Below are 106179 nucleotides of genomic sequence, written 5' to 3' on the forward strand. Positions count from 1 at the left end.
AACGGAGCCTATTGAGAGAAGAGAGAAGGCCCAAGACAGAATTCAGCACACAGATGACGATCCTGCAGAAGTACTTGAAAAGAATCAGGTAGGAAGAAAACTATGACAGAGCAGTATCACAAAACCCCCCACAGGAGGGGGGGGTCATCAAGAGTAAGTACTGCAAAAAGGTCAAGAAGGATGAACACTCAGGATAGACCACTGAACTTAGTAACAAAGACCTTTAGGAAGTTGTGACCTTACGGAAAAAAAAAGTATTGGTGGCTGGGATTGGAAATTACCAAGGAGACATTTTGGAATATAACTCAAAATATCAGAATTTGGAATTCACAGTTCTAGGGCCCATCATCTAAATATGGACTATTCTCTCTCAGTCAATAACATCTTATAATTCACAGGACATAGGAACTCATCATACTAACATAGCTAGGTGATACAGGAGATAGAGCACTGGACCTGGAGTTAGGAATCTCTGAGTTCTAATCTGACCTCAGACACTTATTAACTATGTGACCCTCAGTACGTCACTTAACCTCTGATTGTCTCAATTTCTTCCACTGTAAAATGGGGTAATAGCAGCACCTACCTCTCAGGGTTTTGTGAGAAATCAAATGAAATAGTTATGTAAAGAACTTAGCACAGTGCCTGGCACATGGTAAGTGTTCATATAAATGTTAGCTATTAACATTTTTTAATGGTATGGACACTTATTTATAGAATACAGCAAAAATGAAAGGAAAAAAGAGTTATGTGCCCCTATATGGAGCCATCCACCTTTAATCATTTCCCAAAAATGTTGGGATCTTGCCTTACTTGTTTCCGCTGTTCTTTGGTGTAATGGAAGGGGTTCTTAACCATTGCCCTTCCCCTAATACACACAGACCTGCAGATTTTAGATAGGGAATAGGGGATAAGGGCATATGTCCAAGATCGTGTATCTAAGTCCTAGACTGTTGTGATTGTGGTTCATTTTCGAAGAGGACCATGGCATCAGGCGGATGACGACATGACTTGTAATCGACTTTGATTTGAGTGAGTGAAGGCTGTGCAAAGTTACCAGCCTTACTTTCTCCTCCACAGCCACCTGGGGCCAGTGGCAAGATATAAATCAGGACGATTAGAGATGGCCTAGGATGCAGTGGGAGACCTTGGCACTTTTAAGCTAAGGTCTTTTCAAGTCTCACTTTGAGGGAGGCCAACACCCATTCAGTGAATAGGCCTCTTTAAGAAGTGAGACAAGGGATGGCCCCTTTAATAAAAAAAAAATCAAACTGGAAGGAGAATACCCTCAGGGTTGCTGGCCAGAAGAGAAACAGTTACTATTTAAATTCTCTCTGAACCAGGAGGGCCCAAAAATAACTATCAAGCTTGGCCAGGGACCTATTGTCCAAGCAGTAAGATCCAGACTGGGTGTATCAAGCAAGGGAAAGTAGGGGAAGTCTGGGTTGAGAATAGATTAAATTTAGCATCAGACACTTACCAGCTGTCTGGTAAATCACTTAACTACTACCTGTCTCAGTTTACTCATCTGTAAAATGAAGAAAATATTAGCACCTACCACAAAGGGTTTGGGGAAGGATCAAATGAAATAATAATTGTAAAGTACTTAGCGCAGTACCTAGCACACAGTAAGTGCTATATAAATGTTAGTTGTTGTTTTTATTACTACTATTATTATTATCATTAGACAGTGCCAAGACTTTGGTGGCATGAACTTTGTTTACTGAGACTTTAGCAGCTGTGACTGCTGAGGATGTGGGGCCAATAGCACCTGCAGAAGCAACTGATGAGTTATATCAACAAGGATTGTTCCTCTGGACTATTGCTACAGAGGTCAGGTTGCAGGGCCAGGAGTCTAGCAGGTGCTACTGTTCCCAGGGTTCTCAGGCTTACCTGTTGTTGGTAACAGTCAGTTAGCAACTGGTGCTTGTGGGCATGGTGGGTGCCACCTTTAAAAGAGTTGCTCACCTGTATGATCAAGGTAGGGCTGGTTGTCTGAGGGGCACTGCTATTGCCAGGACTCTTAGACTCAAGGTTCTGGGCTATCTCCATTCACAGTTTTTTTTTAATTTAAATTTTATTTATTTTATTCTGAACTTAAATAAAACAAGCATTTCTATAACATAGAATGGAAAAAAAAGGTGATTGTTCATGAAACTGCAAATTTGTTAAGTACAACTTGCTATTTCATTTAAATATATAATAAAGTTGAGGTGAAGTATAGTTCAAGAAGCATGGTTCTAGGAGTCAAGGGATCCTGATCTCTAATGTCCCTAGCCTGTGGTGTGATGCGAAAGGAAGAGGTCTATCAGCCTTAAGGGAAGGAGAAAACCAACGAGGCAGAAATAATGGGTTAAGCAGATTGATGAAAGATTTCATTTAGAACATTGGTATGACAAAGTATACTTCTCTATGGTCTGTGGGGTGGACTCTGGGTAGCCTGTCTGCAGTGGAGTTAGCAGAGCTAGCAGCAAGAAGGGGAGGGAATAAACATTTATGAAGTACCTACTATGTGCCAGGCATTGTGCTTAGCACTTTACAAATATCTCATTTGAGATAAAAAAAAAGAACTTGGAGGTAGGTGCTATAATTATGCCCATTTTATGGACAAGGAAACTGAGACAAAGATTAAATGACTTGACCAGAGTTATACAAGCTAGTAAGTCTGAAGCTGGATCTGAATTCAGGTCTTCTTAAATCCAGGTTCAATGCTCTATCCACTACGCCACCTACCTGCACTGTAGGGGCCAAAGGATAGCTTCCACAGTCTGTTTTCTTTCAGGGTAATGTTCACCTTTTACTTACCCCCATGGTCTGCCTGCAGTAGAGCTGGGTGGGAAAGGGTGTATAATATAGTACTTCTAGACAATATTAAGAACTTCGGAGATGTATAAAAACATATATGTGTGTGTGTATATGTATATATGCATGTATATACACATGTACATACATACATACATATATGAGACATATAGATATATTTATATATCTCTCTAGATACAGATATATCTATTTTGAGACATATATATGTATATATATATATACATATACATATATATACATATTTAGGGGAAAAAATTATAAAAAAGCAAGGTATAGACGAAGAAGGTACAGAGAAATAGAGAAGGGCAGTCTGACTTACTTTGCCCATTTTTGGCCAGGGCAACACCATCCTCCCATTCATCTGCATTCACAGCCTCAGAGCCATCCTTAATTTTTTATTCTCTATGATCTCAAGCCAATTCTGCCTTCCCAACATCTCTTCCACTTGTTCCCTTCTCTCGTCTCACAGGGTCACCATCACCTCTTGCCTGGACTACTGCAGTAGCTTCTTAAATGATGTCCTCACCTCAAGTCTCTAGTCTCTCTTCCATATAGCCATCAAAGTGATCTTCCTAAAAAACATATTCTACCCATACCATTCCCCAGCTCAAAAAAGCACTAGGGTTCTTTCTCTTGTGCTTCTTGGAACAAGTATAAATCTTTTCAGTTTTGTTGGTTTTTGTCATTTCAGACTCTTTGTGACCCAATTTAGGGTTTTCTTGGCAAAGATACTGAAGTGCTTTGCCATTTCCTTCTCTGGCTCTTTTTTTTAAAACAGATGAGGAACTGAGGCAAACAGGATTAAGTAACTTGCCCAAGGTCACACAGCTAGTAAGTGTTTGAGACTGATTTGAACTCAAGAAGCTGAATCTTCCTGACTTCAGGTCTGGTGCTCTATCTACTGGGCCACCAAGCTGTGCTAAAGACTTTCAAACCTAGCTACAACTGACCTTTCCAGAATTATTATACATTGCTCCCGTTCACTCACTTGACAATCCATTTACTGCTCCTGTGCCTTTGAATAGGATGTCTCCCATGCCCTGGAATGCATTTGCTCCTCACCATCACCTCTTAGCATCCCTAGCTTCCTTCAAAACTCAAAAGACACTGTCTTTATGAAGTATTATTTTCTGACTCTCCCAGCTACTGTTTAGTACCCTCCCTACCTCCAAATGTATTTATTTTGTACATATTCTGAACACACACATGTACATAGATACATGTATTTGTACATCTGTACACACACATCACCTTGATAGAATGTAAACTCTTTAAAGGCAGGGACCATTTCACTTTTATCTTGGTATTCCCAGGGAATAGCACAGTTCCTGATACATAGCAGGCACTTAACAAATGTTTGTTAATTGATTGACTGACTGGTGGTATACTGGGGCTAATGAACCTATCTATGTATTCTACTAGGAAATTCTAAAATTGAACAGACAAATTACAAAATTTAAATTAGGATAGGACCTCAGTAGCTGTCTAATTCAACTCAAACCCAAAGGAAATTCCTACTATAAGATTTGTCATGAAGTACTGTTGGTTATCTGCAAAATAATTAAAATTTAAGTGCCAGAGAGTGTGGATAGATTGTTGAATTCATTATTTTTGTGTTTTCTGATATATGGAATATAGCATATTATATTTTAATTTCCTCTTTTCAAACTATTTTTAGCCTTGGCCACCTTTAGATTTTTTTGAATAAGCCAGTTAGATTTTAATTGCTCCCTTTCACATGAATTAGTGTCTAATAATTATTTATCTGATGGTAGTGATCACAGTAATTCTAGAACCACACAAGGCAGAGGTTGGGGGGTTGGCTGGATTAAAGGACACTTTATACAGAATCCACTAGGCTACTTCGGCTGTTTTTGGTTGACTTTATTGTTAAGTGATGAAAGACTTCGGTGCTTTAGAATGACAAAACAAAACCCTCATTGGTCCCTTGATCCACCCCCACCCGCCACCCCCTATAGCTGAAGGGGGTGAAAAGCTACATTGCTTTATCAGATTGGATTGGCCATTAAGTCAGGAAGAATGGCTTCTTAACTCAGTGGATCTAAAAGAAAGTAATTCTGTGCTCTGGCTCTCTCTCCGTCTTTGGAGAATGTCAAAACTCTTCTAGCCCCTCCCATAGGAGGGGTGGGAGAAGGACCATTTGCACTATCTTGAGGATAAGTAATTAAGGGATGATTTGATTGGCTCTGGCTATTAATATACTATCCTCTTGTATGGGACCTATAAAAAGGAGTAAAGACCCTGCAGTAGGAGAATGAGACACCCAGAGAGAGTACAGGGACTGTAACAGTTGATGAACCAAGTGGTAGCAGTAATATCCTAACCCTTCCCCTATGTGTATTAGGTTAGCTTTTCCTTAATGGTATTGAAACCATCCTGATTGAGATCTGATTGGCTCAGGGAACTAAAGACAGGCTATTGGACATCACTTCTTGGTTATCTAAGTAAAAAACAGCTAGAACTCCAGGTACGTTCTGATGCTTGGCTAGTAGACCACAATTGGCAACTCAAACAAGGTCACTTTGAAGCAAGAGGTACATCATCAGACTGTCTTTTTTTTTCAGTTCAATAAAGATTTATTAAGTATCTACTATGTGCCAGGCATTGTGTTAAGTGCTAGGAATACAAGAGAAAGAGATAGTCCCTGACTGCAAGGAACTTACAACCTAACAGAAAAGAGCGCACTAAAAGAAATCTAAAGGGGCAGCTAGGTGGCGCAGTGGATAGAGCACCAGCCCTGGAGTCAGGAGGACCTGAGTTCAAATGTGATCTCAGACACCTGACACTAGCTGTGTGACCCCGGGCAAGTCACTTAACCCCAAATGCCTCACCAAAAAAAAAATAACCAACAGAAAACCAAAAAAACCAAAGCCAACTAAAAAGCTGCAGAGCGGGGAGAGGGAAAATGCAAAGGGGAGGAGGTACCCAGCAAGGGGCATGTTGCTCCATGGAGTTGAGGCCAAGCAAAGCTGATGGAGAATGGAGTTACCAGGAAGGTTATATGGAAGACTGTGGGAGTTTAGTGTTCTTACCCTTCAGCCCTCCAATCAGAGGGGAGAAGCAAAAGAAGAAATTTTTTTTTCTATTCTTTGTTTTTTATTTGTTTATTTACCAGTGTAAACCTCTCTCAACTTAGAGCAAGCAAGCATTTTTCTAGTACCAGTTGTGTTCAGTACAAAAACAGGCATGTGATAGTCCTTGTTCTAAATGGTCTTGTACTCCTATCCAGGTGACACTAGGCATATATGAATAATATAAATGATAATTACAATTTAAATACAATGAATTTAAGCAAAGAGGACACAAGCAATGGAGAGTAGGGGGAAGAAAGATCAGGAGAGTTTTGAGATAAAAAGTAGTGATTGAATTGGGTATTGAAGGATATGGAGGATTCTCAGAAGTAAAGATGGGTGAATACATGGGTGTTCCAGACAATAGGGCACTGGATTAGAAGCCAGAGGACTAAGGTCTGAATACTAGTTCTGCCACTTACTCCCCATCAGGCTGTCTTTAGTGCATATCCTTGTTGAATATCCTTCTGCCTTGGCTAAGTAAATCTTTCGTTAACTGTTCAATGATCTAACAGTGTTTCATTTCATTGCATTATTGAATCTATTCTACTGGGTTACAACAGAACTAAAAGTGGGTTTGGGTCCTGGGTGGGACTCTGTAGATTGTCATAACCTTCTGTAGGATATGATAATAGAAGCCTTGGAGAGACAGGAGTGAAGGAAGGTTGCCTTTGCCTATTTTCTAACTCACAGAGCTGGAATGATGGCGGGGAAAGTCAGGTGGTATAACCTTTTAACCTCATGGAGACAATGGAACTGCCCAATTCAGCCTCCTGCAGAGTGGAAGATAGATTTCTGGGACAATAGAGTTCCTGGACCAAACCATGGAGAGGCAAAAGAGGAAACATTCTAGAGATGCCTTCAGGGGTCAAGTGGGAGCTCCTCTATTCCATCCTTTTGGAAGAGAACCAAAACTTCCTGAGACCCTGGCTTTTGGGAGAAGTGCTGAGAGTTTCTGGAACCCCAGCCTTCTAGAGGAGTGCTCAAAGTGCCCGATCCCAAAGTTAGAGGAGCAACAGCTGAGTCCCTTGAGGAAAACAAAATGTGAACTCTGCCCTACACTACTGGTAGGAGTTATTCAGATGATACTGGGTTGTTGGAAAGGAGATGTCTCTTTAGCAACTGCAGAATTGTTTTTCTTGGTGGGGGAGGGCGTAGGAGAGGAGGCTAAACCCTTAGTGTAGCACTGTACTGCTAGATCTCTGCATAGGTCTCTAGGGCAAAGGTAGGATTTACTAGAAAATCAGGGAGAGGTGAATTGACTGTTTATGTGCTACTGTGAGTCCTTTATGTTTCTTTACTTTTTATGAGGTTGTGTTAGTACCTGTACTAGCTCTGGGCAATTGCCTGCCAACCATCTCCTAGATATAAGTAATGCTAGTATGCAAAGTAGCGAACAGAGGCTCTCAGTGAACGTTAAACAGTTTACTGCACGTTTTAGAGTCTAGGGACTGGCTCCAGAGATCTGAGTTAAATTCAGGCTATGAAAAAAACTTTGGTACCTTTGTTCTTTGTACAAACTCAAGACTGCCTTCACAAGGGAGAGTTTTTTAGAGTCTAAGGTTGTGGGAAGCTCTATGAGAATAGACCCATAGTCATCTATGGGATGTGCCTCATTTACTCAGACTCTTTACCTACTTTCCTTTCTCCTTCCACCTGTCAAGCAATTACAATGTACAAAGATCCCAAATCATCTACCCAGGAGAAGGGGTAGCAGATGATACCTTACTTCCTCACAAGAAGCTTCCCTGGAACACATAGGGAAGCAAGATGGAACCTGTAAGAAATCTGGGAAGCAATTTCTGAAACATCTTCCCTCCCACCTCCCCTGCCCCCTGGGCCCATTCTCTATCCTCTTTTTTTTTTTAAATTGGGCAGTGGGGTTTAAGTGACTTGCCCAGGGTCACACAGCTATAAGTGTTGTGTGTCTGAGGCCAGATTTGAACTCAGGTTCTCCTGAATCCAGGGCCGGTGCTCTATCCACTGTGCCACCTAGCTGCCTCCCCACCCCCATCCTCCTTACTAAAGGGTAAGACTTGGAGATTTACAGCACACCTCCATCTCCATTCTTTCTGAGGCCTAAATTGGTAGTAAAGAAAATCCTTCAAGAAATCTAATTTGGATATGCAAGTTTTTTTGTAGTGGTACCCCTTTTCCTTCCCAGCATGGTTAACAACAATAATAGCTAGCATTTATATAACATTTAAAGGTTTGCAAAGTACTTTAGAAATATCTCATTTGATCCTCAAAACAACCCTGGGAGATAAGTGCTATTATGATCCCCATTTTACAGGTGAAGAAACTGAGGCAGGGAGAGGTTAAGTGACTTCCTCAGGGTCACACAGTAAATGTCTGAGGCTGATTTGAACTCAGGTCTTCCTGGATCCAGGCCCAGTGCTCTACCTACTGTGCCACAAACTGCCTGCTTTATCTCAGACTCACTCATTTGACGAGCCACTTTGCAACAAACATAGGCATTAAAATGCACAGGAAAACCTTCTCACCAATTCTTGTTGATTAATAATTTTAATTTTAAGCAAAAAAAATTCTTGGAACCTAGACTAATAGCACCAGTCCAGGACTGAAATAATGTTGAATGCTTGCACAAGAAGCAGGGCCCTTTTACCCACTTCTGAGTAAACGTGGATTTGTACCATGTTCTTTGATTCCCAGAGTAAACTCTGGTAGGATGGGGAGGGGGCAGGGAAAGGCCAAAGAGATATGAATTTTTGAGACCCCCTCCCAAGATTAAACTTGTTTTATATAAACCCAGAGTTAGGGAACATTGGGTCACAGGTTAGATAAGTATAGTAAGAGTTCAGAGTTCAGAGGAAAGAAAGATTAATGTGGCTTGGAGAAATGTGAGAAAGTAGGATTTTAAACTCTTCTGATCAAAATTCTTCAGGAATTCCCTGATGCATGTAGGATAAAATACACAATCATTCACCTAGCATGTGAGGTCCTCCACAATTTGGTTCTTCCTTATCTTTCTGGGATTTCTTCTCTTGTATTCATTGTTTGATCTGGTCTCTGAACTTGGCTGTCATAGACCAAAGTCATGATCATAGGCCATTCCCATGCCTGCAGTCCAATCCCTCCTTCTTCAAGGACCAGGTCAAGTGATGGTGGTGTTCAGTCATTTTTCAGTCATGTCTGACCCCATTTAGGGTATTCTTGGCAAAGATACTGGAGTGCGTTGCCATTTTCTTTTCCAGTTTATTTTACAGATGAAGAAACTGAGGCAAACAGTGTTAAGCAACTTGCTCTGAGTCACACAGCTAGTAAGTGTCAGAGGCCACATTTGAACTCAGGTGTTCCTGATTCCAGGCCTGGCACTCTATCCACTGTGCCACCAAGCTACTGGGTGCCACTTCCTAATCAAATTATCCCTTCATTCCTCCAATTGTTAGTGCTTTTCTCTGCCTCAAATTACTTCTCATTTATTTTATCTGCTTGCATGTATCTTGTAAGTTCATTGAGAATCAGGACTGCCTTATCTTTTCCTTTGATTCTAGGATATTTGATTCTTCACATACAAAGTGTCCTTTAATAGATGTTTGTTGAATTAAAAGGACAAATAGAAAAGTGGAATGAAAACGAAGCACACATATAGAAAAATAAGAATTCATAGAGGAAGAGTCCAAATTATAGGGGAAAAACTTGGCTCTCGCGCAGCCATATCATTTAGTGTTCTCAAATGACATTTTTTCCTTTTATCCCCTTCCTTTTAAAATTTTTTTCCCACTTAATGGCATTTTATTTTTTCAATGACATGTAAAGATACTTTTCAAAGTTCATTTTTAAAATAAGATTTTGAGTTCTAAATTTTTCTCCTTCCCTCCTTCCCATCCCCCCTCCCTAAGACAGCAAGCAATATGATATAGGTTATACATGTACAATCATCAAACAATATTTTTCAAACTAAAGAAAATATTTATTTGTTCATTAACTTTATTTTGCTATCAAAATAAAATTATTATTATATTTCATTTATTTTTTCAATCCCCAAACCTATATAATCTGATTTCTTTATAACAGTGACAATATCTCACATTATAAATCACTCTTTTTTTTTTAAGGCAATTGGGGTTAAGTGACTTGCCCAGGGTCACACAGCTAGTAAGTATCAAGTGTTTGATATGAGGCCACATTTGAACTCAGGTCCTCCTGGCTTCAGGGCCCATGCTCTACCCACTACGCCACCTAGCTGCCCTTTTATTTATTTAAGTATAAATCACTTGAAAAGAAGCATGGAATAATGGTACATGATAGTTAGCTAGCCTTGCAGGACCTGGGTTCAAGACCCACTTCTGCAAATATTGACTTTGTGATTCCGGGCATATCACTTAACCTTTCAGGGTGCTAGGCAACTCTTTAAGACTACAAGTTGCAGAGATGTCAACTTACTTTGGCAGAGGAAGTTTCCTCATTTGGGAGTTTCTTGTACCAGTCCAATGACATTTCCAGTCCCTATCTTCTCTAAGATTTGTAGAATGCTTTGCTCACAATGTGTACAAGTATTATTATCCCCATTTTACATATGAGTAAACTGAGGCTGAGTTGTTAAATGGATTATTCAAGATAACAAAGCTAGTATTAGAGCTTCAAACTGAATCTACGTCTTCTAAATCCAAGAAGACTTATTGCTTCATTACTTTTATTTATTATTTATTTATAATATAAATATGATATATTTTAAATTTTATTTATTGTATTACTTTTACTTTATTGATGAAAGTACCAACTTACCCACTTCAAACGTACAATGTAAAACCTTTAATATATACATAATTTCTTAGTCATTGTGGAATACTACTCTTCCAGATAGTTTCTTAATGTTTTACTTTTATGGCTTGTTATATTTCTTTATCTTCCTCCTATTTGTCACCTTAATGGCAAATGTATTGATAGTGTAACATCGACATTTAACAGCAAATGTATTGACAACTGTAACATTAATATTGTAACACTGTGACATTGATATACCAAGTTATTTAACCATTCCCTGACCACAGCACACATAGATTATTTCCAGTTTTTTACATCAGAAATAAAGGAGTTATGATTGATTTTGTAAATGTAGGTCTCTTTTTAAATACAGAATTTCTAAGCACTTGAGAATTAGAATAGGTCATATATCTAATTGGTTCTTGAAGACTTCCCTCCAAAGCATATTTAATAAGGAGTCATTCATCTTCAGTTTGAGAATCTCTAGCAAGGGGAAACTCACTATTTCCTTAAGACAGTCATTCTATGGATACCCCAACAATTGTAACCCGAGTCCCAAAATCCATTGGTATGGGACTTTCTCCTTATTGGTGGAGATCAATGCCCCTTAGCCTGTGTGAGGGCAGGCTGAATTGTTCAGACTTGCAGAAAGTCAAGAACAAAGATAATTTCCCTCCTTTTTTTTTTTTTATTAAACAATTTATTTTATTAACTTTTAGTTTTCAACATTCCCTTCCATAAAATTTTGGGTTTCAAATTTTCTTCCCCTCCCTCTTCTCCCCTCTCCCCAAGATGGTGTGCAATCTTATATAGGCTCTACTTATAAATTCATATTAAGCAAATTTTCACATTAGTCATGATGTAAAGAAGAATTAGAACCAATGAAAGGAACCATGAGAAAGAAGGATCAAAACAAAAAAGGAAAAGGAGAGCAAATAGTATGCTTCCAAAAGATAATCCCTTTTTCTTAACACAGCCCTTCAATTTTTGAAGATAGTCAACATGCCTTCCACCCCCACCCCATAACTTCTCTTCTCCAGGCTAAACATTTCAATTCCCTCATTGTCCTTTTTGCCTCACTCCCTCAACATTTATTATGCACCTACTGTGTTCAAGGCACTATGCTGGGTATTAGAGGCAGAAAGAAAAAAAATGTGGCATTCAGAACTGAGCAGGCATACATGTACTCCAAAACCTTACTGAGACATAACAGGAAACTACATTGATTGGTTTCCAATGACTGGGGTGGCTTCCAAGGTGACTGAGAGTCAAGAGGTACTGACTTGTTACAAAAGCCAAGTGAGCTATGAAACAGAGTCACTCACCTTTAAAAGCATTCTCTCCCTTGAACTATCTAGACTAACTTAGGGGTGACCAGGAGAAGGAAACTTTCTTTTGAAGTAAAGTTCTTGAAAAAAATGAACTTTCCAGCATTAGGGAATTCAAGAGTAATCTTGAGAGAGCGAGAGTTTCTGAGTTTGATGACATGGACATCAGTCTCCTAGTATATCTTCCTGTGGATAGATTTTAGGGCAAGGAGAAAATTGCTTTTATTTTCACTCACCTCTAACTAAAATTTAACATTTTCTTCAATTCTTTAAAAACATGATTCTGAGAAGGGGTCCATAGGCTTCACCATACTCACTGAGGAAGGAGCCTGTAATGCTCCTTTTCTGTATTCTTTCCATTAGATTATAAACCCCTTGAAGTCAGAGACTCTTTTTGTGTGTGTGTGTGTGTGTGTTTGGTATAGTGCTTAGTACAGTGCCTGGTACATAGTAGGCATGTAATAAATGTATATTGACTCACTGAACTAATAACTTTGTTCTCAGCAATTTCTACATTTGTTCAATGGATAATATACATTTATTTGGCCCCTACTGTTGAAACAAATATCCTTCACCCTCAGCTTTTGAATATCTTTTATATTTATCTCATTGATCCAATTGGAACTATAAAGTGTGAGGTATGAATTAAGTCATTTTTTTTTGCCATAGTGCTCTCCAATTTTTCTAAAATTTTGTTGTCTAACATCATTGAGTTTATCAAATATTAATCTTTTATATACATTTGGCTCTACTTCTATTTGGTTCTACTGATCTATTTTTTAGTATTTTTTAGCCAGTACTAAATAGTTTTGGTGATTTCAGCTTTATGGTATGTTCTGTAGACTGACAAAGCAAATCCTCTCTCAGTACTTTTTTCAAATACATTTCACTGTCATTTTATCCGGTCCTATAAAATAGTCTATTTGTATGTTGATCATGGTATTGCATTAAATCTATAAATTAATTTGGAAAACACTGATATCTTTCTTATATTGGTAGAGAAAGAAGGAAGCTAAGAGAGATTATAATCAAGTCATGGGTATGGTAAACACAGACTTGTTCAACAAATCCCACTATATGGAAAATGTTGTATTAGAGCTCAGTACGTCAGTTTAAAAGGTTTTCATCTCTTTAATCTTTCCCCCCTCCAATTCATCCTCAAGCTGCCAGATTGATCCTCCTTATACATACATACATGTGGTCATAGATCTCATTTCTCTGCTGAAAAATTTTTGGTGGTTCCATATTGCCTACCAAAATTTTCATCTCCTTTGCCTGGTAATTAAAGCTCTCCACAATCAGGAGTCACTCCACCTTTCTAGATTTATCTAATACTACCCCTCTCCCCTTCCACGTACTCTATGTTATAGCCAAACTTTGTGTTTGAATAGTAATACTGTGATTTTTTCATTCTTTTGGTATCTTACCCCTCTCTGAGATATCTTAGGAAATTATGAGTCAATATTTTTTAAGATTATGTTGTCTCCAGCACAGATTTCCTCTGTATGTAGAGTTAATCTTGCTAACTTTGTCTTCTTAAGTGCTATTTTTGCCTTCCTAATGCAGAACACTGGGGACTGAGGTATCAAATGTCATAGATCCATTGTTACTGACAGAAAAAAAAATAGATTGCTATAGAAAAAAAACATTGACAAACCTATTTTCCACATATCTGTCGTCCTCCAGATAATTTCATCTTTGAATGCCCTTGGGATAACAAGACTTAATAGTGTTATTCCCAGCTTTCTGCAAAATTGTTTTATTCTACAACTTTTCACCATTTTTTGGAGGTTTTTACTCATTATCTTCTGTCACTCACCTCCTGTGTATCTTACAAATGAGTTTGTGTTTTCAACTGGTGTTGACCCTCATGTGATTATTATTTATCACTACTTCATAATGATGCCCATTCCATTTTAGGGATACTCTGCTTATTTAAAAAGTTCTTCTTTATCATGAGCCCAAATTTTTTCTCTAACTTCTATCCATGGGTCCAAGTTCTGTCCTTCGGAGCAACACAGAATAAGTCTAATTTGTCTTCTGCACAATAATCCTTTTTTTTTTTAATTTGAAAATAGCTATAATGCCCCTTTCCATACCAAGTCATCCTTAGTTCAACCTTTCCTTGTCTTATCTGATTTCCTTTGAATTCCAACTAAAATCTCATCTTCTACAGAAACCTTTCCTAATTCCTCTCCATTTTAATGCTTTCCTCCTTTTAATTATTTCCTATTTATCCTGTATATAGTTTGTAAAAATTTCTTTGCTTGTCTTCACCATTAGATTAGATTGTGAGTTCAAGGGCAGGGACTGTCTTTAGCTTAGTGCCTGGCACATAGTAGGTGCTTAATAAATGTTTATTGACTGACCATTTGGGTCACTTCCCCTGGGAATGCTCCAGATCTAATGTCCTTAAAATGTAGTTCCCAAAAATGAACACAAAGCTTGAGAAGTAGTCTGACCAGTGCAGAGTTTAAATTGTGTTCTGAACATTGTATTTCCATTAAATATAACCTAGGCTTGCATTAGCTTTGGGGGCAGACAGTCAACCCTTTTGGCTGACAATGACTTGCAGATAGCTGGAGAGATAGGCTTCTCAGATCTTACATTAGAACAATTGATTTTTAAAAAAATATTTTTATTTCATTAAATATTTCCCAATTACATGTAAAAAAATTAATACTCATTTAAAAGGAATTTGAATTTCAAATTCTTCCCTTCCCTCCCCAACCCACTGAGGAGGCAAACAATACATCCATTATGCATGTGAAGTCATGCAAAATATTTTCATATTAGCCATGTTGCAACACACACACACACAACATATATATATATATATATATATATACATATATATGTATATATATATATATATATATATATAGCTTTTTTTTAAAAAAAGCATGCTTCAATTGTGCAGTTGATTTTTAAAATCTAATTGGAAGAATGCATCTTCATTCATTCTACAAACACTTATTAAGTTACCCACTATGTGTAACTCACTGTATTTGGTACAAGGCAAAGATGAGTAAGATACGGACGCAGAGTGCCTGCATGTACACTGAAGTTATGGGCAGTGCCCTTCACTGTGCTTTTCTGAAAGCAAGCTCTAAAAAGCTGGCAGTAGGCAGAGTCCTTCCCCTGCCCCACAAGTTTCCTGGAATAAGTTCTCATATGGAATTACCTGAAGAGAAGTAATGGTTGAAGTAGATGTGGATGAGATCCTAAGGAAAGTGAGGCATGAAGATACAGTCCTGATAGACGATGATGCTATTGTTTCTCCTTTGTTCTCGAAGAGGACCGTGACATTAGGGAGGTGATGCCATGACATGTAAGTGAATTGGATTTAAGTGAGGGAGGGCTGTGCAAAGTCACCAGCCTCACTTTCTCCTCCAAAGCCATCTGGGTCCAGTGGCCATTTATAGATCAGGATGACTGGAGATGGCCCTGAATGCTGTTGGGAGACCCTCACTTTTTTAAGCTAATTCACTTAAAATCCAATCCAAATGATAGATGATGACATCAAGGGTGTAGGAAGAGAAGCCAATAGAGAAGTCGAGAAAGGTAGGTCAAAAAGGTAGAACCAGAGAGGGCATAACCAGAGAGTCACATAAGACAAAGTATAAAACAGCCTTAAATGTTTCAGAATAGTCACGCAGAAAGAAGACTGAGAAAAGGCCATTGTTTAGCATTTAATTGGTAATTAGTGAGGGTAATTTCTATAAGGTGGTAGGAAACAAGGCCAAATTACATTAAGTTGAAGAGTGAGTAGGTAGTGAGATGTGGAGGCAGGGAAGGTAGACTACTCTTTCCAGAAGTCTGAGGGAGGACTATACTCCTTAGAGTGAATGAAAGCAAAATAGGAGTTAATCATGCTTGCCTTACTTTAATATTACACTATTGGGGATGATAACAAGGTGTTAAACTAACTGCAAAAATGCAGGCCATGCCAGATGATTCCTTTATGAGGTATAAATAAGCACCTGAGTGAATCAGAAGGGAGCAACTATACTGGTGAATTAGGAACCACACCCCGGGGTGACTCTTAAAAAGATACAGTCCAGTTAGTCTGAGGCTTTCCAGGCTTCCTGATAGCTGCTGTGGATAGAATGCTGGGCTTGGAGTCACAAAGATTTGAGTTCAAATCTCGCCTCACATATTTACTAGCTGTGTGACCCTTGGCTGTCTGCCTCAGTTTTTTCAAATGTAAAATGAGGATATTAATAGTACTTACCTCATAGGATTGTTGTTGAGGATTAAGTGAGATATTTGCAAAGGGCTTAGCCCGATGCCTTACACATGCTTAACAAATACTTGTTCCCTTCTCTTTTCCCTTCTTGATAGCAAGATTGCTTAGGCAGATCAGGCATAAGGAGTATCAGGACAGAAACCGTGTTACTGCTCCATAAGGAACACATATACCTAAGAATACTAACTCAACCAGCCCAGGGTGGACTGAGTGCTCATGTCATTTACTACCAAGACACCTCACTGGAAGATCAGGTTCACTCTTGTGTGATAAAATTTCCTCTGAGTCCCTGCAGCACACAGGCCACCTTACATTTCTCCAATGAACCCCTGAACCATTCAGGGCAGTCTAAATGGATGTCTGCATTCACCCTCTCTCTAGGACAAGCAGGTTAACCTGAACCATAACTCCATCCTCCCCAAAGACTACGACCCTAAGGTGGCAATCCTGTATCTCTTTTTTTCCATTAGGCTTCCTAATGGAAGCCCAAAACCTTTCCACAGGAAAGTCTGGCTACCTTTCTATATTTTAAATATTAAAAGAAGAGAGGAAAAGAGAGATCTAACATAGAGAAGGGTGTTGTCTCCTCTTGCTGGCGGCACCTAGTCATAAATGCTAGAGTTACAGATCCCTACATACAATTTCCCAGGACAGATAAGTAGTATTTATATTGGGAAACCCATCTACACAAGATGAATAGTAGGAATAAAGGAGGTGAATAGGAGTGGTTGAACAATCTTAACACTGCTACAACTGTTTGTGTGCTTTCTTTGTTTTTCTTCTAGTTATGAATAATATATTTTTATACACCTCAGCTCACTTGAAGGTTTTTAGCCTTCTAGTCACTAATCTTAAGCTGATGCTACTCTTTAGTAATTTTCTTTTGTTATGAATGTGTCCCTATCTTTCTAGCTAATTTCTGAGAAAGCAAAAGTGATAGGATCTCCTGAGGAAGAAAGGGTAGGATTAATTTCCACAACTTCAAAACTGTGAAAACTGTCTATTTTCTGGCATACTCTTTCTTGGACTTTAAAAGGAGGAAGCTCCTAGGTCAAATAGAGACTTATCTGAAACCACCTTCTGGCTTTACACATAGAATCCTTGTCTTTTAGTTCAAATGCAATTTATCTAACAGCTCCATGTTCAGTTTAACTTTTACATTGGTGGGAGATTTGAATTCAGGTCTTCCTGGTTCCAAGGCCAGCTCTCTATACAGTAATTGTTATTGTTTGTCCTTCGTTTTGAAGAGGACCATGGTATCAGGAAGGTGATGCCATGACTTGTAAGTGAATCAGATTTAAGTGAGGGATGGCTGTGCAAAGTCACATAGAATCCTTGTCTTTTTGTTCAAAGGCAATTTATCTAACGGCTCCATGTTCAGTTTAACTTTTACAATGGTGGGAGATTTGAACTCAGGTTTTCCCGGGTCCAAGGTCAGCTTTCTATACACTAATATCATAAAACTGAATCACATCTTTGTAAGTAAGAAAAGGTCTCACCCACTAACCAATACTTACTGTTGAGTGCTCCACCCTCCAACACTCCAGATAAGTAAGTCCAAGTATCAGGAACAAGAAGCAGGCCACAATTAAAAGAGACAGGGATAACCCATGGGCACTGACTGAAGCCCCCATCTCCTTTGCTTTTAGATTGCTGAAGAAGTTTCTGTACACTAATAAAATCACAGGTCCAGTTCTTATTCCCTCTAAGGTTTATGAAACGCTTTCCTCATAACCACCCTGGGATGTTGGTTGTGCAAGGATTACAATCCCCATCTTGCTGTGGTACAGTTGTGTCTGGCTCTTTGTGACCCCATTTGGGATTTTCTTGGCTAAGATCCTGAAGTGCTTTGCCATTTCCTTCTCCAGCTCATTCTGCAGACGAGGAAACTGAGGCAAACAGGGTCAAGTGACCTGGCCAGGGTCACATAGTAAGTGCCTGAGGCCAGATTTGAACTCAGGAATATGAGTCTTCCTGATTCCAAGCCCAGGCTAAGTGATTAAATGGATTATTCAAGTTTATTATCAGAGCTTAAACTTGAACCCAGGTCTTCTAACTCCAAAAACAGATATCTTTTTAATATTAATTAATAAAAATACTGACTTGCCCACTTTACATCTATTAATGTATGGCTTAAAAAAACACCTTAGTCATTGTAGATAGTACTCTTCCAGGTGGCTTCTTAATTTTCAATTATTGTGGCTTAATATATTTCTTTATATTCCTCCTATTTGTCATTTTAATGGCAAGTGTATTCTATGTCGATACCACAACTTGTTTGGCCATTTCCCTACCATGGTATGTAAAGATTACTTCTAATTTTTTACCATTACAAATTATAATTATCTGTGTAAATACAGGGTATTTGTTTTTAAAACAGAAAAAAAAGGAAAAAAAATCTCTGAGCATCTGGAGAGTTAGAAGGGACTCAGAGGTCAACTGACCTTCAAAAATTTTTCCTATACAAACACAATTGGTCATCCATCCTCTGCTTGAGGACCTCCAGGGAGGGAGTACTACCCACTTCCTAAGACAATCATTTTACTTTTGGACAGCTCTAATAGTTATGAAATTTTCCCATAAATTGAGACTGTTTTAAAAAATGAGGTAGATGCTAAAGAAATTTTTTTGAGAAGAATAAGGACCAAATAAATCCAGGAGTTTGGAAACATCCCACTAGTTGTCATTTGCTTTTGTAAGGCAATAATAATGACAGTAATAATGATAGTTAACATTTATATACTGCTTACTATTTGCCAGGCCTTGTGCTAAGTGCTTTACAACCGGGGCTCAAATAGAGCATGCATTTTGTTGCCTCCCACAACCTTCTTATTCACATATGCTAGACAGACCCTGGTGCCTTTTTCTGCATTGCATTCATCTTCATCTCCCTGTTGGATGTCCACTGGTCAGGAATTCTGGAATGAGGCATGGGCTGTATAAGATGGCTACTTGGGTCTTTTCCAGCTCTGAAATTCTGTGGTTCCATTAGAAGTTATAAAATTTGCACAGTCACCTAAACCATGACATAGCATTAAAATACATCTATTTTTGTTCCAGACATGGAGTAGATACCATGTGGGTAAGGCAAGTTTGTAACCATTTCCCCCTCAATATGCAAAACCGATACATTTCTGGTACCAAAGCCTCAGAATTAAATCCTCAGGGACAGGATGAAATGGCATTTAATTTAAGGGTTTTCCCTGAGAAAATATTCTTTGGCAGAAGCCCAGTGCTAAGTATTCTCTTGTAGTATTCAAGGGATTGAAAAAGCAAGTATCTGTGGTTTTCAGGGCAAACTTGCAGACTGTTCACACTGTGGAACAATGGTTTTTCATCTTCAGAAGGTGCCTTGAATGCCAGGCCTTGGGGTGGGGTGAAACGCTATGACCTCAGTTTCAAGGCTCTTCTACTAGAATTTCTTCACTCATAACGTCCAACCCCGTACACCTGCTCCTAGAGGCGTAAATAACCGAAAACGGTTTTGCAATCTCCGCTGGATCATCCACAATGATCTCAAAGTCGTCAAAAGCCTTGAAAAGATTCTCAAAACTAGACCCATTTCATTCGCTAGCTTTTCAAAAATAAATAAGGCTGGGCATCATAGAACTAAAGTGATATTTCCAAAAAAAACCGGGGGGTTGGGAGAGAGAGGAAATAGTGGGTTCCTTACACTAGGTTAGGGTCCTGGCAGCCTTGACCCTAGAAAAGCAGGCTGGCTCTGGATCACTCCAGCTGCCCAGAATTCCATCAGTCCTCCTTTTCTTCTCCTTCCTCCTCCCTCCCCTTCTTCTCTTTCCTCCTCCTCCCTCCCCTTTCTCTTTCTTCCTTATTCTCTATCCTCTTTCCTTTTTTTCCTCCTCTCTTCTCCTTCTCCCTCCTTTTCTTCCCCTTCTTTTTTCTCCCTCGTCTTTCCCCTTCTTCCTTCTTCTGCAAAAGGCCCCAGCTGGAGAAGTAACGTTTTCTTGGATTTAAAAAAGAAAAAAGCTAAGGTCATCAATTAAGGGAATGGGGAGACCTGGGCAGCCCGGGCCACGGGGAGACAAAGGGAGCCGAGGGGTGGGCGGACCCTCTCCATCCTCCCCCTGAGTTTCCGTCGCCCAAGCCCGCCAAGGACCCAGCGGTCAAGGTGTTCCCCTAAGGCGCAGCCGGGGGGGGCGGCGCAGGAGCCCACGCACGCCGGGCACACGCACCCCGAGCCAGCCCAGGCGGGCGGGGAAGCCCCCTCCCCGGAGATGCGCGCGCCGAGCCTCCGCGCGCCCCATCCTCCCCCGCCTTCCCCCTCGGCCCTGCCGTCCCGCCGCCGCACCTTACGTGGACCCTTCCCGCTCAGGTGAGTCCTTCCCACGCCTCCCATTGGCCCAAGCGCCGCCGGCTCGGGAAGGCCAACGCCGACGGGTCTAGTTCAGGGTCTAGGGTGGGCGCGTCACTTCCGGTAGCGCGGAGCTTGTAAAACACCCAGGAGAGAAAATGGCGGCTGCAGCGGCGGCGGCGGCGGCTTCGGCGGCTCAGCAGCTCTCGGATGAGGAGCTTTTCTCTCAGCTCCGCCGTTACGGCCTGTCTCCCGGCCCAGTGACGGAGAGCACCCGGCCCGTCTACCTGAAGAAGCTGAAGAAGCTCCGCGAGGAGGAGCAGCAGCAGCAGCAGCCGCCGCCGGCGCCGCCGCAGGAGCAGCAGCAGCAGCACCGGACCGGGGGCCGCAGCGCCAAGACGCGGAACAGCAACAACAATAACACGGCGGCCGTGGGGGCGCCGCCGGGGGGTGGGGGCGGCCGCGGCCACCGCCGGCATGGGGGGCAGGCCGCTCTCGGGCGACCTCTCGTACGTGCGGACCTCGGGGGGCGCTCAGCCGCGGCTTGGCCTCGGCCCCCGATAACCCTCCCGGAGCCGCCGCCGCCGCCGGAGCCACGGCCGCCCCCGCCCTGGCCGCCTCCGCCGGCGGCAGCAAGGTGTTGCTGGGCTTCAGCTCGGACGAGTCGGACGCTGAGGCCAGCCCCAGGGACCAGGCCAGCGGCGGCAGGAAGGAGCGGGCGGCCCTGCAGTCCCGCGGCGGAGCCAAGCCCGTGCCCCTGGCCGACGGCGAGGCGGGCCCCGGGCAGCCCGCCGAGAGGAGGAAGCCGCACGCGTGGTGGGGGGCCCGGAGACCCGTGTCCGCCCCGGACCCCCTCGGGCCGTCGGGGAGAGAGGGCGCGCCGGAGGACGCGGAAGAGGGAAGGGATGGCGGCGGCGAGAGGGAGCCGGAGGGCGAAGAGCTGCGCTGGACCAGCCGGCCCGTGAACGGCAGCCGGCTCCTCCCCTTCAGCTGCCGGGAGAACTACTCGGACTCGGAGGAGGAGGAGGAGCAGGACAACGTGGCCGTCGCCCGGCCGCTCTTCAGGGACGACTCGCTGCTCCGGCCCCGGCCCAGGCGCAGCCACGGCAAATCCCCCGCGGGCGCCCGAGGGGAGGCCCCGCACCCCGCGGCGGCGGCCGTCAGCGGCTGCCCGGGGAACGACAGGGCCGCCGGCAGTCTAGACCGGAGGCGAGGTCCGGAGGAGGGAGGGGGATGCGACCCGCTGGGCTGCAGCCCCATCCCCAGATACCGCCTCAACTCCAAGAAACAGACCCCGCTCCTGTCCCCGCCCCTCCCCGACGGGGACCTGACCCTGGATCGCAAAACCAATAACCACATCGGCCGGGGGGGCTTCCACCTGGACACCCCCAGGGTCTACGCCAACAGCATCCCTCACAGCCCTCTGATCGCCTCCGCCTCCTCGTCTCCGCTCAGAATCAATCACTCCAATCACACGGGCTCCAATCATACCTACCTGAAAAACACCTACAAGCAGAAGCTTTCAGAACCGGAGGAGGAACTTCTGCAGCAGTTTAAACGGGAGGAGGTGTCCACCCCTGGGGGCTTCAGTGCCCACTATTTATCCATGTTTCTCTTGACTGCTGCCTGCTTGTTTTTTCTGATACTTGGACTCACCTACCTTGGCATGAGAGGTACAGGAGTGTCTGAGGATGGGGCACTTAACAGTAAGTATTGGTCTGTGGGTAAGACTCTCCTATTCCTTTCTGTTTTCCCCCTTATTTCAGGTTACTGCGAGGCAGTTTGGGGTAGTGGAGAGAGAATCAGTTTGGGTGACTTAACCGCTCTAGGAGTTCTCTTAAGTCAGAGCTATATCCATTTCAGAGGAAGGTGCTGATCTGCCTTGGTTGAGAGAATTTGTGAAATCACAGGTCCAGGCTCCAATTCCTAAACATACTGCAATTGTCATTTTACTTTAGGTGACCCTTTTGGATCAGAAACAAGGTTTGAATTGTAAACAAAACATCAAGTTGTTTATCAAATGTTATATGTATAGTACAGCCTTTTATCAGAATGTTACCTGTTTGGATTTGAAAATCTTTTATCCTGCGGATAATGCAGGAAGTCCAAAACACTTCAGAAAAAAAGCAGAAAATCACCTATATGTTATAAGTAGTATCTTCAGTGGTATGCTGGAAAGTATGGGATTTGAAGTCAAAAAATCAAATTTGGGTGGTGCTTTTTGCTTCCTGTGTGATTCTTGGGTAAATCAGGTAACCTCTCTGAACCTCAGTTTTCTTGTCTCTAAGATGAGGGGTTGAACTTTTAAGGACTTTTCCGGATCTAAGTATGCTTTCTGCCTTGAAATTTAATAAGCCTTTTGGTAGATAGAATTTTAAAAATAATTGGCAAGTGTTTACCTTGTGGAGCATCTTATTTAGCAGAAAACTTCCTCTCCGATTGAGACATGAGGGCTCTTTTAAACTGTATTAAACATGAGTTTTATAGTATTCACTAATATGAAAAATGATACTTTCATGGAGAATAGAAACAGCACACCCACACATGTGATTTTCTGGAGTTAAAAATGAACCCCTCCTCACCTGGGATGAGTGCTGTTGATAAATACAGTTACAGTCATTTGCTTTTCATAACGAGATTCTTGGCTCTTGGTTACACTAAACAGTTACTATAATATGATTTATGCTCATTCTAAGTAGCTCTGGAGCATCATTTCTGGCTCTTTAGCAGGGTGACTATTGAGGCTTTTTTGGAAATATGGTGAATTGTTCCCTCTGTACATTGCCCAGAAAAATTATATATAGCAATATAGCAAATCCTATATTGGGTTGTAGGATCATAAATTTAGAGCTGGAAGGAACTCTGGAAGAGTTACTGGTCTACTCCCTCATTTTACAAATTAAGAACTAAGGAAGGCCCAGAAAGTTTCAGGCTCTGATTTCCAATCCAGCATTCTTTGAGCAGCCCAGAAAGAGAATCAAAGTAATACTTGCCTTAGATACATTTAAATGTTGGTCCTAAAACGTCAACAGTAACTGACTACTGCTTAAACATTGTTTCTTAACTCTGTGCAAAACATGGTACTCAAGCACTAGGAAATGTAAAGTTAAAAAATAAATCCAGGCCTCAAATTCTACTGGGTTGATGTAACATATACATTGATAAGTAAATAAGTAAATACAAGATAATTTGAAAGGGAACAAGCATGGATGGGAGTGAGGGAGTCAGGGTAATCAGGAAAAAGTCTCATGTAGAAGGTGGCACTGAGTCGGAGGCAGAGGTGAGGAGAGGTTCCATTCCAGGTGAAGAAGGCCTGGAGATGAATGCTGAATTTGGGGAGGAGTTGGCCAATTTGCCTGGAGTGCTTAAATGGGAATAATGTGAAATGTCTGGAAATGGGGATGAGAGCAAATTGTACAGGGTCCAAGTGTGACATGCTGAGAATTTTTTTATTTTATCTTAGAAGCAAGAGGGGGATGGACTGAAAATTTTTGAGCAAAGGAATTACATGGATAAACCTGTATTTTAGGAATTTTAATTTGGCGTTTGTTTTGCAAATGAATAAGAGAAGGTAAAGACTGGAAGCAAGAAGACCAAGACCATTTAGGCTCTTGCAGTGGTCCAGACAAAAGGAGATGAGGAACTGAACTAGGGTGCTGATTGTATGAGTAAAGAGAAGGAGACTGATACAAGTAACATTGAAGTGTAGTCAAAAAGATTCAGCAGTTGTATTGATTGTATGTGGGAAGGGAATAAGAGGAGACTTCAGAGTTGTAAACCTGGGAGGCTTAGAAGGATTTTGTTGCACTGGAAGAAATAGGGTAGCTAGAAGGCAGAGTATATTTAGGGGAAAGATAATGAATTTCGTTTTGGACATGCTAAGTTTGAAATGCCTAGGGAACACATAGATGGAAATAGCCAGCAGGCATTTGGTGATATAGAATAGAAATTAGGGCTAGATGTGACCCTTAGATTTCTTCTCTTTAAGATTTCAATAATAACAATATACTAGCACCTACATAATGCTTTAAAGTTTTTTTGTTTTTATGTGAGGCAGTTGGGGTTGAGTGACTTGCCCAGAGTCACACAGCTAGTGAGTGTTATGTGTCTGAGGCCCGATCTGAACTCAGGTCCTCCTAACTCCAGGGCACCACCTAGCTGCCCAATGCTTTTAAATTTGCAAAGCACTTTACACATTATCCCATTTGATCCTAAACAGCCCTTGGAAGTAGCTATTATTATGCCCATTTTGTAGATGAGGAAACTGAGGCACTCATGGGATTGTGACTTTCCCAGGGTCACACAAACCATGTCTGAGACTGGATTTGAACTGGAATCTTCCTGACTGCAATTCTAGCACTCATCAGTTTGGTAGTCTTCTACGTAGAGATAATTGAACCTAGAGGAACTGACAAAATCACAGAGAGAGGGTGTAGAGAGAGACAAGAAGGACACCCACATTTTAGGGGGTGGGAAAAATGTGGTGATCCAGCAAAGGAGTGGACAAGCAAGAGAAGCAGAAAAGATCTGTGTTACAGAAGAAGGAAAGATAGGGTAGCCAGGAGGGGATGAGTGGTCATTAGTGTTAGAAGGTACAGAGAGGTCAAATAAAATCAGAACTAAGAAAAGGCTGAATTTAGCCATTGAGATCATTAGGAATCTTGAGGAGAACAGTTTCCATGGAGTTATCAGGTCAGAAGCTAGATAACAAGGAATTGTGAAGGAAATGGATGGTGAGAAAGTGGATCTAACCAGGATAGACTAGTTTTGGGAAAGGGAGAATTAAATGACCCTTATTTTGAAGAGGATGGCAAAGTCAAATGATTTCTTTATGTTTCAGGTTGATGAGTCCTGCACATTTACAAGTTGTAAAAACAGATAAGGAAAGATTGGAAGGCAGTAAGGAGAGTTTGAAGATGAGAAGAAATGATTAAAGGGGCTAGCTCCCAGTGGATACTGGAGAGATCGGAATAAAGGGCATAAGTAGAGGGATTGGCAGTGATGTGAAAGGCCACTTTTCCCAGATGCAGTGAAGGGTTTCGAGGTGTGAAGTGGGCAAGAAGAGAAAGCACCCAGTGGATGGTCTTGATTCCTAAGTAACAGAATTCTGCTGGTAGAGAGGAGTGGAGAAAGTAGCGTTGGCTCTTGAGAAAAAGCTTAGAATAGCTGATGACGAGTGTGGAAGTCAGTAAAGAAGTACTTATTGAATAAAGACTATGTAACATTGTGGGCCCAATTGAGGTTAGAGAACATAAATGTGTAGTGAACCCAGGGATGTGCTGGTAAATGTTTAACAACGGACTGTCTAGAAAACTGTACACACAGCATGCTCTAGTTTAATCCTTACTATTAACATTTTCTCCAACACTTTCTAAAGTCTAGACAAAACCAGTAAATGAAGCCCTGACTTGAAGCCTTTGCCTATTTTTGAGATAGAAATGCTCACATTGAAAATTTAACAATCAGCAATTTGGTACAAAACATCTCCAGCACACCACTGAGTGGACCTAGTGAGCACAGTTGTTTGTAGCATTTAGCAACATGGAATAGGAGCAGAGAAGTAGATCATAGGGCCAACTCAGGGTTGGGGTTTAGCAGTTGAACCTTTGCCCTAGGATCAAGAGGGAAGCTATGTACACATTTTCTTTGCTCAACAGTATTTGGTTACTAGAATGACAGATTTAGAAGAAACTTTAAAGGCACTTAATCCAATTCATAACTGACCAAGAATTCCATCACATCAAATTCAGCAGATCCAAAACTAAACTCATTAACTTCCTAGGAAAATTAGCTTCCACTTCTGACTTTCCTATTTCTACAACATTTTTTCATTAACCTCATTCTACAAATGTTGGAGTTGTCATTGACTATCCCTTCTTCATGTCCTGTTATCTAATCATTTTCCAAGTTCTGTCAATTCTTTCAAAATGTGTCCAGCATTTGGTAGTTCTTAACATTCCCACAGTTTACTTCTTTTTAATTCAGGCCCCCCATCACTTTGTTTACTTGTGAACAGCTCAAGAGCTTCTTAACTGCTCTCTTCCTCTCTCTAATTTCCTGACTATCTTTGCTTTAATATCACTATGGGATTAAACATATGTTTTTTCTAAAACATGTAATTCAGTGTGTCACTCCCCTGTTCAGAGTTCTCCGGGATCTCTTTGATTACTTGTTGGTTATGTTCAGAGCTTTCCATAACTTCAGCTGTTAGGAGTGCTAATAGGGGTGGCTGGGGACTACAAAGGTGGCAGATATTCTGTTGAGTCCAGATCAGGGAAAGCTCTGTAGAGGAGCAGACACCTGATTTCAGCCTTGAAGGAAGGGAGGGATTTCAGCAGGTGAAGATGAGCAAATCTTTTCCAGGCATGAGGGATGTTGTAAGAAAAGCCTTAGAGGTAGAAGGCAGGGCTAGATGAGGGGAGTAGTCCGATTTGTCTAGAGTAGAGAGCACATGTGAAACCATGTGAAATCCAGTTGAGAAGGTGGGTCAGAGCCAGGTGAATAACTTTCCCTGTTTTCTCTTATGAGATGAGTGATGGAAATATCGCAGCTGTGCAGATCGTTAGGTATATGCTTCTTAAAAACTTAGGAAGACATAAGCACATTTTTAGCAAATAGTGAATATGAAGCACTGTGGTGTCGTGTTGAGACTTTTACCCTAATCCTGGATCTACCATTTAATAATGATGTGACCTTGGAAAATCTGAACATAGGTTTATTGATCTGTAGAATAGGGAAAATGATGCCTACCCTTTCTACCTCAGCAGATTACAAAACTAAAAAAAATAAAAGCCAAATAGAACATAATAGCATATTAAATTTAATTGTTATATTCCTTTTTAAATTATCATAAACATTATAAAGAGAAATATAAATCTTAGGTGTGGTCTTTTTATGACTATTGTTCTGAGTACTTAGCATTTTTTTATTTTTTAAAGAACTTAATGATATTTCTCATCAAGTTAGGATTATGTTTTTTATGTTATATTATCTTTACCCATTGATAACCAGTGGTGAACAGGGGATCCACTAGCTCTTTCAGCATACAGATTGTTTAACAAACCACCAGGGTTTCCAGAGTGAATAATTTCATTGTTTTTTGGCGAAGGATTTGGAATACATTTGAAAGCATCTGATTGTAGGCTTCATTTAACCATAAGTTTCATTCATTGGTTTGATAGTATATGAAAGAAAATAAAGAGATTGTAGATTTAGAATTGGGAGGAACCTCAGAGGTCATCTGACCCAACATCCATTTTGTTTTTACATCGTTGTCATTTCCTGACCTCCTTTGTGACAAAGAAAAATAATCAAAAGCACCTAATAAACTTTGTATGACAAGGTTTTGTTATCTCTTCTCCTGGATTTGTGTTAGATTTTTTTCTCCCCCCTTATTACTCAGAGTTCGCCTTTGTCATCATTTTTTATATGCTTGATTCTGTTTATTTCCCTGTTCATCAGTTCATGTAAAATTTACCAGGTTTCTCAGAATTCCTTTTATTTATCATTTCTTACTATGCAATAATATTCCATTACATTTACAGACCGATTTCTTTCCAATTATTTGGGAGTGCTGCTATGACTATTTTGTTGTTTATTGGTTTGTCATTGACTTTCCTCTGGCTTGTTCATTTTTACAGATTAGAAAGTTGAGGCCTAGAGCAGGGAAATGACTTGCTCAGTCACAATGTAGGAAGTGGCAAAAGTGCAGGTTCTATAAAAGTGAGCTTTTATTATTTGTCTCCTTAGGTTTTGCCTAGTAAAGGCTAGATAATTCATACAAAGGCAAAGAAAAAATTGGTCCGAAAAATGTCTACCGACTCCATGCTTCTACAGAAGAGTTTCATATCAGTCTGTAATCACCACATTCAAAGAACCTTCAATATACATTTTCATTAGACTTATTAGATTTTTTCTTTTTCCACTCATTCAGTCATCACTGAGCACAAGGGCATTTTTTTCGTGGTGAGAATCAGTAAATAATAAACAAATATTTATTGCGTGCCTGACTACATCAGACACTGTTCAGGTGCTATGGGGATATGAAAGTGATGGTCCTTGCTCTTGAAGGGCAATGATAACACATACTTATATAATAAATACAAGCTGTATAAATACAAGGTCATTTGGGGGTTGGAAGCACTAGCAGGAGAGGCATATTTGTGCTCCATAAGCTGAGCCTTGAAGATAGGAAACTGAAAAGAGTAGGAAGAAGAGTGTAGTTTTGTATTTGATCCTAAAGGCAATAGGGAAGTAGTTGAGTTTGAGTTACACGGTCATACCTATGCTTAGGATATCCCTTTGGCAGCTGTTTAGAGAATCTTTTAGAGAGGGGAGAGACTTGAGAGAGGCAGACAAGTTGGGAAGCTACTGACAGTTTGGTCGAGAGCTGGTGAGGTCCTCAAGTAGGGTGGTTTCTTTGGGGTTAAAGAGAAGAGAACTAATGAAATAGAGGTAGAGTTGAGAAAGTTAGGCAGCTGATGGGCTCTGTGGAATGAGAGAGATTGAGGAGTTGAGATAGACTCTGAATTTTTGCATCCAGGGTGACAGGAATAATGGTAGTAACCTTGAGAAATAGAAGAGTTATGAGGAAAGTTGGGCTTGAGGGCAGGGGCTGTTTCAGTTTTGTCATTGTATCCCTGTTTGGCACGTAGCAGGCACAAAATAAATTCTTGTTGATTGATTAGTGAGTTCTGTTTTGGATATGTTGAATTTGAAATGCTGAAGGGGCATCCAGTCCAAAATGTCCTAAAAGCAGTTAGTGATTCAGGCATTGGGGGTCAGGAGAGAGGTTAGAGCTGCTTATGAAAATCTGGAAATCATCTCTTTGGAGATGAGAATTATAAAACCATGGGAATTAATGAAATTATCAAGAGAGTGTAGAAGAAGGCTTCTGGCTGATCGTTGAGATATCCTAAGGGTATACCATGGCATGGTGGGCAGTGGTGCAGGTAATCACTGGGTGGGATATGGATGAAAGTCAAGCAAAGGAAACAGAAAAATTAGAAGTAGGAGGAGGACCAAGAGGGAGCAGTATCACTAAAACCCAAAGAGAAGAGGAGATATGGTTACCATTGTCAGATGCTACAGGGAGGTGAGGACAGTTTAGGGTGCAGAAAAGACCATTGACAGCTTGAGAGAGCAATTTTAGTTGAGTGATGAGATTTGAATACAGATTGCAGAGGATTTAGAAGGCAGAAAGGAGAGGATGTGGAAGCAACTAGTTTAAATAGCTTTTTTTCCTTTAAGAGTTTGCTGTGAAATTTAGTAGAAACAGAATAGTATATTGAGGGGATGATAAGGTTAAGTAAGGGATTTGGTGTTTTGCTTTGTTTTGTTTTGTTTTTTTTAGGTTGGAGGAGACCTGGGCCTATTTGTAGACAGCTGAGAATGAGCAAGTAGATAAGGGGGGACTGAAGATTAGAGAAAGAAAAGGGGATCTTGAGAGCAATCTGCTGGAGAAGCAAAGGAATTCGATTGCAAAGGTTCAAGGGGGATTGGTTTTGTTGAGAAGAGCTGTCTCTTGATTAGAGAATTCAGTGTGCTGTCATGTGGTTTTAAGATGTAGAGAAGAGGAAGCTTTCTGAGAATGTCCTCTCCTGTAAGGTATGAAGGACAGTCTTTTGTTGGAGAGAAGACAGTAATATGGGAGACTTGGGAATATGAGAGGTTTGCAGAAGCTGCTGTGGGACTTAAGAGAATCAGTGTGGTATGAAAGGAATCCCTTGCTGAAAGAGAGGGCCCAGTTGAGATAACATAAATTTGTAGTGGACCCAGTCAGGATGGCTTCCTGACTTCCTCCAGCATCGTTAATAGTAATGGTAGAGGTAGTGGGAGTAACTAGTATTTGGGTTTGGCAAGAAACAAGTGGTAATAAGACAAGGGGCAAGGGATTTGAGAGAAGGAAACAGAGTTGAACTAATTATAGGTTTGGATTTCAGAAGGGAAGTAGGGAAGCCAGAGAGAGGATAATGGCCTAAGAGAGTACTAAGGGGTGGCAGAATTAATGGTCATGATGAAGACAAAGAATAGGTTTAGGAAGAGTGAAGCATAGGAAAATATTATACTTTGATAAAGGAATTTCAGAATTTTTGATCGTGGAAGTAGAAAACTGGTGGGTGATGGTGAGGTCAAGAGTTTCTTTGAATGTCCCTTTGTGTAGCTGAGGTAAAGTAAAGGAATTGGTCCTGGGAACTGATGAGATCATAGAACTGGGAAACTAGGGTATTTTAGGAATGTCAACTTGTATGTTGAGAGCTCCCAATATAAGGGTAGTGGTTGGGGTAGAGAGGAAGTTGGTGAATCAGGCATTAAACTTCCTAAGAAAGAAGGGATAATGACCCCGGGGCTGTTAGTTAACTGCCACTAGCCTCTGGATTAGGTAATATATCTAGTTAGAGTGAACCTTAGGGCAGGAGAGATTGCTGAGTGACAGTGGTAGAGGGTAGTCCAGAGAATGAGAAAGACGTCTACTGCCTCTCCATCCAGGTGGACCTGGAGAGTGTTAGGGAAGGTGCATCCAATGCTGGACTTGAATGATGGGGATGCATGAATCCCAGAAGATGGAAAGAGCTTCAGAGGAAGAGGTATAAGATATGTGATAGCACTCTGTTAGGGATTGAAAGAGTTGCAGAAGTTGCAGGAACAGTATGGTGTAATGGAAAAAGCAATGACTTGAGTCAAATTGGAAGGATCCCACTTTGACACTGTGTGTGAACCTCCCCCGGGTCTCATTTTCCTTATCTGTAAAATGAAGGGGTTAGATTGGGTGGCATGTAGCTCTTCCACTTCTGGATCTATGATCACAAAAAGCTACATTTAGCCCCTAGGGCTAAATACTAAGAAACTTAGTATTTAATAATGTAAGCACACATGAGTGATATATCGATATAGTTAAACAGGCTTTGTATAAATAAGAGCTTATTGAGCTGAGTTTCATATACAGTAAGTGTCCTAAGTTTAGAGAAGAAGGAGATCAACATGGATTTGAGCAGTCTTGAAGATCTCATGGAATTGTGAGCTGGATCTTGAAGAATGGAGTAAATTTGGATAGATTGAGGTGGGGAGGGGAATGGGCATTTTTAAAAAGCTGGTAGTATGGAATTAGCCTGGATTGTTAGGGGTAGACCAACTTCATGGAATTGAGCAGGGTGGAGAATAGAGAAAATACTAGGTAGGTAAGATGGGACCAGGTTATGTAGAGCTTTGAATTTCAGCTTGATGAGCTTACTCATGTATCCTATTAATACAATAAAGATGTCATTGAATATTTTTTTGAGCCAAGGATGGTTGATGGAGTTTGTATTTGGAAGATTAATCCTATGTAAAATAGTTGGATCCAATATTCCAGACATAAGATGACCAAGAACTAAGAGTTTATTTTCTTTTTCATTAAGAATAGAGAAGAAAGAAATATGAAATATAATTTAAAGGAAGACTTGGCAAGATTCAGTGACTATGTTTGACTCTAGAAGAGTCAAAGAAAACGATTATTTTGAATCTAAATATTGTTTAACTTTGGACACATTGAATTTGTTACATCCAAGGGGAAGATAGCCTTTAGGCAGATGGAGATACAACAGTAGAACCATGATGACAGATAAGGGCGAGAGCTAGTAGTTACAATTTTTGAGTATAAGAGTAGGAAATTTTAGTGTAATGTGTTTCTGTTTGACTTTGAAAACCCCAAATTTGTATAGTACAGTGGTTCACAGCAGGTGTGCTAGGATGTACCAATGTGCCTTGAATTTTGCAAGGTGTGCTTAAAACTCCTAAGACTTCTACAGTCTATCCTGTTCTCAGCTGGTTTGCTGCCTATTCTTCCTTAATTGGTATTGAAAAGGTCACAATAAGAGCTCCTTTTGAGGAGACACAAAGGTATATCCTCTGCTTCGAGTCCTATGGATTTCAAGAGGATGAGGAGTTGGGGAGAATTGAAGAAATTCCAAGGCCTAGGTAGTGGGTCTGGAGACCCAGCTGTTCGGGAACCCTTTGTTGCCAGTGTGCATACAAAGTATACAGTGCTATAAATAAAATATTTTGAGAACCACTGAAGGATATGAAATGTTAAATGTCCAAAGATCAGAGCCTGCCTTTTTTTCCATCATTACTTGGATACATTTATACTTAGAGTACCAAGTGAAATTCTAGTTAACTTGCCTCTAGAAAGGTGAAACAGCTAGAAAAGGTCCAGAGAAGGTAAACTAAATGAACAAGGGAATGAAAAGACTTATTTAGAATAATGGATTATTAAGAAGATTGATTACTTTTAGTTTTTAAAGATTGGTGGAAATGGGCATGCGTGACATTTATACTACTCATTCAGCAAACACTTGTGCAGCACACACAAGTACCTGATAATGCCCAGTTCACTGTTGTGGATGCTGGGGGAAGACAAATCCTGGCGTACTAGAACTCTGCTAGAATCCTAGTGTTCATTAAAACTTGTTTCTTCCTTACAAATGGAAGAAAGTATAATTTTTTTTCTACTTTCTTTTGTGAGGTATAGGTTATATGTGAAATAACCCCCTAGAGATTGTAAAAGGTTTAGGTGTCTAGTCTGTGCCGATACTGTACGGGGTGATACCGGTACAAAGACAAAAATGAAACAGTCCCTGTTGTCAGAGGACTTAAGATTCAGCATATCCTATGCAAGTACATGCTAATAGGGGTGGAGGAATGTTGCAAGCCAAACTTCAGTTTGGTTTGGTGCTTTTGGTTCAGAATTGGAATCAAATGAGATGTTTGTAGAGCATCTATCAGGTAATAAAAGGCGGTTTACTTAGAAACAGCATGGAAAAATTCCTCATCAAGGATACAGTCCTGATTCAGTTGAGTGCAGTGGTCCCTTGGTCTGTGTTGGCCATGCTGGTCCACAGGTCGAAGATCTTATTCTTTGTGTGCTTACTTTTTTGTACGTAGGCCACCAGGAGCCTGTGTTAGTGATTTGAGTCTTCTTTGTTTCCTCAACCAGTTAAGTTTGGGGGACCAGTTTCAGTACCTCTTAAGGTAGCCTTTTCTTCTAGCCTAGCCTTTTTAGAGTAGGGCACTATGAAAAAAAAATAACCAGGTAATAAATGTAGCAGGGCTATAGGAGATACTGCTCACGCTATAGAAGGCAGTAAGGAGTAGCTGAAAATTTTTGAAAAATCCTCTTGTGGCCCTTGGCCTGAGCTTTTCATAAAACCAGCTCTTCGTTTTATTTATTAGTTCAATAGTTTTCTTATTTTCAGTTTTACTAATCTCTCCTTTGATTTTCAGAATTTGTAATTTGGCATTTAATTGGGGATTTTTAATTTGTTCTTTTTCTAGCTTTTTTAGTTGCATACCCAGTTCATTAATCTCCTCTTTCTCTATTTTATTCATGTAAGTATTTAGAGATAATAAAATTACCCCTAGGAACTGCTTTGGCTGTGTCCCATAAATTTTGGTATGTTGTCTCATCATTCGCATTCTCTTGGATGAAATTATTGATTGTTTCTATGATTTGTGGTTTGACCCACTCATTTTTTAGGATTAGATTATTTAGTTTCCAATTAATTTTTAGTCTGTCTTTCCATTTGGCCTGAGCTTTTATGGAAACTTGGAATTCCAAGAGACAGAAGTGTACCTTCCAGACGTGGAGATGGGAGATGGAATGTCACAAATGAGGAATAGCAAGAATGCTAATTGGATTATAGAGGTAGTAACAAGGAATAATGTGTAAGGCTGTAAAGATAGGCTGTAGCCAGGTTCTGAAGGGCTTTAAATGCTGTATAAAGGAAATTGTGCTCAATTCTAGAGGCAATAGAGAACCATTGGAGTTTACAGAGCAGAAGAGTGACATGGTCAGGCCAATACTTTAGTAATATTTCTTTGTAGCCATTGGGAGGGTATATTAGAGAAAGGAAAAACTTGATGTGGGGAGAGCAGTTAATTAGCAAACCATTGTAAATAGGCCTGGTGACAGGTGATGAGGTTCTGTATTAGTTCAGTGATCTAGATAATGAAGTAGATAGAGAGGAAGAATTGAAAAGACTTGGCAACAAATTGGTTCTTTTGGTTGAGGGATATTAAGGAATTAAGATTATATATACCTGAGTGAGTGGAAGCATAAATTCATTGTTATACATAGGTTATTAATAGAAAATGAGGATACGGTAAAGCTTGAGATTGACTATGTGGGCATCAGTGGTGAAAACTAACTTGTTTTCAAAAACCATGCTTTGATGAAGTGTCAGTCCCCAAAGTACTTCATTCTGAACCAACGTGGCACCTTATATGTGCTTCATTATCAAGAAATGTACTTACTACTTCAGAGAGAAATAGCAATAAAGAAACATCACTTTTTAGGAGATGTGCATCTCACATTCTTAAATCAAGTGAACATGAATGGTTCATTGATTTGTAGTTTTAAGAAGTAGGAGGGTCTTTCAATATCAGCTTCTCTTTAGGAAGAGTTGTCTTGTTATCAGGCTTTTCTTTCTCATCAGAGTTTTAGATAGCTGACCTAGGGTGGCAACTGTGCTGCTTCTCTTCCCGCCCCTGGGCACATATGGGCTAGAGCAGTAGCTGCCAAGCCCTGATGTCTCCTTATCCTTCCCCTACCAAGGATTAAATATACACTTTTTACCTTTTTACATTTTTCTAGAGTCAGAAGTTGGGCTCCCTTGGGGGGGAGGGCTTTTTTTTTTCTCTCTGTTGCTTTAGAAAACTTGTTATACTCAACTTTTTTATGTTCATTTAATAGCAGATGGGCATTCTGCAAATTCAGTGAACCATTTGTTTTTCAAGCTTTGTAAAATTTTTATTGATGCCTTTTGGTTTTGCATCACATTCATTTCTAAATACCCCTCTCCCCACTCCAGTGAGCCTTCTCTTATAACACAGTAGTTTTTGTTTTTTGATGTCAGCAAAAAACCAACCAATGTACTGTGTCTGACAGCATATACAACATACCACTATTGTTTGTACTATTATACTTCTTTAGTGAAAGGAAAGAGAGGTGTATTTTCTGGGGCCAAGCTCAAGTCATTATAATTATACAAACTATTTTCAAACAAGATAATATCTGTAAAGCACTTAAAGTGTTTGGCACTTAGTAGGTATTGAATGAATGCTTGTTCCTTCTACCTCCTTCTCATTTTATTCTTTTCATTTACTTTTAAAAATTTCTATTTTCATTTTGTTTATACTTTTGTTGTGTACATTGTTTTACAGATCCTGATTACTTCATGCTTCATCAGTTAATGTAAATCTTCCCATGCTTCTGTGATTGATCATATTTGTTATTTTTTGTGGTGTAATAAATTCATGTACTGCATTTTGTCTGGCTGCTCCCTACCTGATGGGTGTCCACTTGTTTCAATTCTTTGCTACCATAGAAAGTATTTCTGTGAATATTTTGTTATTTGTGCAATTCACCTATATGTCTTTTACCTTTTTAGGGGATATATGTTCAACAGCAAGATCTTTGGGTCAGAGAGGATGGACATACTAGTCACTTTTTTATCCTAATTCCAAATTATTTTGCAGAATGGTTGGACTAATCATAGCTTCATCAAGAGTACATCAGTTTGCCTGTCTTCTTGCAGCTCGCAGCTCTTCTAACATTGATTGCTTTTTAGTGGCTTCTAAATTAGCCTCTCCTTCCTTTTTTAGTTTGTGTAGTCAACCTTTTTGCAACTTAAAATATTGTCATTCAGTTGTTTTCAAGCAAAGACTGATTAAAAAGTTTTTATGCTTTTATGTTGACACTCCATTATAATTTATGTAGTTTTTTGAATCCCTCTGGTCTTTAGTTCCTATGTGTAAAAGAAGGCATTAGGCTATCTAGTTTAAGTTCTTTTCTAGCTTTAAATGCTCATATCCCATGTGCAACCCATTAAAAAAACTAAATTGATTTTTTTAAATGTCTTCTATTTCTTCCCTTCATCCCTTGCCCTGGGAGCCATCTCTTATAGCAAAAAAAGAAAAAGGAAGAAAAACAGTTCAGCAACATTATTCAGCATATCAGTCTGATACAGGGGAAGGAGCGTAGGTTGTATAGGTTGCAAAGGAGCATTGAAGAAACTAGGTTTAGATTTTGTCACAGTAGCAGACTAGGGCCTTTTTGACCTTGGGAAAGTGATTACCTAGATCTCCAGTTTATCTGTAAAATGAAGAAGTTGGATTAAATAACCTTTTGAGGTCTTTTCCAGCTCTAGATCTATAAGTCCACAGCATGTGCAATGTTTTGTACCCATAACCTCCTACCTCTGTAAGGAGGGAGTAAGGTGCATTTTCTCACCTCTTCTTTGAGGACAGATTTGCTTTTAATTATACAGCATTTAGTTTTATTTTTTTTCCCTTTCTGTTTGCATTACTGTAATCTCCTGGCATGAAACACTTCGTCTAAGTTTTCCCTTCTCTGAATTCTTGTTGAATTCACATTTTTTTAATAGCACTGTGATATTCCATTACATTCATGTATCACAATGTTTTTAGCCATACCCCAGTTGATTTGTGCCATACTTCTTGCTAATTGAGAAAGATATCACTAGTATGATTCAACTTTATGTTAATTTATATAGCTTTAAAAGAAAGTATTTTTTTCTACTAGAATTTTTAGATGCGTAGTATTGTTCCTTCCACATGTAGGGAAATTGTCTTTAAGATATTCTAAATTCCTTTAGGGATGGAGTTAATTACAGTGATTCTTTTGGTCATATTTATAGAATTTAATGCCATATATATATTATTACAGTTTTTTTTTAAACAAAAATTCAGTTTTGCAGGGTGTTATGTAGGATTATAGTATATTTGGAAGGGACCTTATAGATCCAGTAGTTTTTCCTTTACACTCTGAAGCAGTGATTCTCCTCTAAATGTTCCTGATAAATGGTTGCTTCTTAGCCTTTGCTTGAATAGTTCCAGTGACAGGGAACTGTCTCCCAAAAGAGCCAATTCTGTTTCCTCAAAGTGTTAATTGTTGCAGAGTTCTTCCTTATATTAGGCTAAAATCTGCCTTCTGTAATTTACAGTTGTTCCTCAAAGCTGCATTTTTAACTTATGTCAGTAAACCAGAAATGAAACTTCAAAATACTTTTATTTGATTCTTAAGATTGTACAGCATGGTCTATTTGGTGCAAGATAGTCTCTCAGCCAGTAAACATTTATTAAGGGTCTAGTATGTGCCAGGCACTGTGCTAAGCATTGGAGATACAAAGAAAGATAATTCCTGCCCTCAAGGAACTCACAATCTAATGGGGGAGACAGCATGCAAACAATATACAAATAAGCCATGTAAGGTTAGTGGGAAATAATAAATGGAAAGCACTAGAATTGGGAGGGATTGGGAAAGGTTTCCTATATAGAAGGTGGGATTTTAGTTGGCAATTGAAGGAAATGGAAGGAAGGAGGTTGAGACGGAGAGTGTTATGTACTTGAGGAACAGCCATTTGACTTGTTTTTCAAGCAACCGGGAGATCAACATCACATAGTATATAGTGGAGTGTAGGGTATAAGAAGACTGGAAATGTGGGGAGTGGGGTAGGGTTGGGAAGGGAGGGGTTATAAAAGGCTTTGAAAGCTGGAGGATTTTGTATTTGGTGCTGGAATTGATAGGGAGTCACCAGGGTTTATTGAGTAAGGAACATGACACCGTCTGACCCACACTTTGACAACAGAAAAGAAGATGGACTGGAATCGGGAGAGATTTGTGGCAGGCAGACTAACAACCAGCGGTCTCTTGCAATAGTCTATGCTTGAGGTAATAAAGCCCTGCACCAAGGTGGTAGCAATGTCAGAAGAGAGAAGGAGGCATATTTGACAGATATTATGAAGATGAAATTGACAGACATTTTGTAACAGATTAGCAATGGGTCGAGGGAGAGATAAAGAGGAGTTGAGGATAACTTCCAGGTTTTGAGCCTGGGGGTCCTGGGAGGATGGTGTGAACTTGAACAGTAATAGGGAAGTTTGAAATTGGTAGGGTTTTGGGGAAAAGATAATGATTTCAGTTTTGTATGTACTGAGTTTAAGATGTCTACATGATGTCCATCTAATAGAGATGAAAGCCTGCATGTCAGTGAAATGAGCATATCAAAAAAGTTTAACATTACATGTACCATTCTACATGTGTAGTTTCTCCCCTTTGCAGAGTGGTATCTTCTCACATCTCTTCATTGGTTAGTCAGGAAGTCATTGTGTTTTTGTTTGTTTTTTAATTTATTTTTAACCTTCTTTCTTTTTAAATTTTGAGTTCAAGATTCTCTCTCTACCTCCCACCCCTCTCCCACACACGGAAAAGGCAAGCAACATATTATCAGTTATACGTGTGAAATCATGAAAAACATATTTCCATATTAGCCATAACACCCCCCCCCACCCCCCCAAGAAACTTGTACTCCAGTTTGCACTCATACTTCACCAGTTCTCTCTCTGGAGGTGGATAGCATTTTTTTCTGCCCAAGTCCTTTGGAATTGTCTTAGATCACGGTATCAATAAATAGCCAAGTCTTTCATAGTTGATTATCATTACTACAGTGCCTGGTTTTTTTTCCTGAAACTCCCCCCTTCATTATTTTTGTTTTTATTTTTACCTTTTTGGTGAGGCAATCAGGGTTAAATGACTTGCCCAAGGTCACACAGCTAGTAAGTGTCAAACATCTGAGGCCAAACTTGAACTCAGGTCTTCCTGACTCCAAGGCTGGAGCTTCATCCACTGTGCCACCTAGCTGCCCCTCCTTCATTATTTCTTATAGCACAATAGCACTCCATCATAATCAGATGTCCCAATTTATTTAGTGGTATTGCTGGGTCAAAGGGGATGCAAAGTTTTATTGCCCTTTGGACATAGTTCCAGATTATTCTCCAGAATGGTTGGACCAATTCACCACTCCATCAATGATTTATTAATGTAGCTATTTTTCCCTCATTTCCTCCAGCATTTGTGATTTCTGATGGGTGTAAGGTGGCCCCTTAGAGTTGTTTGATTTGCCTTTCTTTAGTCAATAGGGGAATGGCTAAATAAATTGGGACATCTGATTATGATGGAGTGCTATTGTGCTATAAGAAAAATGAAGGGGGGAGTTTCAGAAAAAAACAGGCAAGACCTGTATGAGAAGAACTAGGAGTTCACTGTGTACAGTAACAGCACTGTAGTAATGATAATCAACTATGAAAGACTTGGCTATTTATTGATACCGTGATCTAAGACAATTCCAAAGGACTTGTAGAAAAAATGCTATCCACCTCCAGAGAGAGAACTGATGCAGTCTGAATGCAAACTGGAGTACAGTTTTCTTGGGGGTGTGTGTGTGTGTGTGTGTGTGTGTGTGTGTGTGTGTGTGTGTGTGTGTGTGTTATGGCTAATATGGAAATCTGTTTTTCATGATTTCATATGTATAACTGATAATCAGTAGTGACTTAGAGCATTTTTTCATATGACAAAGCTGCATATAGCTTTGATTTTTTCTTTGAAAACTGCCTGTTCATATGAATTGGGGAATGGGTCTTATTTTTATAAATTTGACTCAGTTCCTTATATATTTGAGAAATGAGGCTTTTATTAGGGAACTTGCTGTAACATTTTTTTCGTATTACTTCATTGTCTATGCTACCTTTTAGCAAAATGTAGTTTCCTTGATTATCTCTTTCCTTTAGATCTGTTTTTGTTTTTGCTTTGAGATCATGATTGCTACCCATTCCACTTCAGTGGAAGCATAATAAACTTTTGCTCCAGCCCTTTATTTCATTTATCTTTTTGTCCCAATTTGTGTGCCTTTTACATAACATATTGTTGGATTCTGGTTTCCAATTCATTGTACTATCTACTTCCTTTCTATGCATTAGCTCTCATCCCATTCATTTTCACAGTTATGATAAGTAACTGTGCATTTCAGTCTACCTTATTTTCCTCTCTTTATCCTTCTCTCTCTTTTTATCATGTCCTTCCTCAAAAGTCTGTCTTGCTTCTGACAGCTGCTTCCCCCAACCTACCCTCCCCATTAATCATTCTCCATCCGCCCCATATCACTTATTCCCTTTCCCTTATATCTCCTGATTTGAGTAAGATAGGTTTCTGTCCCTATCAGAGTGTGTTTATATATTCTTCCCTCTTTGAACCAATTCAGATGAGAGTGAGATTCAAGTATTGCCCTCCCCCCAATTTTTCACTTCACCATAAAAGCTCTTCCTTGTATGCCTCCTTTATGTGAGAAAATTTTCCCCATTCTACTTTTCCCTTCCTCCTCCCAGTACATCCCTCTTCTCCCTTCATTGTTTTTTTTGGAGCTCATCCTAACATAATCAACTCATACCCATGCCCTCTGTATGTACTCCTTCTAACTGCCCCAATAATGAGAAAGTTCTTAGGAGTGGCAGATATCATTTTCTCATGTAGGAGTGTAAACAGTTTAACCTTATTGAATACCTTATGATTTCTCTTTCTTGTTTACTTTTTTATGCTTCACTTGAGTCTTGTATTTGGAAGTCACATCTTCTATTCAGCTCTGATGTTTTTATCAGTAATACTTGAAAGTCCTCTATTTTATTAAATTTCCATTTTTTTTCTCCTAAAGGATTATACTCAGTTTTGCTGGGTAGGTTATTCTTGAGTGTCATCTTAGTTCTTTTGTTTTCTGAAATATAATATTCCAAGCCCTCCAGTTTTTTAATGTGGAAGCTGCTAAATGTTGTATGATCCTGATTGTGGCTCCATGGTATTTGAATTGTTTCTTTCTAGCTGCTTGTAGTATTTTTTCTTTGACCTGGGAGCTCCGGAATTTGGCCTATAATATTCCTGGGAATTTCATATTGGGATTTCTTTTAGGAGGTGATCTGTGGATCTGCTGTTTTTTTGGTCAGGGCTTTCTGATAATCCAGTAATTCTTAAATTATCTCTTCTGGATCTATTTCCCAGGTCATTTGTTTTTCTAATGAGATTTTACATTTTCTGTCTTTTCATTCTTTTGACTTTGATTTATTGTTTCTTGACGACTTATAGAATAATTAGCTTCTACTTGCCTAGTTCCAGTTTTTAAGGAATTATTTTCTTCAGTGAGTTTTTATGCCCATTTCCCCATTTGGTCTGTTCTGTTTTTTAAGGTATTTTTTTCTTCAGTATTTTGTGTGTGTTTCTTTTTATCAAGCTGTTAATTCTCTCTTCATAATTTTCTTTCATCACTCTTGTTGCTTTTCCCAATTTTAACACTCTTATCACTTTAACTCTTCCTGGGCTCTATTCTTTATCTAGGAGGGGCCCTTGGTTCCCTGCAGCTGCGAGCACTAGAGTTCTTTTCTGCCTTGGAACTCTGACCCAGAACAGTGTATAGGTGGTAAAGTTGTCAGTCAGTGCCAGCTGCACCCAGTGCCAGCAGAGGGTCCCCTGTAATCTCTTTCTGACCACTTGTCTGACCCTTCCTTTACAGTCTCTGAGCTGAGAGCTCCTGAAGGTGCTGTTGCAGCTGTTGCAGCTGCTGCTTTTCAAGAAGCTGCCTCCAAAATCTACCTGTGGTGCTACTGCCATGCTTTGGGCCTGCGCCCACTCCAGTGTTATAGAGCTTTCCTGCAAACCTCCTAAAGTTGTCTTAGGCTGGAAAAATGACTCCCTTTGATCTGTTGTTGGCTCCGCCACTTCAAAATTTGATTTGAGGAGTTTTTTAAAGTTGTTTGGAGGGGAATGTTGGGAGAGTTCAACTGGGCCCTTCACCATCTTGGTTCTTCCTTCCCCAGCAAGTATTTTTTAAGGACTTATTATGTGACAGGCACTGTGCTAAGTTCTGGGACTACAAAGAAAGGCAAAAACAGCCTGTGCTCTCAAGGGATGTACATTCTAGTTGTATATTCTAGTGGGGAGACAACATATAAATAAATAGGCACATACAAGACATATTCAGAGTAGATGGAAGGTAATATGAGAGGGAAAGTCACAGTAAGGAGGATAATACCACTCCTCATCTTCAACCCCCATCCCCTCTGCCAGAGGGTAAGCTGAGCCTGGAAGAAAGCAAGGGAAGCCTACAGGTAGACATAAAGAGCAAAGTATTGCTGATGTAGGAGATATCCATGGAAGATGGCAAGTGAACTATCATGGTCAGTGTTCTTCAAGGAGTCTGTAAAATATAAGAAATCTGGAAAGATAGGAAGGGGCTAGATGATGAGCTTTAGAAGCTAAGCAGAAGTTTAGATGAGACCTTTTTCATGGACTCCTGGGGGTATTTGCTTAGTGGTGGGGTTTTCTGGGTCATAGGGTAGAGACCATTTAGACACTTACTATATTTCCAAATAACTTTCCAGAATAGTACCAGTTCACAGCTCTACCGACAAACAGGTCATCAGTATGTCTGTTTTTCTAACTTACAGGGCTGTCGTGAGAAAACAAGTTTTCAAATATTAAAGCACACAATATTTCTACCCTACGTTCTCCTTTTTTCATGTGTCCCTTTCTCCTTTATCCTGTTGAAAGTCTTGCTCTTACCAAACCCTAGCCTTGGATTACTCCCATCATCCACCGTCTTCATCATAGTTACCTGCTGTTAAAGGAGCCTGGAGAAATTCACAAAACTGTGCTACGTCCATTACAAGTTTGTTATGTAATCAAAACTGAGCCCTTAATGTGGAAAGGCAATTAATCCTTTTACACCTCCCTAATGGCTTCATTATCCCACATACCATAGCAGCATTTCCAAACCTTTTCACCCCTCCTCAAATCTCTCACAGGTCCCCTTCCTCCCATCCTCTCAACTGAGAACCTTGCCTCATATTTCACTGAAAAAAACTGAGGCTATTTGCTGAAAGCTCCTTCTTCCCTGTTGCTCGTCTTACATCACTCAGAAACATTCTGCCACTGTCTGGAATGCTTGGAAGTCCTCTTTTCATTAAAGGTCCATTTTCCCCTTATAGGATTATACCCATTTTTTGCTGGGTAAGCTATTCTTTTGGTTGTAAGCCTGTATCCTTTACCTTGTGGAAGATTGTAGTACTTGCTCTCTGCCCTATTATAATGATGGCTGGCAAATTCTGTGTGATCCTGACTAGATTGTAGGCATTTGAATTTGGTTATTTTTTAATTTTTTTTTTTTTGCTTTTTGGTGAGGCAGTCGGGGTTAAGTAACTTGCCCAGGGTCACATAGCTAGTAAGCCTCAAGTGTCTGAGGTCACATTTGAACTCAGGTCCTCCTGACTCCAAGGTCAAGCTCATCCTGCACCACCTGGTGCCCCTTTGAATTCTTTCTTTCTGTCTGCTTGCCAGTATTTTTCTTTGACCTAGAAGCTCTGAATTTTGGGTATGATGTTCCTGGGAGTTTTCATTTTGAGATTTCTTTCTGAAGGTGACTGGTAGATTCTCTCTCTCCTTTACCTTCTTGTTCTAAGCAGTTTCAAGGTTTTTTGAAATATGATGTCTAGGCTCTTTTTTAGTCGTGGGTAAAAGGAAGGGAGAAAATATGTATCTATAGGTGCCACTATGTGCCAGGCTCTCTGCTAAGCATTTAACAGATAAGATCTCATTTGATCCTCGTAGCAATCTTATGAGGTAGGTGCTGTTATCATCCCTGTTTTACAGTTGAGGTACATGAGGTGCAAAATGACTTGCTTAAGGTCACACAACTAGTAACTATCTGAAGCTGTATTTGGACTCAGGTCCTCCTGACTTAATGCACAGTATTCTATCCACTGTGCCACCTAATGGCCTTCATGCCTCATGGCATTAAAGTAATCTAACGATTATTAATTTTTTTCTCCTTGATCTGTTTTCCATGTCAGTTGTTTTTGTTATGAAATACAAACATTTTCTTCACATTTTTTCAGTCTTTTGACTTTATTTTAATTATTTCTTGTTTCAAGGAGTCATTTTGCTTGGGCAAGAATTTAGACCTCTTGTGCAAGCTGTTAATTCCCTTTCCGTTCTTTCTTATGTAACTCTCATTTCTTTTTTATTTTTTGCCTCTAGCATTCTCATTTCATTGATAAAGAATTAAAAAAAACAAACTCTTTTGAACTTTTGCTTCATCTCTTATAGGATGTTCTGCTCTTCTTTAAGACTTCAAGTTATGTTTTTCTTTAAGACTTCATTTACAAATGTTTTGGAGTCATTCTCCTCTTTTGGATTTGTTTTCAGCATCTGTCAGCGTCATGAACTTTATGTTTTTGTTGTTCATTCTTCCAGCCTACTTCCTGACTTTGGGCTTCTTGTTAGGGATGGGCTCTGTGCACTTTGATAGAGAAGATCAGGCTGATCCAACTACTTCTTTCTTGGGGTATTGAGTGTGAGTTATTTTGGGCTCTCAGGGACAGCTCAGGTTGGAGAGTCATGGCAAAGTCTAATTACTGCACCCCTGGTCTGAGCTCAGCAAATTTCTGGCCTAGGTTTGGGTCTGAGCAACAGTGGACTGATGCTAGATTCAGCCACTCACTATCAGTCAGCCAGCCGGAAAGCTTTGCTGGATCAGAGTGACAGAGCTTTAGGCTTCCCATAGGCCTAGAATTTCTTTCCTTTGTCTACTTCACTCTGAGCTACTCTGAGCCACACCACTGCTGCTTGCTTCTGAACTTGCTCCTTCTCAGTAAACTTTCTGGGGCCTTCTATCACTCCATCCCCCAGAATGCCACCCCTGACACAGGTCTCCTCAGTTTGACTTGGATTTGTGACTTGGAACTGTGGGGGGTGGGCAACAAAACTGTTTGTTGGTATCTCTTCCTGTGATGGTGCCCTAGTATGAGTCTGGGACCTCCTCTTGCCCTGGTTCAGTGCTTCTCCCTGTCCTTTGGGTTGGGCCAATCCTCTCCAGACCCCATGCTCAGGGTACACAGATGTCTCTGTCTCCTTGTAGTAACCTGAGCTGGAAAAATGATTCATTGTGAAATTTTCTTAGATTCTGCATCTAGATTCTGTCTGGTACATTTTCTAGGTCTGTTTGGAGGAGGGTTTTTTTGGGGGGGGCAGGGGGAAAGCTCACTACTGCTATTCAGCCATCTTGGGTCTACCTCCATCTTATATAATTTAAATGATTTGTTTTACTTTTTGTGATTGCTTTTATCTGGTTTGGCTAGGAATTCGTCTCCTAGCCATAGTCGTGAAAGACCCTTGATCTGGTTTTCTTCTCTCTTTTTAAAAAAATTTTATGCCCATTAATATTCAGATATTTATATAACCATTTTGAGTATTATGGACAATGATGTAAGATTGTTGGCTTCAAGCTAATTTCTGCCAAACTATTTTACAGTTTTTCCCACTACTTTTTGTCAGAGTTATCTAGGTAGTTTACGTTTTTGGATTTGTTGGATTTATTGAGTTATTTCTGATTCTTCCTGGACTAGTGTGTTTCAAAGTCTGTGTTTAAACTAGTACCAAATAGTGGTGGTGATTGCTATTTTATAATGAAGATCTGAAGTGAAATGCCTCCTTGAAGTCTACATTTTTTCCCCCTTGTTTCCTTAATATTTTCCCCTCAATTATTTTGAAAAAAAATTTGTCTGGCTTTGTGAAGGATTCCCTTAATAGTCTGCTATAGTACTAAATACATAAATTAATTAGTGTCAGCCTTTTTGCCTTTTTTTTTTGGCATGACCTAGCCACAAACACTGAGTGATTAAGTTGTTTATTTTTTTTTTAAGAAGCTTTTTGTGATCTCATCTATACAAATCCTTAGAGTGCCTTGGCAAGTTAACTACTGGATTTTTTTTATGCCTTTTGTAATACCCTTCAATATATTGCTTTGTTATTGAGATCTAAAATAGAGCTACCCAGGGCAGGTTTGTAAGCTATAGTTTATGCCACAGCTCAGCTGTTCTTACTTCAGTGGAGCAGAATCTTATTGGCTAGTCCTACTTACCATTAGTTTTTATTTTAAGCTACATAACTCCAGCAGAATAGCAAAGAACTTTGTGGTTTAAAATAGAGTTGTTATTTCTTGCTCCATCACTTACTTCCCTCTTATCAGCATCTCCCCCTTCTTTCTTTCTTTTTTTTTTTTAACCTCAAAATTTGTATTGTAGAAGGACTAGGTGGATTAGAGGAGTAGGAATAAGCAGTGAAATTGACTGACCTATACATTAAACATTTATAGTATATAAAGTATGTAACTCTGTGTGTGTGTGTGTGTGTATCTTAAGTGTATTGATGGTTGAGAAGAAAAGTGTTATTTTGAAAAAAAATCATTCTGTTCTGCAATAGATGAGCTAGTACTTTCGTAGGTTTTGGGGCAAAAAAAAAAGCTATCCATACATAGGTACTTCAGTGTCACAAAATGCAAATGTTTGATAGCAGTATCATTAGGTCTCATTTATCATGCTATAAACATTTTAAAAAAATTTTTTTTCTTTTTGTTTGAATAATGCTTTAGCCTTCAAGTGAATTTGAATAATTTCTGCCCATTGTCAGCCAGGTGTGTGTGGAAAGAGCAGTGGGTTCTGAGTCAAAAGATCTTTTAGAATTTTCCTTCCATCGCTTGTTTGCATGCCCTTAAACAAGTCACTCTGCCTTCATTCCTTTTTCTAAAATTGCTGATAATTGTACTAGTAAAGCTCTTTTTTAAGCCATAAAGCACTTGATCATTTAATTCCCCACTTCATCCTCTACGCCCATGAGTTTACATGTGTGTATACGTCTCGTTTTCATCTTTTCTGATGGAATTTGAATGAAGTAGTCCTGGGACAAGTCACTTAACCTGTTATTTTTTAAATATCTAATGTTCTTTGGATAAATAATTAAAATTGTGTGTGTGTGTGAGTGAGATTGGATAAGAGTATTGGAATGTAAGATTGATGAAAGCATCCTCAGTGTAACTTGAGTAGCAGACAGGATAAGAAGGATGCTATGTGCCTCATCCTATTCCCACATGTTTTTGATTTTTTCCACTAGATCTCTGTTTTGAAAGCTTTTCATTCCACATTTCTTGGAGATTATGAATAATTGGTATGACAACATATATTCAAAATGTTGTTCTCAAATTTTTGTGGTTCAGTGTTATGTCCAGGTGATGGTGGTCAACAGTTTTGTCAATGATTATTTTCCAGTTTCAGTACAGTTTGTTGAATTCTAAGGTATATTTTGAGGTTTGAGGTCTGTTTTTGTAGTACTACACAGGGATTTGCTCATTGCTAACTTATAAAAAATAAGCTTCTTATGCATAATTCTAAATACCATATCATGTTTTGCCTAGGTATTCAGCAGTTGCTAAATTTTTGCAACCAGCAGTGACTTATAACAAGGTCTGTTCTGAAAGAATAGCTTTAAATGAAATCTAGATTCCTGTCATAAGTCAGTTTTGAGTACCTATCAACGAAGCTGTATCTAGAAAACTACATAGAGACTAGATACGATAGTATAAATACAAGTAGGCATCCCAACAGCAGTAAGCTTAGCAGCAAGAATTTATGCTAATGTAAAGTAATTTATCTAACTCACTGACAGCTAAAAATACTTAAAGATTTTTAAAAACATTAGAAGTTTTACACTGGAGGCTTTATATCAACACAAAAGTGTGAGTTGTAACAACGTCTGTTCTGAAAGAACAGTTTTAAATGAAATCTGAATTCCTAACATAAATCGGTTTCAGGTATCTATCAGTGAAGCTGTATTCTTTTTTCGTAAAATAGGTTTAGTTATCAGCACATTGCCCATGTGATAAAAATTACCAACAACATGCTTGTGCTTTTACTAACAATTAAAAAAAAAACAAGAACAAAACCTTCCACATACCCCAAGCCCTTCACTTTAGAATATTTGGATTTGTGTGCCACTTAGAATGGTTTTTTTTTGAAGATAAGTATCTCAAGGACAGTACAGAATTAAGCAACAATTACAGATTAAGAGGGAAAAAAAACAACACAAATGTAAAAGTGGGGCAAAAGAACCAACTAGAGATGATTTAGCAGGTAAAAGAAAAGGCAGTACCAGATGACTGAAGATACTGAGGTGGAGGGTGAGAAGGAAGAACACCAAATTTGGAGAGAGCAAAGAGAGCAATTATCTGGTAGGCTGAAGTTAACCCACAATTTGGAGCAATTTGGGACTGTAATTCCAGGCTAAACGGCCATAAAGGATGTGGGTTTTTTTTCCCCCATCTTAGTTTCTTTAATTCTTAAAAACTTTTCATTCATAAAAATGTTATTATTCATTCTCAGGTAAAAAAAATGTATATATTTTATCTAGACCTGTGATTTCTGTTGTGTGATGAGCTTTCAGAGAAGAAATTCTCTTAGCTATGCAGCCCCACTGCTGTTCTGCAGTTTAAGTCTCTGAGAGAGGCCTTAGAGAAATTAAGTGACTAGACCCAGATCTGAGTCTCAGAGGCCAGCTCCTGATCCATCCACCATACAACACTGCCTCTGCCATATTTTTAAAGAAAAGGAAGACATACCAGTATGACTCTGAAAATAAGAGTCTACTTTGCAAAAATCACTTAGCATGTTCAACTAATTGGATGTTTTATCAAATGGGTACGTGTTTATGCAGCTGTTAGAAGTAGGAATTGTATCTTAAGATATCAGGTAAATACCTCACCTAATTTGTGCACAGGTGGCTAAAATTTCTAGGAATTTTGACGTCATGAAACTGGTGTTTTGTTTTTGTTTTTTCACCTTTCTTCTACCCAGAGGAAAAAGAAACCCACAGATTTTCCCCCTTTCCTAGAAACTGGGAATTTTGATATTTATACAGAAAAGGGGCAAAAAGAAGCGTATGCTTTAAGGAATGTTCTGAACCACAGCCATTATTATTAGAGGCCTCTCTGAACAGCTGCTGCCCTTAGGTACAGGTTGGAAGATACTCCATCCTTAAGTCTAGAGTGCAAAATGTGGGAACCTGGGTGCTGTGTACTTCCAAATCAAAGAAATAAAAGTACTGTGAACATCAAGAAAGAAAGACTGAATCAGAATTAGGTACACACAAGGCTATATAGTAGGCAGACATTATTCCAAAGGCAACAATGATTTATACTGCAAAAATGAGTATAATCCTACAGGGGAGAAAATTGACTTTCTAATAAAATAGGATACTTTTAAATATTGGTGCTGAAAAGCCCAGAGCTTGGTGGAAACTTTGAAATGCACACAGAAATTTAGAGAATTGACTGAGCAGTGATGAAATCCTTATATCCTGAGAGAAGAAACCTAATGTTCCTTCAGAATTCCACTGTCTTCAAGAGTCATAGAGGGAATTGACAGACACAGCCTGGTTGTAGTTTTGTTCTTTTTTTGGTTTTGAATGAGGAAAGAAAAGGGAAGGGGAAAGGAATATATTAGAAAAGAATTGAGTAAGGAGTAAAGCTTTATTGTTTTGCAAAATTGGGGTATGTAAGGAAAAGAGTCTATAAACATGGAAGGGAGGCCTGAACAGCCGTCTCATGCACTCTTATCTGAACCTTGCAAAGGAAGGTTGAATGCACACAAACACATACATTTTGGTATAGATATACATTAAACTCAGTGGGGAGAGCATAAGGAGCAGAGGCTAGGAGGGAAGAGTCACAGGCAAAACAAAGTTATACAGAGGGTGGATCCTAAAGGGAGAGTTAAAAAGAGGAAAGTATAAGAAGTGAAGCTTATTTGTCTGGCCTTGATGGTGAGAGATAGAGCAGAGGAGTTAGAACACACCAATATAATTGTAGATTATTAATATTGATCAAGTTCTTTCTTTCTCTGCTTTCTACTTTGCAAAGGTATGGGAAAAGATGAAAAAGTATAAGTATATGATGAGGTAAATTAAGTCCATTCATTGCAGCACTTGCAGTGAGGGCTTCTTGAAATTAAGGATTTAAAAAAAGGAGACATGATTAGTTTTTCTTCCGTATTTAAATTCTTGATGACACATATTTTTCCAAATGAGTAATTACGTACTAACCCAATATGCAAAGGAGATTCACTAAAGGATCTTATTTACAGCTCATTCAAAACAGGAGTAGCATACTAGTGGCCTTAAATGTGTGTATATATTGGGGTAGTGGTGTGGCAGCTCCTGTGATTGTGGTAATATGTAGAAGCTCCAAAATGACTTTTTCTTTTTGTATAGGAAAAGTCCAATATCTGGTCTATGTTTAGAGATTCTCCCTCCTTTTCAGAGTTGCCAAGATGAGGAAAAATGATAGCTGCTACCTTTGCTTCTAGATCTATACTTTGGGATCTTTGAGTGCAATAATTGATTGAGAGGAATGAAATTGTCAGTTTTCCTGATTCAAAGTTGGCTTAAAAGGGGTATGTGCAAGGGCTTACCTGTGATGCCAGGGTACATGAGACTGCCTAGGTTCACATAGATGCTTAGCTATAAAGTTGCTTTGGGCAAAGGGAGAGGCAGCCATCTTGGTTGGTTTTAGGGGTCAAAGCAAATTTTATCTACTTAAGCACAAATTAAGTATAGGATCCATGTGATAGGAGGAAGAAAGCTACAATTCCTACTTCTAGTAGCTGTAGAAACATATATATGACAAAATTCCTGGGAATTTTGAAGTCATAGAAATGTGGATTTTTTTTCTCCCCTCCTTTCCCCCGCCCAGAGAAAAATAGCATTTCCCCCCTTCTTAGAAACAGGGAATTTTGACAAAACATTGCTTTGACAAAAGAGAGAGAGAGAGAGAGAGAGAGAGAGAAGAGAGAGAGAGAGAGAGAAGAGAGAGAGAGAGAGTGTGTGGTTGTGTGTGTGTGTGTGTGTGTGTGTATGTTAAGGATGATCTAATGGTTTCATTTGGCCAGTGTGAACTCTACATACAGTAGAATCAAAATTAATGACATAAAAAGTTTTTTACATACTGTGGCGTGATTCCTTTATGTTTTGTTCAGATTTCCAAAATTTAATTTCTAAAACCTTTTGTTTTCATATTTGGAAACATCTTTATGCTTTTATGTTTTGTGAGCATTTCCTTTCAAATTTTCTCTACTACTAAAAAGTAAAAAAAAAAAATTAGGGACCTCCAAAAGCTCCTAATTTACTTCAGAAGGAACCGTTAATTATCTTTTTCTAAACAAGTTGGACCTTGTCAACCATAAGTAATTTTTTCTCCTGGTAGGTGTCAGAAGCTTCTATGGTTTAGACAAGTGATTTTTAATAGAGCCACTAAATTTATAATCCTGGTTGCTGTGTTGGAATGACTTTAGGTAGAAAGGGGATACTTCTTTTCTACCTTGTACTCTGTCCACCCTGTTAAACTACTTGTCTTAGAAGCAAGCAATTCTTAATTCCTATGGCAGTTCCAGTTTTAATTTAAAATATAACTTTAACATAGACAGGAACATGATGTATCACTGTTTCATGGGCTCATTCACTTGTTTGAGAACAGAATTAGTGAGATGAAGTTGTTCAAAATTTGACAATTTTCAAATAGTACACAAGACACAGTAGTCAATGACTATAGTAATCTATTGTTTGTTAAACCCAAAGACTCTAGCTTCTGTTATAAGAACTCACTGTTTGACAAAAACTGCTGGAAAACTGGAAAACAGTTTGGCAGAAACTTTCCAGGCATAGACCAAAATCTTACACCCTATACCAAAATAAAGTCAAAATCTGTACGTGATTTAGATATAAAGACTGATACTATAAGCAAATGGGGAGAGCAAGGAATAGTTTACCTGTCAAATTTATGGAAAACAGAAGAATTTATGACCAAACAAGAGACAGAGAACATTATAAGATGTAAAAGGGTAATTTTGATTACATTAAATTGAAAAGTTTTGCACAAACAAAGCCAATGCAGCCGGGATTAGGAGGGAAGTAGAAAACTAGGAAATAATTTTTATACCCAGTGTCTCTGATAAGGGCCTCGTTTCTGAAATATGTAGAGAACTAAGTCAAATTTATAAGAATGCAAGTTAATCCACAATTGATAAATGGTCAAAGGATATGAATAGGTAGTTTTCAGATGAAATTAAATCACTATTGATTAGAGAAATGCAACTCAAAACAACTCTGAGGTACCACATCACACCTATCAGATTGGCTAACATGACAAAACAGGAAAATGTGGGAGAAGATGTGGAAAAATTGGAACATTAGTACATTGAAAGGGCTATAAAAATGTGTATACCCTTTGACCCAGCAATAGCACTTGTAGGGCTGTATCACAAAGAGATTGTACAAATGGGAAAAGGACCTACATGTACAAAAATACTTGTAGCAGCTCTTTCTGTAGTGTCCAAGAATTGGAAATTGAAGGGATGCCCATCAATTGGGGAATGGCTGAACAAGTTGTTGTTTATGAGTGTAATGGAATACTATTGTGCTATAAGAAATGATGAGCAGGTGGACCTCAGAAGAACCTGGAAAGACTTGTATGAACTGATGCTGAGTGAAGTGAGCAGAACCAGGAGAACATTGTACACAGTAACAGCCACGTTATACGATGACTAACTTTGAAAGACTTAGGTCTTCTCAGCAATGCAAGGACCTAAGACATCTCCAAGTCTCATGGTGGAAAATGCTATCCAAGGGGCCTCTAGGTGGCACAGTGGATAGAGCACCTGGAGTCAGGAGGACCTGAGTTCAAAACCAGCCTCAGACCAGACACTTGACACTTACTAGCAGTGTGATCCTGGGCAAGTCACTTAACCTCAATTGCCTCACCAAAAAAAAAAAAAAAGAAAGAAAAAAAGAAAAAAGAAATGCTGTCCACATCCAGAGAAAGAACTATGGAGTTTGAATGCAGATTGAAGCATACTATGTGTGTTTTTTTTTTTTTGCTTCTGTTTTGTTTTGGTTTTTCTTTCTTGTGGTTCCTCCTATTGGCTTCTAATTCTTCTTTACAACATGACTAATATGAAAATGTTAAATAGGAATGTGTATGTAGAACCTATGTCAGATTGTAATGTCATCTTGGGGAGGGAGGTGGAAAGGAAGAGGAAGAAAATTTAAAACTCAAGCTTATGGAAGTGAATGTTGAAAATGAAAAATAAATTTACTTAAAATTTGAATATTTTCACATAAAATAAAATTGAAGGAAGACTGTAGAATGTTATATGGTTCCTGAGCCTGTAGCCATATTCATATTTCTTTGGTTTCTTCCTTGTAGTATTCTATTACTAAATATCCTGAGCTGTTTGAATTTTTGGTTACCATGTGGTACATGTTTTGTCACTCCTCAGAATTGCTGAGAAAATCTTAAGTGATGAGTAAGAAACCTTTTAATCATTAAATGTCAAAGTTCAAAATAAATTTGTTTTGACTTTTTATGTATCTTGTAGCTTTTGTAAGAAAGGATAGTCTGAATCTAAACTTAGATGTAAAACATTTAGGCTAGAAAAATTTCCTCAAAAACAAGTTTTTCTACAGGGTTTAAAAAAAAGCAGAAGTTAAGTTCTTTTGGAGTCATTTCATGACTCCAAATGTCCATCTTTGATAAAACAGTAGAAGCACCTTCTTCCTAACCACATACACACATAAATACTTCATGACATTAGACTGCTAGTCTATTATTACTAGTCTCAAAAGTCAGATGGAGAGATTGGGGAGCAGAGTTAGGAGGGAGAAAGTGATTTTAGCCACATACTTGCAGTGTTGTAAATCATTCATGGATAGCATGAAGGGAGACTTAGTATCAAAATATTTCATTGTCTTGGTTTGTTTGGTCTACAAGGGTCAATTAATTTGTGACTTTTTGGAACACAACTAAGATATAAAATTTCATTTTATTCAGTATTGGGTGTCTGCAAGGTATAATGCATTTTGCTAGGGGAAATAAAGTATTTCTCAGAATCACTGATTCCTCTCTCCCCCCCCCCCAAGGGAACAACCCTTGTCAGATATTTTTGTGACTACCTAGTTTTACCTCCAGGGTCATTGCTTCCCCGGGGGCTAGCCAGTCAAAGGACACAGTGTTTTCTGTTCCAGTTAGGAAGCATGAGTCAGGAATAGCAGAGTTTTCAAGGAACTTGGGAACATTTTCTCATGGATGGAAGCAGACCTAAGAAAATAGAATAGAAAAAATACAGGCATTTGGTGGGTTTGCTGCAAAGATTAAGTTAAACCATATACTAGCTATCTTAGAAGATTCAATTTATGAAATTTTAAAAGGTGAAAATAGAATTTGAATGATGTGAGAGAGGGGAAAAGGGGCATGGTTTGGAGAAGTTGAACTAAAAGTAACTAAAAGTTATTTTACTTGTACTAAATTGTACTAAAAATTGTACTTGAAAGTAAATATGGTGAGTTATGAAAGTTACCTCTTCAATAATTTGCTAACCTGTTTGTCTTTTTTGCATATTTTTAATGTTCAGTTTTTAAATTGTTGAAATATATTAATTTCTAATGCCTTGTAAAATATGTAATTGTTCCTAGATGTTAACTAATATTTGTTTTCTTTTTTCTTTTCTTCAATAGTAAAAAGCCCCTTTGATGAAACGTTTGAAAAGATACAAGTAAGTAAAGATCAATAGTAACAACTGTATGTTTTAGGATAACTTACAAAATTTGGGAATTGAAAGGACCCTCAGCAGCCAGTTAATCTAACTCATGTTGTTGTTCTAAGATTACTATCAGTCTGTGGACTATTCTGATACATTTATATGGAATGTTTTCATGAGAACCTCAGTTTCTTTTGGTTCACAAGTACCCTAAGTTCAATTAAATCACATCCAGTTGCTATCAAGAAGCAGAATAATTTTGATCCTAGGATAACTCACTTTCAAATAGAAGTGATAACTTAATTTCAGATAGTTAAAATTTTCATAGTACCATACTGTGCTCCTTATCTGATGTTGGCAAGGGAGATTTGCTATTTTATGTGTGTGTGTGTGTGTGTGTGTGTGTGTGTGTGTGTGTGTGTGTGTATTAGTGCACATGTGCATAATTTGAAGTTTGGTCTGAATCTGAGAAGACTAGAAATTGGCCAATATCTACTTTGATAATATTGCTCTGAACTTTCATTGTGTTAATAAACGTGTAAGAATTTACAGGTTTACCAGCATCTAAATTCCTATTGTATGGCTTTGTAGTGAGTTATTGTTTTTGACTGTATTTTTCTTTATTATCAGATAAATAAGACTGAGATGGACAATACAGTAAATAGCTTTTGCCAGTAATTAAATAAAACTTTTACCTTTCCCTATGGTGTGGGACTCAGTTTGTTGGAAGCGTGTTACCTCCCTCATTGTGGCACAAAAAATACCGATGCTGCTGTCCTGGACATAATGAGCACCTTGTTATCCTTCCTAGGTGTCTCTGGAAGGCCTTGGAATTGCCTTGGAGTTATAGAATCATAAGCCAACAAAATGAGGGTATATGCTTGAGGCAAGCTCATTATTGTCTGTTGTCAAGTTCACGATCACAGTCTGTACACTATTGTATTACTTTTTGTCTTAAACATTAAATAGTGTATATTTTATAGAATCTGTGTTGGGACCTCTGAGGTTGTCTAGTCCTACTCTTACCTAAATAGAAATCCTTTTTATAATGTCCTATCAGGTCATTTAGCCTACATTTGGGAGATCTTCCAGTGATGCAGCTTGGATCGTTAGATTGACTGTGAATCAAGCACAGTCTGCCTCTGCAGATTCCACTCATCACTACTAGTTTTTCCCTATGGAGGTAGCAGAACAGTCTACTTGAAGATGGTCATCATATCTTTTCTCTTAAGTTTTTTCTCCAAGCTAAAGATAAGCAGCACCTTCAGATGATCCTCGCATGGCACGGTTTTGAGTCCTATCCTCTGGGTAATGGGGATGCGAAGATAAAACAAAGAAGTTCCTATCCTCACGGAGCTTTCATCTGTGGGGTCAAGTGATAGGTACACATATAAATAAAATGCAATATATACACAAAATAAGTACAAAGTAATTTAATTGAGGGAGAGGACAGTAGCAGTTGAAACAGGTCAAGAAAGGTCTCCTGTGTAACTGTGGTGTGAAGTAAGCTAGAGATTGTAAGAGGCAGAGGCATGGGGGTGGGGTGGGAGAGCAGTCTGTGCAAAGCTCAAAAAAAGGGAGTTGGAGTATCATATGCAAAAATTGCAAGTTTGGCTAGGCCAGAAAGTGCATGAAGGAGAATATGTAATAAGCTCGTTTCCAAAGCCCCCTTTCCAAGGTATCATTTGGACCAAGTTCAATCTTAGAGGGCCTGAACCAAGAGGACTTGCTTCTGTCTGGCTCTTTGTCCCCACCTGGAGTCAATTCAGGAAAGTCTCCACAATAAATCTTAGGTTTCCTCAATTGTGAGTAATAGGTCTCCAGCTCCCTCACAGGCACTTAATATAAAGTAATGACTGTTAGGCATGAGACAGTGGTTATTTCACCTATAGAAAATACCTAAGATGCTAAGGACTCTTGGGAGTCTGTGAACAAACAGAAACATAAAGCATTGAAAAGAAGCTCATTAGTTCCCCCCAGAATGTCATTGAACTTGGGTTTATCAGGGCCACCAATTGTCATTCTGATGAGGCCCCTTTGTCTACACAGTGCTACATAGTCTCCCCAAGATTCATAATGCTATCCTGTGATTTTAGGTTTCCTCTGCTCCTACCTCCAGAAGTTAAATCTACTTTGGTACTATGGATTTTGCTGCCCAAGTGAGGTATTTTACAACCCTATGGAGTCCCAGCTTTACTTTTCAACTTCTTGGAGCCAACATTCTCCATCATATTAATATCCTTCTTAGAATATGGTAGCCTGCTTGAACGAAGCATCGTAGTTTAGATGCCTGATCAGTTCAGAGGACACAGTTTGATCACCGTCTCATCTCCTTTGTTCTAGACATTTTATTTTTCTCTTTTAATCCAGCCTAAGTTACTTTTTCCCCCCTGCTGTATTGTACTTTTGAGGCATATTAAATTGACAGATCCTTTTTCAAAGAAACTATCCAGCCATATCTCATTCCCTTCTGGTACTTGTGAAGTTGATCATTTAAACACATGTAGAACTTGACATTTCTCTATATTACATTTTCCCTTATTAAGTTCAGCTCATCATTGTAACTTGTAAGATCTTTTTGGATCCTTCCTTTCACCTAAAGTTATAGCTTTTCTCCCCAGCCTTGTGTTATTTTACAAGCTTAATGATCAAGCCAAATATGTTTTTATCCAAGTTATTTATAAAAAGTGTTAAGCAGGCCTGCACAACTTGCAGTGCTTATGGCATGTCAAAGGATTTCCTCTACATACAAAGGATGCTTTCCTCTACGTTTTTTTGCAGGTGCCTGCAATCCTTTGGCGTGCCATAAGTGGCCCAAGGGCTGCAAGTTGTGGAGGCCTGGTGTTAAGTAGCAGAAAACCAAGAATAAATCCCTGGGGTACTCCAGTAAATATCTCGTTCTAAGTTTACATAGATCCATTAATAACCCTTTGTACCTGGATATTCAACCATTTCAGAATCCACCTAATTGCTGTTATCTAATCCATATGTCTTATTTTGTTTGTAGGCATAGCATGAGATAATTTGTTAAATGCTTTACCAAAATCTAGATAGATTCTACAGCATTCACCCCATCTACTAGTCTAATAATTCCCTCAGAAAAGGAATTAGGTTGTCTTGCATGACCATGTCCTTCATGAAGATCATCTTTATGATGACTTTGTTTTTTAAATGCTCATATACCATCCCAGTCACCTCTACCATACACACATTTGGTCTGGACCTGTGATTTCATCATGAGGGGCTATTGGTATTGAAACTCAATTACCCTGCTGATCTGTAACTTGTAAAGTGAGTTGCCCAGGATCACGCAGCTTGTGTGTGTCAGAAGCAGGAATTAATTGTCTTCTAACACTTAACCTGACCCTCTGTATATCTTGCATATATAATGGCATACCTTACCGTCTGTCATGGCCCTTATATGCATTCTAAAATTTTTCTAGGAGTTGAAGACAAGCTCACCATTAGCATACTCTCCCTCCACCCCCTTTGCTTTTTGAAAATCTAGGTGACATTTGTCTTTTTCTAATCCTTTAGCACCTGTCCCATTCTTCATGATCTTTTAAACATCTGTGCATTCTTTCACCACTTTGGGATATAATTTGGCCTGGCCTTGTGATTGAATTCATTGAGGGCAACCAGCTGCTCTCTTAATGCATTTTCACTTAACTTGGGTTTCAACTTACTGTTTAACCATTTTTTGTTTTGGGCTTCACAATTTTTCATGCTTGTCTGAGTGTGGATGTCACCTATCCTATAAATAATTGAGCAAAGCTTTTATATGGCTTCTCTCTCCTCTTGTCTCTTCTCTTTACTCAAATATGCAAATGTATGCATAAGGAGGATGAGGATAAGTTGAGTCCAGAATCTGACCTGTAAAAAATTATGAATTTAGGAGAACAGTATAGAAATAATATAAAGAATTTAGGAATAAGCAGAGTATTGGATGACATAAAGAACTATGGAGAATGAGGCAATTGGATCTCTTTTACTAGCAGAATAATGACCTTACAGCCTAATGATGACTTTTCTTTGGAAAGTTCAATTACTTCTAGGAATGAGGAAAATAGGAGAGGATAGGTGAAGATAGAATTTTTATGGTAGAAAGCTGGCAGTTGGATGGCTGTTTGTTGGGTAAAACTGGAGATCAACTAGGTGATTAGTAAATAGGTTTGGAAGAGTCACTGTGGAAATTTGACAGGTAATGTGTTAGGTAAATAGATTGCCAAGCAAAGTTGAGAGCTTAGCTGAGGTTAATCTGAATTTGTAGTGGTCTTCAGCTGGTTGTGTCTTTCTAAAAGACTCATGATGAAGCCTGACATTTGCAGATCCAGGATTCATGTTTGCTTTGATTGTTACAAGGTAAGGCTTCTATTTGGGGGGAGGAAGAGTTGGTAGGGATATTATTGGTTTAAAAAAAAAAGAAGAGAAAAAACATGACAATGAAACATTTAAAAACTTCACAAAAGAGAGCAGAATGAAGCTCAGAATGGTCTAAAACCAGTAGTTTTATTACTGTCATGTTAAATTTAGTATATACTTTAAAAAAACCCTACAGAATAGAAATGCAGTTCCATATACAATCCTTTTTTTGGTTCTTTGTATATTGAAACATTCATGTTTGTTGCTATTTCAGTTCATAATAAAAAGAAAATTTCAAAAAGAAAAATAGCCTAGTCAGTATGAAACTCTGTTTATAGAGGTCTATACAGAAAGAAGGTGCAGGTACCAGGATTCTTAGGCCACTGGCTTTAATGCCAAGGACAATGCCTTGTTGGTAGTAAACATTTAATAAATAGTTTAACTGAACCAACCTTCACTCAACCTGTGAAAGGAAATAAGACTCTAGACCTGCCTGGAATCCTCTGAAAGCTAATAAGGGAGCTATTGATCATATGTTTTAAGTTTCTGGAGGCAGTGTGGTATACTAGATGATTACTGAATATGGAGTCAGAGGACCTCAATTCTAATTTGTCTCTGCTGCTTTCTACTTATGTGACCTTGGGCAAGTCACATTTACTTCTCTGAGCCTCTGTTTCCCTGTAAAATGTGGGCTGAACTTGATTTTATGATCGGTTAATATTCATCAGCCAAAAGTAAGAGTTTAAAAATTGGGACAGAGGGGCTTATTTTAGAAATTTTAAGAAGCTTATTCTTGACAGAGGTTGACTGAAATATGGCTGCATTGACAAATATTCTCATAGAATCAGAGGTGTATAAAACTTCAGTCACTTCTCACTTCCTTGCATGCCTAGTATTATAACAAGATTAAGAAGAGATAAATGTCAGAAGGCCTTTGAGTTCTTTCTCTTCATCTTCCTTCTTCTCCCTCATCATAGACTTGGAGCTAGAAGAGACCTGAGAGTAGGGATTCTTAGCCTTTTTGTGTACTGGGCTCCTTTGACTGCTTTAGAAAAGCCAGAAAACCCTTCAAGGCAGGGAGAATTTTTTAACCTGGGTTCAGTGAACTTGGCTTTTAAAAAATATTTTGACAGCTGTTCTAATATAATTTGTCATACTTTATATTTTATATTATGCATGTAAGAACATTCTGACAACAAAGGAAACTGCTTCCTCCATTTGACAGATGAGAAAATGAAGATCCAGCAGAGTTGAGTTCCCAGGGTCACCTAAAAAATAAGTGGCAGAGCTGGGACTCCAAGCCAAGTCCTTGGACTCCAAATCCAACAGACTTCCCACTGCATCACAGTCATTGCTGTTTCTTTGGTCGTTCATGTAGTAACTGCTCATGTGGGTGCTTTTCAGTCTTCATTTTCCTTGATGACTTCAGCATCCATGAGACTCAGGGTAGTATGGTGTCTAAAATGCTAAAACTGGAATCAGGAGCCCTGGGTTTAAATCTACCTCAGAACCTAACTGACTGCTTGAACTTGGACAGACAACTCAGCTTCTCAGCCTCAGTTTCTCTTCTCTCTAAAATGAGGATGATAATAGGACCTGCCTTTTATTGTGAGGATCAAGTGAGCTAATATGTCAGAAGTGTTTGCAAACCTTAAAAATGCAGTTAGATATTTTTTGTTAGCCATTATTATACATGTTGACAACCTTTGCAAAAGCTGGCTCCACAGTTCCTTGATGCATTCAACTCAAATATCTTTTGTCATCACTCCACTTTAACTACCCATAAGCCTGGCAGCATCATTATCCAAAATTGTTCTGTCTCCAAGAACTTGAACTCTTTCCTCTTCTTTCAACCTGCTATCATTTAGTTCTTGTAGCCCCTTAACTCTTACTGAACTTGCTTTTTTCCTTCCCCAAACCTTCTAGTGCTTTAATGCCTTTCTTATTGTCAAATTTTGAAGCAAATGTTGGATTGGACTTACTATATGTATAGGAGAGGGGATTCCACCACTGTAATATACTGCAGGTCACCATCTTGTGTGCTCTCTTGGTGGAATTCAGTGCAGCTGTCACTTCCCTATTCCTTCAAGTTGTGTCCCACTTAGTCCATCCCAAGATCACCTTAGTTTTTATGACTGCTGTGTCACATTGCTGACTTATTGAACTTGTCTGTTAAACCCCCCCAGATCTTTTTCAAAACAACTCCTGCCAGCCATTTCTCCATCATCTCTTGTGACATTGATTATTTTGTACCTAAATGCAAGACTCTATAAATATCACTGGCAGTGGCTCAGCAGTCACATTTGCCATTTGCCAAGTTTTTCAGGACCCATGTATGTGTAGTTCATCTTATCAAAGTGACCTGAATTCATCAAAGACATCTCAGTGCTCTTGCCTTACTTAGGTTGGGTTTTAGCTCTGTTGGTCATTTTTGTCCTCTAATTTGCAGTGCAAAGGTCATTCTTTGCAGAAAAAACAGAAGTAAATTAATAATGGAGCAGCTCAACCTTCTCTCCACGTGGGAGAGACTGTCTTTGTTGATGCTGAATGTACTAAAATCTGCTTTCCCAAAATTTGGGTGCATGTCAAGACTTGGCCCAGTATTCCTGTCTTACTCTAGGGTAGAATTGTCACTTCCCCTCTAAGGTTCTCCTCATTTCCACTGCAGACACCAATTCCCCTCAGTTAATGAGAACTGGATCCAGAAGAGAATTTCCCCTTGTTGATTCCTCTACCTTTTCTTTTTTTTTTAATTTAAATTTAAATTTTTTAAATTATATTAATTTATTTTGATTTATCAACAATCACTTCCATATGCTTTTGAGTTGAAAATTTTTCTACCCCTTCCTCCCCGCCACCCTCCCCAAGATGGCGCACAATCTGATATAGACTTTACATTTACATACCCATTAAACATATTTTCACATTAGTGAAGTTGTAAGTAAAAATTAAAACCAATAGGAGGAACCATCAGAAAGATGAAACAAAACTCAACAGAAGGTAAAAATAAGTGATAGCGATTCGACTTCCATAGTTCATTCTTTGGATGTGGACAGTATTTTCCATCCCGAGGCCTGTGGAGAGGCTGAGGAGGGTTCAGTTTAACAATATTAGTCATTGCATAATGCCTCTACCTTTTCAAGAGTGAAATTATCACTAAGAGAAGTCAATAAGTTAGTAGAAGTTCTTTTTTGCCAGAATGAGCTCTAGTAGATGTCAATAATTGAATCCCCCATTGTTACTGTATCATGCCTTGCCTCTGTGCCAGTCTTGTGGTCTGTTTCCCAAATTAGTTGGTGATACAAAGTATTTTCAAAATCTCGAAACAAAATTCACTATTTTTCCTTCCTTTGAGCATTACCCAAATATTCTCCATAATGCCCCTCTGGTTTCTGAATTTTTTTCATATAAATACACCTTTATTTTAAATTATTATTTTTTAATGAACAGATATATTTTCTTTCCCTGCCACCCCAGGGGAGAAGGGGGAGGAATCCTTGAAACACATGTCTACTCAAGCAAAACACAGTCCCTCGATTCACCATGTCCAAAAATACTATGTCTCATTTTGCACCCTGTGCCTGTCACTTCTTTGTCAGGAAGTGAATCATATGTTTCCATATTTACATTCTTATATCATATATATGCATATGTATATGCATGTATATATATATATATATATATATATAACGTATACCTTCTTAATATACAATGCTATTCTCTGCGCCTCCCCCCTCCTTTAAATCTAACATGTGCCTTTTGAATAAAGCATTTATTAAATATTTACATTCAAAACATTGGGAAAACAGGTTTTAAAAGTAAGAATATCTCCATTTTCAAGATGGGAAGGAGGAGGGATATATGGAAGATTTCAGCTGCAAGTCAAATGGAAAGGTCCTGTGGTCCTTGGGGTACCATAGGCAAAACAGATGACAGTACCTCTTTGTTAATGTAATTTTCACAGATAAAATCATATTAATTTCTGATGTTGAACAACTGGACAGTGCCTAACACTTTAGTCACAGAAACTTTCTTTTCTGGGTATTGAATAAAGTATACCCATACAGATCCATGGTCCAGTTATAGATTTTTGTCCCACAAAATCTTAGTGATTCATATGACATCAAATTTGCCATCTTATGTTGCCTAATTTTGGAGTATTTGTGTATAGAAATTGGGATGGATTTTGTCTTGTGATTTTCTAGTTGTCTCAAGTTCTTCCTTGTAGGTGCTCTGTATAGTATATAATTTAGGGTGTGCACGTAGGCAGTCTTATTTCTTTATCCTGTTTAGTTTGAAACCTTTTTAGTTACCACACTTTGATTACCAATTTTACCAAGCTTTGTTAGGTATACTCCATCTCTGGTCAGGAATGTGTCATCCTTGTATTACAAACTGTGATCCAGAAAGCCTGATCCCATTTTCTGACACTATCTTCTTAGGTAGCTGTTTACTTCTCATATTAATTTTTCTCTTTTACCTCCCTTTCCATCAGCGAACAACAATGAAATAAATCACCTCTCTGCCCATGTGATCTTCAGTTTCTTACCTAACACTTTTTAGGTTCCTTTTGGAAATGTCATTTGTATCCTTGTGAACACTAGAAGTAGGTAGTTAACATTCCTTTTGATAAGTCTTAGGAAGTTCCAGTTATATCTTAGATCACATGCCCCAGAAAGATTACAGATCCCTAGATCAGGGATGGGGAACCTGTGGCCTTGAGGTCCTCAAGTTCAGGCCTTTGACTGAATCCAAACTTCACTGAACAAATCCCATTCTGTAAAACTTGGACTCAATCCAAAGGCCGCACCCAAGGACTTAGAAGGCCACCTGTGGCCTAGAAGCTGCAGGTTCCCCACCCCTGCCCTAGATTGTTATCAGGTCAACACATAGCTGAACTAGATGTATAATTCTCCTTTTCCTCCTTTCTTCCTTTTTTTCTTCCTACTTTTCCTTCCATCCTCTTCTCTTTTTCCTCTGACCGTTACTGGATAATCTCTCATCTGACAGTTTCTGTAGCCCTACTCCATCATTCCCTGGTAAATAAGTAACTTCTTCTTCAAAGCATCCAGCATTATCCTCTTCAAGAATCTCTCACGTTTTTAAGCTCTATTATACATCTGTCTCTTTTCTTCTACATATTTGGTGCTTGTCACTATTCAGTGTCCCTTTTCTCCTTGATTCTTCTTTTGAGAATTGTTTGTTCATATCCTTTGGTCACTGATTTTTTGTGTTCCTGTTTTTTACACTCTAAAGACCAATTCCTCCTCATTAATGAGAATTATTTTCTAAAAGAGTTTCTCCTTATTAAATTCTCCATCTTTTGAAGGATTAAATTAATTAAGGTAAGTCAAGTGATTAGCTTTGCTGGTTTTGATGGAAAACACTTGATTTGCTCTCTGGATAATTGATGTCACCAATCACTATTATTGTTATGCCTCTTTGTCTACTTTATGATTTGTTTCCTGAACTTGTCTGTTAATTTCTTTCTGTCTATGTGATCTGTAATATGCATCTGTGACAATTGCTTCTGTTTGTCTCCTCATTTGAAGAGAAATCCTGGGGCTCATTTCCTTTTTTTTCCTTTAGTGAACTTCTGGGTGTTTCAACTACTATTTTTTATTTTTTCCTTTCTTGTGCTATTCTTTGTAGTAACTAGCTAGGTGAATATACATAAACAGTCTTCTTTCCCATCTTTCTTAGTTTAAAACCCTTTTGTTTATGTTTCTAATAAGATGCCAGACAGACGTAGTCTTACAAGTCTTTGATAAGTACGCTCCGTGTTAGAGTAGTCATCTGTCATTCTGATATTTTTAGCTGTGGTACAGAAATCACAATTGCGTTGTCAGACAACATGGTCTTAGCCAGCTGTTGACTTCTTATCAATTTTTATCTTCTGGATATCATGCTTTATAAATAAGCAGTGTTGGAAAAAATATATGTTCTTACAATTTTTAGTTTCCTACCCAAGATTTAATAATCTTTGGCAATTTTTAGGTTCTTTTGGTAAGTATTATTGATGTTCATATGAGTCACCATAAGTGGGTTGTCATCCCTTTTACTTGGAGATTCTCTAATGTTTTGGTCCTGGAAGACTATCATTGTTACTTATCCCAGCAGATAAGGCTGGCCTTGGTAGGGAGGGAGGAGTCAGCAGCCTTCTTCCTTAGACCCTTCTTGGATGCTGAAAGCTTCAATGGCTCTACTTAATCTTTCCTTGTAGGACAAGTTCTTATAGCTCTCTCTTCTTCAGAAAGTATATTAGAGTTTTTTTTTTAACTCCAGGTATCCTTTTTATTTATTTCCTTTTCAGCCTTATGACAAGTGTACTTCTCTTGTGTTTGAGATCTTTTCTCCACCCCCCACCCCCCCATTGCAGTCCCATTTATTTTTCTTTGAGAACACTTAAACTGGAGTATTTCTTAAACTTAAACTGGAAGTTTCTTTATCTAGTAATGAAGTGTTCTAGTCCCTTCATTTTATCTTCTGTGAAGTAGGCCATCCTATGCTTGGAACATTTCACTTAGCTTAAAAAAAGCAGAAATACAAACATTTCACACTTACACCTTCCATAGGGATTGAAATTCTCAAACTTCATTTTTTTAAACTCCACTGCCAGTGGGTGTTTACACTTTGGCTCCTAAGTGCCTGTTGGGACATTTTCAGTCTTTTATAACCTCTTAATAACTGGACAGCCAAACCATCCTTTATTGTCTCAGCAACTTCAGTCATGCCCTATTACCTCCCAGTTTTCATACAAACCACTTACTTGTTTCAGTTTTGTTCTAAATTTTTAAAATAATAATTTGCTTTTACTTACCTTTTCACCCTGCCTTATCAATTTCTGCCTTCTCTTTTTTTGTTTTCTTAGAGTCCCCTTCAGATCCTTACTCCTTAATATTCTCATGCCTCCTTTCTTCTTTCTCTTGCTGATATATGTTATATATCCTCATCCCTCATTTTATCTGTGGATTCTCTTCATTTCTTGCAGCGTATCATTTCCTCAGGCTGTGGTTGTCTTCTCTCCTGGAAGTCTCATATCTGTTCTGTAGCTCTAAAGATCAGTCTTTCTGTTACATTCTATCCTCTAATCTCCTGACTTTGTTGCATGGATACTTTTCTTCTTTGTTTTCCCTTTGAAACATTTCTTCCATTCTTTAAAGAAACATATCTTTCTTTTTTGGAAAGCTGAAGGTTACCTCTGGCCCTTTTACTTTTTCCTAGTAGGGAGACAGTCTATATTTTGTGTATTATTAACTTGGCAGTGGCAGCATATTGCATATTCCAATCCTCATTGTTTACCTGAAATCATACCAACTTTCAGAAACTGAGATCCTTAGGTTTCTGTTGCTCTTGCTGCTAATTGCCATGGCAATTATACCTGTCTAGGACTCCATCCGCTATACTATTCTGCCTCTTTTTTTTTTTTGGTGAGGTACTTGAGGTTAAGTGACTTGCCCAGGGTCACCCAGCCAGTAAGTGTCAAGTGTCTGAAGCTGGATTTGAACTCAGGTCCTCCTGACCCAAGGCCCGAGCACTATCTACTGCGCCACTTAGCTGGCCCCGCCCTTCTGCCTTTTGAGGTGAATGGAGGTGCTGCTGATAATTGACATTTGTAAAGCACTCTAATATATAGCCAAAAATTTTATATACATTACTTTATTTCAGCCTACTGACACATCTTTGAGGTAGACATGATGGGTTTTATTTTCTGCTTTTTATGGATGAGAGGAAACTGAGGCTCAGATGTCTAGTCATTTGTCTATAATCATGCAGCTATGAAATGTCCAAGGGGAGATTCAGACTCCATCATATTGACGGATAAGACCTAGTCCTTCATTCCTAGGTATTGTGTCAAGTTGTCTGACCTTATGTCTATGTATGTATCTGTGTAACAACGTACAGGACTGTTATTTGTGGGGCACAGGTTAGGCAAGTGATGGCATTTCATCTCCTTTGTTATATTTACATAGATAACATTTGGTTAAATTAAAGGTCAAGGACAGACTTTAAAAGGAAAGCACGTAGCTTGATGTCAACAAACTCAAGTCAGCAAGAACTTATTGAGCACCTCCTGCGTGAGAGGCATGTGCTAAGCACTGGGTTTACAAAGGAAGACAAAAGACAGCCCACAGGCCTCATGAGCTCATAGGCTTATGGTGGAGACAGTCTGTTAATAGCCATTTTCAGACAGTTTACAGGGTAAATTGACATGATCTCAGAAGGTACTAGCATTAAGTTGGGTCAGGAAAGCCTTCTTGCAGAAGGTGGGATTTTAGTTGAGACTTGAAAGAAGAGAAGTCAGATGGCAAAGGTGAGGAGGGAGAGAATTACAAGCCTGGAAGATAGCCAGTGAAAGAGCATGGAATGGAATATTGTGTGTGAGGCACAAGAAGGAGGCTAGTGTCACTGGATCCTAGAGTACATGGAGGGGAGTAAGGATAGGCCGGGGTCGGGTTATGAAGGGCTCAAGAAGCCAAACAAGTGATTTTATATTTGATCCTGTAGGTAATAGGGAACCACTTGAGTTTATTTTATTGGGAGGGCAGTGGGTGACATGGTCAGACCTCCTCTTTAGGAAAATTGCTTTGATAGCTGAGTGGAAGATAGACTGGAGTGGGGGAAAGACTTGAAACTGAGGGACAAATCAGCAGGCTATTGAAAGTCCAGACTTGATATATCCTAGAAAGCTAGAATCAACAGGACTTGGTAACAGATTGGATTTGGGGGATAGAGGGGGGTCGGCGAGGAGTCAAGGATAACACCTAGGTTGTGAACGCAGGTGACTGGGAGGATGATGGTATCCTCAACGGTAATAGGGAAATTGTGAAGAGGAGAGGGCTTAGAGGGAAAGAAAGAGTTTAGTCTTGAACTTGTTGAATTTAAGTTGTATTCTGGATTTCCAGTTTGGAATGTCTAGTAGGCAGTTGGAGACACAAGACTGAAGGTCAGCAAAGAGGCTAAGAGTATGTATAAAGGGAGGATAGTAGCATCTTGCCATATTGATCTGGGAGGTCATTTAGCATCACTGGACCTCAGTTTCCTCACCTATAAAATTATAATGGTGGACTAGATAACCTCTGAATTCCCCTCAAATTCTAGATCTTGATCTTATCCCATAAGATACAGGCTAATCATATAAGCCTCAGCTGTCTTTTTTTTTAAACCCTAGTTGGAAAACTATTATTCTCCTCTACCAGCTAGCTTTCTGAGTCATTGTCTAGCCACTTTCAGCTGGGTCCTCAAAAGCAGTGGAGTTCAAATTTGGAGCTGTATGCACTTAAACATTTGTATATATTTATATATGTACCCAGATATACATATACATGTATATGAATGTTTAACTCTATGTCTTGTAGAGCCTTTACATACTTCAATAGTCTTTCCTTTATTTTCTGCCTAATGGTTATTTGAATCATTTTTTAATGAAATTTGATATTTCTCTAATAGACTTTCTTAATTCTAGGCAAATGAAAAAAATCTCATGATGAATTCATTATACAAACTTCACGATCGATTGGCACAAGTAGCAGGTAATTGCTTCAAAATTCACATTGGCATTAAAAGCTTTTAAAATTAATGTCATGTTGTATTACCAGAAACACTTTCGAGTTTTGTATTTAATTTTGTTGCATTTACCATTATTTTGGATTGTTTTGTTTCTATTTGTGGAATGGTTTCATATTTTCCAACAGACTCAGTGTACTGTCTGATATTTAATCTAGCTAAGTATGAAAAGGATTCTTTGGCTATGACAACCTGTGAAACAAGAAAAAAGTTTGAAATGTTTCTCACTTCCATTCTGCTTCTGTAAAGTGAGCACAGGGTGCCAAGAATCACTGTTTTTAGAACATCTGTAAATTTTAATTAACTTTATACTCATTGCAAGATTTCCACCTAGTAATCAGCATATTTACATATCAGAAGACTGAGCCATGTCAGCATTGATATGCAACAAGTAAAGATAAAAGGAGGTTAACCAGAAGATGAAAGGAAATTACAATGTAACGAGATTTAATACCTCAGGTTCTTCTTAAGGGAAGCAAAAGACTTGGTGGAGTTGCTATCTTCATGTCTGTCCCCAAAGACAGCAAGAAATATAACTTTAAAGAAAACTTGGTTGTTTTGACATGTAATTCTCACAACCAGCATAAACAGAGCAACTTGCTATGAAAACTGCAATAACACCCTTTGTTACAGAGGATGAAGAAATAGAGAAAATATACATAGAACTTGACAAGATCTTCCAAAGTCATTGTAGACTAGGTGACCTCCTTGTGAAGATTGGTGCTGCGGAGGATACCAAAAAAGTGTGATAGAAAATAGAGACCAGGTTTCATGAAAGACAGGAGCCACAGGCTAATAGTTTCCTCAAGAAGAATCAAGCAACAACACCAAAGAAATGAAATCGACTATACCATAAATACATTGTAAACAGCTAATGGGACTCATATCCAAAATCAGTTTTTGGACTGACCAGAGCAAAGGTTTAAAAAAATTGATATAAAATAAGAAAGGATAAAAAAATGAGAATGAGATAGTACAGACGATTTTAATAGCTTTGACCTCAAGTTTTGCTTCGACCTCAAGTTTTCTGCCAGTTACCTACACCAAAAAGATACTGCTATTGACCCTGAACTTGATGATCACCATTTTCTGCAAAAGTTTGCAAAAGGGTTGAAGTTGATTTCGGAATAATGGAGGACAAGAGGCCTAGAAGTCACTTTAGCTGTAAACATTTGATCTTCTTGCCATTGAAAAGAAATGGCAGCCAAAAGTAACTGAGCACAAACTCAGTTGTAAAATGCTACAGAAGAAGATGAGAGATTGTGAGTAGTATTATCTTGTGCAACAGTTAAAAGCAGAAGTGAAAAGTCAGCCTCCAGCCTGATATTGAGGAATAATGGAGCCAGAACTTTCTGAGAGCATTCGTGAACTGGAGTGGAAGGACAACAATAAATAGGCATTCGCAATGAGACATTGTGGTTATTTCTGCTGCAATCTGTTGTTCTTGAATCTGATTTGCTGTACAAGGAAATTGAAATGACTCTTGAAGCAGGGCAGAATGATTATACCACACTCAGTGCTAGAGGCGATGAATATTAAAAAGCATTTTATAAGATAATAACAAAAGAATGGAAAAAGATCGTAAATAGTATTCTTCCAAAAAGACTATGGAGAAACAGCAAATCATGATCTTTGCCTCCTTTCTTATCTTTGATAATACTTTGAACATGTACTGAGGATACTCTGGATAATATTTTGGGAAGGAACTGACAGGCTCTCCCAGTATTGTAGTCCACATTTTACAGTCTCATAATTGGCTGAAAGGTACATAGAATGCCAGCTCCTGGTGTATTTATTGTTTAATTGCTGAAGAGCATTTGGTTTAAGCAAATTCCAGTCTGAAATGCTTTCCTCTCAGAGTTTTTCTTACATGTAGTAAGATCATAAGATTCTTTGATAAATACAACCACAAAGATAGCTCAGTTTAATGATTCTCTGATTATTAACATCAAGTAGTGAGGAAATGTATAATTGAAAAAGGAAGGACACACACCTAGAAGAAGGGGTGAGGGACCGGAGTAATGATAAGCAATTCAAGTACCGTACCAGCAACAATGAAATAAAGACCTGAAAGACCCTGGATTGACAGATTCTTTGTGGAGATTCTAAGGGAGAACTGGGGTGGGAATTGCTTAAGATATGAAAGCATAAATTGCAACTTGCACCAATAAGAGGCAGTCTCTACATTAGTGAGGTCACGAATCCAGTAAATTTTTGAGGTACTCGTGTTTGTAGTTTTATTAAAGCCTTTGAGAGACATTGTAAGGATAATAGCTAGAGAGCTGTCTTTGGAGTCAGGAAGACCCACATTCAAGTCCAGCATCTAATAACACTGTGTGAACCCTGGACAAGTCATTTAACCACCCAGTGCCCCCTAGCAGCTCTCATAAGTCTAGACATTGCACAGCAGGTGCCCATCTGCCTTGGTAGAGGGAGTTTTTTCAATGGGAGTTCCCTGTACCAGTGAAATCAAAGGTCTCATTCTTCTCCTTCCTTTCAAAAAAGAGGCCATTAAAATATCTTCTTGTAAAATGAATTTCCCAGCAATAATTTAATGCAAAATTTTTTTTCAAAAGATTAAATAGAGGGTCACTTATATGTTCAGTGAATACATGGAAGTTGTAAATTCTTATTTAGCTGTTTGTACTTCACTCTCCTTTTTACAATCTATCCTTTTCACAGGTGTGAGTGTCTCAAGCATCCCCAACTCAATAGATTCCAATGCCTCTGTTACCTGTAGGATTTCATACAAACTGTTTCACAGGTTAGTTTTTCACAACCTGGTCTTTTCCTGTCTTTCCAGTCTTCATACACATCCCTTCTTTGCACACACTTTTGGGTGCAGCCTTGCTAGCCTGCCTGCTGCTGTTCCATCTCCTGGCTCTGTGCTTCACAACACTCTCTTATTTCTCCTTCCTAGAATCCTTAGCTTCTTTCATAAGACACCACTCAAGTGCTATCTTCTTCAGGATGTTTGTTGATGCATTAAAGTAAAAATGTGCAGGATTCAAATAAAATATGAGTTTTATTGCATTTTGCTCAGGTTCTGTTTAGTTTTGGAAGTCCCATAGATTTTTCTAGGCTTACACAATCACCACTGATTTCTCTCTAGTTCATGTCTACCATAGCAGTTCATCCTAGCAAATCTTGCTTTTATCTCTATTGCTTATTTTTATTTCCTATCCATGATCACTGTTTATATATCACATATCCCTTAGTGAAAGGGGAAGCTTGAAGTTTTTCTTCTATGCTCAGGCATGAGGTGTTTTTTTTTACTTTCCTAGTGACTCAAACTTTAGAACCATTGACAATGGTAGCCCCTCTTATCTCATCCTATACTAGGGATTCTTAACCTGGGATCCATGAACTTGGTTTCTTTTGTAATCTGACTCTTTGAACCAGAAGGGGGCTATAATAGGTTGCCAAAAGAATCCATGACACACAAAAGGTTAAGAATATACCTGTCCTATACTGTCCTATAAAGTAGAGATCTGGCTTTCAGATGAATCTTGTTCCTTCCTGACTCAGTTATAGAGAAGGCTATTAAACAAAAACATAATTGATTCTCTCTAATGCAAAAATTTGATTAAAGACAACTTTCATTAGCTTGGTTTTTATCCTTCATTGAGAAGGAAGGTGCTGTTCATCCTATCTAGGAATTGAAGAAGGGAGATTAGGAAGGGTAGAGGAAACACTTAACAGGATCTTCCTTATTAGTACCTCACTATTAGTAGAAAGTTTTTTCAAACCCCAATAGAAATAATTTCTTGTATTACATGGGACATTATTCTAAATTTCACTGATAACTTAATTGGGCTATTCTTGAAAGAATTGAGATCCATCTTGACAGAATGGTAAGACGAGAAACATACTGAATCAAAGAAGATGAAATGTAATTTGGTCATGTGCGAGCCTCTGGTGATGAACCATATATAATCTTAGACTAGCTTGTCTAAACTTGGAGAAGTTTTTCACCATATTGCTTGTAAATTTTTTGTTCATAGCAGCTCTTAAAAACCGTGTACTAAATTTTATAGAGGTTGCAATCTGCAGTTCTACCTTGATTAAATTACAGAACTTTGAAGTAGAGAAGTGTATGTGAAGCTCTTTGTACAAATGCACTTACTCTACTTGCCCAATAAGGGAGCTGAGAACACATGACTTTTTAGCTGGTCATGTGAAAAAAGACCTGGGTCTCTAGCCCTCCCTCTCCCCATGGTAAGCCATGGGAGTTTTAGGGCAAATCCTAAAGATATCACCCCTAGGTGACTGTGAGCTTATTATGTCAGCTGTATTATATAACTGCCCTAAAATGCATTATGAAGATAGTGTCTAGGTCAGGGGAGGATAGTAGTCCCATTTGTAATCTTTCCTGGTCAGACCATGATATGACACTGAGAAACAAGTATGCCTCAAATAGGTTGCTTAGTATGACAAGGGTACTTGAGATTATGTTAGTGAGATTGGTTGAAGGGCTTTCTTAACATGGGAAAGCAAAGACTTAAAGAAATGAGATTACTGACTTCATATATATATAAAGGGAGGTCACTTGGCAGAGGGATTACTATGGCAGAGGGACTACTAATTCTGGCTCCAAAGGAGGAGAACCAATGGTTGGAATTTATATAGAGGCAAGAAATTACATAATTTATGATGGATATTTTAATCCCTCATTAGACCTTTCTTTTGCCTCTTTTCCCTTTTCAATCTAAGATTCATGAGTAAGGGGCCTGGTTTGACAAAATGAGCTAGAAGAAAGAGCTACTGTTTTAGATAAAAATTTATGCAGCTTTGACTTCTTTTGTTAGTATGCCCTTACTCCATTCACCTATTCTTTTCTTCCTGGCTGAACTACCTGAAACAAAGTCTGCTAGTTAGACTTTTATTGACTGACACTGTCCCTGGTATGGTGATAGGATTTTGTCTTCTACTTTTGCCCTTTCTTGAACCTGTGCCTTTCTCTTCTTCTTCCCCCACTTATCTGAGTCTCTCTCCTCCCCATGGCTTCTTTTCCCAAACTATAATCTTCCTTCTTCTGAAGTTTGCCACCTAGGGGGTCCATTATAATCCTATCATTTGCCAAGTCCATCTGTGAATTGGATATTGATGTAGATGAGTAATGACTAGAAGCCAGCATGAATTCATTAACAAATAATACCTGACTTAATTTTTCAGTAGGATTGTTAGATTGGTAGGTCAGGGATGTTTTGTGGACATAGTTTATCTTGATTTCAGGAAGCCATCTGAAAATCTTTTACAGTGTAGATGACAACTTGGAAAGAGTAGGTAAGTGAATTGTATCTGACCAACTAATTTCCAAAGAGCAATTAGTTAATGCATTGATATCAGTGCGGAGGGTGGTCTTCCACAGATGTTTCTGGGACTTGACCTCCAATATTTTTTTATCAGTTATTGAATGTTTTACTTATTTTAAGATGACACAAAGCTGGAAGAGATCATTTAAGAGAGTAAAGGTCCACAAAGCTTCCATTCCAGTTGGATCCATGATCACAGTGATGTCAGTATTCTCTTCCTTAGAGAAGACCTTAGCTCATCCACACCTTTTTATACTATGCTGTTCTTGTTCATGTCTTTCCATATATCCATCTTTAGCCATAGGGCTTTCTTAATGTGCTTGGAGTCCTTGGATTATTTTCATATTTTGTAAAGATTAGATTACTACTCTGGTTGTCCATCTGGTATCACACCATTGTGACTATATAACAGGATTGACTTTGTTTCTAGTCACAGTATCTTTTACTATATTTTAGACTACTTATTCCCCTATAAGTCATTGTCGATAATATTCTCTAGCCTACTTATACCCGCCATTCATCTTTGAATCATGTGCAGTTTTGAATCTTCTGAGACTGTTATATGATACACAGCCATATAGCATCAACAGGAAAGGAGATTAACCCCCAATAAATAGTCAAAGGTTATAAAGTTTTCAAAAAAAGAAATATAAGCTTATGAACCATGTGAAAAAAAATCTCCAAATTGCTAATAATCAGAGGAATAAAAATCAGAATAAGTTTTCACTGCATATCCAGCAAATTGGCCAAAATATGACATGTAAATATCCAGCGTTGGAGAAGCTATGGGGCAGTAGGCACAGTAATACAGCATTGATGGAATTGTGAAAACATCCAGTGATTTGAGAAAACAGATTAAATCTATGCTATGAAGGTGACTAAATGGTTCATTCTCTTTGATGTAGCAATTCCACTAAGAAACATATATCCCCCAAAGAGGCCAAAGATCCTAAATATATCAGAATATTCAACAGCAGCACTTTTTTCATTTTAGAAAAAACTGAAAGCAAAATGTGTTCTGTCGTTTGGGAAATGATTAAATACGTTATGGTTTCTTTTGTTGTTGGTGCTGTTGTTCACTTGTTTCTGACTCTTTGGGACTCAGTTTGGGGTTTTCTTGGCAAAGATATTGGAGTGATTTGCCATTTTCTTTAGCAGTTTAAAAAATACAGATGAGGAAACTGAGGCAAACAGTGTTAAGTGACTCACGTAGGGTCACACAGCTAGTAAGTGTCTAAGGCTGGATTTGAACTCAGGTGTTCCTGAGCCACCTAGCTGCCCCAAAACACACTATGGTATGTTAGTATAACAGAATATTATTGCTTCATGAAAAAAGGAACTCAGAGAAACTTACAAAGCCTTGTTTGCACAGAGCAAAATAAGCCAAGCCACAAGAACAGGGTACACATTGACCACAACCACAACAACAACAACAACACTGACACATTAGAATTCAACTCAGTGCATTTACCAGAGTTCTGATCAGATGAAATGTCTTCCTCTGGGTAGTGAGATAGTTTATCTCATTACTATGCCAGTTTCTTTTTTTTGTTTGTTTAACTTAATAACTTTATAGCTAAAGATGGTTCTAGAAGGAGGCTTAGTTGGAGACAGACAAGACAGTTTTGAAACTAACATGGTAGATTTATTTTCTTTAATGCATGTCATATATGCTAGGCATTCATGGTTTGATATACAGTCCTGTTCTCTGTACGTATACTCATTTTTGAGTTTGTCAAATACAGAATAACAAAAAAAAATTAAATTTTAAAATTGAGGCTTCTTTTTTGAGGGAAAAGGAATTATTAGAAAGTGTCGTCAGGAAGGTTTATAAAAAACAAGCTTCAGTAAAACTTACATTAAAAGTTAGGTTTTTGTGGCTGGCATGGACATCTCGGGCTTGTTCAACAGCACTTCTCCGTTTCCCAGCCATGATCCAGCCCACACTGATTGTGGACCCTGCATGTTTTCCATGTGTGGTGTCTGAAGTACTTCAACCTGCATCTCATAGTTTGGAGAGTGTGTATCTTTCAGTAATCTGGCTATTTTAAAACTACTTAAATTGTTGACTGTCATTTGAGTCCTCCTAAATCTCACTGAGGAGGCCCTGTAGAATTCTTAATGTATTTGGCATTGCTCATCTGCAAATGAAAGCAAGGAAACTTCAATATGTCTAGGAATTCCCTCTGCTTTTTGGACACTGCAAGGGCCTCTTCTGTGACATTTTCTGTGTTGGTTAATACTGCTACCCAAGGGGCTGTTAAACAGTGTTTTCCTTCATGGTTGCATTTATCATATCCTCTTGTATGGTTTTTGACATGCATTGGATGATGCTTGGGTGAAAGTGACTTGCCCAGGATCACAAAGTGAGTAAGTGTCAAGTTTCTGAGGCCAGATTTGAACACTCAGGTCGTCCTGACTCCAGGGCTGGTGCTGTATCTGCTGTACCACTTAGCTGCCCCTGAAAGAGAACTTTTTTTTGGTGAGGCAATTGGGGTTAAGTGACTTGCCCAGGCTTACACAGCTAGTGTCAGGTGTCTGAGGTTGGATTTGAATTCAGGTCCTTCTGACTCCAGGGCCGGTGCTCTATCCTCTGCACCACCTAGCTGCCCGTAAAAGAGAACTTCTAAGGCTATATTTTGTTATGAGTTTAAGTTAAATGCTTTTGGGAGACAGCTGACAAACTTGGTATGTTCTCTGTACCTGTCATTGTTGTTCCTGAAGATGTGTTTGTTGTTTTTTTTTTAAGGCGATTGGGGTTAAGTGACTTGCCCAGGGTCACACAGCTAGTAAGTGTCAAGTGTTGGGTCTGAGGTCAAATTTGGACTCAGGTCCTCCTGACTTCAGGGCTGGTACTCCATCCACTGCGTCACCTAGCTGCACCCAGATGTGATTTTCAGTAGAAAAAAGTTTACCTCTCACTTTCTCATGTTTTCAAGGATACTCTTGATATATACACAGACTATTTGCATAGATATTTTATTTCCTTAACAGTATCACCCATGCCCTTCTCCTCTTGCCAGAGGTGGAGATGGGGGCAGGAGCAGGGGAATCTTCCACTCTTTGAGATCTAAATGCCATTCATTAATTCATTCATTTAACAAGCTACCATATGCCTACTACATTTTGTTTTCACTTCTAATAGAGTATACTACTATATGATAGTTGTTAGAAAAGCATTTAAAGAATTGCAAATATGAATCATTATTATGGGTTACTATTATTAAGTACGGAATGGGATTTAACATTCTTCTTTTAAGCATGTAAAGAAATCATTTATTAAAAATGAAGAATGAAGACAAGCAATATCTAATTGACTCTAGAACATGTTCCTGTGGAAAATTATGGTTTTCCTCAATATTTTTAATTAATTAATTTAATTTTAAGTATTTTTCATAGAAAGTATAAGTAAAGTCTTCCATACTATTGATGTTTATAAGATCATTAAACCTTACATCCAAATTTTGTATGTAAATGCTTTTGAATTGTCTGTTTTTAATGAAATATTGATTCAAATAAAATATTAATGTTTCCAGGAGATCATGAGTGTGGCAGTTCTATACAGAGGAGGCTTTCTGTCCAGGAGGCAGCTGCATATTTAAAAGTAAGCAGTAAAATTTTAATTTTCATAGTCATGCTGTTTGTCTAGCAGTTATGTTGTGAACTGAATTACTCTGTGTTGCTAAAAATTTAAATGATATGTAATGATATGTGCTCACATTCAGGCAGTGGTGTAAGTAGTTTAGGAACTGCGTGTTCAAATGAGATTCTGACAAATTTAACCAGTGCTAATTAAAGCAAGATGGAGAGTATTGGGGAACTTGTCCTCTGAAGCCTTTCATAGCTGTAAAATCTTAACAGGGGTTGCAGATTAGGTTATCTAACACTGCTGCCTAACCCTTTTTTTTTTAAAAACCTGTGGAGAGTTCTTGCATGATGCTAAGGGAAAATGTTTCAGCCTATACCTTATGATCTGATTATAAGAGACCATGAGCTTAACATTAAAAAAAAATAATAACTTTATGCAGACAAGTTCGTCTACTATTTTTCACTATTGGCTTCTGAATATTTCTAATTAAAACTATAATTTAAAAAATATTTTTACTCATGAGCTTAGGAAATTGTGATTTCTATCTTTAGGAAAATTCAGAGCTTCTCTCTCACCTCCCCTTTTGATTTATTCTGCTTAGCTAAAATATTATACAACAACTGTAACTTCATATTTTTAAAAATCTTATTCATAATTTTTTTATTATTACTGGGTTTTTTTGCAAGGCAATTGGGGTTAAGTCACTTGCCCAGGGTCACACAGCTAGTAAGTGTCAAGTATTTGGTCTGAGGATGGATTTGAACTTAGGTCCTCCTGACTCCAGAGTTGGTGCTCTATCCACTGTGCCACCTAGTTGCCCCTATAATTTTTTTTATTGTTACCATTAAGAATTTGAACAATTTGGTTACTAGAAAGTTAGGTCAACCCATCTCACACTCTCTTGCTACTAGATCATAACATCAGAATCATCACATTTCCTTCCTTTTTTATATTTACTGCTTTAAGAATTTCCAACATTATATTCTGAATACCTTCAATATTGGCACTTTTAAGACTATGGAACTGAATGGCATCCTGATGAATCATTAAAGCTTCTTACACATATTTGGAAAATAAAATTAACCCCAGTTTTTAAACTATTTTCATGGCTTTCATTCATTAATTTAACCAAAGCTTCTATGTGCCAGGCACTTTGAAGCTGTAGAGAAAATAAAAACACAAATGTCCCTGCTTGTCAGACTATGCATGCAAAAATATGAAATGTTCACTTATATTTTGCCCATAATAACTTTAGATTTAGAGAAATTTATTTTGGTTCAGTAGATATGTAATTTTTATAAAAGATGGACATCCTGGAGTCATTGAATTATTTCCTGAAGAATAAATGCATTCAGGTGTTCATAGGATCCCACTTATTCATGAATATTTTGTCTGGATTTGGAGACCTAAGTTCAAGTCCCAGCTGTGCTGTTTACTGCCCTGTTGACCTTGGGCAAGTCATTGAACATTTTTAACCCTCAATTTCTTTATCTATAAAGTGAGGAGATAGAGACTAAAAGATTTTCTCCGGTCCCTTTCGGCTCTCAATCTTACAATTCTAGAGAATATTGAATGTTTTTTGAAACCTGTAAATAGTCGAAACGGTAGATACCCTAATATTTACAATCCTGTTAGAGTATATTTAAACCATTGCCATTTGGAACATTATTTTAAGCCCTCTGAGGTATTTGTGGCCCTGGTACTCTGCTTTTGTTCGTTGGAAGGACTGCCTTTCCACATACACATATGAGGTTAGAGCTTAAAAAAGAAAAAGTTGAGAATCCTTGCATGTACAGGATTTCAAACTTTCCCCGCCATGTTTGATGGCTTAGTTGTCGGATTTTAAATGTCATGTTTTTAATATAAGTGCAATGCAAGTCTTATTATAGTTGGCATAAGGGAGAAAGAAAGCCATATATAAACTCTAGGGCTAGAAGGAATTTTAGAGAACTTCTGTTCTAGCTTCCTCAAATTACAGATGAGGAAACTGAGATCCAGAGTGGTTAATGATTTGCCTGAGGTTTGCACAGGTAGTGAGTAGCAGAGATGGAATAGGATCCTAAATCCTGTGACTCTAAGTCCAGACTTCTTTTATAGACATTGCTGTCCCATGAGAGAGGCTGGTTTTTTTAAAAAATAACATTTGCACTGCATGTATTGTGTAGAGTCCCCTTAATATCCCATAATAAAAAGAATTTGTTCTGTGAAGTTTGAATTTAGTCACAGGGCTGCATTTGAGGACGTAGAGGGTCACATGTAGCCTTGAGGCTGTAAGTTCCCCACCCCTGGTGTAGACTGGTGACGTGCTTTGAGCAGCAGCCTAATCATACCCATGAACCAAATCACTTATACCTGGGGTGTGTGTGTATGTGTGTGTGTGTGTGTGTGTGTGTGTGTGTGTGTGTGTGTGTGTGTGCATGCGCATTGCGTACTCTACAGTTTTACCCTTTCTTCTCTCTGTATCTTTCTCTCTTGCTTTGGAAGGCATTCACATTTTTTTAGCTTGTTTATACTTTTTTTTTTATAAAATATCTTTAGTTTTTGTATATCCCCACAAATAGAAAGTAGATTCATTTTTGTGTGTGAAGGGTTGTGGTCCCTCTAGTGGACCATTTTAGTGTTACATATTATTTTATTCAAAATACAAGCTTTCCTAATGTAAAAACAAGTGTTCCAAACATTCATTTTGTAATTTGATCACTCTGGAATCTGCATTTTTCCATCGAAAATGAGTTGTGAATAAGTACCTAGGCTAGCCTTGAAATGTTTTCAAACCCGTAACATAACTTAAGTAGAATATATTTGTTGTGAAACATAGAAGAAAATTAAACTGTGGTTTAATTTTCCATCTTCCTACTGAGGCCACCACAGCCTCAAAAACACTACATACACATGCATGCACGCACGCAAATGATTTACCCTCCTTTAACAAATCTTCCCCAATGTAATGACATTGGGAATATGACCCCTTGAAACTAAGTATGAAAAGAAAATGGAACATGATTGTATTAATCTCCTGAAATAACCCACTTGTGACTGTTCTCATCAGCTTTTTGTAGATGTCTAGGAGTACCTATACCACAGATTCAAGTAACTAGAATCTTTTATGTGCTATACTTATTTTTTCTTTAAAAAATACCTTTGGTATATATTATATATTATCATATTTATTATGTATTATAATATTTATTTATAGAGAGGGGAATTCCTTAAATTGAACCCTCTTCTGTGAAAAAGAAGAAAAAAAAACATATGATGCAGTGACCACATCTCTCATTGTATATAGCTTAACTCCCTGAAATGAGAAGGGGCTTGGGGTATATTTCAGTACTTATTCTCAAGGACCTTCATTCATTTTTTGTTACTCAGAGTTCGACTTCTTCTAATAATGTTAAAATTTTTATCTTGCTTAATTTTTTCAGTTTCAGTGTTTTGAATAACTTTTTCATTCACCAAGATGGCAGCCTCCCTATGACTGGTTTTGGATAATCAGTGCAGCCAAAACATTCATAAATCTGAAGTGTGGTGATGTGTGGTGATTGAGGCTCCTTGAATTTTAGCTAGACTTGTTTTTAGACAGCAAACATATAGTGTCACTGTGCCCAAATTTGAAGCTTTTCCTCATTGGTAGAACCTGCCACAGCTCACAAACCTGACAGCGTTTTTGGGAAGCACAGTGCATTATTGGAGAAGGACCAGATGTTTAAAAGGTAGCCTCTTGGTTATATTATATAGGGGAAAGAGACCTGAACTTAGAGGCAAACTTAATTCCTAGCTGTAGCACACACTAGTTATATGAATGACCATGGGCAAGTCACTTAAGTCTTCTGGGAGTGTCCTCATCTGCATCAACTTGGACATGCAGGATCCTTTTTGTGTCATAATGGCACAGGGGCAGCTAGTTGGTACAGTGGATAGAATGCTAGGCCTGGAGTCAGAAAGACTTTTCTAAGTTCAAATCTGGCATCAGACACTTATCAGTGGTTTGACCCTCAAGGACACACTGAGAGTCCAGCTAAAGGTGCAAATAACAAATTATGTCAGCTCTGGGGATGAAGTCAAAGGACTTTATCCTTAACCCATTCAGGACCTCCTGCATACCCTGGGTCCCGTGTTTCTGGAAAATATGGCAACTCAGGAAGATATATTAGGTTGGCTTTGGGGAACAGTAGCTGTATGACCTTGGGGAAGTCACTTAACTGTTTGCCTCAGTTCTCATCTGTAAAATGAGCTGGAAAAGGAAATGGCAAACCACTCCAGTATCTCTGCCAGGAAAATTCCAAGAGTCAGACACGACTTGAAACAACTGAATAACAACAAATTTAATCTTATTCCAAGTCTTTGAAAATTAGTGTTTTATGTATAATGTATTTTGAAAGGCAGAGCCAGGGGATGAAGTGTAGTGTTTGAGAAACAGAAAAAAAAACCCATTTGGCTAGATCAGAGTGTGGGAGGGAGAGAAATGTGTGGTGAAGCCAGAAAGATAGGTTGGGGCCAGGTTGTAAAGTACTTTAAAAGCTAAACAAAGGAGTTTGTGTTTGAATCTGGAGGCTATAGGAAGGCACTGATGTGATATGGTCAGATCTGCTTTATGAAAATCACCTTGGCACCAGTGTGGAGGCTACACAGAAAGGGAGAGACTTAAGGCTGGGAGACCAATTAGAAGGGTGTGGCAGTAATCTAGGTAAGAAATGATGGAAGCCTGAACTAAGGTGGTAGCTCTGTGAGTAGGGAGAATGGGTTGGATGCCAAAGAAAGAGCAAGATTTAGCACATATGGGTTTAATACATATATGGGTTGAGGGAGAGTACGGAGTCTGAGTTAATGCTTAGGTTACAAACCTGGGAGACCGAAGGATGGTCGTGTCTGGACGAAATAAGGAGGTTTGGAATAAGGGGGGTTTTGAGGAAAGATGAGTTCAGTTTTGGATAGGTTGTGTTTCAGATGTCTTTGGAACATGCTGGATTGAAGCTCAGGAGGGATTGGGACAAGATATGTAGATCAGTGAGTCATCCACATATAGTTGCTAATTAGACCAATGGGAAGGATGAGGTTACCGAGAGGATGTAGAGAGAGAAGAGGGCCTAGACAGGGTTCTTGGTACATACATCTACAGGGCGTGATAGGGATGATGAGCCAGTAAAGGAGATGGAGAAGGAGTGGTTAAACATGGAAGAGGAGAACGAGGAAAGAATAATGTCACGAGAAAGCCTTGAGGAAGGGGTATTTAGTGGGCATGGTGCTCAACATACCATGTAACACATAGGTCAAGAAGGATGAGGACTGAGAAGACTATCACACACAACAGTAAGAGCTTCTTGGTTCCTTTGGAGAGAGCAGTTTTAGCTGATTGACGAGGTCAAAAGCTAGACTACAAAGGGCTGAGTGAAAGGAGAGGAAGTGAAGGTGGCAACCATTTTGGAATAAAATGTTTATTATAATTGTATTTATTGAGCCTTTGTGAGGTTCCATTAACTACTGCCAGCCTGTGGATTAGCCATTCTGTGAAATGCCAGCAATTAGGTTCCCTCCCTCTTCTCTTCACCCTTAATTGTGCCTTTCATCCTCTTTTTCTTTTCTTTTCATAAAATAAAACATTTTAGTTGGTCCAGATAAATACAGTGGAGTTGCTTCTACCTAACCAAAGCAAGGTTTGTGAAACAGATATAGCACTATGAAACCAAAATTAGGGTTTATAATAAAACCATAAGATTTTAAGGCAATTCAATTTTTCCTAACATTCTAAAAATAGAATGTATTTTTCTTCATCTTATTTTGTCAGTCCATTTTATTTTTACATTGCTGTCATTTCAAGCTATATCCCTCTCTCTCACCTGCCTGGTGAGCTATCCCCTATAATAGAAAAAAAAAAGTTAGAAACAAAACCAAACACCACATTAATCATGTCCAAGGCAGTACATACAGTATTCTGCACTGAGAGGGTCTTGTGGTGCTCCCTCCGCCACATACACACCCTCCTCTTTCCAGAGAAGGAAGGAAGCTTCATTTTCTTAAGTTTTCTCTGGAGCTAAATTTGATCATTATAATTACACAGCATTCAAAGAATGCTTTTTTCCTGCATGACAGTTTTTGTTACTGTAACAAGTCTCTGTACTTGTACCATCCATCTATGGCTTTTTATCCTGTTTATCCAGATGCACTGGACACCCTAATTCTGAATACTTTAGTATTTCAGGGATACCAGGTATGGCACCTGCTGTCCACTCGTCACCCCTAGATTCAGTCTGCATATTGTATGTGCCTACTTCCTTGAGGCAGAGGGCCACTAGGAAAGACTGTCTTTTACCTTGCCAGGTGAGGGCATTACATCTTGTTTTACTTGTTTTTAGTCTTCATAAGGGAGGATTCCCTCCTCTGTGACAGTGATGTAACAACAAAATGTATCAATAACATGAATTTTTTTTTAAATGCAAAAACCAATGCAAGCCATTACTTATCTATTATTTAGTTGCCAACTCTTGCTTTTTATCCTACACTCAGCTGCCAAAGTGATTTTTCTTATGCACAAATAATAATGATGATAACTGTCACTAGCAATTATGTAGCATTTTAATGTTTGCAAAGTTCTTTGTGCATTATCTCATCATAGCCTCACAACAACTCTGGGAAGAGTTATCACCCCCATTTTACAGGTAAGGAAAATGAGTCAGACAGGTTAAGTGACTTGCCCAGGGTCAGGGATTTGAACTCAAGTCTTCCTGACTCCAGGCCTGGCACTACTACTACTACTACTACTACTACTACTACTGTGCCATCTAGCAGCCTCTGACCGATGCTATCATTCACTTTCTCAAACTCTGAGTTCCCTGTAGGAAACCTCTAGGATAAAATACAAACTCTGCTTAGCTTTTAAAGCCCTTTACAACCTTGTCCCAGCCTGTCTTTTCTAGCTTATTGGACACTACTTCCATGCTCTGTGATCTTCTCTCTATTCCTCATTTACTCTACTCCATTTCCTGTCTATACCTTGCACTGACCTTCCCCCATGCCTGTAAGGCATTCTCTCTTAAACCTTGTCTTGTAGTCACTCTCTTCCTTTAAGGTGCAGCTTGTACGTGAAGCCCTTCCTGATCCTGTGGCTGCTAGTGGAATTTCTCTGTCAGTTAAGTGAACATTGTGAGGCTCCACAGTATTTCTGAAAATGAGGAGATACCGGCTGTTGATAGGGTCATAGAAAATAAGAAAAATATTTTCCTTCCTCCCTAATTATTCCTTCCTCTTACTTCTTTACAACAAACCCTTATCTTTTTGTTTTCTCATCATATAGCTGACCACCTCTACATAAAAGATAGTTTTAAAAATAAAATTTAAGGATGCATTGATGGATTTATTATCACTCTTAATGAATTTTCTGCTATATTTATTAAATAGTTGAGTCACTTCATTTGATATAACATATAAGTAAACTCAGTATACAAAATTTTGAATTTATAGAAGATTCTATAATTATGTGATCAAATACTTTCAGAGTTATTTATCTCCATGTAAAAGACCAAATGATGGTTAATTTTGAGTTTACTTTGAAAAATGTAGTTTGTTATGTAATGTTTGCAAAAAAACAGAAAAATCAGTATTAAAGCAAATTTAGATAACAACCCTATTTTGAAAAAAACATCACATTGATGAACATTTAATATTGAAGTCATCATATTTTTGTTACTACCTCCTAGTAACGTGTTCTGTTGGTCTGGTTTTAAAAAATGCAAAAATAACCCTGTACAAAATTTTTGTTGTCCCTTTGCTTTTTTGCTAAGAAAAAGCCAATATTCCTTTTACTTTCTGATTGTCTAGCATCTTTTTTTTCTGTAACTATTGAGAGAAGCTAAGCATAAGTTCCATTTTATTTTTAGTTACAATAGGTTGAAAATACTACTGGCAATATTGATTTAACAATAATTTGGTTTATTCACAGACTTTAGTGTAATTCACCTTTAAAAAAAAATTAAGTCAGGCTTGGTGGAGGTACCTGCAAAAATGGTGTTGCACATAATTAGCTGTGTATTAGGTGGGGAAGGTGAAGTAATTCTGGTCTTCCCCCCATTTGCAAAAGCCTTTATATCATGGTAGAAAGGAAAGTATTGTTTTAGATTGAAATGTAAACACCTACAAATAGTTCGAAGCAACAAACAAAACATTTTAACTTATGGAGAGCAGGGGAAATTGTGGAGTGACGTGCATCAAGTAAATGATGTTCTTATTTCTGTTGGTCACAGATGTTTATTAAGTGCTTATGATGTGCCAGTCACTGTTCTGGGAATACAAATGCAAAAAGAAAGATGGTGTCTGCTCCCAAGGAGCCCATGATGGGGAAGACAACATGCAAAAGGAAGCTGAAAAGGACATGGGGAGGGAGAAGGTACCTGGTGCAGGGCTGTGATGGAGCAGTCCAGAGAAGTTCGGCCTAGTGGGAGATGAAGAGATGGTGGCCAGGGTACCCTCCTTCAGTGGAGGTTCTGGAAGGAGCCCTCCATCCTCTGCTCTGAGGTCAGGGTCCCGGGGCAGAAGGGATGTCCAAGGTTTGAGTTCCAAGGCTTTAATAATCTTTAGGGATGAAGAGGGTCGTGATGGAGAAGTCTAGATTTCTACCACAGAAATCTGTGTTCCAAATGTAGGCTGATGCATCTCCTTCCTGGAAGAAAAGATGAAATGGATTCACTTCTCCACACACCAGGTTGTAAAGGAGAATGAAGTGTTCCTAGACGGATTCTAAGGGGGAGCAAGGGGAAGGAAGATCTAAAATAGAGGAGTGGAGACATGAATGTTGTTAGGAAGATGAGGAATGGAAATGTGTGTAACACAGAGGAGAAAGGGAAGGAAAAGGCCAGCTAAACAGAGTTTAAAAACAAATTTGGCAGTCTTCCTGAAGAGAATAATGCTAGATGTTTTGAGGAAGAAGTTACTTATCTACCAAAGAATGAAGTTGTAGAGCTACAGATGCTGTCAGGTGAGAGCTCATCCAGGAAGGGTCAGAGGAAGAAGAGAAGAAATGTGGTGGTGGTGGTGGTGGTGGTAGTTGTAGGGGAAGTGACTCTTGGCTGAAGCAGCTATTTGTGGACCTGATAGTAATCTAGAGATCTGTTATCTTCTTGGAAGGATACATCTAAGACATAACAGAGAACCTTCTAAGATTATCAAGAGTGACATTAGCTACCTACTTCTCCTGATTCACCTGGGTATACATGACACTTCCAGTAGGAACCTAAAATATATTGCCAACCATTATGAAGTCTTGGGCAAGGTACTGAAGACCACTAATGGCACCAGTTGTGTTTACTTCACTGTTAACTAGTAAAGGAATGGAGTGCAGAAGAGAGAATTAATTTGGGAAGTGATAGCCAAGAAGGTGGTGTCAGAGAATAGTATTAGGCTTGGCTTACAACTTTGGGATGAAAGATTTTTAACGTAAAGTTACTGTAGACATTATAAAATATTTAGTAGTCTACCTACCAAAACAGACCCAGGAACTATATGAACACAATTACAAAACACCTTTCACACAAATGAACTGGAAAAACATCAGTTGCTCATGGATAGGCTGAGCTAATATAACAAAAATGGACAATTCTACCTAAGCTAATTTATTTATCCAGTGCCATACCAATCAAACTACTAAAGATTATTTTACAGAGCTAGAAAAATAATAACAGGATTCATTTGGAATAACAAAGGTCCAGAATATCAAGAGAACTAGTGAAAAGAAATGCAGGGGAAGGTGGCCTAGCCGTTCCAGATCTTAAATTGTATAATAAAGCAGCAATCATCAAAACTGCTTGGTACTGGCTAAGAAATAGAGTGGTGGATCAGTGAAATAGGTTAGGTATACAAGACACAGTAGTCAATGACTATAGTAATCTACTATTTGATAAACCCAAAGACCCTAGATTCTGGGATAAGAACTCATTATTTGACAAAAACTGCTGGGAAAACTGGAAAGGAGTATGGCAAAAACTAGGCATAGACCAAGAGCTCACATCATATACCAAAATAAAGTCAAAATGAGTTCATGATTTAGCTATAAAGGCTGATACTATAAGCAAACTGAGAGAGCAAGGAATAGTTTACCTGTTAGATTTATAGAGAACAGAAGAATTTATGACCAAACAAGAGATAGAGAACGTTATGAAATGCAAAATGGATAATTTTGATTAAGTTAAATTGAAAAGTTTTTGCACAAACAAGCCAATGCAACCAAGATTAGGAGGGAAGTAGAAAACTGGGAAAGAATTTTTACAACCAGTGTCTCTGATAAGAGCCTCATTTCTAAAATATATAGAGAATTAAGTCAAATTTATGAGAGTACAAGTCATTCCCCAATTGAGAAGTGGTCAAAGGATATGAACAGGCAGTTCTCAGATGAAGAAATTAAAGCCATCTATAGTCATATGAAAAAATGCTCTAAATCACTTGATTAGAGAAATGCAAATCAAAACAACTCTGAGATACCACATCACACCTGTCAGGTTGGCTAATATGACAAAACAGGAAAATGATAAATGTTGGAGAAGATGTGGGAAAATTGGAACACTAATGTATTGTTGGTGGAGTTGTGAAATGATCCAACCATTTTGGAGAGCAGTTTGGAAGTATACCCAAAGGGCTATAAAAATGTGTATACCTTTTGACCCAGCAATAACACTTGTAAGGCTGTATCCCAAAGAGATCATACAAATGGGATAAGGACCTACATGTACAAAAATACTTATAGCAGCTCTTTCTGTAGTGGCCAAGAATTAGAAATTGAGGGGGTACCCATCAATTGGGAAATGGCTAAACAAGTTGTGGTATATGAATGTAATGGAATACTATTGTGCTATAAGAAATGATGAGCAGGTGGACCTCAGAAAAACCTGGAAAGACTTGTGTGAACTGATGCTGAGTGAAGTGAGCAGAACCAGGAGAACGTCATACACAGTAATAGCCACATTGTGTGATGACTAATATTGATAGACTTAACCCTTCTCAGCAATGCATTTCCAAAAGTCCTGTGATATAACATGCTATCCACATCTAGAGAAAGAACTATGGAGTTTGAATGCAGATTGAAGCATACTATTTGCTATTTTTTTTTCTTCTGTTTTGTTTCCTCTTTTTGGTGTTCCCTTTTATTGGTTCTAATTCTTCCTTATAACATCACTAATGTGAAAATATGTTTAATAGGAATGTATATGTAGAGCCTATATCAGATTGCGAGCTGTCTTGGGAAGGGATGGGGGGAAGGAGGGGAGGAGAAAAATTTAAAACTCAAGCTTATGGAAGCGATTGTTGATAAATCAAAATAAATTAATAGAAAAAAGAAAAGAAAGATTCTTGACCAAAGTATGCCTAACATCAGTAAGAATATTTTGCAAGTCTTTTCTAAAGGGCTTTGAACATGATGAGACATGGAGAAAACTGTCTAAGTTACATAGAGAGTAGCCACAAGGAAGGATGAATAGTAGGTGAGACAAAATCCAAGAAGAGTCAGTAGTAAAGCCCATGGCATCAACTGTGTATATGCACAAATGCCCAGAGTTCATTCAGTAAATAAAGAACTGCAGATCCTAATGCAATATGTAGGCATAGTTGACCTCAGAGTTCTCACCAAAACTTGGTGAGGTGACACATTTGACAGACCCTGGATGGATATGCCTTTATTCAAAAGAAACAGGGTGATGGTAAAAGTCAGAGGTGTAGTGTTGTATATTAAGAAGGTACACTCATGTGAAGAAATCCGGGAAACAGGTTGGAATCATGAAGAATAGCATTTGGGTGATGCTCAATGGAGAGAGAAACAGATGTGATTTTGTCATTGCCATATCCTTGCAGATACTCCCCTCTCCCTCCAACAGAAAGCAAGAATGGAGGAAGAGTTTGGGAAGGAGATCACAAACCTGGCACAGAGACTTGATATAATACTGATGAGGGACTTCAGTTATTCAGTTATTCGGTTATTCATATGCTGGAGTGCTGCCAAAAGCAGAGCAGCTAATTAATAACCATTTGCCTGAGTGTTGATTTCATTCTTCAAATAGTGGATGAACCCACAAGGGGAGATTCTGTTTTGGATCTTAATTCTCATTAGCAGAAAGGAACTGGTTTCTGGGGTGAAAATGGTAGGAACTCTGGAGGGGAGTGACCACTGTTTTCTAGATTTTGTGATAAAGGAGAGGAAGTCCAACCATAGTCTGATACATGATTTAGATACTGGAAAAGCAGATTTGAAATGGGTTCAGAGTAAACATGGGTAAGTTCCCATGGAATAAAATACTTCAGAGGAAGTTAGCCCAGGAGAGATAAAGGGAAACAATTCCAATGAAGAACAAAAATTATATATGTTTAAAGAGACCAATTTGGATGCATAGAGAGGTCACCAACCAACTTAGATTTATAAAAGACACATGCAGAAGATGGAATCAAGGAGGCATGAATAGAAATGAATATAAAAACATGTTTTTTGTTGTTATTTAGTCATTTCAGTTATGTCCAATTTGTGACTCTGTTTAGGGTTTTCTTGACAGAGATAGTGGAGTGATTTGCCATTTCCTTGTCAGATGAGGAAACCTAGGCAAATGGAATTTAAGTCCTGAGCCACATGGCTAGTAAGTGTCTGAGGCCAAATTTGAACTCAGATCTTATTGACTTCAGGCATGGTGCTCTATCCACTGTGCTACCTAGCTGCCCTTAAAGGCCTGTTGTAGTCTTGCAAACTTGGTCTCAGGATGGACTGAGGCTGGAGAGAAAGGCCAGGGACAACAAACTCTCTTCTCTCTCTCTCTCTCTCTCTCTCTCTCTCTCTCTCTCTCTCTCTCTCTCTCTCTCTCTCTCTCTCTCTCTCTCTCTCTCTCTCTATTTGATGGCTGTGTTGAAAGAAAAGGGACCAAAGTAGGGGTGTGGGACCTTTGCACAGATGGGCATATAATAATAGACAGCATAGAGAATGCATAACTGCTTAGTTCTCATGGCACTTCTGATTCTCTGCAAAGGAGAGGGACCAGAAATGACAGAACAAAAAATGTTGGCATAATACTTAAGGTAAATAAGGAGAGAGTAGAGAACTCCTATCACCTGATCCAGATGAATTACCTCTGAGTTCTGAAAGATCTGGCAGATGTTTTTGCTGAGCCATTGTCAGTAACATGTGAAAGATCACTAGGAATAGGAGAGGTGCTATAAGATTGGAAAAAGCCAAATGTTCTGATTTGGGCAGGGTGAGGTGGGGGATGGGCTGGCAAACTAGAAGTCAGCAAGCTTGGCCTTGATTCCTAGAAAAGTTTTATCAGCATCATTGATGTATCTAGAAGCAGCGTATCTGGGCTTCATCAAGAACAGGTTATTCCAGACTTAACCTTATTTCCTTTTTTACCTAGGAGGTAAGGGTAATGTAACTATTTTTGAGCTCGATTTTCCAAAGCTTTTGTTAAATATCTCATTCTAACCTTGTGCAGCAGGTGGAAAGATATGGATTAGACAGGAATACAGATGGATTGAAAAACTATTTAGATTACTAGACTCCAAGTGATTTATTTGTTCAATGTTAGTATACGGTATCTATCAGATATCTATCTGTGGTTGGCCCTGTGCTGTTCCACGTTGTTATCATTGATTTAGATTAGGACATCAAGGGCATGCTCATCCTATCTGCAGATGACACAAAGCTGTCAGGAATAGCTAGCATACTGGTAACAGGATCCAAGTGGATTTTGATTGAGCATCAGTTTGGATCTAATAAGATGTAATTCATTAATGACAAATGGGAAGACCTGTACTCAGTAACAAATCATCAACTTAACAAGTATAAAGTGGAAGATGGAAGGCTAGCAGTTACTCTTTAAAAAGATATGGGCCTTTTAGTGGACTGACTATAGGCTCAGTAGGAATAAATGGTGTGATGTTGCAGCCAGAAATGCTAATGAGATTTTGAGCTTCTTTAGGAGAGGCATAGTTTTCAGGATTTGGAGAGGGAAAGTGTTCTCTTTGTACTCTGATCAGACCTCGTTTGCATTATTGTCTTTAATTCTGACCACCATAGTTTAAGAAGACTTTGATCAGCTAGAGGGTATCCAGAGGAAGACCACTAAGATAGTGAAGGGCCTCGTTATATAAAGATCAATTGAAGTAACTGAGCACATTTAGCCTAGAGAAGACTCCAGAGGCAGGTGAGAGGGGGAGAGGTATGATACCTGTCTTCAGGTACTTACAGGCCACTATGTTGGATAGGAAATTGCAAAAGAACCAATTTCAGACCAGGGGAAACTTACTACCAATCAGAGCCGTCCAAAAAATGAAAAAGCTACCTCTAGAGGTGATAGACTCCCCTTCCTTAGAGGTCTTCAGAGTCTCTTGACTTTTTTTGGTACATTGTAGTGGTGATTTTCCCTTTGTGTATAAGTTGGAATAGATGATCACTGAGGTGCCTTGCAACTCTCAAATCCAGCAATTTCACTTACTTGTTTTAGTCTTAATGCAGCATTAAAATTTTTGTTATGATAAGTTTTTCTTTTTTACTAAGGAATCTGTTTGTTCTTTTATATGTTTTTTTCTGGGTAGGATTTAGGTCCTGAATATGAAGATGTATTTAATACGTCTTTGCAGTGGATTTTAGAAAATGGAAAGGATGTCGGCATAAGGTAAGTAATTTTCTTTTAATTTTGTTTCCTTTAACACTCGTAAGAGAATGGCTTAGGTTTTAAACTGCCCCTTCGTCATTTTTAAACAGGTGTATTGGTAACAGCTCAAGTGAAGACGTGACAGACATAGCTGATGTGCAGTTCTTGCAGTCCACCAGGCCGCAGATGTCTTTCTGGTGTCGCTTTCGGCGTGCACTCGTGACTGTGACTCACAGACTGCTGCTGTTGTGCTTGCTCTTGTTGTTGTGCTTCGGTAAGTCGCCGTGCCGGCATAGTCATCGTGCATGCCATGTAGAGTTTGAAGAAGAGCAGGCAGTCTGCAGAGTGGATGGGTCAGTGCGGTCTGTTGAGGGATTTTTGCTGTTGTTTAAAATAGTAGCTAATGCACACACGTGATTTATCACTGTGTGGTTTGTGGAGCGCTTTGCCTATATTATTTGATCCTCTCAATAACCCTATGACAGTAGATATGTTCCCATTTTACAGTCCAGGAAACTGAGAATGAGAAATGTGAAATGGCTTGACCAGAGTCTTCCTTATTCCAAGTCCAGAACTCTCTCCAGCGCACCAGACTAATTATGTGCCAGGGAACTCTCGTGAAAAATATTGAATTGGATTTGAAGGGAACCCTATGGGATGGGATGGTGGGGTGTGAAGCTGAGACCTTTTTTTTTTTTTAACAGACTTTTGTCTTTTCTTATTGAAAGTAGGGAAATGAGAAGTATGATTTTTAAACTATAAGTTTACTTTGAAATACTTTGGATGTATATTTATTAAGCAAACTGAATTTTGTAAAATGTTGACATTTATGTTTAATGGTGAAACTTTTAAGACATTTTTACTCATTTCCTCTTTCTTTCAACCCATCTAAAAGTTGCATTTTCCTAAAATCATGTGCTTCAATTATTTGAGGAGATTGTTAAGATAAGTTTAGACTCATCCTTTTGCTCTTCTAGTAGTTCATTATTTTGAACTCATAAAGAAAAATCTTTGTAACATATTGTCAGGTTATTTTAAATTTTAAATTTTAGAATTAAGTTAAATATAAATGGATAAATCTTATAGTAACGAAAGGGTGCTTTCTTAAGAAACATTTAAGAATTGTCTAGAATTTCTTTAAATGTTATTTTTAATGCTATTTTAATTAGTATTAAAATAATACTTTGGGGCAGCTAGGTGGCACAGTGGATAGAGCACCGGCCCTGGATTCAGGAGGACCTAAGTTCAAAACCGGCCTCAGACACATAACACTTACTAGCTGTGTGACCTTGGGCAAGTCACTTGACCCCATTGCCTAGCAAAAACAAAAACAAAACATAATACTTAGTCTTTGAATCCTCATTCATTGTTGACTTTATAAATACTAAGCTTGGAAAACTAGCTTTCTAATACTTTTAAGATTAAAATGTTTTTAAGATGCAGCCAAGCATAATTTTAAAAGCACATTTTAAAATTTTTCAGGTGTAGTGATGGCTTGTGTAGTTCTGCATTATGTGAAATATCACTGGACAAAAGAAGAGGAAGAAACAAGGCAGATGTATGATATGGTGATAAAGATTATAGGTATATAATTTTAAAATTTATTAAAATTTAAAAATTATAAGATATGCTTCTCAAGCAACATTTTGATAGGTAGTATATTTAAAGAAAAATATGTTAAGACCCCTTGAGTAACTAATGCAGCCATAAACTATGACAACACCTTATTATATTTTCAGATGTGTTGCGAAGTCATAATGACGCTTGCCAAGAAAATAAAGATTTACAGCCATACATGCCTATTCCACATGTTCGAGATTCTTTAATACCACCTCCAGACAGGTATGTTCAAAGCATGGCTGAAGAAAATTAAAATGCAAGTGATTTTAAAGTAGTATGTCCAGAGTCATCAAGCCTCTCCTGTGCTTTTGGTGTATGCCTCCTTTTGGGCCCTCGTAGTCTGTTTATCTCTGTACCCTCCTTGTATTTTAGCAGCAACATAGGTTACTTCTAGAACTAGACTGTTCTGTGGTCCTCATTCTTTTGTAACTTCTATCACTGCCCCACTCTGTTTTGTGTTTTATTTTATTTTGTGTTGGAGCCTGAGAACCCTTGACAGATGAAAAGAAAAGTCTTGGGACCCAAAAGTTGTATGACGGAAGAATAGTAAATAGCTTGGTATAACTTTTTTGGGGGGAGTGACAAACACAAGTAGGCAATCAGCTAATGCCATTTCACAAGCAAAACCATAAATCATCTTGTATTTTTGTTTTTTTTTTTTAAATTTTAAGTAGAAATGCTGCCTGATCTCTTACTGGGAATAAAAGATGATGCAGCATATTTCATTTTCATAGATGTACAATAAATCAAGCTGTAGGAGTTTAACTTTATTTGGTCTCTACTTTAGGAAAAAAATGAAGAAAGTCTGGGATAGAGCCGTTGACTTTCTGGCAGCAGATGAATCTAGAGTTCGTACAGAGACACGAAGAATAGGCGGCGTAGATTTTCTGGTTTGGAGGTGGATACAGCCGGCAGCATCCCGTGACAAAATCTTAGTGGTACCTTCTAAAGTTTGGCAAGGACAAGGTACATAGCCCTTGAAGTCATCTTTTATTGTTAGTTCTGTCAAAGATTCCACTTACAGGCAACAACTGTTTGAAGTCACTTTACCCTTTCTGTTCCTCACTTTCCTTATCTGTAAAATGATGGGTTAGATTAGACGATCTCTAAGGTTCCTTCCTTCTATAAGTCCATGATCCTTTGGGGCAGACCTACCTTTTGCTCTAAAAAAGGATTCAGATTGTATAAAAGCAGGTTCCATCATATTTCAAATACATCATTGATAGACAAAATTCTTAACAGAGAATACTTACTTATATAGAGTGTTATACAGTGGAAATGTATAATACTCTTAATAGAGTATTATACAGTGGGAGGACTTGTCTTAGAGTCAGGACACCTGAATTCAAATCCTAGTTTTCCTTGCTAGTTTTGTGACTTTGAGCAAGCTGTAAAATGGGGATGACAGTCTTTGTGCTATTCACTGGCTAGGCTGGTTAGCACTATATAAATGTCAGGTATAATTATATCATCGTTATTTTTGAATCTGCACATATGTCTTTTGTCTCTAGGTTCATATCCTTTTACCATCATACCCAGGTTGTCCCTTAAAAAATAATTATATACCCCCTGCCCCTCCCTTTTTGGCTAAGCTTCCATTCAAATTCTTTAAGTCATTTTCTCCCTCATCTTCTTCCCCTCAGGAAAAAAAAAACCTACAGCAAAGCCATGTGAACCCCTATGGTTTTATCACATGTCGTTCTCCCCCCCCCCTTTTTTAGCCATTGGATTTTACTTAGTTTGCGTTTGGAGTTGGAATACATAAGGGATTTAAAGAATATATTGGGTCCCAATGCTGTATTACAGAAGTATTTTAACACTAGACGGTGTTGATTGGACAGTTTTGTCTGGAAGCATGTTATAAAACTTAATTTACTCATCAGGGTTATTAGCTATTATCTTTGAACGTAGTAATTATTGAGGTTGGGAGAATATTATAGTGGAAAAATTAGTGAACCGGTACATTTGTCTAGAAATTGATGTATTTTAGTCTGACTACACCACCAACTAGCAGTGTGGCTTTGAGCAAACCATTTAACCTCAGTGTATTTTTCCTTATTTTAAAAGGGGATTAATAATAGCAATTTTATCTGCCTTACAGACTTGTTGGAAGATTTTGGTGAAAAAATGTATGTGAAAAAAAATTTGGAAAGGCTAACATACTATGTGATGTAGCATTTTATATGACATTCTAAAACTGTTATATTGTAATATCAATATAATAAACATTCTTTTAAGTAATATAATATCAATATATTAATGGTAGTAGTATTGATTTGGTATAATTAATAAATATTATAATATAGTATTTTATGTATAAGATACTGTATATCTGTTGCTTTTTGCTATCTGCTTTGTTAGATAAGTCACTTTTGTCTTCACAACATTGAACCTAGTTGGTCTTGTTTATTTATGATGAAAACAAAGCCAATGAGTTAGTGATTGCCAAAACTATAAAACAAAGTCATTGCAGAGTTAATTTGAAAGGTTAGAATGCCTGTCTTCTGTCCATTATACCATGTTGTTTTCTTAGAGACGTGTTTGTATCCTTTTCATCATGCTTATTTTACTAGTGTAGTGCCCATTGTGTTTAATGAACTATTTGTTTTGTTGGGCTTCATTAGAATTATAATTATCACTGCAGAAACTGGCATCTTGTTAGTTGATGGTGAAATAGAGCCTCTGTTAACAATTTAGATTTGAGACTAGTTTCCAAATGCATGGCTTATTTTTTAGTTTGGTAGTTAAAATTTAGGGGTGTCTTGTAGGAAGGTGAGATATTATTACTATACCAATCACATTTTTGCTTAAGTTTTTTGTCAATATCTGCTAAGGACCAATTGAAGTTAAATTATTACTAAAAAAGAGGTTTCATTCCTTCAAAGAATTTAAGTGACTCTTTTCTATTTGAATTCTTTTCCCAAATCTTGATTATTACCCATCCAGTACTAACACATTAATTTCTTAAGTATGATACTGTTGTTTGATTTAATTGATTTTGTGCTGACACATTTTTGTTCACTAAGTATGAGAATATTTGTGTCATCCCTAAATCTGAACAGAGAATTGCAGGCCCAGCTTTTCTTTTAAAACTGAGTTTATTGCTGATTACAGCAGGAAAAATGAACCACTGGAAAACTGATTAATTTTGTTGGAAATGTCAGGAGTTTTGTATATTCCATTTCCTTTTGCCCTTTCATTTCCCCCAGCTAAGAAATCCTCCTGATTCCGAAAACATAATGAAAACCCCAGTCTTTCCTAGGCACACAGTTCCCCTCGTGTTCAACTGAAAATTGACCATTTGTTTTTCCTTTTAAGTTCATGATGTCCAGACCCACCACAGATGGCTAGCTCCAGCTTGCTGTGATGCCCCTTTTGTGCAGTTTTGCTGGTAACATCACACTCACCTTTGTTCTTTGATGAAGCCGACCTCTAGAGGTCAGGTAAGTTCCATTTCTTACAATGTTGCGCAGTTCTGTGAAGTTTTTATTTTGTACCCATTGGGGTATAACATTTAAAAATAAAACTTTACAAAACCATGTGCTATTTAAACAAAAAAAAAAGAAAGAAAGAAAGGACTTGCCTTAGTCCTTTGTAGCAGGATTCAAAGGTTATTATGATGTCACCAGCAAACTAAGCAAAGGAGGTGGGATTGGGTTGGGAGGGAAAGGGGTATCTTACAAAAACGGAGCTCTTAATCCGCAGTGGAGCTGGAAGTCCTACATCAGAGAATGGTGAGTGTGTAAGTTTGTTCTTTGTTCTACAAAATCATACTCACCATTAATTACTGAAAACAGCATTCATCTAAAAGGTAATAAAGTTCTATTGAGAACACTAAATCAAAACACTAAAAACCAGTCACAATTCTTTTCCAACTGATCATCTTTACAAAGTTAAAGTAAAAGGCTACTTTACATCATGAACTAAAGATAGTCTGGATCTTGCCAGGGATTAACAGGTAGAATAACAATCCTCTTTTAAATAGGAATGTGAGTGTGAAAAGGATACATTCAAACTAGGACTTAAAACTAATCAGACTTGTTTAAATTAGTGCCTGATTTTAATGGACATGTGTTCCCGGTGTAATATTTTATAATTAGTTTTTGCAGTAAGTTAATTATGAGATTTTGAGGAATGACCTCAAGTTGCTTATACAAAGCTCCCAACTTGGGAGCTTCTTTTAAAGATAATTGATGCTTTCACTTGCTTATCTAAACTGTAAAAACTGATTTCTTATTATTTTGAAATTCTGATGCCTCTAAAAAAAGGCCTGCACAACCTGCAACCAGGGGGCCGCAAGTGTCCTGGGGGCCGAAGGTTGTGCAAGCCTGCTCTAAAATGTCTAGAGCATTGTTAAAATTCTTACCTAAACTTCAGTTAAAGCATAATGGTGTTTATGATTTTTTAAATGAAGACAGGAGGGAAGAGAGGAATTCTCTCTTCTGTGCGTGTGGCAAAAGGTAGTCTTGGCATTTAGTTAAACTAGGTCCCAAACAAAATAAGTCATTGTGATACTGCTTTTTAAAAAGTTTGATGAACTAGATTCTCACTGTAAAGCTGATTTTCAAGGGAAGTATTAAGTTTCTTCTTCTATTACTTCCACTTAAATACTCTCCAGTGGTTTAAAAAAATAGCTTACATTTCCATAGATTCTTTTAGGTTTACAAATTATTTTCTTGCAATAACCCTTTGATTCATTTAGTGTAAGTATTATCCACATTTTATAGGAAAAGAAACTGACTCCCAGAAATTGCTTTGCCTAAGTAATACACAGATCAGATCTGAGCTAGGATTCAAACTCAGGTCTATAGACTTGAAAACCTTTATTCTTCCCTCTACACCACAATGCTTTTCTTTAATGGAGTCCAAAATGGACTTTAAACTTTGCTATATATAGTAGACCCCAAGGCTTGTTGGGATTCACCAGATATAGAACATAAAGATTTTTAGTTAATTCTTTTATGCTTGATGAGTTTGTCTCAGAGGGATTCTCTTGTTCATTGATATGGGACTTCATAACTGTAAAGATTGTTATAAAAGTAAAATAATGAAAGAGCAGACTTTCCCTTTAATATGATATCCACATGCCATATTACCTTCGCAAATATTTGAATTATTTTAATATCACTGCATACTGTTAGAATGATGTAATATTGACAGCTGGCGTGGCCTCGAATACACACACACACACACACACACACACACGCACACACACAACTTTACAGTTTACAAAGGTTTTTACCTACATTTTGCAGATGAGTAAATAAAGGAACAGACAGGTCAAGCAGCTTTCTCCAGGTCACCCAAGATTCCTGACCCTAAAATCTTTGATCTTTTCCAGCTGCTACAAAGAGTAGAATATGACTGCTCTTCATTAAATTGTAGCTATATTCTTTCTCCACAATATAATAACTGTAAAAAATGATTTCTTTTTTGTAGCATAATACTGCTTAACAGAGTGTGTAAAACATTTTTTCTCACTGCCAAAAAGGGCAATTGCAATTTTCGATAAGGCACTTCAAAAATGAAACCTTTCCCAGGCTTTCAAGTTGTGAAGAATATGTATTGTTATTATAACCTGGATTTCTCCTAAGGAATAAGAAAACACTCACAATACTGATAATGAATAAAGCTAGAGAAGAAGTGACTTGATTATACACCAAAAATCATAATATTTAACAAACAATACAATTTTCACCCCAAAAGACAGCTCTAAAGATTCTGAAGTTGACCGATTCCTCCTGTGGAGGGTAAAAGTCTCCATCTGCAAGGTCTTTGCCATCTAGTTAGGAAGAAAAGACTTTTATCAAGTAGGTCTATAAAAGTTTTTCATTCTGAAGAAGACCTGGTAAATAAAACTCATTCTAGGCCAGTCTTTAGTCCATAGAACTAAGAGTAGGATTTTGGGTTAGGTAGAAAAAAGTTACGCCATTCTTTATGGGACATATGTTCTTTTATCTCAGCCAAAGCATCAGAAATTGAGAAGCAGGAAAGCCTAGAACTTGACTGATCTAAGAGCTAAGCAGAAACTCTTATTACTGTAGAATCCTGGAGAGTCCTAAAGCTTCAGTAACACCTGTGCATGTGGAAATTGAGAGGATCAGTAATCATGAGGAAAAAATTCATTGCAAAGGGGAAAAAGCCCACTGAATTTTACAATTTTCAGCCCCTAGACAAATAATAAGCTTCTTAAATTACTGCCCCAGGCTGCTAAGTTATCAGCTACCTTATCAGACTGTCAGAGTTGGTATGTAACATCCCTTCTTGACAACTCTTGCTTTCTTTTAAATGGTGGAAGCAGAGGGACTCAATTTTTTTAAAAATGAAATACATGTTTATAAAATGGCATAACCACAAAATACTAGTAAAATTGATTTGTTTGTGTTTTCTAGCATTTCATTTAGATCGAAGAAATTCACCACCAAATAGTCTGACTCCATGTCTAAAGATTCGAAATATGTTTGATCCTGTTATGTAAGTATGATAGTTAAATATACCAAGTGATCTTGATATGCTGTAGATCTTTTAAGGTTGAGATATTTAGTCAGAAATGTGGAAATGTATTTCATGCACCCTTATCAAGCTGTAGCACTGGAATCCTAACCAAATCCCTTCACCATGACGTGGAGGTGACCCTCAGGGCCTCCAGTTCTTTGTCAGTAGAGTGCAAGTCTTAGCTGGGCCTTTTAAGCTGGAAAAGCTGCAGGTTTGGGCCCACTGAATGCCTGTGTGTCTGTCCTGTAAGGACCAATCCACCTAAGTGGGAGGTCCTTGTTACCAGTTTAGTTGTGTGATTATGACTTTTTCAGCCGTAGCAACTAAACTGTAGAAAAAGGGTTGTCATCTAAGTAGGAGGAATATCCTCAGTAATACATCACACAGAAATCCTTTGTGTATACTGACAGATGACATTATATTTTTACTTTAAATATTGTAATCATAAGAAATATATCTCTTCTTCCCCTTATTAATATACCTAAGGTACATTTTGTGTGTAAGACTACCCATGAGGCACACCCTTCACTATTTCCTCCTGTCTGACATTTTTGTAATTGTGTCAAGCATATCTAAGAAGGACAGTGGTTAGAGGGGCAGCCTTGGAATTAAGAAGACCTGGTCTGGCTTCTGCTCTGTCCATGCAGTCTGACTATGAGCACGCCTTTTAACTTCTTGTGTACCCAGGCAACTCTTTCTTAAAGACTGATTTGTACATGTGTTGCTGTATTGCATTGGTAGAGACTTTCACACTAAATCTTCCTACACCAATTAAATTAGGGGTACTATATCTCCATAAAAAGCTGTGTTCACTATATTTATCTATTAGTAATAATTTACAGGTATATCTTACCTTTGGTTGTCCTAGCCAGTGTTGTTTTGCAATAAGATTGTTCATATAACCAAATTCCACTGTATGAAAATCAGTTACCTTATTACCCATGTAGAACATCATTAGTGGAATTGTCCTCTTTTAAAATAATTTCACTAGATGGAACCATTTGATGATATGCCTATAGAATGACCTTTCTCATTTGACATTCTAATTTTTAAAAAAATCCCTATTTCTATATGCAAATGTATATGATTTCTAGAACTTTTCTAGTTATGTCATGATAATGATAAATCCAAGATATTGATTAAAACACTTTTTTCTCTAACGCATGTTCTATCAATATTTCTTTATATCCAGGTAACTAGCAAAAAATGAAAGTTCCTGGTGTTGTACCTATGAGCTTTTTTGACTATAGATAATATTTTTATTCATCCATTCATTCATTTTATTTATTCATTCATTCATTCTTTTATTTATTTTTTGGTGAAGGCAGTTGGGGTTAAGTGATTTGCCCAGAGTCACACAGCTAGTGAGTGTTGTGTCTGAGGCTGGATTTGAACTCTGGTTAGATAATACATTTTAACAATCTGCTTTCCTTAAATAACATATTAGCTGGCTAAAACTCATTACAGCAAATAGCTTAATGAGAAATTCTACAGTTACCAACATACCTTCGTAGAATGTCTATTTCACTGTATTATTGTGTTTGTTTTAATAATAGTTTTTTAAAAAATGAAATATCTTTTCAGTTTTCATGAGTGAATAGCCCATTATACTAACTCTTAGAAGTTATTTAATCAATATGACAGTATTAAAGTAACTTATAGGGTCAATGTTTATCTATATTCTTAGTTTTTTGTTTTAGAAAGTAAAATATCAAGTTTAAGAACTTTATAATTTCAGTTATTCGAGGAAAAACAAAATCTGTAACTTATAACAGACAAAACTTTATTTTACTAAAAATAAATGTGAATGTAATATAAATTTAAAAATGAAACAGCACTGTAGCTAGAAAGAAAAATCAAGATTTTAAGAAAGTAAGACATTTAGTTAAGGATAAAAGTCACTCAACATTGGTCCTGTATTTTTAGCATAGTTCCCTTTCTATCAGAAATGCCGTCATTTTAGCACTGGTAAAGTGACATCATTTGAACGTTCATAACAATGTGTCAGATGCCAGGATGAGTTTAAATATCAGTCAAACAGAACTTATTTACTAAGCATCTATTAAGTGCAGCAAAACCAAAAATTGTACATACTAAATACATAGAAATTGCTTTCTTTGGAAGGGGAAACTGGCAGCTCTTGGGGACAGGAAAGATACTTAAATTGTGTTTTGAAGGGAGCTGGAGATGCTCTGAAGTGGTGGTAAATAGGGGCTGTGGTCTGTGCAAGCACACTGAGGTGGGAGATTGAAAGGAGCCCACCCAGAATCTGTCCACGATTGTGATGGGTAAAAGCCTGAAATTGTGAAGGGCTTTGAATTCCAAACAAAGTAGTTTGTATTTTATCATAGAGGCAAGAGGGTACCAGTGCATAGAGCTTTTTGAGCAAGAGATTGAGCGATGTGTTTAGACCAGTGTTTTAGGAATATCATTTTGGTAAGGCTGGATTGGCAAGAAGAGGCACTTGAGGCAGGGAAATGATTCCAGAGTCAATCACAGTAGTCCAGGCAAGAGGTGACTTTTTAATTTTTTAAATTTAATTTTTCCATCATAAGAAATATCACTGTGCATCTTTTTGAAATAATGAATTCTAGTAGTCAAATTATGGCAGGGTGTTATTTTTTATTGAATAATTTAATGTATTTTTTAAATTGGTTTTTAGGGAAATAGGGGATCATTGGCACCTGGCAATTCAAGAAGCAATTTTAGAAAAATGCAGCGATAATGATGGCATCGTTCACATTGCAGTAGATAGAAACTCGTGTGAGGTAAATTAGCTTGCATGTATTCCTTTCATTGATTTGGCATAATGAAATCAAACTGACTGTAACTATTATTTCATCACAGGGTTGTGTTTATGTTAAATGTCTGTCTCCAGAATATGCTGGAAAGGCTTTTAAGGCATTACATGGCTCATGGTTTGATGGTAAGAAATTTGTTTTATACACATTTTGAAGAAATGTGATTTTATGTATCAGAATCACTCAGCATTTCAAATAAAAGAGGCATCCATTTAGATTAATATTTATTATTCATTTACGCTTCGAGGTTGTACATCTTTCAGCAGCTTTTTTTCTTCTAAGAGCTAACTGTATTTCTTCTTAGAATCTAAAACATTCTTTGTTTTTTTACAACAGGAAAACTGGTAACAGTAAAATACCTACGCCTAGATAGATACCATCATCGCTTTCCCCAAGCTCTCACTTGCAACATTCCCTTGAAGCCGTCAAACAAACATATGAACTCTATGTCTCATCTCCGTCTTCAGACAGGCACAGCTAATTCTCAGGGAAGCTCCTGAGAGAGTAATTCTCCCACTGCTAAGACTGTTCACAGCAGGAGAATCCCTGTTTGGCTGCCGGTCTTCCTTTTTTTTTTTTTAAAGTTTTTTGTATGTAATATTTTCATTGATGAACACAGGTCTGCTTGAATGTTCCAGAAATCTTCAGTTTCCAAAGGGACTTAGAGTACCATTGAACAAATAGAACAATTGCTTCCTGTCATTTGGGGAGCTCAAATAAACCAATGCATCTAAAGTTTTGCATGAGGAACATTGAATTTATTAAACCTTGTTCATTATGGTGGTTGTACATTGCACCAAGAAGTGTTTTAATAGCCACATAAAAGCATGGTGAAGAGAAGACTTCTTGCATTTTCATAGTTTCCTGTGAACTAATGTTGTGAGGTTTTGTAACCAACCACCTACATGGTTCCTGATGACTGATACGTAAAACTGTTAATTTCAGAGCTTAATCTTAGGTTTCTGTTGCTGTAAGAGATTCATTTGCTGCCGCTGGAATATGGGGAACTTTCTTTGGCTTTAGTGGTTGCATATTAGTGTGAAGGGATGCAGATATATTTAAACTGGTTTTTGTATATACGTGTAAATGCTGGTGGTGGCAAAGGTAGTCCTGTTCTGTGAGGATGTCTGCATTAATGCAGTGAATAAGCTTCCTATTTTATTCATAACCTAATGTTTTATATTATATATAAATATATATATATATAAATATATATAGGCTGTACCATCACTTAGGTCAATCAGCCAAACACCTTAAAGTATTAGATACCAGTTTAAAATATCTTTTATAGGTTTTATATAAAATGTCTGGCTATGATTTTGTGTGAAAGTTCTGATACCAATTGTAATGAATTCAAATTTATGTAAGCAATAAAGAAGCAATTGGCAGATACTGGAAAAATATTTTGTGAAAAGCTGTATTTATTATGACAGGACTGTGACAAAGAACCATTGGGATTGAGTCATTCTCCCAATCTATTTATAATTTAATAAAGTCTTAACCACCCAGTTATCTGTAAAGTTGGACGCAGTGTACCATTTTGCAATAAAATGTACATTTGTTTGACAAATAATATTTACGATTTTGGGTTTGAGAGCTGGAATTATAGTCAATGTACAAGTGACAATTACTTTGTGCCTCAGTATTAAAATTCAACTATCTATAAGTTATTTTATCACTGTTGATAATTTCTGAGTAAGAATGATTGCTGAGCAAAATTTGGTTGTATTCTTCTGATTGGCTCTCCTAACATCCTGTTGATACAGCGTATCTATCAGTTCTTCAAAGGAATTCTGCATAGATAGCAAGCCTGGAAATACATGAGTTCTGATAGTTTTGTTTAAAGCTCAGTTTTTTTCCTGTTTCTGTAAATGTGTTGGGTTTGCAGCATGAACTTGCACAGATAATGCACGTTTTCTGGTTAAGTAAACATGATGCACACTTCTGCAACACAAAACCCTACTGTGCCTTACCTTTGTGCTTTTGTGGGCACCATGTTTATGAAGAATAAAGGTGGACTTGTTAACTGAAGAGAATACCTTTAAAATTCTCAGTTTACGTCTCAGATGCTAACGTGTGGAGATATAAACATATGATATATAAATTAACTGCTCTTGCTGTGTTTTGTGTGCATCCTAGTGATTTGTTGACTTGAGCTTAGTGGCCCCATCTTGTGACCTATTGCAAGACTGAATGTAAAAATAGCTGTGGCATTTTAAAAGGTCGCCTTTTGATGCAGATGCCTCTTTCCCTTGCTTCTAAAATATATTTCATGTAAACATTGTACATTTATTATTGTACTATGTACTATTATGCCGCATATTTTACCTACAACTGTTTAAGCTGACCAATATCCCTCCCTGCAAGACAGATGGGAATGTGTATAATAACCTAGACATTTGAGACATTCAGATGTTTGATGTAATTTGTCACTTGTCCTGTTTAAAAAAAACACAAAACACAAAAAGAAAAAAAACTCTAATTAAAAGTTTATTAGGGGTTTTTACATATGTCTGGCCTTTTAGATTTTTTTTTTAAAGTGCCTTGTGTCTGTCTCTGACTCTTTTTCTTTGGTAAAAATGATAGCATTTGTTAAATTTTTCTGGACATCTTGGTGAGTGATTTCTATATCCCAGTCATAAGCACCATAAAAACTGTTTGGATGATATGATTAGCAAGAGTATTTCTCCTTTCTGTAGGCAAGGATTGTAAAAATTCTTAAAAGACTTAAGGTCTCGATTTCATTCTTTTTGTTTATTTGGGTTTTTTTGTTGTTGTTTTTTGCTAGGCAGTGGAGTTAAGTGACTTGCCCAGGGTCACACAGCTAGTAAAGGTCAAGTGTCTGAGGCCAGATTTGAATTCAGGTCTTCCTCACTCCAGGGCCAGTGCTCTATCCCGTGAGCCAAGTAGTTGCCCCTAGATTTCATTCTTTAATGGACAAAATAGGAGTGGGCTGAAATTATGTTTCAGTAATTATGTTTCAGGAGCTACGACTCTTGTAT

The 106179-nt window shown here is 38.1% G+C and overlaps 1 protein-coding gene and 1 long non-coding RNA gene across 2 annotated transcripts; one reads left to right on the forward strand and one right to left on the reverse strand.

The window, feature by feature from the left end:
* The first annotated feature begins 20499 nt into the window (after window positions 1-20499).
* LEMD3 (LEM domain containing 3) lies at window positions 20500-105687 on the forward strand. Its single transcript, XM_020990196.2, is given in 15 exon segments — window positions 20500-20984; window positions 20986-21063; window positions 21065-22238; window positions 54800-54837; window positions 68651-68717; window positions 77603-77670; window positions 92203-92282; window positions 92372-92535; window positions 93744-93845; window positions 94001-94103; window positions 94669-94847; window positions 100274-100355; window positions 103039-103144; window positions 103224-103302; window positions 103514-105687. Coding segments are annotated over 15 exon segments (2778 nt in total). The 5' UTR covers window positions 20500-20690; the 3' UTR covers window positions 103678-105687.
* On the reverse strand, window positions 54310-58654 carry LOC110211026 (uncharacterized). Its single transcript, XR_002325257.2, has 3 exons — window positions 58509-58654; window positions 56085-56185; window positions 54310-54383 (listed from the first exon to the last, which is right to left on the reverse strand). It is a non-coding gene; the product is annotated as an uncharacterized LOC110211026 (long non-coding RNA).
* Window positions 105688-106179: the final 492 nt, after the last annotated feature.

The sequence above is a fragment of the Phascolarctos cinereus genome, unplaced genomic scaffold, assembly GCF_003287225.1.
Source record: "Phascolarctos cinereus isolate Bilbo 61053 unplaced genomic scaffold, phaCin_HiC Scaffold_1;HRSCAF=81, whole genome shotgun sequence".
Classification (NCBI taxonomy): domain Eukaryota; kingdom Metazoa; phylum Chordata; class Mammalia; order Diprotodontia; family Phascolarctidae; genus Phascolarctos; species Phascolarctos cinereus.